This window comes from Gymnogyps californianus, chromosome 4 (genome assembly GCF_018139145.2).
Source record: "Gymnogyps californianus isolate 813 chromosome 4, ASM1813914v2, whole genome shotgun sequence".
NCBI lineage: Eukaryota > Metazoa > Chordata > Aves > Accipitriformes > Cathartidae > Gymnogyps > Gymnogyps californianus.
In genome coordinates this window covers 34,170,425-34,314,603 of record NC_059474.1, presented here as the reverse complement: position 1 = coordinate 34,314,603, position 144,179 = coordinate 34,170,425, and the positions used below count along the sequence as shown (strand labels likewise).

Genomic DNA, 144,179 nt, shown 5'->3' with positions numbered 1-144,179 from the left:
TCTTTCCTCAGCCAGCTGATGCTTGTATTTCAGTGGAGCCACTCCAGTTTGTACAAGCTTAGTACCTGCCTCAACATCTGATTAGGAAGATTCTTACTTAATAAAGTCTAGGAAAAAAAAAATCTATTGAGATCTTTGAACACGACTGAGCTACATTTCACAGGGAAATGCCCTACAGGATAGGGAGTTTTGGTCAAAGGAGTGTATTAGTGAAAGTGCTGTCTCTCCCCAAAACAAAATGTTTTCCTTTTCTTGTAATTTCAGAAAATAACTTTTGAATTTTTAAACTAAAAATAATTCAGTTATTTACAAGTTTTAAGAGACTGGCACAAACAGAAAATATTTCATTTCTCACAAAGTAAAGGATTTCAATGTTAAATTTTAAGCTTGCTATTTTTGAAAGGAAAAATCAGAATTCTCTGCCAAGCAGGAAAATGATTTCTTTCTCAGCTCTCAGTACTGTCCCCTCACCATGTATTTTCCTTCCTTATTGCTCTACCATGACTCTAAAGAACCTCTGCACCCCTGACACAGCTCTACTCAGTAATGGGCAGAGTACCTGGCAGTCCTTGTACTGCTGTCTAGAGAAGGGATCTGAGGATGATCTGAGCCGTTACTTTTTTGGGGAGTTGCAAGACTTGTTTGGGATACTGTTAGCAAACATTAAGTATCCTACACTTTCATCCCTAATATTGGCTCCACATTGCTTTACTACTGGAACATCATTCATTTCAGCACCACTTTCTTGATTAAAAGTTATTGACTAAACCAGTATCTTCTGCCAGTTGTCTTCTTCAAAGGGAAAAATCAAGCTCTTTTCCTAGCTTTGCTTAAATTTCTGCAAAGACATTTCCTAATGGGTATGGGTAGTATACCCTATCTGTATGGATACATATATATACACACACAAGCCCACTACATCTGTATGTACAAAATATCTTTAAAAATAAGTTTCATAATGGTGTCCATGTGTGTATGTATGTATCCATACAAACAAAATACGCAAACACATACATTTCTTTCAGCTTTAAAAAGGTATGTTATTTCCTGAGCTTAAAGAAATAGCAGGCTCCTGAGGAATAACAATGTCTAGTCAGAAATGAACATACTGAATATTCAGAACAATTTAGATATCTGCTGTTCTGCAATTGCAGTTTCCTCCCAACACACGCATAATTTTTTACCATATAAAATTCACTGCCCCTTAACACAAGGAAAATGACCTAAGTTTCAATATAAGCCTGGCTGTCAGGAAGCTCCCAAGACAGATGAATGGAAAAAGTATAAAACTCTTTTCCTCTTATAAAATCCCACTGGTCCATTTCTGAAGGGAGCTTGGCCTCTCTGAAATGGTTAAGACAAAATATGAAAACAACATCTCATTTTTTGGCAATCTGCAAAATTATTCTTTTAACCCACTTGCAGAACTCAATGTTGTTTTGTTCTAAGGGGAAGTCCCAGCTGAAGCAAGGCTGGGTCGTGCAATTCATTATCTGCAAGCTGCTTTCGTAAGTGATGGACGTGTCTTCAAGTTCTGCACTGTCATGTGAAGGAGTTAGATCCTCAGATAAATCCCAACAAAGGATTTCATTGACCTGACAGTATATTTTATGCAGCACAGCTCCAGAAATGTGTAACGCCTGTAAATATGTGCTGTCCAGTAATGCATTTTCAGAATACAATGTACAATGAAAACAGTGAAAAGGTAAGAAAAATAAAGCTTTATCTTTACTGCCCTCTTCAGGCTGTATTAATTTTGGGTTTGTTAAACAACATACTCTTCAATGCAGCAGCTCCTTGGAGTCATGCTGAAATATTTTGTTTAATCTGTGCTTCTTGCCTAAAAGAAGCTGTTTGATTTAGGATGATAAAGGAGTGTGAATCTATGAGTGTATGAAAATCAAAAAACTTTTTGATGGCTTCATTAGGAAATACATTATATGAAGCTGTCACAGTTTCAAGTAATTGAGAGATCCACAGTGAAACAAGCTCCTAAGCTTTTTCAGAATAGCAGAAACTTGGTAGCGTTCATATCAAACAGCTGTTCCATAATTTAGATGTGTTTGTAAAGGATAGAAGGCTGGAATCAAGCATTCAGTAAATGTATCATTTTTCACCTCTTACAAAGTTTACATTTCATATTCATTTTAACTATGTAGCATAATTTCCTTTTTCAAACAAAAACTTCCATATACTATTTTTTCCACAGCCTAAGCCCCTCTATTTCTTTAAGTTCTAATTAATACTCATAACTTTTTTCAAATGTGGGTCATCTCATTTCTCAAAGTATTGCTTATTCTCTGATCCAGTGGATTGATGTAGATGGCAAACTACTCTTGACTTTGAACTAATTTCTGAACCATCAATTCACCCAATTTCATAAAAAATAGGTATTCTAAGATTTATAATATTTTAAATGCCAGGATTATTCTTATTAATTTTCTTGAAAACCATTAGAGCTTTTACTTTTCTGTGGCATTTCAGAATTTGATATTGAGATCCCAACATCAGCCATATAAAAATGTAACAGCAAACTATGTCTTGTGCATTAGGACTTTGTCTCTATCTTACATATAATACCTAGAGCAAAATCCTGTGAGACTTCTCCATTGAATTCAAGACGACCACGATTAAACATCCAGCCTCTACTAATACAGCCACACCTTCTGAGATCTAATTCACACTCCAAACGTCATCGCAGTATTCTGACACCAAGTTTCATATTTTAAGCAACAACTTGTCCCATCTTTTCTGTTCATCTTTCCTTAATTCACCCCACATTTATTCTGGCTTTTTGCCAGTATTTTGGGCTCACAGCTTTAGTTTCTTTTATGATTTATTTTTCTTTCCACCTTACTTTATCTAAATCTCTCTTGCAACATTTCCACCTTCCTTATTCTTCCCTGCCTCTCTGTCGTCATCCTTTTCACTGCTCTTCTCTGTCTTCTTTTAAAAAATTTTGTCCTTGTCACCTTGATTACTCTCAGCATGTAGAGTCTGAGCCTGCTACTTCTGAAGTCAGTAATACGGGGGAGTATTTAGCCAGTACAAAATGGCCTCGCTCCCTTAAATTTTTTGAATATGAGGTACAAAATGCCCATGTAAGATACCATATATTGTATTGTTTTCTAATATATACATAATATGGAAATAGCATACATAACATGCTCTTCTAATAATCATAAATGTAATCGAGCTCTTGGCATAAACTCTGAATTGTTGTGTGTTTGCTCATAAGTCATAAGGCCACAAGTGTGGCAAGGATTTGACTTGTGTTACACATGACCTTGGGTTTTTGATTATGGTGCATTCTTATGAAAGTTGGGGTTTTTTTCTGTCACTATTTGGAGGAGGAAAGGACTAAGAGGTCATAGAAAGGGGGGATTTAGAGAAAGCAAAGGTATTTGGATAAAAACAAACAAGCACACAGTCCCTTCATTGCTTTGTTTGTGTTTTCCAGGATTTCTGCCTGTGCAGCCTAGTTACTTTAGACCCTAACCTGCAAAGCATTTTAACTTTAAGCATATAAGCAGGATTAATCACATGATTAAAATTAAGCACATGCTTTGGTTCCTTATTGAACCAAGCCCTATGACCCTCTGACTGACTAAAATGGATTAAAATATAATTGCTTTCGTATTTCCATCAAAGACAGGTTGTGCAAATAATTACAGGCAGGCTCCTCAAATCAGATATTTTTTTATACATGTTCTTTAAGCATGTTCATCACTTTGGTACATAAAATATAGTGACTGAGGAAGAAAATTAGCAGATGAGGCTGAATCAGTTAAAAAGAAAAAAATAATAGTGCCTTATTATGTTTGCTAGCTTATCATGTGGCTACTTACAGAAAAGAACTTATCATCCACAATGCATATTACCACATGTGCATGTGTTTATACATATCTTATAGTCACTGCATTTCTCTTTTGCTGTTTTAATTCAGTTTTCAAAATGTACCAGACAAACAGATACAAATAGAACCTTGTTTGATCTGATTAGGCTAGAACGGAGAGTTTGATTTCTTTCCAAAGTTTTCCAACAGTTGACCTGAAATGCATCAAAGCAACTTCCATCTCTTTTGTTTCTATCAAGCTGTCCCAGTTTCCTAATTTCACCAGATCCCACAGTTGCCATGTCTTTGAAGTTTATTTGTTGTGTGTGGTTTTTTCTTTCCAGTGATTAATTTAGCAGACACTCAGACTGAGAGTGATTTTGCATTTGGCTGTAATTTATTCTAGCTAAGAATCTGCATGCTCAGGAAGGAACACTATATTCTATAATTTAAGCATGCAGAGATCAATATGATAACATCTTTGGCACCGAGTATTTGTAGCGGATCACTAATCACCATATTACTTGATACTTCTGCAATGTTACTAATTGCAATGTGAACATGTTGTACACAGAAAATTATGAAGACTTTAGTATACTTTGATTGTAGAATAATGCTAGACCTCGTGTGTTGAAAGACTTTATAATCAAGATTATGAGATCCTGAAGATCTGAAAGGTTATACTCCCTTTCTAACAAATACTGAGTAATTTATCATTGGTATTGTTTCACACAATCAGTCTTGGTTTAAGAAGAAAAAAAGTGAAGTTCATACCAAATACCAAACCAAAAATCATTCACTTTTCATCTCTTTCACCACATGCCTACACAGGCATTATCTTTGGCTCAAGGTAATGAAATTCATATAAATATTGCTAAATATGTTTTCAAAACTCTGTACTTTTCTTAGAATTTTTTCCAAAATGAAGAGGAATGGGTCAGGGAGAACTGGTAAAGAAATTGTGCATCAGCCACAAAGTATTTCTTTACTATCAAAATTCAGGCTTTGATAAGCCGCCTTTTGAGACAGCATTTTGTTTACTTACAAGTCTAAGTAGGACACTAACAGGCAAATCCTTTTCTTCACATCAAACTTCAGGCTTGGCACATGGATGATAAGGCAAATATTCCCCGGGAACAGAATTTCCATTCAGACCAATCCCCAAACTATAATTGCAATTCACAGGGCTGCAGGACAACTGCCAGAACGTGGGGGTCTCTGTAATGGTCAATGTGCTCAGGTAGCACCTTGCCGTAATGTCCTCATCTTTACTGAATCCAAAGGACCATTGTAGAGCCACACTGACACACAACTTTTGAGATCCTGTCCAACCACATGAGGCCCCAGAAAGTTTTTCTTCCTGGCACTCGGAGCTATACTAATCAGGAAATTTGGCACCGAGAGAGGAGTAGAAGGAATCCCACTTCATAAAACAAACCAAGTGAGCACAAGGGAGAACTTCCTAAGCAGGAAAATCTCTGACATGCAAAGAAAAGTTTAGAGGTTTTTTTAAGCAAGTAATACAGGAAAAGAGACCCAAAAAAATGCTATGTATCAGTTCAAAACTGTGTGAAATATTCAGTTACTATTTTGATGAGTACCATATAAAAAAAATCATGACAGACTGTCATGTTTTTAACATTGCAATAGTGGTGGCGCATGTGGCTGTCCTATTACTCTGTTTGTCTGATGCAGAATTCAAAGCCATTAATCTATGGTTAATAACTCTGTAAAGGTTATTGACATTAGTGGTTCACTAAATGACTGATACTAGAACATTTAATGAAGAAGAGGAATTGTTTTCAGAAGCAGACAGACATACTTTCATGATGGCCCATAACTCCTTGTTGACACAGACATAAACATGTCAGAAGCTCTGAGCTTTAAATTTTAAGACTTCCCTGTTTCTAGGGCCATGTCTACACAGTGATATGTAGAGATACCTGATCTAGCTTCAAATGCATTTATTAGCAGACTTGACAAGACAGTGTTCAAACTCTAAATTCTTTAGCTGATCCTAAATCTTGAGGACAAGTAGTTGTTTTCTCTTTGTTTGCTCTTGTCACCTCCTCTGCTGGTATCTCTGTCATTTCTGGGAACTTAGCCTTACTCTGATGGCAATATTTACAACTGAAATCACAAATGCAACAGAAACAAATGTTATATGCACAGATATTTTTGAAGCATAAATTACCCTTTAGTGTCAACAAACTTTCCATTATTCAACTGTAAGCTATGTAATTTATTCTTTTCGGACCTCATGTGCAGTCCAAAGTATAAAATACAGTGTCCTTAATGTGATGAAGGAAGAATTTCCCTCCCTCTGGTAGCAATGACATTGTTGGTGAGCTTTTCAACTACAATCATTGCACTGTTGGTCATGCCCCTTGAAAAGAAAAAGAGATTAGTGTTTGTCTTTGCCTTATGAAGAACATTTAAAGTCAGTAACACTGGGTTTGGCACACAAACAGCTAATATCTATACTTTCTCATTTCTACAGCACTCTTTGTTAACATCACGAACCACTGTGGAATCATCATTGTAACACATATTCTTTACCATTTTTATAAGTCACAGTTGTTTTGTGTAAAAGGTTAAGCTTGACACTTGTAGACACCTCATTTTTAAGATGGGAAAACACATTGAAGACATTACTGCCTCCTCTAATCCGCTGACATTCCTAGGCCCCTCTCCCATACTGCCTTTCTTTTTCACACTTCTCTTCTTCTTCAATTCAGCTTTTGGAGAGAACAAAAAAGAAAATTTTCCATACTTTGACATTAACAAATCTCTCTTAACACCTCACACCTCTTCACTTTCCACTGCTGCTTTTTCCAACTAAGCTAAATGTCAGTGGGAACTCCTTCCTCTACTTACTAGATATGCCTTACTGCACTCTTTTCTGATAGCTTAAAGAATAGTCCTTGGCTCAAATGTGACTGCCCACTGCTTTGAAATAATCAGTCATCATCCCTTCCAAGGACTGTCTTCTCAGGGCCATTGTATTTCTTTGATCAAGTGGTCACTCTAACCACCTGATTCTTTCTGCAACCTTTCCTTATGGCTCCACTAGCAAGACAAACTATTCTGTTGATACACAGCAACTCCCAGAGCTATCTCTGGAATCTCACACTGTCCGCATTCCAGTTTCTTCATCTGACTTGCAGAAATCTCTTCCTAAGTCCAGCTAGCTCCTGGCTGACAAATGAGCCTGATACAGATGCACATTGACAGACACACATTTTCGACAGTTTGATTTGCATTTGGGGAAGAGCAAAACTAATCTCTTTTTGTCAAAGACTGTTTTCAGCAGAGTTCTCCAAGTCATCATACTGGGAGACATTCAGCTGGCATATGTCTACACACAGAAGACTCTAAAGGACAGAAAACAGAATAACACTTACTGTTTTTGTTACCTCTTACTTACATACTTTGAGTCTCTTGAAAATTCAAACCTTTATTCTAAAATAAAGCAGGGGATATAGCACATATAATCTAGGAAAGGATTCAGACCCAAGAGCAAAGATTGGGAAGGAAGCAATCTAACTTGTTCACATTTTAATTGATCTGGCTACTCCAGTCATTCAACCTGCCAGTTTGATATCACACAGCACATTCTGCAACACCCCAACATCCTAAGACAGAAATGTCTGTTCTTTTGCTGGTGTCAAATCCCCTTTTGCTGCTCCCTTTTGCTGCTGTAAGTGACATTTCTGGCAAGCACTGTTCTAGACTAATCTCTTGCAAAACCCATCTGCCTTTTCCCCAAAGAACCCTAGTGCTTCTTGCTGCCACTCAGGGGAAAACATGGTAAGAAAAATTTCTCTCCTCAGCTAAATCAGTGCTAAAATGATTGAGGTTCTGTTTTTACTCTTATACGCTCTCAGTTTCCTGCATGTCTGGATAGATGTTAAGATACATAATACTCCCAACTCATTCATATCTTGAGGTCCATCTTTGTCTTATTGTCTACATTAAATTTAGGTATTCAGACATCTCTAGACTTAAATAAAAGGAAAACCATTATTAGTGTTTTCTAAGTCAACTGCACATCTTATCTAATTTGGTCTCTAAGCTTCTTTGGAAGAGATATCTTTCTGAGTTTCCTAAAGGATTTCTCAATGCCAACTGATGTCAGTAATAATGAACTAGAAAACAAGCAATCAATTAACTTTCTCACTACATTACTTTTATTTCTATGAAGGGACCAGGAGGTTTGTGTTCAGCAAGAAAAGAGCCACATTCCTTTAGCACAAGCAAAATCCAGCATCTGGACTACTAACTCTATTGCCTGACTTTTAAATCAGTATCCTGCATGATTTTAGAGACATCATATCACTCTTCGTATACAATGCCACCATCTAGCCCTTCCATTACGTTTCATTCAGAATAAAAGTAAAACTATCTACTTCTTGACACCTGACTAGCCTGAAGATGCACTACTGATACAGTCTGCTACATTGCACATTGGCTTCCTGCTTTGCAGGGGACAGAGCGATGCTCAGTTATACACATTTTATGCCTAGAAACCCAGTAAAAAGATAATCCATTGAAATATGTGTGCATGTGTGTGCAATATAGCAAAAAAATCCAATGTAAACACAGACAGACAGAAATATCAAGCATCCTTAAAAGGCTAAGGTGAGATTTCCAAAACACACAGGAGGTTTTGTTCATATTAATACTTTCTTTTTTAATTTATGACATGCAAATTCCCATTGGTATCAGCAAAACTAATTTCATATATAGTTTTTAGCTATGGATCTGACTCCTAAAACACCAGCAGGAAGGGAGGCAAAAAAGATCTAATGGTCCTTGGCACATCTGTGCTCTTCCTTTTTGCCTAAAAAAAAAAAAAGCATTAAAAAAAGGAAACTTTCACTGCTGGGTCAAATTTAGGTATATTCATGATTATGTCATACATAACAGAATGTTATAATGGTTATATGTATATACATGACATAATGGTTAAGCTCAGCAAAAGAAGAGCAAGATTCTCTGCTTCAATCAAATGCAACTTTTTTCTAAAGATTCCTAGGTTGCCAATAGGAATACTCACCACCTCTTCATAGTTTTGCATAGCTCTATACTCACAGAAATATTATGGGAATCTCCATAATATATACAATGATGCTTATACGAGCATATGAGGGAGAATTTGAAAATGGACATTTGAGGTGAGATGAGACATGCAGATTGATCACTGCAGTCAAAGTGCTAATAAATAAGAACCCTGAGTCAACTGTGTTGCTAACAATTCACTCGCATCAAAGCAGCATTGAAGGGGACTCCTCAGTCTTTCAGAAGACTAAAATACTTCTGATTGCACTTAATCCCTCTATTTTCAAGAGCAAACATGGGCTGGTGGACAAACAATTAAAACTCATGCATCACTTAATATTTAGGAGAAAAAGTCCTGCTATCTGGAAGGATTTGTAAATCCTGATGTTTCAGAAGGACTTAATACCGGAGGTTCCTGTACTTGTATGATGTTATTAATTGGTGCTAAGTATCACCCACACAATGCTAGGCTTCCAAAACCAACCTGAAATCTCCTAGAGAAAGCAGACTGCCTAACAACACTCTTTAAAATCAAGACTTCTAAAAAAGCATGAGCATGCAGACATTGAGGCACCTCTATCAGTAGTTACTTCTGAAAACTATATTTGTATATACTCTTCACATATATGTGTGTGTTTGCATATATGCAAAAAAAGTCACATACTTAGTTTCTAGCTGTGGTTTTGCAACTGACACCAAGTTAAGAACACACATTTCTTACTAATCTTCTTAAACATGTTGCTCTGAGAAAGAGATCTTACTTAAAAACAAAAAGCAAGTTTTAAATACAAATACCTACAGTTTTTGATACTCCTCAGCTAAATTCTACTGATCAGGTTTTTAAAGGCCTGTTTCTGAATTCTATGCCCTTTGGTTAGTAAAATCCTATGTCAGAACAATATCAGTTCTGCTTGACTAAGGAATGCAGAGTAGTTCCAACTGCACCAAGAGAGTGTAAAAATGACCATCAATAAGCACTCAAGAGATGCATCTTAAATCTACAGTCATCTCCACAGAAAGTTCTTCATCTACCAAAACATACTTTATTTCTCCACTTTTGATGCCACTATACTACAAACCACCGAGAGGTGGCTTCATTTCTATGCTGAAAAATTTATGCAACTCCTGTTGTCCTGCTTAACATTATTTTCTCATACAGACCTCTGTGGTGTTTGTAAGATGAACATTTTAAAATACACAGCAGGCTTATACATGGAATAGTTGATGACTGGCTTCTGTTATGACCTTTGCTTTCTCTTGTGATCTATCACTCAGGAAACAAAAGGTCCTAGGAGGTCTCAGACACTAGGTATTCTATTGCCCTCTCTTGGAATAGTTGTGTTCATAGATACCGGTGAGTGACATGAATTGGGTCATCTTCATATTCTTATTCCTTGCATTTCCCTTCATGAGTAAAAATGCCAAGTGTCAGTTCACATATGCAGCTTGTCCTACTCTTTGCCATGATTTTGTAAATTCCTATTGACAGGCAGCACATGCAATTAAAATGGCTCCCAAAAGTTTTTTGGGTTTTTTTGGTTTTGTTTTTAAAACAAGTCTTTGCCTGTTAGAAATTATACTGGTAGAATGAAAGAAGTATAAGGATGGCAGCAGCTTTACCAAAGATGAATGGATGAGTGCAATAATTGCATTGCTACGAAGGAGATCGTATGAGCTGAAACTTGCTTAGGTTTGCATTTGTTCCCCTTTTGAGGGTTGTTTTTTTTTTTTTAGTTTTTTGTGTAAATTAGAATAAAACCTCTAAGCCAAACCCCCTAGAAAACTTAGCCATCACAATGATACTGAAAAATTTATTTCCCAGCTTCACTCCAATGCTGGGCCATAGTTATTCTACCGTAATTTAACAGACCTTGACTGTGACATGGTACGGTTTATGTAAGTGGAGCAAAGCCCAGAATCACCTAAACATTACTTGTTCCCAGGTCTCCTCAGATACAGAGCCGTAGTGCACCAGTAAAGACTAATTTCCACAAGAAACAGGGGTGAGGTGAGTACTTTCAAGTGGTCCTTTTCCAGAAGATGAGGATTAGTCAGCTACTAACAGTGCATAACAATAATTTTGTCCTGTAGAATGACATGAACAAAAGGAGCTCAGCTACATACTCAGAAATAAAGCTTTTACAATAGCCTGTAATAGTAGAGCAGATTTTCAGTTACTGAACAAATCACGTCTGTACTAAAATGACTCCACTTTTGATTCCTTAGTGAACAACTCTGAGCTTGAAATGTATGCTAATGAAATATGTAAAGGTATCATGGATGCCCTGTTATCCAAAGTATAAAATAAATGAATACATGTTCTCAAAAGATGGGGCCAGTGCTTTTGGGTAGTCATTCATTGAGCAAGTGCCCATTGGGGGGCATTTGGAATTTCATATTTAATGATACTCCTGCAGTGTTTCATTAGTTCTGTTCACTTAATTATGTCTTGTCTAAATGATCACTTTAATTTTTTATAGTACCAGATTCTCTTCAAAGAAGCCAGTCATGCAATACTAAAGGCATACGGCTTTATAGCTCCAAGCAGCCGTTAAAAGGAGTGGAATCCCTCTGGACCTCAGTGGAGATTTCAGTGGGCACAAGTGCAATGAAATGTTATCAATTTTGCATTACTTTTATACAGAACATGTGTCTCATTGTAAAATATTCCTACAGGTACTGAGAGAAGATGAACCATAGAGACAAGACAACTACTTCACTTTTGAACAATTGCATTAGGCAGTATAGACATAGTTTTGGTACAGCTTGTGTTGCTTTTTCAATGTTACTGGCAACTTCCTGAAAAAAGAAAATCTTTTAGGATTAACTCTTTCCCTATGTATTTATCTGGGTACGCTACATGTCAGTGAAGAGCCACACTTACAAAACATAACCCTCTAGCAGATATGGCTTAAAGAAATAGGGCGTTATGATCACAAAACACTTGAAATAATCTCTGTATTTTTTTCCCCCTCAATTAAAAACAGTTGTGGGGGTGGGAGGGTCAAGTTTTACTTACATGCCCAACCACAAAGGAAGATGTCTGCTAGTTCACAGAACATTTTTTTCCACGTATAAGAAGATGAAAATTAAAATCCAAAGAGCCCAGATGCACAAGTTGAAATTCCAGTCCCACTACATGATCATTTTGTCCACTGATTTCAGTGAAGACAAAGTTTTACATGGAGTTTATAAAGATCCAGCCTGTCCACCTTCCTCTGTAACACTTGCCACGGAACTTTTCAGCCAAATTCTTGCATCAAGACCATAATCATTATTCAGTCAAGTACCCACAGGGGTGTGAGGGCAAAGGAAGAAAGGAAATAGATATTCAGTGAACCTCCACGGCGTATGCAATTCAGAGACATCAATAACAACAGCAGTGTGGAAAAGATCAGCAGACCTGTTCCTGCCTCCTCCTCAGCAGTCACTGCTCTCTCTGTGGACCACAGGCACTCCTTTTCTACCATTTGCTAGGAATGGAAGAATTATTCTGAGCCAGTACTCCAGTGTGAAAGGAGTGTTCGACTGAAAACAATGCTGGTCCTGGGGCTCTCACAGGAAACCTCCCAGCACAAAGTCCTGGACAGGCATGACAGTGTTCAGTCTGTCATACAAATGTTTTCATTTTCATTTGTTTCAATCAAAGGCTGCATTAGTGGAACTCAGATCAAAAAATCCAGTATGACAAGGCTGTCTCTTCAAAAGAACTCATATACTTCAGGGCCTAAATCCAAACTGTAACAGTTAGTATGAATAATGTGAGTATGGTGGTAACCAGTCCAACAGAATACTCACCCAGAAATTGGATTATCTCTGCTTCTGTGTTTCCTTCACAAGATTTTTAGGGGAATGCAAATGCTACAATTTCTGCAAGTCCTTAGTCTTTAAAAAAACCTTTGTCTTGTAATTGTAAAACAAATACTGTATACTTTATAGGTCTTTAATTTTCTCTAATGCTTTGGCCCCTGAGATGGACTTTAAAAGTTATTTGAATTCAATTACTTTTGTAATGAGGATGCACAGTACAAGTAAACTTATTGCTGTAACAACAAGGAACTGCAGTTAACAAATGTTGTCATCTCTCTCTCTACCTGCATTTTGTGTATCAATTTCCTAAGCCCACCATTTCCTGTTCTGCCAGGGCATGAAGGACCTCTTGATTTAAAATAAAAAGACAGTCTGTGATTTCTATTATTTTCAGGAAAGGGTTGTGGGTGGGCAGGATAGTTTGCATATCCTACTGTGTTCTTTTTTATACAATTTTTACGTCTAACCTTTTTTCTTTTTTCAGATGGGAAATTCTAAGCTGGAAAGTCTTTCACAATAAGCAAAACATAAGTATTGAAAAAGTGCTCTAGTGTCTAAAAATATTGTCATTAAATCTCCACTTGTCTTTTCAGACTCCCCTGCAAATAACCTCCTCATTTATGTGTGCCTACAATGAGTGAAAAGGTCAGTACACTGCAGAAACACTACTTGTGAAGAACAGCTATCGTAGCCTAGCTTGTGAAGTCATCTCTGGTTGCTTGACTTTCAAGAAGCATTACAAAAATCTTAGAACCAGCTTCAAAAGTGCAGTCACTGCACTGTGCAGCTTTCTGACAATTCCTGCTCTGGCTCTATTTTTACATTAAAGAAACTCAGAATAAAAGAAGTGCCGTGGTTGGGAGAAAAAAAAAAAAAAATCCAAACCACTGACACTTAGGTAGTTACATTTAGCAGCTTTTCAAGGCTTTGATCACCTGCCACCCGCCTGAAGGTGATATATGGTTAAACACTGCCAGCCAAAAGCAGTTCCTGGGAAGAAGATATTATCACTACAAGAGTAGCAAGGGGAATTGATCATAATGCAGTACATTGAACTGTACCTCTGAGACTTCAGATTTTCTTCCTCAATACACAGACAACTGTAAAAATCTGTCCTCATTGTTTTTAATGACTTTTAGCCAACTTAGATTTTTTTTTTTTTAACTAGGATTTCCAAGATTGGATGTGCAGTAAGAGAAAAAGAATTACAAGTAAATACTACAGAAAGCATTAGAAAAAAAAATTAAACTGGTTACTACAAGCAGCTGAATATCTAAAAACATATAGAGCTACAAAAACTTGATGGAAAGTGATTATCAGACCTAATTTTCAGAGCAACAAGGGCTCAAACTAACCCAGATAAAAGAGTAAAATCCTGATCCAAAGCACGCTGGTGTCAATGATTGATCAACCTCTAATTTCCGTGGGCAAAGATGAGACTAAGGAGCGGGGCGGGGTTCAGGGAATGGACAGAGAAGTAAATTACTGAAATGTCAGCTAGAGCACGAATTGGGATCTCATCAGCTATTCTGCAGTAATTGCCCCACTGGAAAGTATTTGCTCCCTATAGCAAATGTAAAATAACTTGTCTGTGCTCCAGTGATGAGCAATTTACTTACATTTACTTCAGGTATTTAAGAAAGGCATATAGACACTTGCCATGATACAAAAGATAGGCTGCAAATTCACACCTAGTCTACCATATATTAATCTATTTAAATAGCCACGCCCTTCCTTTCCAACATATTGTTTGTCCTCACTATCACAAGCAAAGCAGAGAATTCTAACAAAATGTTGATAGCTGCCATGGGACTTACGACTTAACCAGGCTAGACATTCGCACGATAACCATCATTACAGTATTAGGGGCAAAATACCTTGACTGAGAGTAGCATAAGATTTTTTTTACATAGTCAGTTCTGACTCTCACTTGCCTTCGTACTGATATCTGAAAGTGCCTTTTTCTCTCTTCCTCACCGAAAGCCTAGCTTGGAATATTGAGTATGCACTAGACAGTAGGCAGGGAAGTTTGGTCAGCCAGGGGCTGGAGAAGAACCTCACTTTCCTCCTTATGGACAGTTTTGCATGGTGTCCTGCCATGGATTCATTTGTAGAGGGGCAAATAACCTTCAGAATTTCCTTTAGCAGGTACCGTTAGTTATTTCTGTTCAGAGGGAGATAAAGAGTGCCACAGATACGAGTCCCAGTGGAACTGAGTTTGGGGCTCTAAAAGCACCCCTCACTTAATGTTTGGGAACAAATCCCAAAGTGCTTGTGAACAAAATAACTTAAACTACGCTCTCATATAGGCATACAGTCCCACTCTCAATCCCTGAAAATCAGGAAGAAGTTCCCAAATATCACCTATGTACCAGGAATATCCACATGAGAGAGAGTTGTATTTTATGTGATGATGAATCATACCAGTGACAGGAAAAAATCTGGAATCTTACTTTAATTCTAACTCAAGGAAGTCATGTAAATCACATACAAGGAATGATAAACAGATTTCAAGATTCAGATTAATATGCCATCCCAGCCCTGGATACTCAGCAGATTACTATGCTACTTCAATTTACCAAATAGTTTTAACTGAGAGAAAAGGAAAGTTAAACTACATTCTCAAAACCAACAGAGAAAAAATGATTCCCTCTTGACTCCCAATATGAATATCCCTGAGGTATCAGTACCGGCACTTATCAGTATATGGCTGAACCCGGATCAGCAAATGTCTAGTACCCTTCCTGTGCAGATGTTGGTATTCCTGAAGTTATTTTCCTGGACTATGAGACGAAAAAAGAAATAAGGAAATGGGACCACTCTTACAGAGAACCACAGACCCCCTTGCACAACGTCTAAAGACTCTTTACCATGGCAAATTCTCATGTCACACTTTTTTGAAGATTATATTTCAATATTTCTGCATGTGAATTATATACACACAATCCCACCAAACTATTGGATTACTAAAAATCAATTTACTATGGGATTACTTAAATACCATACTATGTATCCAGTGACTAACTGCACATAGTGCGTGTGATGTTCTGACTTGAGTGAGCTCAGCTCAAAAGGCACCTGCACAAAGCTTTTCAAAGCAACTGCAATAAATTTTACTGGATGTGGGAAACCTTATAAAAATTAAATAATGTCATGCTTTATAAGCATTTCATTCAATATGACTAAACACATGGATAGCATTGAGGATGATATTTAACTTTTTCCATGTGCAGATTTAATACCGTACAAAAATTTGAGTCCCCTATTGCTAATTTTCCACCATGTGGTAACTATTTAGTTGTTTTTTAAACGTTATTGAATTACAGAGTTGAATTACAGAGCACAGCAACTACCAGTGGGCGTTGGGTGTATGTATGTCCCTCTGGCTTAGCACAGGGTCACATATACTGGCATTAAATCATGACAGTATTCCTATGGCAGTACTGGTTAGGTTAACACAGGAATGAACATGCTAGTTTGCAAAATGACACACTTATGTACTTCTAAAAATAGAGAATATTAATGTCAGATTTGATTGATGCAACTCCATCAGGTTCCTGTCATTTTTAGTACACCCGTGACAATAACATACTGTACAGAGGTATATATGATGCTGGTGGAAAGCCCTGTTAGCACACATAGCTCAATTAAATCAAGTTAGACTAATTTATCCAGCTGTGCAGGTCCAGATGTAAACAGAGAAGTGTCCATGAAAGTTGAGGTTGGAAGCATTCACAACATGGAAATCATGGAAAAAGTATGTTTTTCAGCTTCTCTCACAGGTTAGTTTACAACCTTAATCACTCTTTTTGGAGAGAGAAGCACTTTTACAGACCCACTGCAAACCACCACAGAAGAAAGAGAAACAATCACCACAAACACTTCATTCTTTCAGTATCAGTGATGAAGATCATTCATTTCTAGTGAGTGAGTACAACAGATCTTTGTTGTCTTTAAAAGTACAACATCTTTTAAAATTTAACTAAAGATTTTTTTGTCTACATTACATACTAATGTACATCACCGCTGTGGTATCTGAACATGTTCCTCAAAAGCAGGAAAAGATCTGCCAGATCTTATGCTCCTCAAAATTGTGTACAAATATACTGCATTATTACAAGCTTTATGGAGCATTAGCAACTCTCTTAAAGCATCCAAATTCATACTTCCTAAATTAGTTTATTTCTTTACTTACCACATCCTTGGTGGCGTTTGAGGTAGCACTCACAGCAACACAACAGACCAAAATAATGATAGTACTGGTAAGAATGGAACAAAGAGTCCAATTCCTAGCAATGTGAGCATAAAGATTTTAGTTACTCTTTTTAGAAGAGTCAGTGGTAATTAATGCAACTTTAGCCAGGTTTAATTAATTCTCTGCTAGTCATTGTCTCTCAGTATTGAGAGGAGCAAAGATTTCTCTCACAGTTTCTACTACCCAATGTTTGTAAACACATACATAGTAAAAGACTGAGGAGTAGTTAAGAATACATCCCAGTCATCTGCCATTGTATTCTCTCTAGACATATTACAGAGATATTGTACGTACAGCACAATCTACCTAAGATAGTAAAGGCAGCAAGGTGTGAGCTTACTACCTTATACACGGCCAGTTCCAACTTATATCTGCCAAACCCTCTGTATTATTATTATTAAGAACGGTAAAAGGCAGAGGAATGGATAGAAGTAGACCCTCCCCTGGAAAATAACAACCGAGATGAAAGATGGTGGAATTGCAAAGAAAAAAGGTATGGGGATACCCATGGGGGGGAAGAGACAAAAGCAGAAGGGTCAAAAAGATCATCGAAGAAGTATCCGTTCTTATGATTCCCATCAAAAATTTCTGTTCAAGATATTGTATAAAGTACTGAATCCACTTCCATGCATCTGTTCAGTAAAGTCCGTATTCTGGAGAGTTTTAGGATAGAAAAATCACAGCCTTTTGATATGCATTTCCACACATTTTTAGCTCTTGTTGTATTTAAATGTTACTGTATTTTACTTATCTTAACATTTCTGTTTACAGAAGAAACCTTGCAACTATTAAATTGCATATAAACTATTGAAAGATTCAGACAGCACCAGTCTGGCCTTTCTGCTTTTTTGTGCTTGATATCAGACATAAACAGTACTTTCTCTGGCTATTTTTTTGGCATGAGGCAAATCCAAGACCATAGCATTTTTAAAATATTAATTAGATATTACAACTGTGTCGACAATCAGCAGTACTTACTCTTCTTTTGTTAATAATGCCAAGCTCCCAGGAGCTCATTAGCAATCCCATCTAGACAATCATTTAAGCATCATGTCTGATGAACAGGATATGGGTCAGTGAATTAGCAAGTATTCTTTCACTAAGACATCACTCCACAGTTACAGCATGGCTTGTCAGGCCAAGTCCAAAATGAATGTACATGGAATCTCCAATTGCCTCTTGCTCAAAAAGCAAGTTGTTCTTTCATCTGTTGTTTCCACTTTGGGCACTAGACCCTCCGCTGTACTCCATCAGCCTCTAGTGTTTCAAAATTTCACAAAATATAGGAAAGAGGACTACATAGCATGCATTTATTAACAAGTAGTTTCTGTAGAGAGAGGCTTATTTTTCAATAAATACATAAGATTGTTTATAATAGGTCTTATCTGACTGTAATGGTTGAAAACCTTAAGATAGCTCTTACAAAAGGACAGACCTTCTGTACGTTACTTATTATAATACGAAAGCAGTTCATTAGTACCTAAAGAATTACATCTCTGCAGGAGGTTAATACCATTCTCTTTCTGCTGTTGGCACAATAATCTTTCCCAGGACTTCAAAGCTCCTCATAGCATCCTGTGGAGGACAAAGCTTGTTGTAGGTGAAGGGAACTGAGTGTTTCTACATCATTCTACCATTTCCTTTGTTTGGAAATTTAAAAGACATTGTTGTAGAAAGCTACCTAATAAATCTATCAGTTGTCATATTATGTTCTATATATATAGAACCTATCTTTCATTATGTAGAGGCCAAAACGCCAAAAGTACAGATTTGTGTGTGCCCATCACCACAGAAGAACAGAAAAAAGAAGCACAAAGAAGTAATCTCTCCTATGGAAAAGAACATTGTAATCTGCCTTAAAGAAAAAAACAAAGCATTTCAAAACCCATCTCAGAGATCAGTTTAGAGTGCAGACATCATAACACCTAAGCCAGAAAAACTAATGTCTTTCCTGCAACTTTCTGCACGTATCTTATTATTATTGTCTGCATCCTGTATGTAAATATTTGCCAGTTCAGTTAATATTGTAAAGTTATTTTCATCATAACTGAGAAGGCAGACATGTATTCTCTCATTTCAAATTTTTGTCTCTTAAAGACTGCGTTGATGGCAAGGGGTTTAGAGATTCTGAGCTCCAAGATGGCACATAACTTCTTACTGCAACTGCAATTAGACTGTAAGACAGCAAAGAAATGCTAGTGGAGCCAACTTACCTCTGCATGAGAAAAGCTTTTTTCTGTCTCCCTGAGCACATTACTATACCAGGCATCAATGTTTATTCATGGGAGAAGGAGGAGGAAGAAGCCGGAGCACCTGCAATCAGGTATAGTGCAGACAACAGATGCTGGGCAAACTACAAAAGAATGCTACTGACGCAGTGGGAGTAGACAGCCTGACTTTTGATAGCCTCACCATCTACCACTGGGCCAAAACACCCAACCATGCTGAGCAACATGCTAGCTGGAACCAAACTCAGACTGATCCACTGCAAAGGTGAAAAGATGGTGCAGTAGCTTCAAAGTGACACTATGCTACTTATGCTCATATGGTTTTGTTTCATTTGGTTGAGCTGTTGTTTTCTTCACCAAACATCTGTTTGTCATCTCTGCCTCTGCCTATGGATCTGCACTGGTATAGCATTGATATGGGAGCACTCAGAGTGAAATTAGATACTGAGCTCCTGAACATCCTTCTTAAATCATTTCCTGGCATTACTGGATGAGCTGCCTACAATACAGATCTAATGCCAAAAGCAGCTACTGCTTGTTTTATGTTGCTCTGATACTTGTCAGGGAAGAGAGCAAGCAAGCATTTATAGCTGCTGGTAACTACCTTAAAATACTTGCTGGGCAAATAAGATTAACGACAGTTATCAAAAGCACAATGACAAGAAGCTTGTACACATATGCATGCACATCAATACACAAAATGGAAGACGAACCTAAATCTGAAACTTTCTTCACTATCTCTGTTTCAGTCTTAGAATCTATTTTGGCATTTGCATTTTATCCATACAGATGATTTCATAAATAAATTTGTCCCGAATGCCCAACAAATTAGCATCGTTGTAGAGAAAGCTATAGCCCATCTGTCCAGGCACAGGGCGTAGGACAATCTCTGCACATCTGCTACTGAACTTTTTACCAAAAATTGCACTGAGCCCAATTCTATCAGCTGCCACCCAAATCCAAGCCTGAATCTTCAGCAGAAATGAAAACATTCCATTCTACTTCTACTCCCAGACCTACCTGTGGTTTGAGACAAACAGAAGGGAAAAGCAGGGGGTAAGGAAAAGTGCTGCAAAAGGGAAAGGGGCAGAAAAGGAAAAAGCAAAAGTAAATAAAAGCCATTCCCCTCCGAAATTATCTTTTGCCAAAGGAAAACAAGGAGAGATTATAACTGTGGGAACAATTGGTCTTGTCAACAAGGGTTGTCAGATAACAGCTTTGGCCTTGTTTAAAGTACCATAGATGAGAAATCTAGATGTTTGCATTGTTCTAAGGAAGAAAAAGCAGTAAAGAGAAGTGTTTAAGTGTCCCTGACATATAAAACTAAACTCTGCAGTTTAAAGACAGATTGCTTTGATTCCTAGTGGCATTACCCTGCCACTTTTAAAGATCAGAGAGGGGCTTGTGAAGCTGTGTGATTGTTGGCATATTCACCACATATGAAAACTGACTATAAAGCAAAAATAAAGATGAACAGTGAATTGTTGAGTGTAACAGGAATACTGCCTCTGTCCCTGTTTAGATAGACTGAAGACTCAGAACAGGGAAGTGAACAATAAAAAGCTGAGCTTTCTCATAATTTATATCTGATTTTTTTTTTCCCCTACATGCTGCTACTGCATCGGTCCTCTGTTTCTCACCCTTTCATGTGCTGTCAAACCTTAAGCACCCATACAGTAGTGGGAAACCGGTGAGAAAAGTAACAAAACATGGGACACAATACAAATCACTCAGGGAGGAGCTAAGAAACCAAGGGTAAAAATTGCTTTGAAAACTAGGAATACTACAGGGAAATATAAGTTCTTCTTGGATTTTTTCTTCTGCAATATCCCATTACCCTCTATTGAAATTAGATCCTGTGTTACATTTTTATCTACTACATCACTGCACATTTACCACCAGATTTGTCTACTTACACCTTGCTCACCGAGTAGATTCTCATTATCCTTCTTATATGTACCATCTACAGAGCAAACTAAAATGGATTTCATTATCTATCATCACTTTACAGAAAAAAACCTATCATCTCAAAAACAATTACGTAAGTCAGTTTCTCTACAGCACAGCTAAACGGAAGGCCGCTTTTGAACTGAACAGCTTTCTCAACATTAGAAAGGATGAAGCTTTAAGTTATGGTCAAAGTTACAAGGCCACTCTGACATTTAAGCAGCTTTCCCTCACATTGGACCTGTACATAAACAGATGATCTTCATTCCCAGTGCTTTCAGTTTTCAAGCCTCAGGTATTGATGTAGATTCAGAAAATCTAATATCAATGGTGATGTTGGATTTGACATAAAAAAAAAAGTCTACGTATGCATAAATATGAAAAAAGGATACATGAACACACTGAGAACAAAATGTTTTGAGGATTTTGTACATAGCGTTCCTAAAATTTTCAAGAATTCATTAACTTTCAAATACTCCTAATCCAGGGGAAATGTAAAAAAATGTAATATAGCTAGCACAAGCAGGGCTGAACTCTTAAGGACTTGTACAAATTAAGGAAACAAGCTTCATTGCCACAGCATGGCCTATTTCACACATATCACCGCCCTGCTAAAATAGAACATGCATGGCTGAGAAAGCTCTTATCCCTGTAAGAGGGTACTCGTACTTGGGAATGCAACAGTGCCTCACAAGTATATAAAACACACCTCAACAGAGAGTCATATATATACAACTAGTTTCTATACATGTGAATGTTGATACATGTTATGCTACAAGTACAAATATTCCTATAGCAGTGTAATTTTTTAACAAGTGTTTTAATAGAAAAATATTTCTGTAAATATTAAGTGTAATTGTATGCACATATATGGTATGTGTAATACATACACACACTATTACTCAGAACTTTTTCCATCTTGCTTTTTTACAATTGGAGCACTAAAGCCATCTATCCACTCCTATTTCAATACTAACCTCAACACACTTTCCTCCCAGAAGCCTTCCAGCAAAGATGCTTGGGGATTATATGAACAGACCTGCTTTCCAATCTTTTTTTAAGCTGAGAATTTGTTTGAACAAATTTTCACAGGAAAAAAAATAAAACCAAAGGTGTTTAGGTGAACACAAGTGCAGGATTTTGGTGTTGCAGAGTGTTCTTAATATTTCTTATTTCTTGCAAAAGTGCTTGGACATGTTTTCAGTGTGATAAATACCATTATACTGATTGCTTCACCTCCTCTCCACACGCTAGCTTATGCTCATTTAAACTATAGCTATTATTCATGTATTCACAGAATACAAAGCTGTTCAAGGACTCCACTTGGAAGCAGCAGTCACACCAGCTTCCCTGACAATTTCCACTTCTATAAAAACACCCAGTGGAAGCACTGGGTATCCAGTCATTATCTCCCTATATCTTCATATAGGAAACACATCTTTATAAGTTAGGAAGGAACATCTTCATATGTTAGGAAACATTTCATTACCAAGAGGGTAGTGAAACACTAGAACAGGCTTCCTAGAAAGGTGGCTGATGCCCCATGCCTGTCAGTGTTTAAGATGCATTTGGACAATGCCCTTAATAATATGCTTTAACTTTTGGTCAGCCCTGAAGTGGTCAGGCAGTTGGACTAGACGATCGTTGTAGGTCCCTTCCAACTGAACTATTCTATTCTATACATATTTCAAGGAGCAGATCTCATCCTGCTTTTCCCCCTTTTCCAGCTTCCCTCTCTGCAACTTTTTCTTCTCCAAGTCAAGCACAGTTTGGAAAGCAGTTACACTAGGCAAAGGACCCTTTTGCTCCAGTTAAACAAACAAACAAACAGTCTCCCCCTCCATGTTTCTCATGTGTAATCTTAAACTGTTGAAGAGTTTGTATCAAACCATCCCCTGTACATATTTACAGGATGTGGATGTATGCATGCACTTACAGGCACATGCACATTGCTGTACTATGCACCTAAAAGCAGTGCCCCAAGCTAAATGAGAGAACTTGTCTTTTGTTTGCTTCCTGAGTCAAGTGGCAAATTATGCCCAAGAAAAAAATAACAGGGTGTAGCAGTAGGCTGCTGTGAAAATGAATAAATCGGAAGCAAACACTGCTTTAGCTCAGTTTCTCAAGTGCTGCTTTTTAAGTGATCTTTGAAAGACTTGGATAGGCTGAATAGCCTTTCTCTGATCACAGGGGATGAAGCTCAGTCTACTTTGCACAATGCTTAAGTAGCAGAAATTCTCTGATGTACCAAAAGGATGTGTGAAGCACTTGGGATAAAGGGGAGGCAGCCTTCACAGAGCTAGCTGTTATCAGGCTGTGATCCATACCATTACCCTTTATATAGGTACTCTTCACTCTCCATATCCTACCACAGGATAAATTGGTGTGCAAACTTAAAGTGGGCAACAGCAGCTACACAGTATCTGTCCATTATTAACGCAGTTGTACCCCAAGATCCATGCTATACAGCTGATCTCCTAGTGACAAAACAAAGTTGCCTTACACAAGCTTCAAGCTACAATCGTAACAGCTTGTCTGTGTGTCTACACTTACAAAATATTGCCCCTTTTCTTGTTTGTTTTCAGAGACACTCAGCTGTGGAAGCACAGAGTCCACAGCCCTCCTGTGGCCTATTGCATCGCCTATGCGGCTTCCTCAAATGGCTTAATTATGTACCCTTGGGAGATTTTAACATCAATTAACTCAAATTGTTCTACAAAAGTAAACAATGGACAAAATTCTGTTTGTATTACTCAAACAGTTTAGAATACTTGTTACTGAATGAGTGGTGAGAGTGTATTTTCCAGGCCTTTTTGTGCCTGATTCACATCAGTCACATCCAAAGATGAGTTGATACAGGCCCCAGTAGCAGAATTGTAGCTTGGTGATCAAGATACAGCAGTTCATGCATTTAACTCTGAAAAGCCTTTTATCAATTCCTGTCTGTTGGCCCAGAACCGATCATCAAACAAAGCAAGCAGGATTTGGCCCACGGTGTGCTCCATTTTGAAAGCACACAGCTGGGATTGCCAGCATAAGCAAATGTTGGCAATGTTTAACTCTGACAGGGATGCTCTGTTACATATGCTACGGGACTGTTCAAATCCCTGGCAGAAAATAAAGTGCCAGTGTTTAAGTAACCAAAGATTTAGAAATTCCATATTTGTTTATTTTAGAAGCTCTAACTGTACTCCCAAGGATAGCTACAGCACTAGAAGAAGGTTGTTCTGAGGATGATTCATTGCCAAAAGAGAAATCCTTATCAAATAGAAATCAGCAAGAGACAACTTCTCAGATTCGTTGCAAGAATTAGCTCTGAACCGAAATATTTAGTCTCTAAAGGAAATCTCCTTCCATCCAGAGTCCTGGATCACTTCTATTAAAGACTGAACCTTCCTCACTTTATCACCTAAGTATCTGCTGGTACTGGCTGTAAATCAGGAACTCGGAAGAGAAGCTGAATCTATATCATGTTTACTGTGGCTTGCTTGTCTCCATTTGTTTAAATCGCCTCCTATAACAGATTTGCTGAAATTGGTCCAGGAATGCTGAAGTGTAGCAAATTTATGTATATTTGACAAAGTGGGCTGCAACTAGATGGAAGTTATGAACAACAACCCCAACAAATAAAATCTCTTCCTTTATATTTATCTTTCACAAGCTCACATAAACACCTGCCCTCTTTTCTGCACCTCATAGCACTCCAGAGCAGAAGAAAGTTAAGACTGAACCAGCAGGCAAATGAAAGCCAGGAACACTAAAAAAGACATAAAAATCTAAAGTAAATCATAAAATTCTAAAGCAATATCCGCTCAATTTCATTTACAATGCTTCTCAATGTAACTCATTCATCCTCTCACTCTATACTAACTACACAGTAAGCATTTCAAAAAACTTTGTTGTCCTTTTTGCTAAAGCACTTTGTACAGTGTTGGCTTTCAACTACTAATAACAATAACCTGTAACTAATGTTTACCTAAATGCAAGTCCCCAAAATACTGACTGGGAAATGGATGGTCTATTTACTTAACTTCTGATGAGTACAAACATTCAGTCTTTAAAATTGATTTATTTCTAAACGCTCATTCTTCCTCATTCAATTTTCTGACAGAAGTTGCCCGTAGGTTAATAAAAAAGTAAAGCTGGAGTAGTCAGCTGCAGAATACTGAGCTGCAGGACTTTTACTGTAAATGCAATTTCAAAGACAAGTCTTTTGCACAGGCTCACTTTCCATTCTTTTATAACATTTTCTTTTCTTGTCTTTAATTGCTTTCAGCAGTATTCCAACATAATGATTTTTTTTTAATTTATATTCAAGATTTAGTGCCCACTGAAGAAAAAATTTGCAATAAATGCAAATAATGCATCTTATGTAGTCCAGGACTACCGCTCAGGAATCATCGTGCGACTGTATGTACAGCTGTAAGGCTCTTCTGTATTTCTAGTTTATCTTGCATGGAACCAAAGCATCAGATCTTCACAAATCATAGCCTGTTTTTATATTTCTCAGCTGCAGTAGCTTCATTTTCCAAATTTCATTATTTCTAGCTACATTTCTTTCCAACTTTAATGTCCTAGTCAATCTATTCATAATAGTAATCCCTATCTTTAACTGTTCGTGTGTCTACATGTTTCTCTATAGGGTGTATAGCATCCTATTTGTCATGAACTACTCTCTGTTATTATATCCAAACTCTCATTAATTTATCTTCTTACCTCCAAAACCAAAGGAACATCTGTTCTGAAATTACAAGCTTTGTTCAAGCCTTCCCACCTCCCACTGTAATCTGGAGCCAAACTCCCATCACTTTTCTGTTAAGTTCCACAAGGCATCTCCTAACACAAGAGGAAACGTTACTTTCCCAAGAGCTTGAAGTCTTTGCCAGTGACACTAGAATAACTATATTTTCTCTTCTTAAAAGTGAAAACAACTATTCAGTTATTAGAGAGACAGTGTGAAATGGCTTTCCCATTCTCTCAAGGTTTTGAGGATGTCAGCTTTATCATCACTCCTGAATCTGAATGGAATTTTTTAAAAATGCAAAAATTTATTCAACTGAAAATCTGAAAGATAATTGTTTCAGGTTAAATGAAACACAGTGCTTTGATTAAAACCACTTTAAAGGTTTGATTTTTTGAATAAAGTTATTCAAATTCTAAATTTTAAGACCCAAGTGAGTTTCCACCCAAGCTCCTTTTCTCTTGCTTCTATAGATGAGGCAGTACAGTGCCAAGCCCTTTCTTTGGAGTGACAAAACCCACTAGTATACTGCCAAGTAGCTGCAAGATATCTCTGCTGGCAAGTCAACTGTAAAGCTATATAGATTAGTTGAGAATTGCCCAAGAACTCACAAATATTCTTTTTATAGTACACACACTGAACTTTCAAAGCTATTGAACAAATTATGATTCTTCTCTCTTGGCCTCCTTACTATTTCTGCCCTTTCTGCATAACTGTTTTAATCAATTCTGGCTTACTCCTAACATGCTCCAAAAAGCTATAATGCTGGTTTACTTTGAATCTCCAGTGCAGGCATCAGATATATGTCCAAAGTTACCTCATGAAGTAATTCACATGCATTTCTCCTCACAAATACAATCACACCTACATTTGGAGATCACTAAGCTGAAGAAGGTAAAATAACATGGAATAAATTATAAATACATATAGATTAATGTAAACAGTATTTCACCTCTTTTTCTAATTGTCATCAGGTATATCAGCCTGGTAATGGCAACTGCAGAAATATTTTCCAAAAAGGAACACGCATGTATGTCATGAGTTATCCAGTCTGAGGGCACCTATAATGTCTGATGGCATTAGCATCATCAGTATCATTTTCATTTTCCTGGTATGGTAGAAATTTGTGTGTGCATGTGTATGCACACATGGCTATGCACAACTGGGATCTAAAATGATAAAAGAACTATTCCAAACTGTGAAACTTCCTTTTTAACCTTATCAGATTCTAAATTATTTCTGTGATACATCTCACAACAAGTATTTCCACAACTTTTAGGCAAAACTGCAAACTTTGCACCAAAAAGGAGCGAACAAATACCAGGTTCCTTAGTATCTCATTATTCACACAGATCCATGCCTTTGCTAACCCAAATGGTGGCATGTGAACACCACTTCTTACACAATTTAGCTGCAACAATCATCAACGTAAGTCAATGTCTAGTCTGTTCCCAGATGCTCTAAGTTTTCCATACTGAAATCAGAGTTCTAAAACTAGTATTTTTCAGATATTTCTAATTTCCTGCAATCATTTTTGGAATATGTTTTAAAAAGTATGAAGCAACTGTATGCAGTAATTAGTACTTAATGCACCTTTTATAATCATCTGTTGAAAACACTTTCTAATTTCTGTCACTGTGTTAAAATGTACTGCATGCTCATTATATTTTGCAGCTATTTCACCTGGATCTTTTAATTTCATCAAAAAAAACCTTTCCCCCCCTAACAAAATCTTCACTTTCAGCAAATGTCTAAGCTGTGTCTCATGGTAGCCTCAAAATTTGCAACTTCATTTTCAACACAAAAATATAGCAATAATGTGTTGAGTTAATGACAAACTAATGATAAAGCCCCTATTAAACTGGCTTCCTAAAAGAGTGATATCAGAAAGGAACTTCAGTGCAGCAGTATTTGGCACTGCATCCCTCACACAAAAATCTGAACCAAAGGAGTGTGTGACTTCCCTTGATTTAACTGGGAGTTACATAAATAAATTGTTTCATTGGTTGTTTGCTAGGTTGCCCATACAACACAAGGAAAAAGTTAGACGACTCAGAATATGATCCCAGATGAGCAGCCTGGTAAGTAAGTTATTTCAAGCTAATAAAGAAATTCTAAGAAAAGAGGGTATATATTAAATCGCTTTCCTTTCCAGGAATCCTCTGGAGTACTACATAAATCCTTATTCTTTAGAGAGATAGAAGACATGGCAAATTATCTACCTTTCAAAAGATGTCCCAGCTATTAGAGAGGATTGTGGTCCTCTGATATGGTCAGCGGTAGTCTCAACACATGGAATTAACTTGGGATCAGCTTCCAGAAAACACAATTAAGTTAAAAAAAAAAAAAGCAACTAATATTAGTTTTCCTTCCTGGGACTAGAAGTTTCACTTAAAATTAAAGCTTAGATTGTAATGACTCCTAAAGCTGGAAATTTAGGAAAAATACCAGACATGGTAAGAGTTAGAAATGCTGTATCAGTCCCAAAAAACCTTTCCACCTCACCTCATCTCTCTGAGCACGTGGGTGGCCTACGGCTGCCTGAAGAGATCAAGGGCTGACCTAGAGTGTGTGCTGACACGACCAACCTATTAGGGACTGAAGATAAAAGTATAACACTAGGAACTGATGACAGAATTTGCTCTAATCACTTCCACCTACCTTGATAAAAGACCAAAGGAAATACCTCTGTCTCAGCCATTCAACTTGGGGAAAACTGACTTGTTAGGGGGAAAAAAATCTGCAAAATAATGCTCTAAAACATCTGTTAAAAGTCTCTTAATATATCTATGTATGTCTTCAGTTATTTCACCTGAAGGTCAGAGAGAGAAGTAACCAGTGATTTTTGTTAGTTTGGTACCTAAGCACAAGAAAAGCATGAAAGATAAAAATTATACTTGAACTCTATAGTTCAGGTTCACAAATCATTCTGAAAAATAAACTGTTGCCCAAACATTTCAGTTTATTCCCACGACTGAAAAAACAGATGTGTCGTAAGATAGCTAAGAGCCTTAAGAGCGTTTGGGGGTAATCCTCCTGAGAATACCAACTATTCCCTTTAACTCGGAATTTGTATACTTAATACTGCTGCATGCAAAGCAATTTTAAAACTAGAGTTTACTTAAAGCAGATAAGAGACCAAAGCCACGTGTTTCAAACTGTTAGCACTCATAAGTATGATAACTGACTTACCAAATAGAGCTTATCCAAATGACAGTCTGAAATCCTCACTGTTTGCCTGTATTAGTTTTAAGTGCCTTCTAATACCAACTATCTTCAAAACACTTATTTCCAAAAGGACGAAAACGAAATTTCTTTCAATCTGCAATATGTTTGGGAAAATACATATTACATACTGTGTTTGTGTGCATACTTGCAGTGGTCTCAGCTGTTCCCCATCTACAAAACAAGTTACCAGGAAGAGAATGGAACTTCATTTGCAAAGTAATAGCTTTCAAATGAAGAGAACTCAAGCCCTTCATTTTATTATTATTACTATATGTTTAAGTGCCACACACTCTAATAGCACCATAGAGAGAGAGAAGATCCCAGACTTGAAGAGACTACAAATTGCGAGGCAATTTATGACAGTGTTACATAAAATAGCTCTTCACAACAACTCCTGTGTACAAGCAAACAAACAAACAAAAATCACCTATAATTTTTGCAAGGAAAGAAACGAATGGAGACTGATTAATGCCAAAAATTGTTTGCAGTAATAAGGACCAAGGAAAGTATTTAATTTTCTTACTTCTCTAATAATGTTCAGTAATCCAGTGTATTGCCTTTTTAACACCTTTTTCTAGAGCTACTCTAATGTGGCATTTCTTTGATGTTAATGGGACTACTTCAATTTATGCCAGATTCTTTTCTACCACAACATTCCCAAGTGCAGGTATCGTAGCTTCTTTGCCAGTACAGAAACTAGGAATGGGTGGCAAATATTAAGACAGAGGACCACATTAACAGCATAATTATTTTAACTCTTGGTTTTCACGTGGGTAGCATCAACAAAATTCAGGGAGCTCAAGAGAGGACACTTACATACTTCAGTTGTCTCTTTTGTTTGGTTTGGTTTTCAGGCCATTATTCCAAGTTGCTTTGGTTTTATTTCAGGTGTCAGAGGCCTGAGGAGGTGTTCTTGTATTGGTTTTACATGGCAAGGGGTGGCCTCTGTGAGGAGAAACCAATGGCTGCCTCTGTTGTGGGCAGAACCAGCTCCAATCGACCCAGCTGAGCACATCAGCCAAGCTGGGGGCACCTCTGTGATAACATATTTCAGAAAGGATAAAAAACGTTGCACAGTAGTTGTAAGACAGAGGAGTGAGAAAAAAATCCCATAGACACCAAGGTCAGCAGAGAAGGAGGGAGAAAAGGTGCTCTAGGTGCTGGAGCAGAGATTGCCCAGCAGCCTGTGCAGAAGACCATGGTGAAGCAGAAATTCCCTGCAGCCCACGAAGAGCATCACAGTGAAGCAGGTAGCCCCTGCAGCCCATGGAGGACCCCACACTGCAGCAGGTGGATGTGCTCTGAAAGAAGCTGCAGTCCACGGAGAACCCACACTGGAGCAGGCTCCTGGCAGGAACTGAGGCCTGTGAGGGACCCAGGCTGGAGCAATCTCTTCCTGAAAGACTGTAGCCCACGGGAGGGAAAAGTGTGAGGAGGAAGGAGCGGCAGAGACAAGCTCTGTTGGACTGACCACAACCCCGCAATTCCCCATTCCTCTGCATCACTCAGGGTAGGGAGGAGGTAGAAGAGTCGGGAATGAAGGAGTGAAGTTGAGCCTGGCAAGGAGAGGGGGGTGGGGGGAAAGTGGTTTTAGTTTTGCCTTTGTTTCTCACCATCCCATTCTATTTTTAATTGGCAATAAATTAAATTAACTTTCTCCAAGTCAAGTCTGTTTTGTCCATAATAGTAATGGGTAAGTGATCTCCCTGTTTTTATCTCAACCCACAAGCTTTTCCATCTTATTTTCTTCCCCTGTCCTGTTGAGAAGGTGGAGTGAAAGAGCAGCTGGGTGGGCATCTCGCAGTCACCCAAGGTCAACCTGCCACAAGTCCTTAAGTACTTTTACAGATTGGGTTTCTTGGGACACTTTACCATCGTGGATCCTTCTTTTCCTATTAGCAGTAGAGATTAACCCCCAAAATGGTACTTATTGCATGTTCCTTAGACACACCATATTCTTCCATTCATTAGATACTTGTATTTGGAACATACTCAGCATTTACCTTGATTTACATCATTTGACAAACATTTTCTCCCATGTAGCTTTACCTATAATTATACATATGCTACACACAGCTGCATCATCATCGAACATGTTTGTTACATTTACTGCTTACTTTGAGGGGACAAAATAGCGAGCATCTGAAATTTCATCCAAATCTTTAAGTAATTTCTGTAATTGGATACAGATGATCTATGGATATATACTATTTTTCTCATCTGCATCAAAAATTTTAGAAGGTGTTTTATTTGTACCAAATCCCCATTCCAAGTGTTTATGACTTGGTTATAACCAAGAAACAAAACCAGAAAATCTCTTCTCATCTTCCCATTGTCTAGTCAAAATTTATTACACTAAGATACGTCATTTTAAATAATAACTACTAGAGCTGGGACAATTAAATTTCTTCTATACCTATTTTGCTTTCTGAAGAAGTCAAATGTTATAGCGTATTCAAAATCATACATGTAGACGTTACCAGATCAAAATGATATTGCTGATTAAACTGTGAAAATGATAGAACAAACCTGTAATGCCCAACAGCCTACCTGTCTTCCGGTACTGATTTGGAAAACAGAATGAGATATTTCTCTGTCAAAATTCTCATCAGAATCATATATGTGAACACAAATGGGGAAAAACTTACCCAGGGTCATTAAGTTCATTCCCTTGATACCATGGGTGTCCCACCAGGAATGCCTTTTAGAAACTTGCCAAACTCCATCCTAAAAGCAGCTAGTTGTTCTTCTAATTTCCACTTACATTTATTACTGTCCACCTTATCACCACCTACTCTCATCATAACTTTACCTTTTATAATTCTTCTTTTCTGCTTACCACCTGATATATTCATAGAAAACTATAAAATCCCCCTTTCAGCCTTCATTTTGCTAAGCTAAACAAGCCAAGCTCTTTCACTTTCTTCTTATATGTCCTCCATTTTCCTCATTATTCTAATAGCAATTCTTTGCACTTGTTCAATTTTCATTTTCTCTTTATTGAATATGAGTGACCAGAAATGCAGACAGTGTTTCAGGTAAGGCCTCTTCAGGAACTCCACAGTGTAATTCATCCGTTCCTATATTACCTGGATATATTTTGATTGATAGACTGGGAATTTATCTTTTTTTTTTCCTTTCTTTTTTTACATTAGCACCACTTTTCAAGTTAACCACTTCCTTCTCTAATTTAAGCCATCATTTATTAGGTGTTACTATATCAAATTCTGTAATGAAATCCAAATAGATGAGATCTGATATATCACCTTCGTTTAGAAAATCTGGTACCAAATCAAAGAAAATAGTAACATTAATTTTGTGCAATCTACCTTTCAAAAACCACTGTAGCATTTTAATCCCATTTTAATCCACGTCTTTAAATTGCATTTCTGTCTGTAGGCTTGAAGGCAATTGTGGACAGTTTTATTGACCTGCAGTTTTCGTGATGACTTTTGCCTGCTTCTCAAATACTTCTTCATTTTTAACTCTGCTGGCCTCTGGAACACCCCTTTGCTTTGTTTAAAATATTTGCTGCTGAAGCTACAACAGTTCTGAGAATTCTGAGTTGGAAATTATCTCATCAATCCCACTTGAGTATACTAACAACTTGAATTTCTAGCCTGTTTACAGGCTCTGCAATTTACATGCTCTCCTTCCATTATGCCTCTCACCCCAATGTCACTATTTTTATTGAGAAAGCATACGGTTAGTTCTGGGGTGCTAGACCTACAGGATCCTTTATCTTCACCTGTATAAGTCTTCATCTTCTTCCCCTTAATTTCTCAATTCTCTCCAAGGTGTTTATTCATCCAGCTAAATGTCTAAGTTTTTCCTCTTAGTCGGGATAAATTTTCCCAATACATTCAGCAATTTACAAGCGTTCTCCATATTCAAGTTCCTGAGCTCTTCAGGATAGCTGAATATACTCTGTATTTTCTGTTTGAAATTGAAAAACCCACTATTATTCTTCCATTGATTTTAAACTAAATTTACTAATGATCACTTAATCCATAGTTACTTTCTCTGACCTCCTATTTTATAGTCACAGAATGGTTTAGGTCTGAAGGGATCTCTTGAGATCCAGCCCCTTGAGTCCAAACCCCATGCTCAAGCAGGGCCAGCTAGAGCAGGTTGTCCAGGACCACAATGCCCTTTTTCTCAATGAAAATAAGTTAAAATAACACAATGTCTTATTGTTCCAGTGCCATCGGGCAGCAAAAACATCCTGGAATGCAAGTACTAATAAAAGATACTATAAAATTCATTTTTATTAATGTTGTTTACTAGTATTAGTCATAGTTTAAAAAATTTCCAGACCCTAGAGTCTCTAGCCAAACACCTACTCTACCAACAGCATAGTGAAAAGCATCTGTGCTGCATCTAAAAACCTATCAGTATGTTTGGGGCTTTGCAAAAGCACAGTCACTGCAAGTCATATCCAAACTAACTTAAACTTAATTTACTCTCAAGTTCAGCAACAGAGGAGAGCAGTGACGAGCAAAAGCAGGTAAATACTCAGGCAGTCAACCTGTTAGAAGTTTTAGTCACGGCAGTAAGTCTGATACAGACAAACCCAGGATCAACACAGACAATGTACATTTGATACACAGTTTTAATATGTATCTACCTGCTGGAGAGAGCAGAACTGATCAAATGGATGACTGCCTCTCAATCTAGCATCACATTTGAAGCCATAGCTGCTTTTCAGGTATTCTTTCAAAAATACACAGGGTCCATCTAGTCTTTCTTATTGTAAAGCAAATCATACAGACAGGGTTATTTAAGACAGCATCAAAGACTGTTTTTTGATTTTTATACTAGTAGTCAGAAATCACGTGAAAAACAACCATTTTTTTCATGTTGGTGCATTAATTCTCTAAACCTTAATTAAAAACCAAGTTTTGATTTTTCTATTTGAAGCAGAAGATGGTTTCTACGTTCACCTACAGTGCCTCTGTGCATAGAGATACACACATGCACACACTCCTTCCCTCCCTGCAAGCCTAGCGTCATACAGAATACAAGAGAAACTGGGAGGGAAAAAACCCAAAACTTTCTCCTGCTCCTGTGCTGGCTTTGACAGGGTTAAGTGAGCATTCCTCATATCGTACCTTTGTACTGCCCGTTCAGATAAATGGGTTTCATTTTATTGTTTACTTGTACTTGATAAGGTTCTTGGATTGATTCTGGTGGCTCACAATGCCTTCCAGGCACAGGATGTTATTCTTACTACTGCATCCAATGCCTTTCACAACACAGTGGTTTTCTCTAAGAAAGGCAGGCATTGTGAAACTAAAATGTCAGCAAAATCAGTTTCTCCATTTTCGTAAAACGAAAGAAATTCTGTGAAATGAAATCAATTCTGTGCCAGCACAATAACCATAACAACCAGAAATATCAAGAGAGCTGGAAAAAAACGATTATTTTTTTCCCTCTTCTATCAGTGTTGGACAATATGAATGCACTGTGGAATCCATGATTCACCTTGTTAACCCACAGCTAGAAAAGTATCTAAACATGTTGTTTCAAATCACAGAAGCTGCTCTTACAGGCAGGCAAGTATTTTTTAACCAAATCAATTAGCAGCAGCAGCAACCCAGGTTCCTATAATTGAAAAAGTATGTCTCTCCTCATTCATCTTCATCTCAAACACAGTTAATATTAATGTCTGGTGAACTCCAAACTTGCATGACTTTGCACTGGGAAATACAGTGAATCTCATTATTTCAACAGAAGACTAAAATCAAGATTTTTTACATCCACTCCTCACCTTGTCACTGACTTGCATAGTCTCAAAATATCCGTATATCTCTGTATACCTTCATCTTGCATACCATCTGTAATAAGATGGATACTAACATCTAATTACCTAACAGAAATGCCAGTAACATTCCTCACTAATAATAAACTATTTTAAGAACTTCATTTTTTAATTAATTCAAAAAAGCCAGAGAACTGATTTATTATCCACACAGTCTGGTGATTGTTTTGAACCTCCAAGACTGGGCCCATCTTTTTGGAGCACATGGAAATTCTTACTAGAATAGCAATGCACAGTATTTCTGCTTATGATCTTATCAAGAAAATGCAGAGGTCATTAAAATAACTGAAGTTTTAAGATATTGTCCCGCTTTCTGTGTGAATATGGAGAATACTTTACCTACATGAGTTTGTCCCTAGACTTCAGAACTAGAGAACCAGCTCTGTTTTTTATACATATACCCTGGTCAAAATCTGCCAGGACTATTTTAAACTTCTCCTGACATTTTCTTGAATTTCATCCTGCTCTTTCCTCCATGTTAGCCTGCTGTAAATTGGAGCTTTGGGACTGGCTGCACAGAAGAACTCCTACATTGCAATAGCAATTGTGTTACAACACCTGTCTCACACATCCTGCCTTCCTAGGGAATTCTGCCCCGTGGAAAGCACCCAAGGCCTAACTGCAGAAGTGGTCAACGCTGACAGCAATATTTGTGAGCGGCAGCCCCTTCATCTGCCACAGCTACCTTTACCAGAGCTTACCAATCTTTTAGCATAGGGAACAGAGCAAATCATGTGTTATCTCCTTGGCTTCCACAACTCAGTAGCCTGTATGCTCACATAACGTTAAGGAGATGGTTGTTAAAGTCAATATTCTCATCTGTGAACTATGACTCGCAGTAACTGCTAGAGGAGCACTAGGGTAATCACAACAAGTATGACAGGGATCACAAATCAGAACCTTTACTAACCTAAGAGTAGTATTTACTAGGACTAAACAGTTTACCCACAGAGCTCATAACCTGGTGAGTAGGAAATGCCAGAGCACATGTTTTCAATTCTGCCTTTCTTCTGAAGTCACATCCTCCCTCCCCCAAGGTCCGTGGAGGCAACTAGCCCTGGTGAAGATTCACACCCCTGCATCCTCTCTCTATATATAGAATGGACAGTAGTAACTGGTGCTCCTCAAATCAAATTGATACTAGTTTTTCTAAGAAAACTATAATAACATCATATGGAAAAAATGAAAGCCCTACTGAGAGCACTGTTGTCACTAGGCCTCAGATCCTGGAACCAGAAGACAGATTCAAAACCAGACAGAGCAGGGTATCAAATCCTGATCTCTGACATACTGGATGATCATGTAAGTGGTATGATAAACAGGTGAAGGATGTTTGGGTCAAGGGATTTATGTCAAGTGTGCTAGTTCAGAAATATTTAAAACAAAACTCTTTGACTTACTGTAGAGCAATATGTTCAACACCATCTTCCTACATTCAGGGCCAGTTCTCTTATACTCATGAGGAATTTCACACCTGTGCCTGAGCTTTCCTTTCAAATTAGCTGTTCATCAACTCTATTACTAAACAAACATGAAGCAGCTGTAGCGCTCAGACTATGATTAAAATTAAACCCTTCAAATCCAGCCTAGCTTAGAGAACCTCTGTATAGTTGTTCTCAATTGATTAACTCCAACTGGCTCACTACTAAAACTAATCTATTAATTTAACAGTCTGAAAAAAGCTTCAAATAAAGCATTTCCCATAAAGTGGGCCCAAATGATATTTCAAGTAAAACACAAAAAGATGATGCCACTAAAATGCTTTAAGAAAAATAAATAATTTATAGTTTTAAATTGCTTTTTTTTTGCCTTAGAGCAGTTAAACTGTGGATTATTTTATTGATTCAACATTCATTGTTTTGCTTTGCAGAACACTGGAAAAACAGAATAGTGCCCTTATTGGTCTTCTAAGGGAGGTAAGGGAAGATGCTAGGAACTACAAACCAATCAGCCCACTATCAGCTGCAGACACCACCTGTGGCAAATACTGAGTGCTTACCAGAGGGCTGGGTTCCAATTAGGCTACAGAATAGGTTTTCGATCTGAACTTTCCAGAATACAGACCCCCTCTGCGCAGTCAATGAAATAAAGGAAAAGACAAATAGGGCTGATTCATAGGTCTGCATTAACCTGTTTAATCATGATGTGATGCATAAAATTATAGAGCTAGAAAGTTAGCTACACAGTAGGCAAACGAGTCTTCTGCATGAACTTTCAAAACATTTCAGAAAACACTTCTTTGCCTTTACAACTTCTCTTTAAGAGAAAAGTCCATGAGGACTTCTATGCTGCTAGCTGCAATGCATAAATATGAGCAATACTAACCCAACTACATACTGTCCTTTTCCTTGTTTCTATTTTAGGTTGAAAGGTTTTGCCTCAAAATCCACGTCATTTTTACTGGTATGACTAAAGGGCTGAATCCTTTCCATGTAATGTTCTAGTTAAATTACCAGTATTTCACTGGAACCTGAACAGCCCCATAAACGTACCTTCATTAGTATTCTTATGACTCCATTCCCCACCTGCTCACTGACTTCAGCATTTAAAGTCTGCCAATACCTTCCTCACAAGATGGAGCTGGGTGTAGATCCACTTTGACACTCTGCTTCCATCCCCACCTGTCCATCACATCCTATGGCACATGCAAAGTATGCAACCTCTCAAAAAGAAACTCACAATACCATTCAACAGTTATGAGACAATAGCCTGACGCACTGCATGATCCCAGCACGAGGGATCTGTCTCTGAGCCAGATGGACACATCATAGTCTCCAAAAAGTGGCACACAATTGAGGAAACTGCCTGATTCAGTTCTCAGGATTGTAATAGATTTAAAAGCCATGCCAAATTAATGTCAAAAAATAAAATAGAGAGATGTCTGTAGCTCTTTTATGGGAGATGGGAAGAGATAAAAGGCAAAACTTCTGTGGGTTGAGCATGCTTCAGGGATGAATGACGGCACCGTACAGCATACAGCCTGTGTAGGGAATCTTACTACCCTTCAGAAGGAGGAAGAAACAGGAGACCGCAAGGATCTGACCCTTCAGACATCACCCAGGAGGATGGCTACATTGTATTTCTCATGCCAAGAGCAGACCACAACCCCAGCAGTAGCCAAAACCATGTCACCAACCCAGCCAGGATTATTCCCTAGCCTCTCTGCAGGGAGAGACTTTGTGGAGGCATAAGATAGTATTATGCATCCAGATAAAACAAGCACTCTGTTTTACTCTGCAACATCAAAGGAGGCATTTGAAAAAACACATGCCTCCAGCTGCTCTTCCTCTTTCCACTAGCAAGGGACTCACAGGTAACCTTTAGGAAAACATTATCTCCAGATGACTTTCCTCTGACTTGCCCTCCCACACTGACATGCCCCTCTGTGAGGGTATCACTGGTCCCAAGGCTTAATTTACCCTGAAGTTCACCAACTTCAGAAGAGAGCAGAGTAAGGTGCAAAAGCTGGTAAACACTCAAGCAGTCAACCTGTTAGAAGTTGTAGTCGTGGCAGTAAATCTGATACAGACAAACCCAGGATCAACACAGACAATGTACATTTGATATCCAGTCTTAATACGTATCTACCTGCTGGAGAGAGCAGAACTGATCAAATGGATGACTGCTTCTCAGTCTAGCATCACATTTGAAGCCATAACTGCTTTTTAGATGTTCTTTCAAAAATGCTTATCACTGGCACCAAGTCTGGGGAGTCTTGTCACATGCCTCCACATGCAGGAGAGGAAACAAGAGGTGGCACGTGCAAATATTCTTAGCATCTTTTATCAGCACTCACACCCCAAGAAGCAGAGGGAGAAAAGACCTGGCACCTTCAGGTCAGAGGGGTGAGATATTTGCTAGGTAAAGCAAGGAAGGGGGTTTCACATAGCATCCAGGAGCCTGACAGCTCTCTTTCCATTCTTCCCTTTTTAGAGTTGCCACTGTCATTCGGTGGATGAATGCTCTATTTGCATGTGTGGGTACGGGTAAGCTGGGTATTACACTGCTACAAACCCTTGATTTTTAATAACTGTATTGCCTTGGACTTATGTTGATTCCACAGAGTGCTTTTGTTTCTCATTGCCTTTAACAGTCAGGTCACAATGTGGTCAGTGTTTATGTTTGTTGTCTTCCTGTGAGTAATCTGTCTCAGGCCATAACCCAAGCATGACATAGGAGTACAGTAAGTCTGAACTGACGCTGAAGCTTTCCAGACTGCTGCAGTAAACTACTGTGAACAGTGTTTCAAACAATATCTGAAAATATTATGTGGTTGTGAACCTTGACTATTATACACTGCTACCAAGAAGGGCTGTCCTATACACACTGTCAGCCCCTGAGAAGAAGCCTGACCTACACATAAACATCCTCTCTTCTTTATAATGTCTCAGTGCAGCAGAGGAGCACCGGACTATTAAGAGTGGCCTGGCTTGCAGGGCTCACTTCTTGCCTCACACCACAGGACTACCAAAATTATTTTTACACTAAAAAAACTGCTCTACTTAAACAACATGAACCTGTTCCCTGAATTTCATGCCATTCGGGGAAAAAAAAAAACCCAACCAAAATCATTGCTCTCTTCTTTTTTCACTCTAACTTCAGCCAGCTGTACTTGCCATCCTCTTGCATCTGATCCCTGGGTGAGGGGACCTCTGCACTTGCTGGGACAGACTGTTTGCCTTGCTCAGAACAGAGGGAATCTCTCTGTCTCCAGGGGAAAATGAGGTGCATGGCTATGGTGTGCATAGCCTACGTATCTGACCATAGATCCATAGATTGCCCATTGCTACTGCTGAGGGCCCTGGGCAGTATGGTATTTCTTTTAACTAGACTACTTGTGGCTTTCCACTGGATACTGGAGAAAAATGCATGTCCCATTCATGGGTCTAGCAGAGCTAGATATTTTGTACTTCCTAGATATGGCAATTCTGGACACCTCAGGCAGTAATGAAACCTGAGCTAGAACCTGGTCATCTGCAACAAAGACAAAGGCAACAATGGATCTTACCAATGCTGAATTATTCCCCTGGAGCCCAATGTAACCAGATCTGAGAATGATTCCTACCCTCCACAGGACTAAACACCTGAAGCAGGTCTGGGAGGATTTCAGGTCTAGTGCTCTGGACCGGTTACAGCAGATCCTCATACACACCCCTAGGGAGTCCACCCCCCAAACAGGCCAAAGAACAGCATGGATATGGCTCAGTGCTCCATTAAGAAGTTAATTGTATAAATTACACCCCATCTATTGCACATGCCAGAAATGCTGCCTGGATTATTCCCTAGGACTTCGCTCCAGCCAGCCAGTATTCTGGGATGCGCTGAAACACCTTTGCCAGTCTCACAGACTTCACATTTTAAGATCTAAACCAGATCATGCCTTGTCACAACATAGTTTCATGAAGCTGTGACAGCAAAAAGACTGTTTTTATCTTTGGCAAATTAGATTTGGGATTTTCAGGAGCAGGAGAGACCCCTTCGGCAAAATAAAGATTAATTGGGAAAAAATAGCTCATGCTGCACCTAGACTGTAAGAAAAGCATTGACGTACACTGAGGGTATGTTGTGAGGAAAACAGCCTGAAAGCAGGTGATACATACTGAAATGTTCCCTCTCCTGTTCTCTCAGGATCAGAATATGGGAAGATCAGCAGTTTCAACTCCCACTCACTTACCTGCTGTGACACAACACAAGCCAACAGATGTTGCCAACTCAAAGCACTCAACAATCATTAGTCAGGCTAAAAAACTCACAACAATGGTTTTAAAAGCAGTATTTTAAAAAACAATAGATGTGGTCTTCTTTTGTTCCACCTTTCAAATTTTTAAACCCTTACAATCAGGTTTTATGTCTCTTCTTTATAACCATGAGGGACAGGAATTCTGGATTGCATTGTATTTTTTCAGTGGAAGCTAAAAATCTGACATCATTCATTCATTCAAGTCACTGAAGCTTTAAAAAAAAAAAGTCAAGCTGCATTAGGATGGTGAATGCTGCCATCTCTGGCTGCCATATTTCAAAGCAGTTTCCATATACTGTGCTATGGGTTAGAAACTTTATTTCCTAATGTCAAGAAGGAGGGGATAATCGTAAACTCAGAACCTGTTTTGTTCTGCTTGTGCTGCTTTTAGAAAGCATAACACAAAAAGCTGGGCAAACCAGACTTACTAGATATGCAATGAGCAAAATTAAAAACAAAAGTACAATGAGATACTGATAATAGTCCTGATTAAGGCAAAGATCAGGAAGTTCTACATTTGCCTTTCATCTCTTTGACTGCCTAAAAATCTAATAAATATTGTCATCATTTGGAGGCTCTCTGGATGAAAAAACAAGTAGGACAGTCTGAGTCAGGCCCTCACAAATGAGCAGGAGTTAAGTGTATTTATTTCTCTTTTATATTTGGCCCAAGAATGGAAAAAAAACCCACAAGTGGAATCACCGTCACTTACATTTTACACATTTACAAGGAAGTGAGTGGACAGGGATAATGAACAGCTCAGAATTCCCTCCAGAGCAAAAAACTTTTTCTATCTTTGCCTAGACTATACCTATTCTATATGCAATACTCTACAGGTCTCCCTTCCACCTCCACAATTGCTAAGTCCATACAAAAGCATTTTTTACAAGACATTCACTGCCACTGCATTAGGAAAAATTGCCTTTTTGTGGAAGAGCATCTGCATTCAGGACAAATTATACAGAATCAGGAGCTACGGAGGATAAGAGAGGAAAATCACTTAGAACTGCTCTTCAAATTCAAATGGGCAATGAAAACAATCATAGCGGGTAAATGCTCCAGTCCTGTTAGAAAAAAAAAATGCAGAAAGAAATTATATGGCAATCCTGGGGGAGAGGAAACATAATTTACAAAGAAAAAGTGTACAGTTTTATGGTCAGGAGGACAGCAGCACTGAAAACGAACACCCTGCCACGGATTCATCCTCCTTTTAAGTCCTGGCAATTCATATCTCATTGAAATTATAAAGGACACCCATGTAGTCTCAGAGGACATGAAGTAAGAAAAATATATAGCCCAAAGGGAAGTCACATACTCTTGCGGGGGGGGTGGGGGAGCTTATCCTCGGTAAGGCACTTCTCAGAAGGAATGCTGTGAAGGTGAGTACACCCTTCCTAGACCATGCAAAACCACCTGTTTATTTCTTACTAAGTCACGGAAGAAATACAAAAAGGAAGAAACCTTTTTTGAAACACTCAATTAAAAAAAAAGCATGAGTTAGAAACTGTATTTAAATTAAACTTGATTATAGGCTAACAAAGAACAACCACAACAGTGCTACATATACATGAAATGGCAAATCTTTCCCCATGGATCCTGTGGCTTTCCTAATGAGATAAACAAACTCAACCACATATAACAAGGGAAACGAGGCTCACTGGAGACAAGGAAAAAGTGTGTCCCAGAGAGGGAAAAGTCTGCGTATGAACACATAGCACAAAGCAGGTAACTTGCCACAAAAATCCTGTCGTGTTTAATTTATAGTTGAGTCCACATTTGCCATACAGTACCAGTGAATAAGGGAAGGGGTTTTCAACTACATTTGCATCAAACATGCTAGCTATTTGTCAGGAAACATCAAAAAACATCAAATACACTCAACTTATAGAATCAAATTTCTATCCCATAAAAACTGAAATTACAGCATATAGCAATAGGTTGTTTCTTAAGCACTGGAAGTAATGCAGTTTGATTTTTCACTCATTAGTGTCCTATGATTTACTAGGAGTTTTTCCTCACAGACTCCTTTCTGCATGAGGGTTCTCTCTCATCTCTAGTAAGATGGGAGTTCATATTGCAACCCTTCTCTCCATCAGGGAAGTTACAGGTCTTTTTCCTACTTACCTAACAACAGTTTCAGAACTCACCAGAGTTCAATTATTTTTGTGACCTCCACCTCTCTGTTAAATTGGAACAAAACTAGCCAGTTAAAAAAATACTGATAAAGAAACAGACTAATAGGCAGAGAGACAAACGTGTTCATATGAATACAAAAAATTTCCTTAGTACATCAGGATAAAAATCAGAACAATTAGTGGAAAAGAATAACATAATATGAAGAGGTACACATGATACGACATTTGGGATGACAAGCAGAAACCAGAAGGCCTGAGCCCAAGTAAACACCATACAGAGTTGGCACCTGCATGAGACCACTGTACATTCCCAGTTGCCTTTTCATTTCTCTTGCATTCCTTCAGTGTCCAACAGAAAGGGATTTTGGTGTGTGCTCTGTTCCCTACTGCTAAACTGTAGAGCAGGGTCTCAGTATCTGGAGAAAGAGATATTGAGAAGGTCTGGCCAGCTACAAAAACTTAGCCACAATAACTTTAGAGTGACAGTGGAGGAAAGTGAGGGGGTGATCAGGCAAGGCAGAAGCAGCGGAGAAGCCACAACCAACACAGGGTCTCTGAACTAGGGATGCTGAGGACTGGGGGGTCTGAGCTGGGGCTCCATCCTGCCCCTGACAGGCTGAGAAACCCTTCCTATTTTCTAAATACTCTAACTACTATACCATAAGCTGAGTAGTAGAAATGCCATTTTGAGAATATTTACTTACCTGTGCTAAAAATATAACACTAACATTTTAGGTTTTAAAAAAGGTAATTTCAGGTCACATCTAAAATTTAGAAGTTATAATAAAAGCATTTTCAGCATGCAGTAATAAAAATGCCAAGAATCAAATTAGCTTTTTATTTACATCTGTCATGTCACTGTGGTATGCACCAGTATGACCTGGGGATGCTTCAACACTCTCACACAACTGCTGCTGAACATTATGAGAAACCACGGCAACATTCCAGTGTATGTACTTTGTCCCACTGGGGAAAAATTAAAATATAGTTGCTCTGGTTCTAACTCACATCAGATTTCACTCCTTCTGTAAATGAGTAAACAAAACTATATCAATCTTGGCTGTTACATCAGTCAGCAGCTTAGATATTTCACAAGGGCCCCATACTTATAAATGAAAGCAAAAAAAAGCATACAAACTATCTGTCAACTCTGCTATCAAGAGAGCTAATTCAAGTTTCTCTGGTTTGGGGAGGTATTTTTATATTTCCTAACATAAATAAACAAGACAGAAGAAAACTCCAGCACCCGAGTTTTGGTCGAGGCTCTTATGACACTAGGCTATATTCATGGACACTCAGTCTCAGCTCTCCACTTTCATCAATCCTGAGTGTCTATAGGAAACGTTATTTGTAATGATCCCCTTCAAACTTGAATGATGAAAGTGCACATTTTGCAAATGACACCTCAGCCAATCTGCCCCATCTGCATGAGAGACGGCAAATGATTTCACTCTTCAGGCATTCAAAATAAAATGCACATGCGGCAAGTTCCAAGCTGGCAGAAAAATCCAGTCATTAAAAAAGTGATTTGTTTTCTACATTTGCAAACAAAGGCTCCATTTATTTCCATTGCCATAAACAAAATGAACTGTTATATTTTTTTAAACAATCATAGCCAGCACATTTTGGAAATGCTTTAATTTCAAAAATACTAACTAGCAAATTAGAGTTTAAATAGCTTTTCTAAAGTGGTACCATTTTAGATACAGTTTTCTGATTGATGGCATCACTTTGCCCTGCGGGAAAAGGTTTTACTGTCTTCTGTATATACTGTAGTGATGCCTGTTTCTTGCTGGAGTCACTAAATTAAAGAAGAAACCTAAACTATGTGAATTTTAAATAAAATTATATTCATTAACAAGAACATATATTTTACACTATGGGAGCCTGAAAAAAGTCTACATTTCTTTTAAAATTAGAAATGTATGGTCTCTGTCCTTCTGTCTTTCCCTCTTTCTCTTCATAATGGGGAAAACAAAATAGCAAATAAAGAAAATAGCAAACATAATTGATATAGCCCCATCCTAAGAAAGCTTACAAACATGCTTAACTTCACACAGAATGAGTTGCTTAATTGAACTCATTGGGACTATTTCCAATGCAAAAATGTAAGCATGTGTGTAATTCTTTCCAGGATCACAGTATGTAAGGGTGATCTGTAATGAAAATAAAACTACTAATTTTTTTCAAATTTCTTAATCTGCATTTATTTTTGTGGCTATAGCAACATCTGGTGGACAAACAGCAAAATATAAAGCCTGTGCACTTCCATCATATGATATAAATATATGTATTTTAAAATATAAACTGTTTTTACTTGCTTTTGTTTTTTAAAAGTTAACAAGAAAAAACAACAATTTAACTTGGATAATTCTTAATAACTTCAAAGTTATTACGTCTCTTAGAAAATGCTTTATATTCTTAACCAAAAGTGGTCAAGGCATCTTTGTTTCATAACATACTAAAATACTACCTTTTTCTCTCCCATCCTCCCTCTCAGGCAAGTGCTCGTACACTTTGAAGTGCTGGTAATGGTGTATCAATGTACATTGGCCCACTTTGACAAGAGTATACAAATATCCCACAAATGCTAAGGCTGCACAGTTAAGCAGTCAAAAACTAAGATCTATCACAAATAAAGTTCTAAAGTTAGAGTTAAGAAAACAGTAAAGAACCCCTGTAGATTTGCTCTCCATAGAATCAAAGCCTAAAAAGAAATCAAAATAAAACCCTAAAATAACCAAAAAAACACTGGAGGACAACTTAGCATGCAAGGGTGAAGCTGAGTGATCAGCATGCTGACAGACATTCTTTTTGCTTCACTCATTTCCTCGGTGCTTTCTTCTAATTCCTATGTAATTGCTCTCTCATTTTTCATATTCCCTTTACTAAAATTTCTGCCTTATAGACATATCTGTTTAGAACCAGCAAAAAAGTATTTAATGATAAAATGAGAGTCAAATACAATTATAACTATATTTGCTAAAATTGCTTGATGCTGAGGTTAGCTTGAATTAATTTCTAAAGGGCTGGAGACATGAGAATGTAGAACAAAATATGAATATGTTGACTAAAATGTTTTAACAGGGAACAAGCCCTTGGATCTACCACCAAAAACAAGGAAGCAAACTAAGGAACAACCATTCCATTATTGGTTGGAAAATTCTAAGACAGTATCAAAACGTTTCTAGAAGAAGTCTGGCAATAATCTCTAGAAATGTGGAAACAGAAAACAGAATGTACTTGAGGGTGAGGTTGAAATCAACAGATGGATTGCTAGTAGTCTGGCTAGGTATCTTGATCTTATACTCGGAAATCTGGATCTTCTCTGGTCCTTCACATACACTAAGATGTGCAGGACCTTCACAACCTGACTGGATACAAGACTGCTAACGCAATACTTCCCTGATCACAACTCCATGCGGAGATCAGAAGTGGTCAGCAAGCTGTCCATCATTGCCTGCAGCTTTCTGTACTGCCTATTTTTTCAGCTTCTACTGGAAGAACTAATTGCAAGATGCAAGTTCCTGGGACTGGCAAGTCAATAAATCAATAAAGTCACATACTGTCTACTACAGCAACACGCTGCTTCAAGTATCCACTTCCCAAACACTGATCAAGGAGACGACTGTCTTTCACTGACAAACTGCAACAGATGAAGACACTGGCAGGAAAGTAGCATGCCAGAGACACAAAAAAAGTATTCTGAATTTACACAGACCAGCAGCTTGATTCAAATATTGCTTTTGCTGACAAGCCCATGCCTCCTCCCAACCGCCTTCTCCCCAAAGCTCCAAAATGGAGGATCTGCCAAAAACTCCTGAAAGTCCATTACTGTTGCTTTCATTTTACATGGCAGGTGTAATCACTCCAGCTTCACAGATAATAATATGGGGTTAGTCACGTTAGGCATGTAGATAGAAATTGAGAGCATTTTGTTGAGAAGTGGCAGAGTCCTGGATCCAAAGTATCTGTGGAACACACCTGCATTCATCCACAGACTCCAGGGTCATTCCTTGGGACATTACACATGCAGAGTTTTATCACCTGGCCATGATTTCAGTGATTTTAAAGGCCTTCACATAACCACGTATAAGACTCTCATTTCTTCCTTGTAGAAGATACCTTTGAGGTGCTGAGAACTTGCAAGCATAGATAGATAATGAAATAAAAAAAGGAAGCAATCCAATGCAAGCATCTCTGTATGTGTACACGTAAGACAAGATTTGATAGGGATGGTATCTTTCATTTGACCAGCTAATATAATCAGCAGACAACCTTTTGAGCACAAAACCCCTTCCATTAGTGTGAAGTAGAAACAACAGGCTAGAAGACCAAACACAAATTACAAATTACTGCTTTAATTGGCAGTCTAATCACACACGGTCCAGTAAGGCCATTTCCCAAAGAAGGAGGAGTACTGGTACCTGTTGAGAAGGTGGTAAGTTAACTGTGTGAGAGAAAGGTGGTTATACCCCTAGGGGAAAGCCTGAGTTAGATTTTACTCTGTGGAATACCAAGTGGCTAACAGGACGGGAAAAATTGTAATAAACCTTATTTTGCCCCCATTTGGTGTACTCGGTTGACTTCCAAGCTTCACTTCCCCAACTTGTCTTCATGAGCTTCCCTTGAAGCTTTTGTTCCTGCATCAGTACGGCCTGGTGCCCGGCCCCCATGTAACGCCGCCCTCGCCACCGCCACTTAGCCACCCAGGCAAAACCTGCTGCCCTTGGCAGAAGGTACACATCCAAGGGCTCTGCTGTGTGTCCATTAGATATGCTTTTAAACACACACATGCATAGGTTGCCACCTATGCCAGAGAGGATGCTGTAGGCTCTTCATTCCTTAGCCCCAGGGGTCTGCAGTCCTGCAAGGCGCTGGAGCAACTGGTGGAGCCAAGCCAGACTTAGAAGGGGAAAGTGCAGGGGGACATGCTCTTAAACGTAATTTTAAACTCTTCTTGTTTTATTTTTCCCCTCAAATTCTGGGTCCAGAGCCCACTACGTCCCACCAGCGACCGCGAATCCTACGCTATCGCGGTCGCCCCTGCCCACAGCGCATGCGCTCGCGCAGCGCCCGCGGCCCCGCGGGCCCCACAGGCCGGCAGTGGGCGCATGCTCAGCAAATAGAGGAACGAGGGCGGCCGAAGGTTGTCGCTTCAGGGCTTCCGTCCGTTCGGCGGTGGGTAGCCGGGTGTGTCCTTCCGTGCTTACCGTAGCCCGACATGGCGGAGTATTCCTGTGTTAAATCTACCAAGCTCGTCCTCAAAGGGGCGAAAGAGAAAAGGTGAGGAGCGGGCTGCCCCGGCCTCCCTGCCCCGGCCTCTATCCCTCCCTCCCTCCCTCCCTCCCTCCCTCCCTCCCTCCCTCCCTCCCTGCCCCGGCCGCTGCGGCCGCCGTGCCGCCAGTTCGGCCGTGCCTTGGGCCAGGCCCTCCAGCTGGGCTTCCCCCCGGTGCGTTGGGGTCGCGTCGGAGTCTGGACTGGGGTGAGGCCAGGCCGTGCCGTCCCTCCGGCTGCGGGGGTGCCTGGGCACGCCGGCCAGGGCAAGGGTTTTCGGGTTGTCAGCCCCTTGCTTCCGGCTGGTGGCAGTGACCCGCTCCTATAGGGCTTGGGAGCGAGGCCGTATGAGAGAGCTCGCTGTGGAAGGGCCGGGTCGGAGGCTTGTTCTTATTTCTTTGCATCTCCCTTTGCAGCAAGAAAAAGCACAAGGAGAAGAAAAGGAAAAGGGAAGAGGATGCAGCAGAGCAACTTGATATTGTTGGTGAGCTGCTTTCCAGGAATTACGTGACAGTGTGGAAACTGTAGGGGATAGCAGAAGCTGCAGAGATTGTTGTAGAACTTTGTAAACTGAGTGTAGTCCCTGTAGAGATTTATAACTATTTCTCACAACATGCTATTTCTATGTTGGGATCTTCCTAGACTCCAAATGGAACAACTGACACCAATGGGATGGATTTTCCACTTACCTTTTTAGCTAAAGTATGTTCTTAAATAATCTCAAGCTACTTATCAGCTTGGATCTCTCTTTTTCTTTTTTTTTCTTTTTTTTTCCCTCAGTGGTATTTGCTTCAGGAGGAGGAGCTTTTTTAGCACTGTAATGCTGTTATTTAATGAGTGCATTTCTGTGTAAATAACCTACGTCTTCTGTTACTATTACTTTGAAAATTAGTGGTTGGATCACCTGTGCTTTCTGTTCTTACTCTGCCACTAGTTACTTTCTGACTGGGTTCTTTAGTTTGATCCTTTCAAAAGGGAAAGAGTCTTGGTTAGTTTGTTTGTTTATTTTTAATTTGACATACTTGCTTGACTGCTGTGATGTGTTCACATTATAAATTTGCTACTGTTAATTGAAACTGAAGACACAAACATTAACCAGTAGCAAAATATAACTTTACTTTTTTTCATAAAATAGAAGGATCACAGTATGTATGGTCATGAGCGGTAACTTGACAGACTGTTGCCCTTCAGCGCTGTCATGTCCTGGATTGATCACAGTTCACTTCACAAACAAAACCAGCTAAAAAATAACCACAAAGTCATGAGAGACACAGATGTATACTGTAGCACAGTGCACATTACCAGATAAATGTCATTTTCTATTATGTGTATATAGGCATAAGCTAAAGCAGTGCAAGGGGAAGGGGAAGTCATTCTTGTTTCCTGTGTTAAAACAAATTATGATATATGAGAAAATGGGCTGTTGTGTCTTACACTAGAACAATGTTACAGATGGTTTATATTCTTTAGTTTAGCCAGGTTTCAAAAAAGTAGGAGAGATTTGAAAAATTCATACATGGATCTGTCTTGTCCTGTACAGTCAGGGCTCACAATTAGCTCCATATGTTGTATAAGGATAGGGGAAGATTATTTCTGATCGAGGCAGATTGACTTGCCAAATTTACCATGTGGAAAAAAGACATCATATTCAGATTAATTAAAAATAGTTATTATCTTAATCAGGTAGAAAATATTTGTAAGGCAATATACCAGGAGAAAATTTTACCGTTTAAAAAATATAAACGTCATAATACTAATTCATGCGCGTGGGTAGGGCTACCTTTAGCTTTGGTAGAATTCCGTGGGGCTCAAACATTCAAACACAGATTGGCTTGAACAACTGAAGTCTAACAATTACTGTTCACATGAAGTAATTTAACAGCAAGATGAGATAGTTTATCTGCTTCTGTTAAGTTGGAGAATCGAATACTTTGATATGACCCCAAAACTGCAGGAGGCTGGTCCAGAGGGAAAAAAGAAATACCTTCCTTGCAAGGTGTATCTTTGCTGCATCAGCTGAATGGATCAACTTGCTCTATGGACTAACACAAAGAAGGAATGAAGCGCAGGAGCCTGTAGTGAGGGGTGGCAGGGTGGGTAGAACAGCAGGACTTCCTGATTCAGCAGCAACGCCATTAAATTGGCTCTGTACTGTAAACTAATGCACAAAGATCTTGAGATAGCAACTGTGTCTTTAGAATTTCAAATCTCAGAGAAGATGCAGAAATATCATCTCTTGAACTACTGTAATCAGAGTTGTAATTACTCTATTAACTGTCATGGTTTTCTATTTTAGGAAACTGGTGGGCTATCAGTAATTTCGGTGAAATTACAGGAACTATAGCTATAGAAATGGATAAAGGAGCTTACATCCATGCCCTCGACAATGGCTTGTTTACGCTTGGAGCACCACATAAAGGTTTGTTTCAGGAAATTTGGAAATAAGCAGTTTTAGTAATGAAAGGCATAAAAGCATAAAATTAGCAACACTTAAAGGCAAGCAGTTTTACAGCTAAAAGTAGTTTATTACAAATAATGCAATAATCCTAGCCGTAGCATGCAGAGGACTTAAACCTAATGACTACCAATCAGTTTCACTTATCTAGTTTCTTGCTGTTTTATGTGTACAATAAATTGAACTGCATTGGAGATGATCACCTGTTAAAGGCCATACCACTTACTGGATAAAAAGCAGTATAACTTTTATTAAATCCTATAAAATCTTTATGGTGTCAGTTGAAGAGTGAAACTCAAGGCAGATGAGTTTCAAGGCTTATTGCTGCATCTTCATCTTAATATACTTGTTTTGTTGCTGCACAAGTGGGCTACTAACATGGTGGGATAATTAGCTTGTCCTTACTTTGAATTTGAGAGCCATCAATCAGACAAGGACTGTTCCAAAACCCTGACAGTGTGTTTCACCTCCAGGGTGACATCAAAGCAACGATGGCAATATTATCTCATTTTGGTTTTGAGGGATGAAGAGGCTAGTAGCTTTTAGGATACTGAGTTGTGTTACCATAGCTGAACTGTAATACTTTTTGTTATGGAAAAAATAACATTACAAGGAGATTAAGGTTTTCAAAGCCACCCGGAGAATTACAAAACATTCTCAACTGTAGATTTCTTTACACAAGGATTGTGTTTATTTTGTGTCTTGTTTTAAGCACTCTAAATATATGAACATAAATGAGCACCTACATTGCTTTTTTTAAAAGTGAATATTCAAAAAAGGAATTTTTAAAGAAATAAAGTATTGCAGCTTTCCATAGTATTTAGCAATGGCTGGTGTTTAATTCTTTTTGAAACTGCAGTATTAACAGGCTAAAATATGATATGTTTAATACTTTATACCTAAATAATGGAAAATTCATTCCTCAGATGATGAAGGCCCTAGTCCTCCTGAACAGTTTACAGCAGTGAAGTTGTCTGATACAAGGTAATTACTGTAACAATGTTACAAGTTTTGACACTTGTTATCTTTGGTTCTGGTGTGAATACATGTTTTGATATTCTCTTGAAATACATTGTCTACTAATAACGTGTTGGTGATGTGCTCGATATTGTGAATTGCTTCAATTAAAAACATTCTTTATTGTTTTCCTGCACTTTCTCTTTGAGGATTGCTCTGAAGTCTGGTTATGGCAAATACCTTGGTATAAATTCAGATGGACTTGTTGTTGGGCGTTCAGATGCAATAGGATCAAGAGAGCAATGGGAACCTGTCTTCCAAGACGTAAGCTGTTTGGAATCATTCATTTGATGTTCCTAGCATTTGACTGTATTTTGAGTTTATCTATATTGATGTTCTTTGTCTGTGGAGTAAAAGCCTTTTGCAGTCTCTTCCATATTGTAACTTTTAATCTTCTGTTTTCCCAACTGCAATGCATTTACTATAATTGGAAGTTCTTAAAATACTTCAAGTTACTGCATTTTGGCAGCTATAAGCATCTTAAGAATGAAGGAGCCAGCAGGTCTGCTGACTAGCTATTAAAGTGTCCATATATAAAAGAATAAAACACATTTACAGAGTGTTTTGGTGTATTGTAGAGGATAAATGTTATAATTCAAGGATTATAGACAAACTCTTTATACTAACAATATGTGATATTATTTCTGCAGAAGAAAATGGCATTACTAGCAGCAAATAGCCGTTTTATTAGATGTAATGAAGAGGGAGACATAGAAGCCAAAAGCAAAACTGCAGGGGAAGAAGAAATGATAAAGGTAATCTATAACTTCTACAATTAATACAGGATTGGCATGGATATTCAAACAACCAGGTGTCTGTGTGCTACAATTTATTGTTAATATAATTATAATAGCTTTCTATAAGCTGTCAAGTGATTTGGCCACAAGAAAGGTAAATGAGCTCCAGGGCTGCATAAACTGAGATATTTCCAGTAGAGATTGGAAGATATTTTACCACTACCAAAGGGCAAGATGTTGAGGGGCAAGACAGTCTATGTGATATTCCAGATAGTTCTAAACAATGTGGTACGGTAGAGATCAACTATGACTGAAGAAGGGACAGAGAAGGGTTTACCAGAATGATGCAGAAGGGGAGATCTTTTAAGTTCGAGAATGTAAAAAGACTATTTTGACTTCATCTGGATGGGGAAAATATGTGTGCCTCCAAATAGAGATACGCGTCTACTAGTCAGAGCAATAATATTTTCAAGTCAGTCTCTGAAAAAGGCATTTTACCCCTGCTAAAACTAAGAACTATAATGGTGCTTCTTTGAGATGAAGGCGATTATGTCTTACAGTAGTATCAAGGATTACACTTAGTATTTCCCATACTTCAGGCAGCTCTTGTTTTTATTGCAGTTGTGACCCGTTGAGAATTAACCAGTTTGAAAGCTGTGAACTTAAAAAGCCACTGTGACTCTCATTCTGTTATGAAGGATACGTTGTGGTCTTTAACCTGTAACTTCTGGTTTTAAAAATATAGGTGTTTTCTGTTTTGTTTTGGTTTTTTTCCCTCTCAATGACTAGATTCGTACTTGTGCTGAAAGAGAAGCCAAGAAGAAAGATGATGTTCCACAAGAAGACAAAGGAAATGTTAAACAGTGTGAAATCAATTATGTGTACGTAGTTTAGAGCTGTTAACAGGCTCAAGTACCTTTTTTCACTTCTCTTTGGGGCCGCTTTTGATGGAAGGGCCAGACTCCCACCCAGCCTTTCACTCGCTTTCCCCTCAGGAGGACAAGGGAAGAAAATAGGATGAGAAAGCTCATGGGTTGAGATGAAGACAGGGAGATTGCGTACCAGTTACTGTCGTAGGCAAAACAGACTCAACTTGTGGAAAATTAATTAAATTTATTGCCCATTAAAGTAGATTTGGGTAGTGAGAAACAAAGACAAAAATTAAAAACAACACCTTTCCTTCCCCCATCTCCCAAGCTCAGCTTCACTCTAGACTCCTCTACCTGCTCCCCCAAGCAGGATGGGCGTCTGGGTCAATACATAGTGGCTTCTCTCTGCCACTCCTTTCCTCTTCTACTTTTCCCCTGCTCTGGCGTGGTCCTCTCCACGGGCTGGAAAGGAATATCCACTCCAGCGCCTGAAGCACCTCCTCCCTCTCCTTCTCTGTCCTTGATGTTCACACTGCCATTTTGCACTTTTTTTTTTTTCCTCCCTTCTCCTCTGCCTGTGTGGCATTTTGCCCTTTCTTAAATATGTTTTCCACAGAGGTGGATCCATTATGGAGCCAGCTATGTCCAGCACAGGGCAGCCACTGGCCTTTTCTCACAGAAGCCACCCCTGCAGCTCCCCCACTACCAGCATCTTGCCACCTACACGCAATACTCCCTGACTCGTCATGCTAGTAGTTGAAGAAGGGGCTCTTTAGAACTTGTAACCACATCATGCTAATTATGTAGGGGCTTATTCCCAATTAGACTGCTGAAAAAAACCTGAATAGTTTTCACCTACAGAAGTCTTAGTGCAATATTTGATACTGTGACAGTTTGCTGGATTTTATTAGGCCAGTTATCTACTGTGTAACAGAAGTTGAGATTCTTATCACAGCTGTTGTTTTATTGAAACACAAAACTTTAAAGAAGTTACTTTTTTACATTTTTTTTTCCCCCTCCCTTACAGAAAGAAATTCCAAAGTTTTCAAGACAAAAAGCTTAAAATAAGCAAAGAAGATACAAAAGCCCTTAGAAAAGCCAGGAAAGAAGGCACTTTTCATGAAATGCTGCTTGACAGGTACTTCAGAGTACAAGAAATAATGTACTTATTTAAAAACTGCTGGGGATGGAATTACAGTAAACCTGGGGTACAAAAGAGAGCTAGATTTCAGGGGGGTGGGGTGCTGAGCATTTCCTCTCTGGTCAGTGTTCTGCCTGAGTTCTGGGGTTGGCTGCTTTTTTTTGTTCTGAATTTTTACTTCTTTACCTGAAGTTGGCAGGTTTGGATTTACGTAGAAATGAATTCTTTTGGAAATCTTTAACTCAGTGGTTCAGTTTTAGTACAGAGGAGTTGAGGGATGAATCTTTTTAATCACAAAAATTAAGCTAATTTTTAACATTTTCAATACCTACAGCACCAGAACATTTTGGAGAGGTGAAAGCTGCATTTTAAAAAGAAATAGCATTTATTAAGAACAGTCTTCGTGTTACCTAGTGGGAATAAACTTATTTCTTTTTCCCCCTGAGCTGAGACTATAGAAACTGTCTTGAATTTTTAAAACATTTTGTATCGGTATGCAGTATAAATATTGGCATTAATTCAGTGGGTGGAATGCAGAAGACTATTTCTGATAGTGAAGTGAGAACACTCCTGGGCCATCACAGGTTGAATGTCAGTTTCAAATCACACTGAATCTGAATTCCATTCCTCAGAGTGGACAAAACACAATTCATGATGATTTGAAGGGAAAGACAAGGTTAACTTTAGACGTTGCAGTTCTAGCTCCTTAAGAAAACAAAGTTAATTAACAAATCCAAACTGTTGTTAGGTTTTTAGGTGTGTTTTGAAGTACAGTTTAAGAAAAACGTCTTTCAACGCTTCCTTAATGCTTTGAGGCAGATAAAACACCCAAGTGTAATCATATTTGGTCTTAATCTAAACCTTGTTTCACTACTCTTTCCATACAGGAGAGCAAAAGTGAAAGCAGATAGATACTGCAAGTGACAACCAGCTGGTCCACTTTCTTCTGCATCTTTGATGATAGGGTCAAATTGAAAACAAGAGTAAAATGTTTTATAGTTATTTTTTATTGAAGGCATTTTGCTGATGTTTTTATTACGTTATTTTTAAAGGATCGCCTGAGAGCTATAATTAAGCATCAAACTAATGTCATCTTTCAGTAATGAATACTATTAAGTTTACTCTAAAACCACATGCTATTGAAATAGTGAGATGATTATTTAATGGAAAAGAAATTGACCCACTGAATCTTCCAGGGTTGATGAAAGGAACCTGAAGTTAGTGACAGGGCAGAAGACATTAAGGGTAGAAGAGAACGATGATGAAGTTCAAAAGTAAAATATGGTTAACACATTGAACCATTAAGAAATACGTAACTGCATTGAACAAGAAGAAGTAATTGAAAATGCATGTCTTGCAACACATCCTACCAGATCCTGAGTAGGACATCTGTGGAGCAATTCTACACTGCATCAGGTGAGGACTGGGCCAGAATATTCAGGCATCATAAAACAATGTTCAAAACAGACCCACTGTTCAAGTGATAAGTGGCATAATCCATATGCTGGAAAAAGTGTTGACAAGTCACAAGAACCCTATTACAAATGAAAATGCAGGTGCTTCATAAGAAAAGGGGATGGCGCTCTTGTGTTAGCAGGCCGCTTATTTTACAAGGGGGAAAAACTGATTTTGCAAGCTTGCTGGATTTTAATTTTTTTTAATAAAACATCAGGGACTTTTTTTAAGGCCATAGTATAATATGCATTCCTTGTATCTCATATAAAATATGGTTACCCCTGTCTGCTCTGATTACCAAGAAGCTTTTCAGTGACAACATCTCCATAGGAACTACTTCAGTCAGAACAATTGCTTACTCTCTCCACAGCTTCTGTAATCCACATCATAAAGATTACTTGGTAAGAGTGTTGAGGATTTTTATGGTAATAATTTGAATTGTCTCTACGGAGCTTCTCCTAGCTGTCAATTTGAACTGCACACATAGTACAAAACTGTAAGCTCATGCAAGATAATGATGTGTCTAAAAAGAGCACAAGAACAGACCAATAAAGTCTAGTCAGTAACGGCAATTTATATTGGTCTGATTTCATAGGCACTTGGTCTTGAGGAAGAAGCACGAAGAATTTAAGTACATCATAATTGTTTAAACACTCTATTGACTTTTCAGCATGAAAACAAGTTATAGCTGATTGGGGAAGGGTAGCTGAGGTTAGCAATAAAAGCATTTATTTTTCAAAGAATTTAGAAGAATATGGATATAGCCCATACAGATTTTATGGAACCAAAAGAAGAAAATCTCCATGGGCTGGGCACATTCATGATATAACAGAGGGCTTTTTAGAAACTCATTCATTTCTAGAAAAGCAAACAAAAATCCAGACCTTTCTCTGATGGCATTTTTAAGCTTTCCATACCCAGCTCTATCCCACCGAGTACAGAGATTTTTGCCACAGGGCTTTTCCCTCTAAGGCAGTAGAATTTGTTTGTTTTATACCTGTTAAAACTACTATTCACTTAATACCTATTTTACAAGAATAGGAAAACTCACTAGTTCCTTGTATGAATATCTATTTTTGGAATGAGTGCCTTTTCTCCCACTTTAGCTTTTTCTGTTGAGATACTAAATGAGAAATCAAAATGCCCCCTCTGCAGAGCTGGTTTGTGCAACTATATTGGGACAGTTGTGCTTGTAACTTTCTCATATGGACAAATCCTTGGAGACCTTCCTGTCATTCCAGCTGCTCCATAAGATTTTGTATTTTAATGATGATAGAAGTTATAACAGAATGCTGAGAAATTAAATAAAAGCAAGGTCTATGCTGAATGAAAAAAATTAGTAAAATTAAATTTTCAAATGAGAATTTTCCCCTTAGTTTTCAGAGGTACAAATAACCCCTCAGTAGCTGCGTTTTTTGAACTTAAATGATCTTCTAGAGAATTGTCTTTTCCCCTATATCTATCACTTACCTGATTATTGTATTTCAGGAAATACTGTTAACCAAAATGTAATAGTGTCAGATGGTCACGTAAACTGATCAAATGCTTGACCTTTTTAGCAGTATCAAGTTCAATAGCTTCATTTTAAAGCTTTCACAGATGTTATTTCTAGTTCTAGTACAAAACTTTGAGTTTAAACTTACCACATAGCAGGAATGACTGAAAGTTATCTTTATGTCCTGTCAGTTTCTATTAACTACGCATTCTTTCAAAGTAAGCAATTGCTGGGAATATCAACATGTTTGTAGTGAGACTCTGCATTAAAGCACTTGCAAAAAGAAATTGTAATTAGCAGAACTGATCTTTGATTCTAATTTAAGTATCCATCTCCAGAATTATATTAAAATTCCCTCACTTATCAATAACTGAGTTATAAAATCTTATTAACTGTATCACTTCTGAATATTTGGCTTGCATTAAGGGAATGGCTCCAAGAAAAATTAAAAGTATATAAATTACCAATAGTAAGCTATTTGCCATATAGCTTAAGCCCTGGGAGACGGACTGTACAATGATGTAGTCCAGAGAGAAAGCTCCCTGGCTTTTAGTGGTCTTGAGAGAGAATAGGTGGCTTTTCCAGTGAACTCTGTGTATAACCTGATTGCTCTCAAATAAAAATAGACACCCTGTCAATCAGAGAGTGCCATGTAGGCATAGTGTGTGGCTAGCTTTTTACCAATGGCAGAAATGATCAAGCAGATGAAACTGATTGTATATGTAGCATAGAGGCTTTTGAATCGCAGTGTGCGTCCATATGCTCTGTGACTCAATTTTTGTAAAGAAGAGGGCTATGCTGCCTTTCCCACAGAGAGTAAAGGCCGTATTTTGAGTTCCTATATTGTTGGAAAAGATGCATTGCGCATGCTTACGTGGTCTGACAGAAGTGTGAACGCTGAATTTGTGGGGAGAAGGCCAAAAGCTAGAAATAAATAGATGATTGTTGGCAAATGTTCCTGACCAGAGTCTGAGGAATTCTTGGATGAAAATGCAGCATAGCTGTCGGCTGTGCCATCAAAGAAAAAAATGTAATTCATTTTTCCCCAGAGCTCCTCCATTTGGTCTAGGACTGGGGATTAGGGCGCCGTAAGTAGTTCTGGTTGTAGGTACCACGCTACGTGTCCCTCCCCAGAAATGTAAGTAACCTGATGTACAACCATTGCAACATCATGGACTTGGAAGTGGCCTACTGCCAAAACTACTCCCAGAAATACTGGGAAAGAGGCAGCACCACAAGGAGCGGGCTGTGGGCCACAGTGATTATTTACTGGGCAGTTGATTGCAGGTGTCACTGATCCACAATCACTGTGAATCTTAAACGCATCTGCAGTGAATACTGATGGTGGAAGTAGACAGCATCTCTTTTTCCTTTCAAGAATATATTGTTTAAATAAAATCCTGTCTGGTAGAACTCGTAAAAATGATTACTCAAACACAGATGCAGCTGGAAGCAGAAATCTGCTATGCCGGTGGAAAGGGTGCTGAAGGAGTACTTGGAATCTGAAGAAGAGCCTGAGAATTACCCGTGGAAAGGAATTTTCCATTTCATATTTATCAATGTAAATAGGAGAATGCAAGGTGTAGGCTACTGTAAGTAGCTATAAGTAATACTAAAGGAAAAATGGAACTGAGAGACATGTTTGTTACAGAGCTAGGAATAACTGAAGCACAAAGAAATGTCAGAGCAAACGAAATGAGACTGTCCCAAGTGGAAGAGGAAGTACTGGATTTGGCAAGGGACTGGCAGCCCTGCAGGGAATAAGGATATTGTAGTAGCAATGGTGTTGCCCTCTGTGTTGGGACTAACTATACACTAGATTCCTGCTAAAAAATGTGTCCTGAGATAACACAGAAGCAGAGGTCTGGGGAATTCACTGGAATTTTAGTCCCAGGAAAAGGAAATCAAAGGTATGATGAAACAGTGAAGATCATTATGTGTTTTGAACTGTTACTGTAAGGAGTTCATTGGGATATTTTCCCATTGGAGGTATTCATGGAGTCTTGGTGATACTATGTCCTGGCAGTAGTGTTAGAGCTACAAAGAGCTTTAATGTAACTGAAACAGAGAGAAAAGGGGAAGTAATTTCTGCAGCCTCTACTCCTGGAGGAAGGAACAGATCTGGGGAGTGGTAATACAGTACTGGGTAGATGAGCAGAAGAAAGCAGAAGGGTGGACATCAAGTACTAGGTATCAGTAACATCAGCTGTCAGGTAGTACAGTTAACAAGTGAACCGCACATCTTAAGAAGCTTTTTTCTTCTGGCTTAACTTAGATTTTTGAAAACTGACAGAAGAAACCTAGACAACAAAATGGAGGACCTAAAGTACTGGTGTGGACCCTGGAGACAAGGCATTCTGATAGGAACACAGCAGAATAGCCATAGACAGAGAAACATGGGTACTGGAGGATGTTAACTATTCCTTAAACTGATAATTTCTTTACTGGTGAAAGAACTAAACCAGAAGTACAAAGAGGCTTCGAAAAAGTAAGTTGTGAATGTGTAATGTGACGATGGCATAATTTTGTCTTCAGAGCATTCAGAAAGAGTTTTTCATTTTCCAAAGTAGTCATTTATTTTCTACTGTTAAAAATGTCCTAAAGATAGTAAAGCATCTAGATAAAGATAGTAAAGCACCTAAAAGCTGTCTGCTCCAGAAATAAAAGCTGAGCAAAAGGGGCTGCAGAGGTTTAGAAAATAACAGGATGAACTTAATCTGACTATTTCTTACTGTAGACCATAATAGTATATTCAGATACCTGCAAGTAAATACAGAATTATTGCCTTACAGGTATTCGTTTTCAACCAAAAAAATTTGCCTAGGCCCTATAGAAACTGCCTGATTTCCTATTTGTGAAAGACGCTCCCGTAAAAATATGAAGGTTTCTCCTGTTTCGCTGTAATTGTCTTCATTTCCTAAATCCCCTGATTGGCTCTGTATCTTCTTCCACCAGTGCTTAACGCTTTTCTGCCTTGGTCTCTAAAGCTCTGTGCAATTCCAAGCGTGCGTTATGAGCCGATTCCTTCGTACACACTGCTGCGCGCCCTCCCTTTGCCCAAGGCTTTCACACCTTACAATGCATTTTTTATCCTTTCCTGTTTCTTAATTTCTGCAGTGCCATACAGCTTTCCAACCAACCATCTGCCGAGGACTTCCCTTCTTGCCACCTCCAGTTTGTTTTATAAAAGAGAGTTAATTGCACAGCCAATTAAGTCATTATATTAAAGACTGTATTGCTTCTTTTCTGTGTGCCTAAAAACATGTGACACGTCTCGGGCACTGCATAAAGCACAAGACACAAGCTAAAACACAGGCAACCTAGGTGGTTTTTAATACTTATTCGTGGTGCTTCCAACAACTGTTGCTAACATATACACCCATTATATGTTCATTTGCTCACACTGAAATTATACCTTTTTATTGTAAGCTATTCGGAGTATGCACCTTATTCTGCTGCTGGCTTGTACTTGATACTACAACAAATATACCATTTACCTATAGTAGTGAATAAATAATAGGCAACGTGCTTAGACGGATGCATCTCATACTCTGTATTTCTCATTAGACTGTCTCTCCAGTTGCCTGTTTCCTGCACTCTTAAGCAGGCAAGATGGAGAAAACTCCTTCTTGCTAAAGAAGGCACCTGCCTTGCATCTCTTATTACCATAAAGCCCGCCTAAAATCTCCCAAGGACACAGAGTAATTAAAAATCACCATTATTTACGAAGTCAAAACTGGTGCCACGGGTTTGCTCTTAGTGTTGCCTAAGAGAGGCGATGTTATTTCAGGTTTTCTTGTGTGGAACTTCCCGCTTTCGGAAGCGTGACTGAAAACCGATTCCTCTGCTTTATTAAAAATAAAAAGGAGGGCCGGGGCGACGGCGGTAGGGCCTGGGCGGCGGCGGTAGGGCCGGGGCGGCGGCGGCAGTGCCCTGCCGCCGCCGCCCCGGCCCTACCGCCGCCGCCGCCGCCATCTCCCTCCTCTGACAGGCGGGGCGGGGCGGTGTCATGTGGGCCGCCACACCGGGAAGCGCTTCGAGCCGAGCCGGGAAGGAGGATGGCGGGCTGGGGTCGGGCGTTCTTGTCGCCCGCCGCGTTGGTCGTCGTGGCGCAGCTCGTCTGGGCGCCGGACCCGGTGAGCCTAGTAGATGTGAGAGGAAGGGTGACGGCGCGGATCGGATCGCCCCCGGCCCTCTCTGGGGGAGGTGACGGGGTGGGAATGCGGCCCGCCCCGCCCGAGGGGCTGGCGGGGCTCCGGGGGGCCGGGTGGGTGTGAGGGGAGGTGGCCCCTGCCGCTCTTCCCCGCGAGGGAGGCCAAGCGTGGCTTTAAATTCACGCGTGTGAATTTAAGGTAGAGTCTCGCTGCTCTCACGGGCTTCGTAACGTCTAAATGGCTCCTCTGGCAACCGGCGCGGCCGTGGCTGCGGTTACAAGTCTTGGTGTTTATCATCGGGTGTGTTTTACAAGTCCTTGCTCATCCCTGCGTTCAATTTCATATACATCTATAATGTAAATACTGTAATGTTACACCAAGCAATGATTTTCAAAAGGGAAGTTAAGAAGGGCTTGCTAAAAGTACATACGCTTTTGAATCTGCTTAGCGTATTTGCTATAGCTTCACCCAAGGGGAGAAGTGTAGAGCAGGTGGGCTTGGGGTGTCATTTTTTGTTTGGTGGTGGGTTTTTTTTTTAGCTGAATAGGTGAAGTATTTAGCTTTTGGTGGAATTGTGAAGTCGAGGGAGGGGGGAGTTATTTGGAACAAGCTGGCTTCCATCTCCTGGGTGTGTAAACAGCTGTTCTTGCTTCCTGATGTATTTTTTATTCCTGAAGCAGCAAAGCACTCTTTCATCTCTTCAGTTTCTCAACCTCCTCATCCTCTGTGAAGAGGACAGGTTTTTAAATATCTCTGGATTTCAAAATATTCTTTTGCAATATATTTTTAAATATTTTGGGAACATACTACTTCCTATATTCTTTTGTGTTTGCTCTAAGACTTTTCCTAGCAAATTATATTGATTTCTGGAAAATAAGTATGGGTTTTGGGAGAGGGGAGCAGTGCTGGAAAGGCTTTGGAAGACTGTGGACATCTGGATGACTCATGTTCTCTTAGTGTCCTGACCTCACAGAATTAGGCCTTCTTCTTTTCTGTGCACCCAATCCCATCCTCCCCCCCCAAGAGCAGCTTCCCAATACTATAAGCCAGCTCCAGCTTAAAACACCTTCAGAATTTTAGCCAAAAGCTTCCTAGGGTGTGGAGTGGGGGAGAAAGTGCCAGCTATCAGCAAAGTCTGTCATTAGAGCTTGATTTTGCATTTGATTGCACTTGGTACATCTTCGCAGTTGCACAATATCCACTGGGTGTCCAGGTTGCAGGTTGTGCTGCTGTGCAGCCAGATATCAGGCTTGGATATTTTATTTTCAGTTGAGATGCTGGGATGCGTCATTTGCTGAAGAATGAACGATTGTTGTCTTCCTACGTACAGCTAGTTGGGTTCTTTTCTTTTCGTTAACAAAGAACATGGAAGCTAAATGCCATGAATTACATCTCAGTGGTGCAGACTGTCAGTCCCTTTAGCTTTCGGTTGGGCCCCCTCAGCCATGCTGAACTTTTTGTCCAAACTGTAGTTTAAATTGGCTTGGTCCCCATTTCTTCAGCGCTGCAAGAGTACTCTTAACTTCCATGTTCAGAATGGTGAACAGTGTTGGGACTGCTGCAGCACGACAGAGTGCTGCATTAGCATCGTCCTGTAAGGGAAGAGGAGCAGAGAGAAAGATGTGTTAGACCACAGAGTTCATAGACCAAAAGATGCTGAATATAACAGATTACTTTGTCTGAAGGAGATTGAATGCCATGTCCTTAAACTATGGAATCGTATTTCATAGCTCAGAGAGGTCATTTATATTTATTTTTAAATATGAAGATGAGAAACACTGAATATTAAGGAAGGATGCCAGAGATGGTCCACTTCAAAAATATTTTTGAGGGTAGTAAAGTTCTGGCATTCTTTAGACTGGACAAGCTACATTCAGCCTATTTCATATTAATGAAATCAGGCTAGGTTTTAAAATATTTACTTAGTAGTCATTAAACTGTGCATTAATTTTCTTTACTGCAGTGAATAATAACTGTTATTACTTGATATTTTTTTTCCAGGTAGCAATTCATCTTGACAGTTTGCTAGCTATTTGGTTCCTGTTCTGCTCTACTCTCTTTTCGTACAATTGGTCATAACATAAATCTTCTGTGCTACTTCCATTTTTTCATATTATTTCCATCTTTCCCCATACCACGTTCTCTTTCTCCTCCACTGTGTTCTCTTTCTTTAAGTGTTTTGATCCTATGCTGCCACGCATCCATTTTTGTATCATTACGTACCTGCAAACTCAAAAGTCAACAGTACATCAGATGATAGATAGATAATCAAAATATGCAACCTACTAGTATTCTTCCTAGGGGGTTCAATGCATGTTTGAAAAGCAAATTTATAGTGATGACCACCTGTTTGGACCCAGCTTCTGCTGGCTCTTTCTAGGAGACCACCTCTGGCTTGTCATGTTGGAAACTCAAGGCAGTGCTCTCGTGCTGGAAGGCTGCTCCTGCTTCTCTCGGACAGTATTTATTGTTCCTCTTCCAGTGTCAAACCTCTGCAGAGGGGAGGATCTCGCTGACCACAGCAGTAACTTCATAGCCTTTTATTTCAGTCTGGTGATAGAAAGTGCCTGGTGGTTTTTCTGTTGCTGTAAGAAAATTCTTTAGGTGTCTTTTTTTCTTTTCACCTTGTCAGAAAAGTTTGCAGTTAGTCTTTAGCTGATCGCAAAAGGTAACAATTTTTTTGTTCCTCGTTAGAACTTTGTGTAAAAAAAGCCAGAACACTTCTAGTTTTCTGGTTGTCTTGACATCTTTTTAAATCACTTCTTATGTGGCAGCATATAATAGTTTATCTAAAGAAACTGTTAATAATCTTGGCTTTCTTCAGATATCTCAATCAATGGCAGCGGTTTTGGAAGATGTAAGAGTTGTTTTGGGGATTATTGGTTTCTTTAGCTTGCTTTATACATAGACAGGTGAGAAGTCTAAAATTACTGACAGGTAAGGAGGGAACATTTTCTCTGTATCTCTCTCTTAACTCTTCCTTTAACTGTTGCTTTCCCCACCTCTTTTGTGGCTTAGGTTGCAAAGGGCTGGGAAGATAAAAATAGCTTCAAATACAAGATTAAAATCTCAGGAGAGAGCGCATCAGGAGTGACGTAACATTTAGCACCTGGAACATCACTTAAAATCCTCTGAAATCAGTTTACATGGTCACCACTGTTGCCTCTGTGTACACATGGGCTATACTGACAGATCAACTGAACTTTCATCCATTTTGGATAATTTTTTGTTACCAGTTTTATCTGTCAAGAAGCATATTTTGACAGCAGCTATTTCCTGCACGTCCAAATCTGTGCATCCATTGCAGTAGGATGTATATGTAATGCCACTTTTTCTGATTGATTTTAGTATTGCAGGATGGAAAATTTCACAAGACAATTGCATTAATGCTATTAAGTATTTGCTTGGCTTTGCACGAAGCCTCTGACTTTTGTTGCCTAATTAGTCATCTGATATCCTCCCCTACCCTCCTTGTTTTGAAACTTCCTCATTTTGAAAATTAAATGGCTTCTTGTGTTTGACCTTTTGTCCCAGCTATGCAATGGCTATAACTGCACTGCAGTGAAATCTAGGAAGCACATAGCTGCTGGTCCTATACCTTCGTCTTGCATGTAGGAAAACCAAAATTCATCTCACGCTTTCTCCCAGGCACTGGAAACAATACAAAAAGAAAACACATGATAACACACAGAAGTGAATCCCACTTTAAAATTCCGGGTTCCAGTTGTAACAAATTATGCCAGTGTTTAAAGTCCGTGGCATTGTATAAGACATTGTGTTTTCTAGATTAATGCATTAAAAACAGATAATGTGATTAGCCCAAAGAGAACATGGACATTAGTTAGCTTGTTTGTCCCAGATACATAGCTGCTAGAGATCCTGTCTCAGTTCTTACTGGAGCCAGAATGCATTATAAGGACACACTAGTAAAGTAATCATCTAATTAGTACAGCCAAATAAATATTGGAAATTGAAGGCAGGGAGGGGGGGGAAGTGGTGGAAGGATCCCTACATATTTTTGTTTCTATTCTGTCTCCCAAACACTTGTGCTTTGAGAGCTTTTGTAGGGACTCCCGGAATAGCATGTGTACCCTTCCTTTTTCCTACTGGGACGTACTGTGCTCTTAGGAGCTTACTGATCTGCTCAAATAGCTCAGGGACCAAATCTGGTCTGCTCTCAACTGGCTTGAAGCACGAGTGTGGCTAGTAGGCATTTGCTTGTATTTCACTGGGTAAAACATGCAATTATAATTGTGGCATGTATATGCATATGTTTGTATATGTATATGCATGCTTTATGTAACTGATGGGAAAACACCCTTGCATTCACTTTGAGTACACCTAAATATAGTTCTCAAACTTTCATTTCTGACTAGCCATGCTTACAGGAATGAAAGTAACTAGTTTTTAGTTATATTCCTGAAATGCACCTCTCGTAATATTTAGCACCAGTTCAGCAGCACTTTTCCACACTAAATAAAAAGTCGTGCCATATAGCTCATTCCTCCGGCTGAGTAATTTGCCCAAAGTTCAGTGTGCTTTCTCTGCCCCAGCTACACAATGAAGCTTAACATTATGCATAATTATGAAGGACACTATAAAATGAGATTATGAATTGAACGAATGGAACAAACTGGTCCATACTGAGATTTAAGGTTTCTGAACTTGTCTAAAGAATATGCTTTTTAAGTGCTCTTCATTGAATCACACTGAGTAAAAATGGGTTTGTATATGTATCATAAACTTGTGCTGGCCTTGGACTACATTAGGCAAGTTGTCTGAAGGTCTGTCAGACAGCACGGGGAAGTTGCTGTTTGTCCCCTACCTATTGTATTCTCCTCTGCACCCTTTCCAAAGTCCCAAGACTTTCTCTTCCTTTATTACCAAATCATCATGAATTGAATTAGCTGACTAATCCTAAAGGTTTAATGCAAAACTAAGTCTGCTAGAATAATAAAATGTTTTAACTAAGCAGCTAAATAGTAATTTTTCACTGTCTTTACAGTATGGAGAAGAGTGCAGGAGTAAAACATACCCTCCTTCAGGACCAACGTAAGTAATCTGATTCAACTTGTCTAACAAATTACAGAAAAGTAGTGATTTGCAAGTCTGAACAGCGTTGTTTTGTAACTTGTTCCTGTTGCAGATCTAGAAGGTGCTAGTTACAGGTGGGAAGCACCTGTTTTGTCAAATGTTATTTCAAAGCCACCTTTAAATTTGAACTCTGGTACTTATCTTTCAGGTTCAAAGGGAATGTACCCACATATGTCATAAATCTTGATTTACCTCCCAGCAAAAGATGGGATAACTTGATGCACGACAAAAAGACAGAGGTATGAAATGCAGAGGTTGCTTTGAAGCTTAGCAGGTATAAAACTAGCACGTGGCCTTTTGTTTTGAAAAAAGGTTTGGAAAGGAACGCCTGTGCTAAAATTCTCTGAAATGGATAATACTTCTAGTTGACTTTATTAATACGATTCTAGACTAAAATAATTGCTTGACTAAAACTTTTTTCTGTTCAACACTTAAGCTAGCAGCATCAAATATAGGGGCACTGATGTTTGGGATGTAGAGGAATAAAAAATGGTGTGGCATAAAGCAGCCTTTCATTTATCAAAGCTCTTTAGTCATGAAGTAATACAGAATGAAGGGCAAGGGGTACACCAAAGGGACAGCCTCAGTAAACTGAAGTGAAACTGAGGCAGCATCCCTTCTCCTCTGCACATCCCTGCTTCTCTCAAAACACTGCATGAGATGATGAAATGGCAAGGTGGAAATGAAGAACTTCCTGCCCTTTTCAGGGATGCTGGTTGCAGCACTGGTGTTTACACGGCATAAATAATTTAAAAAATACTCGAGCCTATTTCATACTACTTGGAACAGCTGTTCTTCTCAAGGCTGCTGAAAATTCAATTCAGTAATGCTTAATTTCTCAAAAAAGGCCAGGGATTTTTGCTATATCCCTGCTGACTTTGACCTTTCAACTCTGAAAGCCAGACAAATTCTACTCACACCGTAATATTTATTTTGAAAGTCTCATTTAAGGCAGTGGGTGTTGGAAGCTTCAGGTTGCACCTTAAATTCTGAAAGGTTTTATCTCTCATGTACTTTGGAGTTAGATCACATAGAGTGGAACGCTATTTGTGGCCATTCACATGTCGCAAATGGAAAGCATGTACTTTTATAAGAAATGTATTGAGTCTTTTTGGCTTCAAGAACATCAGTGCTTAAGCGAAGAGCTTTTAATTAGCATTTTTAAAGATGATAGAAGAGTGTGGAGAATTAAAATGTGATCAAAGGAGCAGAAGACGAGGGTGGCTTTTTCCTGTAATTCGTTTTCTCTGGTAGAGGGACATGTCAGAGATAATCTAGAAAGTTATTTGAATAAAGTTTGAAGAGTGACTCTTTAATGGGGAGTTGGAGGTGTTTTTCTCTCCAAGAACTCCACATTTAGCACTTAATTTAAAAATGTTTTTTTTTAACAAGATGGTTTTTTGAAAAGTATGTGAATGAGTTCCGTTAGTATTCTAGCAATTCTTATGCTCAAGATCTTCAATAAAAGCCCTTGTTCTTTTTAGCTGAAGACTGTCGTCCAGAATATTAAAGATATAGCAAATACCTTCTTCCCCAGCGGCAAAGTTGTTGACATAGTGGATAACAAAATAGTAAGTATTTTCAGCTTAATTATTTTATTACTCTATGCTCTGACTACCAGAATTAGAATGCTACCAAATTTGGCAATTAAGAACTTTACAAGTGATAATTCTCCCACTTCCAGAACAAAAACGCTGTTTTCTAAGATCTTTTCAGTTTGGATTAGTCATGCTAGACATATATGCTACTGACTTAGTCACTGTAGCAAAACACTTCACTGAAATCCTCTTTGCCATGTTCAACTCCTTTTAAACAGTAGAATAAAACCAGGTTTTGAAAACTGTAATAAATGTCTGATTACAGGGGCAACATTGACCAGGCCTCATCTTAAAAAATAATTTGGTTCTGATTAAAATAGGCTTTGGCATAGAATCAAGACAGGGGAAAACAGTGTAGTGCTAGAGACAGCATAAGGTCAAATCTGTCCCCCATCTTTCTTTATAGCAGCCTTAGGTCATGCTGGCCACAATTCATTTGTATCCCTATGTGCCTGAGTGGGGTTGACATAAAGGTGGCATATACAGGTAGTCATACCAATGTGTGAAAGTTAGGGATTCCCTTAAACGCTGACGTCAAGCTTAGTTCCAGTTGAGCTCTTAACATATGAGAGTCCTACTTCACTCTGTTCTGTCTATTGCTGCTAACGAATTAAGATACTGTGCTAATCTCCATTGCTCACATGTCAATATTTTGATAAGTAATAGCTTTTACTTTCCCTAAGTATGTACTTGTCTTCCAAGTACTCTACAAACATCCTCAAGTTCTACAGGCTGCACAGGAATTAAATACTCAATTTAATAGTTGTGAGAAGGATGTACCTATTGGGGAGAGGTTTTAAGTAACAAAATAGAGTTAATTTACACAAACAACATACAAAACTTTTCCTTTCAGGCTCGTCTGACCACCACGCTTCCTTATCCTTTCAATGAAGAACTCCAAGGCATTGCAAATTCATCTGGGATTCCTTTGGGTAATAGTTTCCAACACTTTATTAACGTAGTGGAAAACTAGGAGTCCAGACTAGTTTAAAATTAGTATGTCTACCAATCTGCAGTATAGTTGTAGTCATCTGTGACTTTAACAAAGAAATTATTAATTAAGTAGATAAAGCCATAAATTGCATCTCACACTAATGAAAACAGTATTTTAGAGGAGAACGGCAATAAATCACATAAGCCTTTCATCAAGCTGGGACTTCTCTGTAGAGCTGTAGCTTCTCGCTCCTGAGTTTTGGGAACTGGAGTGAGTCTTGGCTGCTGTGCACCAAAATTTGGGGGAATCGTTGATTCTCATTGGTTTCCCATTCAGCCGCGTGTCTGCTATTGACATACCAAGAAGGCAAGGCTCAGTTTCATGCTCTGCTTTCTTTCCCTTGTGGTCCTTGCCACATCCTCCTGCCTTCCTTCTGCACCTCCTGCAAAAGAATGCCATTCCAGGTGAGAAGTAGACACTGAATTCTTCCAGAATTGAGACAAAGAAGGTCCATAGACCTTCTCCCCTGCTTCCCTCATACAGGAACAGTACACCTGGCGCTAGTCAGCAGCTCTTATATAGGAACAGTGGTATAACAGCTTGCTTCTTTAAAGTGAATTTTGTATCTATCTTGTTTTGAAGTTTCCAGAGGAGGAAGTAGCAATGACTGTCACCTTTCTGTATGGTAAGGCAGAAGGCCAAGGGATTCTGATCCTTCTGTTTGCCTTTCAGGAAGCTCTTGATTTTGCTGAACTGGTCATTTCAAAGATCAGATGAAATGTAAACAGAAATTCTTAAGAGAAATGTTATAGAATGCTGAACTTTGCAGTGTGCTTTTTTCTAACCATTTTTTTCTGTTCATGGCAAAAGTTTCAAATTATTGAACTTTGTTTCTTTTTGTTCTAGGGGAAATTGTTATTTTTAACATCTTTTATGAAATTTTTACTGTATGTACATCAATAGTGGCGGAAGATAAAACAGGTAATGCAACCCAGAATAGTGTTAAGTTTTCTCTTATGTAGGAGAGGGTCCACCTCAATTATACAAACATAGTCCTTCTCAACTGCAGGCAAGGTCTAGTAGAAGAGACTAAAAGCAATGATAATAAAAAGGTATTCCTTGAGAAGGGAATAAGAGATCACAGGTGTCTTAGGCTAAAAAAAAGGAAAAAATACTTTTGAAGATGGTTTGGTTTTGGTTTGTTGGGGTTTTTTTGTGTTGGGTTTGGTTTTTTTTAATAGGTGGCATTTGTTTTTCTAGGGGAAAGAAACACCAGCCAGGCACCTGATACTTTCTCAGTGCCATGAGGAATTCTAGTGCAATTCTGTTTTGCATCTAGTTTCTAGCTATATCGCATGTGTATGGTGCTAGAGAAAATGGATAGTCTGTTTTAAAAAAAGAGACTCTTTCATGCTGTGCTGCACCTGTTCCAGCTTAGGAAATTTCTGAGGGATTCTCAGAGGGCTTACAAACGTCTCACTTTTAGAGGAAGCTCAAGGTATTACCATTGCATTAAGGTAATGCGGAAAGCATCTGAGGCTGAGATGGACAGCAGTTTACAAGATTACTTGATTTCAGTTATGGCAAAACACTTCTCTGATCCCAAAAAACCCACCATTTTTCTGTGCTTATGAAAAGGGCAACTAGACAATGGTATTTTCCCTGCTTACTTTCCCAGGTATTTTTCCGGCTTACTCATTTCCTGGTTTTCTAAGCTGAAATATATGTCTCTTTCTTTAGAAATTTGTATTTATTTATTTATTTATTGTTATGTAGGGAAGCTGTACCATGCCAGAAACTTGGATTTTGGACTCTTTCTCGGGTAAGTACCTAAACTTGTGCCTTTTATTTTTTATTTTTTTTTAAACCCAAAGAAAAAGCTAGTCGAACTTGAAATTTCTACATGCATTCTTTGAGTCTAAATGATAAATTGGATGTTGTTAAGACTGTGACAAGTAATTCTGCATTGCATGTTGTGAAAAAAGGCTAAAATGAACAAAAGGATTGTTCTGGTGATCTTATGTCAAACTACTCCGAGCGTGTCGGGAATGAATTTGTAAAACAGTTGTGTTCAGCGTTACTTAGTGTTTTCTCAGCTCCAGTTAAAACTGTCTCGAGCCAAAGAACGGTCCATGTAACCTTATCTCTGAGGCGTAGTATATCTTGTTCGTTACGTGATGGGTCAGAAGCATCAATTTTAGTGTATGCAGTGAAATGTGGATTGGACTGGGGCTTGGTTTTGTGGTGGGTTTTTTTCCGAATTATCCCCCTAGTTACTGTACTGTGCTCTACTGGCACTTCCCATCATTCATCATTTCTACTCAGAAGCCAGTGATTTGTATTCCACTGATCTAACATTATCATTCATTTGGATACAAACTCTGTATTTGTTGCCCAGCACTGGATTCTCTTTTAGTTCTCATTTCATACCTCGTGATCAGGTAGTTCAGTGTTTGCTTTTATTATCCCAGTATATTTTGTAACGTCACTCATCCAGATGACTCTCAATGCCCAGATGGAATTTAAATGTCCATCTTCATTAAAATTCTTACCTGCCTATCAAAAACTCAAATGTTGTCAACTGTGACTCCACCTGTCCCTTGGTTTGGGTTGTGTTGAACTTCTCCCACTTGTCAGAAATACTGGGAACATGCTCCCTGAAAATCAAGGGAACTTTCAAAGCTGTTTCCAGAACTTGGATTGTTTCCAGAGAATTTAATGGTCTGCTAAGTGTTCTTTAGCACCCTCTTGCCTACAAACTGTTCTGGCTTAGGGTATGTTGTGGTTTAGCCCCAGCTGGCAGCTAAGCACCACGCAGCCGCTCGTTCACTGCCCCCCACCCCTGGGATGGGGGAGAGAATCGGGAAAAAAACCTCGTGAGTTGAGATAAAGACAGTTTAATAGGACAGAAAGGAAGGAAAAACAATGATAATGATAATAATAATATGACAATAGCAATACTAAAAGAATTAAACTATACAAAGCAAGTGGTGCACAATGCAATTGCTCACCACTCGCTGACTGATGCCCAGTTAGTTCCTGAGCAGCAATCCACCCCTCCCAGCCAACTCCCTCCAGTTTATATACTGGGCATGATGTCATATGGTATGGAATATCCCTTTGGCCAGTTTGGGTCAGCTGTCCTGATGGTGTCCCCTCCCAGCTTCTTGTGCCCCTCCAGCCTTTTAGCTGCCTGGGCACGAGAAGCTGAAAAATCCTTGACTTAGTATAAACACTACTTAGCAACAACTAAAAACATCAGTGTGTTATCAACATTCTTTTCCTACTAAATCCAAAACACAGCACTATACCAGCTACTAGGAAGAAAATTAACTCTGTCCTAGCCAAAACCAGGACAGCGTACAAACTCGATTTGGGACTACCCTTCACGTAGAGCAAACCCAGTAGTATGTGGTTTGTTTTCTGCCTTTGAAAAGTAAGAATCTGAGGGAACCGGCTCATTTGGCTGCAGAACAAGCTACACATGCTTTCAGGATACGGTAGGTTTGGTGTCAGAGGCAGTACCCATAGCGGCCTCCCTTTGCCAGCAGGAATAAAACAAAGTTATGTGTGTTCAAAACAAACCAGCTGTAATGGTGGTGCTGTTTAATACTGAGTAGTGTATATGCTCTTGGTTCGAACAAAACTTGGTTCTTTTCACAGACTGCCTATGCGTTTAGAGTTCCTAGGTGTCCCTTGCTGGTGCTGCTCAGGTAACTACTGAGCAGTGGTGTTGGCTGACATGAGTAAGGTCAGAGGACAGGCATCACACACAGGAAATCTGCGTGCTGTGAAGGGAAGTTTTAAAAGCTACTGAGGGAGGGAAGTTTCAAATGCTGTACTGTCTTTTGCAGGTGGGATGTTAAAAATAATTCCTGGACTTTAACTCGGGAACTGAAGCCTCTAGTGGTAAACTTGGACTTCCAGAGAAACAACAAAACAGTATTCAGGTCTACAAATTTTGCAGGATACATAGGCATGGTGTCTGGAGTCAAACCAGTAAGTATGGGGTGGGGGGCTTGTCAATTTGTTAATAATGCTTCAGATTTGCCTTTAAGATGTAAATTTTCCTGCTTTCATCCTCTGCCTTGGGATTTTTTTAATAAATGATCTCTTAATTGTTCTGGTACACAGTATAGCTATTTGAAGAAAGGTAAAAGAAAACAATGCTGCACTCTTCCTTGTAAAAGGAGATTGCCTAAATGAAATATTTATATTTGGACAGTTCTTAAAAATAATGTTGAATTCTGAATATGAACAGGAGTAAATACAAGTGCTCAAGTGGTTGGAGTTTCTTGCTAGCAAATAGATACTGCTGTGATCCCAGAGGTGAAACGGCATACTTGTGCTATTTTAATTCTTTCTCCAATTCTTGGAAAAGGAGTCCTACATTGCAAGATTTTTTTTTTCCCCCCCTAAATAGGCAGCTGAAATCTGGTTTTTATCTACATCTTAAAAACCAGCAGTACACAACTATACCAGGGTCTCCAGCTTACCACAACTCCTCCTTTTCTACATGCTCTGCCTTTATCCTCTATTATAGGTGGCCCTTTTCATAGTAGATCATTTCTGGCATAAATCCCTGCATTGTATCCATTTATTTTTGTCTTCTGGTCAAATAAATTGGGAAGAGTCCATTCAGAAAATGATCCAGCGTAGCTGAATTCCACTTTCCTCTGAAAGAAACACTAGTTGGAGAAGACTGGGATTTGAGTTTGAATTGCATGTTGCAAGTAGCGCGGATTGAATTGTATACAGCTGCATGCCCATGTGAATAGCAATAACATATCAGGGTGTACTTAGCACTGGGACTTAAAAATCTGCCTTCAAACTAGAATAGTATTCAGAGGTCTGAGAAGAAGGTTACATACAGTAGGGGAAGGAAAACTGGTAATGCAGTGATGCAGCAAGGACCAAGAGAAAAATGGCCACAGGCTTGACTTGCTTAGCATAAAAACATGGTTTGCTGAATTGCTATGCCAGGTCAGAAGACTATGAATTATCATTTCTGCTTACTCAAGCAGTGATAAATTAGGTTCTTCTCCACATGGGCTTGATCTTGCAGCCCATTACTCAAAGGGGAAGAGTCTAACAAACAAGAAGGTCAATTCGCATGTAAATTGCAATGCTGCCTCTCATTTATTACTGGTATTAATGGGCTGGCAATGGATGAAGGTTGACTTGTTTAATGCTTTTCAGGACTTGTTCACTCTGACAATGAATGAGCGTTTCAGTCTTGATGGTGGTTATGTTGGTGAGTAATGCTCATTTCTTTCGTTATTTCTGTACAAGTTTTCCAGACCTTGGGCATACCAGTTACCTTAATAAACAGGCACACAAACGGTGAAAAGATTCCAGATGAGTAAGATAAAACACAGTTCATTTTAAAGGCTACGAAAGTTAGAATAGCATGAGTGAACCTTCTGAAAACAAATTATTGTAACTAGTGATATTTTGCAGGAATCTTCGAATGGTTTCTTGGTAGAAGAGATGGTATGTGGATGGGCTTTCTTACAAGAACAGTATTAGAGAATGCTACAAGGTATTCCACCCCACCCCACCCCAAATATTCTACTGCTTTAATCTGCTTGGCTTTCAACTGGCATGAATACTGTAGATGTATGCTTGGTATCTAATGATACAGATATCTTCCTAGAAGCCTTATCATTAAATAGTTCTGGTTTTGCTGGTACTCTGGTGGCAGGGGAGGCATCACACATGATCCCTTAAAACTCCTCAAATTGTTTTCTCAGATTTTTTTTTTTTTTCCTAATGAACCTGTTGGTATCTGAATGCGTAACAGCATTCTGCACCAAAACACATCCAACAGGTAGTAGTATATTATAGGAAGTGAACAGAAACAAAGCTCTCATGCAGTAAATGAATTAGGTGGAATATGACACAGCACATCATCATTTTATTCCTGTTTTAAATGTAGAAAAAGTGCAAAGAGCACCTCTCAACAACCATACTTTAAGTACAAAGTGAGTGGAGGAGCTTTGCTTAAATGCGTTCCTTCATTGTGATACAGTCTTCTCATATGTGCATGAAAGAGGAAGACAGGTGTAACTACCCAAACTTTTCCTGGGTCTGTGAAACTCGTTCTTCAGTACTTGAACCATTTATAGCATTTAGTAGTCCAACACTACTTTGTTATCTGCAGTTACCAGGATGCAAAAGACAGACTGGCAAAAACAAGACTGCTGGCTCCAGCTTACTTTATACTGGGTGGAAAAAATTCTGGAGAAGGATGTGTGATAACTCGTTCCAGGACAGCTACTCTGGATATCTGGGAGTGAGTATGCTTGACCTGACACATGACTCAGCCTTCCAGAAGAGGACAGGTTCCACCAATAATTGTGTCCTATGTTTCTTGTGACTTCTGTTGTGCAAGAACTCACTTCTTTAACATCATTGAAAGATACCATAGCAAGCCTAAAAAAAAAAAAAAAAAAGGCTGTATATAGTATATACTATATATGTACTTACTATATACCTAGAGAAGCAAAACACAAACATATGCCTCTTTTCCAGCCTTGATATCAAGAAAGGCACATGGTACGTGTTAGAAACAAACTACGATCGCTGGAAGCCTCCACTAATCTTGGATAACCGTAGAACGCCTGCAATGAAATGCCTGAACCAGACAACGCCAGAGGTAAACATCCTCCAAATACCTCATCTGGCTGTTTTGAAACGCCCAAGTTACAGTACTGATCTGACACAGCCAGGAGCATTCAAGGCATTTGCAAGCACAGTTGTAATGACAGAAGTGGCTAACAGTTTTGTGACAATTTGTCTGTGCTTCTGGGTGATAAAGCTGGCTCTTTACACAAATTTTTTTTTAGTTTTATGCTTTCTCTTCATTTAGGTGGGTTTCCTGCAAGCATCTTCTGCAGCTGCATATGCAGGGGGATAAACTTGGAGATGCTTTGAGAGAGATTTTCAGTGTTTCCTGGGCTGTTTTATCACCAGTGAAATTCAAACACACGCTGTCAGGCAGCAGACACTGACACTCAAGTGTCCCATGCTGTACTGAGATCTGGTCTGCTCAAGTTTTTGCAACCTGTGTTCTTCTGATCTCAAGATGTAGGGGTATCATGTACTCTTAAAGCTTTATCTTATTATCTAATTGAGTAGTAAAAAGTTACAGTTCTCAGCATTTACACTAACAGGTTAATGTCCATTAACATCAATATATTATTTTCTTTCAGAACATCTCCTTACCAGCAATTTATGATGTTCTCTCCACAAAGCCTGTCCTCAATAAGGTAATACTTCTGTTTTTGCAGAAGGTTTAGAGTGGGGGGCAGACCACTAACTACTGTACATCTAAGGAGGAGGTCACAGTGATATGTTCAGGGTTTTTTTAGGTGAAAACGTGCACCTAAAAATGAAACAAATTCCACATTACTTTGTAAAAGCAAAATGTCATTGCTGGAATAGCTGTTTTCCAAAGGCCCTACATCTTTAAAACTCCGAGTAGCTTGAGTCCTTTCCTCATAGCTGGCTCTGGTTTGAAGCAGCATTTGCACTACAGACGTCTTAAGGACCCTTCTAACCTGAATTAACCTGTGATACATGCCTTTACAAGTAGCATGAAATAATAAGTTAATATACCTCATGGTTTAGGCATACTACAGGCACATTCTTCTTGCAACAGAAGATGTTTTAGTCTGAACTTGAGGGTTTTTTGTTTAGGAAAAAAAAAGAAAGACTAAAAGGGTGAGAAGACTTTTTGAGTGATAAAGTTTAGTTAATATAGTAAGCGGAGGCGGCATTCTTGGCTGAGGACACAAGCTATTCACACTTGCATGTTGTTGACTAAATAAGATAAATGCTCATTTTAGTTGAACTGTTCAGCTAGTATCAAAACCAGTTTTTCCACTAATTGCTGTAATGAGGCTTTCTCTTCCCCTCCCCCCCTTTTCTTTTTCCTTCTTCTTCCCACGTGCCTATTAGCTGACTGTGTGCACAACGCTGATGGAGGTGTATAATGGTCACACAGAGACCTACCTGCGGGAATGCCCAGATCCCTGTAGTCCTTGGTAGTGCTGTACCTTTCCTGTGTTGGAAGCTGCTTGTCTGAATTGGAGGTCCTCCAAGAAAAAACACTTCTGGAAAAAGATTCCTCAGTCTAACTCCTTTCTTCAGAAATCTAATGGCTATATAGAAATGTCAATGAGCTTCTAACAGCTGAGGACCCTGTCTCACAGTGGACTTTCTTGCTTTCTGATCAGCAGTTCTGCTGACGAGAAATGTATACTAATGAATGTCTGGTTTGATTTCAGCCATTTCTGCCAAATGAGTTCAGCAGTTGGCTCTAGATCTTTTCAGTCTTGACAGTATTCTTGGTTTGGTTTGTGGGTTTGTTATTTTTTGTTGTTTGGTTGGGTTTTTTTAGATTAAAATACTTCTAAAGCACACATGAGTTAAAATGGCACCTACCAAGCATGAAAAAGAATTGGGTGTAAGAAGGCCATCTGCGACAGTACAGTTCTGTTATTCTTTCCTAAGCACTTAAGATGAATTGCTAGTGTTCTGGTCCAATATGAGGATATGTCTAAGATGCGCTGTTATAAAATAACCTACCAAGTGTCATATCTAGTCACAGAAACAAGGTCTTGGGGAAATATCTAAAATGAGATCTGAGCCAAAAAATGTCTTTTCACTGATTTATAGATCTTTTGCTGAAGCTCTCTCTTGGCCTGGTAACAAATTTTTTTTAACACAGATTTTTCCTGTTGTCTCAAAAAAAATAAATACTAATACAATAAATATTCTTAAGAACTGCTTTCTTTGACCAAAGTACACACACCCTGATTTCATACCTCAGTGGAAATCACCATGCATGTTACATATCACATGGCAGAAAGGGCATTCACTTCCAAATAGACTGACTTTAACAGTGTCTGAAAAACTGATTTCTTTCCTAAACCGACAGTTAAACTATTACCGTAATGGGAAGTAGCCAACTACTAATAGTGGTTGGGTTGTTTGGGGGGATTTTGGTTGGTTGGTTGGTTTTTGGAAAGTGAGGGAGGGAAGCCAAGTCAGACTACAGCATTGGCCAGAATTCAAATTCAGAAAGTAACGGTCCTTGAGAAAGAGAGAAGTACAGGCACCTTAATATCCTAGGAAGGAGATAATGTAGAAGGCACTAGTTTTATCTATGTCACTGGCTGAATTGCTGGGACTAGTGTCCAGTGCCAACTCTTGTGTTTTATAACACGCAAAGAGAAGACACTGGGGAGTAAGCGTAGGGGCTGGTATATATGGTGGTTCACTTGTGATCTTTTCTTAACCACCCTAGGAAAGAGGTGCTATTCATATTGCCATTGAGCCATGAATTTAAAGTTGCCACTGGTGTAAGGGAAGTGTTTGCTGTCTCTTTGGTGTCTGCAGAGATGGTATTGCATAAGGCATTCTAACTAAAACCTGCAAGTTCGTGACATCCAGTCACAATGGGATTCTTGATAGCCAGGACATGCAGAACAGTATTAGTGTAGTGCAGAAGTTCAGAACAGAGGATACTACAGTTTTCTGTTCCAAACAGTGAAGGCTACTATAAGATTCTTCTTTTTACTAATTGCAAATTTAACACTAAGAAGTCTACAGAAGGGGAAACAAGTTATTGCCCATAAATCTGAGATGCAAAGTCAACTTTCATCCAAGTATGACTGGCTAAGTTTTATTTAGTATTGCTTCCTTTTCTAAAAGAAATATTAAAATTTCTCCAAGGCTTTCGATACGGTTTCCCACAGCCTCCTCCTAGAGAAACTGATGCGCTACAGTCTGGACAAGTGGTCTGTGTGGTGGGCGGGGGACTGGCTGACAGGCCGCACCCAGAGGGTGGGGGTAAACAGCTCCTTTTCAAACTGGCAGCCTGTCACAAGTGGGGTCCCCCAGGGATCGATATTGGGCCCAACGCTGTTTAGTATCTTCAGAAGTGATCTGGATGATGGCATCAAGTGTACCCTGATGAAGTTTGCCGATGATACCAAACTGAGTGGGGAAGTGGACACTTTGGAAGGGAGAGCCACCCTGCAGGAAGACCTGGATAGGCTGGAAGAGTGGGCTAACAAGAACCTTGTGAAGTTCAACAAGGACAAGTGTAAGGTCTTGCACCTGGGAAAACCTAATCCAGGAGTGCAGCAGAGGCTGGGATCTGCCCGGCTGGGGAGCAGCTCTGTGGAAAGGGACCTGGGGGTCCCGGTGGACAACAAGCTCAATATGAGTGAACTGTGCGCTGCTGCGGCAAAGAAAGCCAACAGGATGCTGGGTTGCATCAACAAGGGCATCACCAGCAGAGAGAAGGAAGTCATCATCCCACTCTACTTAGCGCTGGTCAGGCCACACCTAGAATACTGTGTTCAGTTTTGGTCCCTGCTCTACAAGAAAGATGTGGACAGGCTGGAGAGGGTCCAGAGAAGGGCCACAAAGATGATCAAAGGACTGGGAAGCCTGCCATATGAGGAAGGGCTGAGAGAACTGGGTTTGTTCAGCCTTGAGAAAAGAAGGCTTAGGGGAGACCTTACCACCATGTTCCAGTATTTAAAGGGTGACTAACAAAGAAGATGGAGGCTCCCTTTTGAGGGGTAATGGGTACAAGTTACCCCTGGGGAGATTCCAATAGGACACAAGAGGAAAACTTTTCACAATGAGAACAATCAGCCATTGGAATAATCTCCCCAGGGAAGTGGTGGATTCCTGAACATTGGACACTTTTGAGATTCAGCTGGACGGGGTGCTGGGCCATCTTGTCTAGACTATGCTTTTGCCAAGAAAGGTTGGACCAGATGATCCTTGAGGTCCCTTCCAGCCTGGTATTCTATGATTAAAAGATAACCTTTACTCATCCCTTGTTTCAGTAACTAGGTTACCAGGTTGCAGCAAACTCTGCTCTTATTAGAGGCTCTCCCTCCATCAACACTGGAAGAAGCAGGGACAAAAGGAACGCTATTTGCCAAATAACTTTAGCAGCTGATAAAGAAACAGGGCTTCTGATTGAAAAAAATGAAGCACTGATATTCTAGGCCTTAGAACAATGCCTGTAGTAGCATAGCAAGAAGTAATTCAAAGGGGTGTAAAGCACTGACAGATTGAGAGCACACAGAAATCAGCATCCCACTATTTAAACTGACATTTAAAAAAAGGGCTAGTCTAGTTGTACATCTAATTTTTTTTTAACTGAAGTATGGAAGCAGAAGCGTGTTAGCATGATTATACTACATGAGAGTCCATTTTTAATCTCAGTCATGAATATTGAACCTACGTAAACCAAAAATCAATACAGCAGCATGATTTAGATTAGGGAAAAATGCACATATAGTGCAAAATGCAGCTTCTGGGACATTCAATTCATATAAAACAGTTAAACCAAGTGAGATGTTACAGTTTGTACCTTGAAGAGCACATCATATACTTCTGAGTTTACACATTAATCTGTTAGGGGGTTGTTCAGATTTATTTGGAATTAGTTGTGTAACAGCCATAATCAAATTACTTTGTCATTTAAAAATAAGTAAGTTTACTTAATCAGTCCTGCCCTACTTTAGCTTATGTGGAGCAAGGCAGTGTAGACTATTTACAGTCATTAACTAATGAGCTTTCGGTATGTTCCTTGTGCAAGACAATCCACATTTCCACACTGGAAACTGCTTTACAATTGCAAAAGCACAGCTAAATCCCATGGATGTCTGTCCGGAGCCTGAATGCCTATGCCTGCTATTGGCTAAAATAAACAAAGCTATTGAAAAACAAAAACCCCAACAACTATGTCTTACTGTGTCTGCCTTAATATAGAAAAAGTGATGAATGTGGGTAATTGCTTATTGATTTAACCTTCATCTGTCAACTCTGAAAGCACTTGTTCTGAAGGTTTTCTCAAGCCTGACAAAAAGTTTCATTTGCTTTTGTTACAGATAGAGACATTATTTTTAACATCAGTTTGCTGCTTCCCCCCTGCTTCTGCTGCCCTAGGCACTGTAATGGAAGCTAAGACCATTTCACTGAAGAAATGTATACAACTACTTGCAACTTTGGGATTTAATTTAGCTTTTGTTTTGTTTTGTTTTTAAACAGAACGAAAATGGGTATGTTTCTTCATATTCATTTGCTGTACACATAGTTGAGGTACCTCACAAACACTGAGAGGGTGGTCTGATTTTTTAGGTTTGTTTTTTTCCCCAGGTCAAGTAAGCAACCATATGTATTTTCTCCTTTAAGTTTAAATAAGAGACTTACACAGCTTTCCTAGTTCTGCTGTGAAAAATCATCAAATGGTTGGGGAAAAAAAAAAGTAAGCAACAAGACAAACATACTTTCTTATTATTACTGCATAGTCTAGTTCTATGAAGAACAGCCTCAATATTTTAGCTTCCACCAGAATTTTACTGTTAAAATAAATACAAAGAGTTAATCCAGTTTATTCTGAACTTCATTAAATAAGGCATTACAGGAAAGACAAAGCATTTGTTTGGGCGCTGGCATTTACATGCAAAAAATGTCAGTTTGCCAAGAAAATTTTACACCTCTACAATTCAAGAAACCCGTGCAGTGAAGCGCCATACCATTTCAGAGGAAGAAAGAATGGCATCTCCCATGTCAGAAAGCAAAATGTTGGCAGCTAGTGAGGACAGGAGAATCCAGGAAAGGAATTTGATTCTATCAAAATCAAGCAGTAGTTTTGGGACACACATGCAAGTGAGTTTGCGTTAGAGTCAGTTACAAGTTAAGGCTTTGCTTAGAAGCAAAACTCCAGAGCAGCACCTACAGATGTCCTGGAAAGTATCTGCAAGGAAAGCAGCAAGAGTAAATAGGAGACTTGAGCTGGAGCGAGCAGGCATGACGGAGAGTAGACTGACAGGGAGCAGGCAGGCACCACAACTAACAACAAAATACTCCTCCCTCCCGGCACAAACACCTGTCCCACCTTCACACAGCCAGCTCTTTGGGCTACAGGTGGAAGGAGAAAGAAATGCAAACAAAAAGCTCAAAAGCTTGCATTTCACCTTAGTGGCAACAGCAGGCAAATGACCTGCTTATGCCATGGATCATCAGATGGACTCTCTTCTGCTTCTGAAGGACAAGAAGTGTTAGTGAGAAAGGCACACCCAAGCTCTCCAAGCAGCAAAACTTCTCATCCTTTGCACCAGAAGAACAAGATGAGCCAGAAGGAGTAATGCTCAATGAAAGCAGTGGCAGAAACCACAATTTGCCTTCGGAAGAAAACGCCAGATATTTATGCTTCTTTTTATAAGAAGCTGCCTTTGACTGTTAAAAAGAGTCTGGAAACACAACATACCGACTGGCCAAATACTGTGATCAAGAAGCAAGCAGACGATGCAGTTGTTCCCTCCTAAGAATGCCTACCAGTTTTTCAGAGCATCAAAACTTGAGGTATCAAAGATTTTAAAGGTCTTTTGTAGCTAAGTCTGCTCCCACACTCTGTTACTTAGAAAAGAGGACAATAATTATAAAGGAGGTAGTCTGTTTACATACCGAGAAGCACTGTACTCAGGACATTTTCTGATCTACAGTGAATCAGCTCTGAATTATATTAATTGTATATGGGACAATCTCTCTCAGTCTAATTTGTTTTGCAAAGTTTGTTCTCCTAGCTCAAGGGTTATGCATGAGCAATAGAAGAATCCCAGTAGTGAGGCTGCCTCTGTTGGCTATTCTGTGTTTAAGGTAACTCCAGTCATAAGGCTTGCTTAAGGTTTTCCACTATTAGTCTTGTCTTTCTTTTAATCTCACTAAGCTTTCTCTATTAGGCAGATATCCAGTGTAGAAAAAAATTCATCCCTAGACTTTTCCCTCTTTATATTTCAGTGAAAATGGTTCATCTCGTTAAGAAATCGAAACAAAAAAAGAATTTTTTTGTCTGTAGTAAAAAAAAAAATAGATCGTAAGCATTAAGTTGTAACGAAGTGCTGAAGTGCCATCTTGTTTTTAAAGCGGAACTTTAATTCAGGTACCTGGAGGTGTTTGGATTAGACATAGCCTTTTCTCAGGCTACACTCACCATCTGAATTACACCAGTATTTAAACTTTTAAGTAGTTACGTATAATTTGCATCAACTTAGTTCCCAAAATGCTACATCTGCATTCCTGCAAGAGGTGTACATGCACCATCCCCTGAGAGCTGGAAACAGTCCTCTTAAGATAGCCATGTCCAGCTGCAGAAGGTATGCCTTCTGCATGAACCAGGTGGGAAAAAGAAGTAGAAGCGACTGCATGGAGAGGGGAAAACAGGAGGGGGGAAAAAAAAAAAAATAAAGAGAGGAGCAGGAGCCAGAGTGTCAGGAGATGTCAGAGGAAAGAGAAGTAAAACAGAACAGGAAGACACACGAGAGTCGTAGGCTATGAAGATCTAGCAACTGCAGTATACTCCTCTACTGACCTCATTACTCCCTAAATTAAGCATTCTTTTGCTGTCATCTGAAACCCCAACCAAAATGTGCCTCCCCACCCGCAGCAGCCTATGTGGTTAGTAACTGCTGTTACCACATTTTTTCAAATTATGCTGATCCTCTAAGAAAAGAATATTGAAATTAAAAATACTTATTATCCCAAGCAACCATTCTTTAGATTTAAAAGCAAGATAAGTTACATTAAAAGTATACTAAGGCTGTGAAGCATCCAGAAGCCAACAAGCGTAGCAGCCACTCATTCCCCTTCCTTCTTGGATGGGATACAGTCTCTTTGTATGATCCCAAAATTCCTTTTACAGAGATCCCTTGTTTCACTCACTGTACAGGACAGGCTGCGTTCCTGTGATGAATGAGGATGGCATAATAAAGGAGAAAGGCTTCTGCTTTGTTCCAGCTTTCAAGACAGTAAATAAGATAATGCCTTGCAAGAGAAAGGATGGTGTTACAGACCAGGCAGGTCTAAGCACCTACTGGGACAACTGAATTCTCACCCCATTTCTGCCAGGTGCTCCACAGGCAACCCAGTAGGTTGTGTTGTGTGGCCAGTAACCAGCCTGTGATACCAGCAGTTGTATTTTGGAAGTACTGATCACAACGGCAATCAAGACAGAGGGAGCTATGCTGCAATCATATAAAGTACTGTAAAATGTGTCCTAATTTTTTAGATCTCAGTTCAGGCTCTCAAAATTATCCAGCAATCTTGGTTTCAAATTCTGTACCTCAGAGCTCCATATGTAACACAAGCACGATATCCTCTGTCTTTCTAGATATTGGGAGGATTACAACATAAACTAATCCAAAAAGAGGTCTAAAGCCCTCAAACAAAGTTGATTTAGTTCAATACCAGCATGCCTTCAAGGATCGTGGAATTAAATAATATAGGGAGAACACCATAGGAAAACTGATAAGAAAAGGAATCATCTCAATGCAAGGTTTGGATGGTTAAGCAGGGCTCAGGGCTGCACACTGAGTGCTGAACATTAACACCCCACATGTTGGCTGAGGCGGAGACTTTGTGAAAGGGCCAGCATGGGGAAAAAAGAGGAGAGATGTGATTGTGTGATTAAGTGCCCTGCGTGTACAGGGCAGCAGGTTACATACAGGCACTTACTATAATCCCAGTGTTTCCTTATTTTGCAGTGCTTGAACGTACGAGCTAGACGGCTAGAGATTTTATTTTTTAAACTGAAGGCTGGGTATCCCAGTTGGTGTGGAGAACATAAGATACAGCAGAACGTAGTTTCCACATGCCTGTCCGGGGAAAGGCAGAACAGCAGCTGTTCGGCCTGGAGAGGACAATAAAGCAACTTATAACAGTTCCCATTTACCCAAGGTACACATCACAACCTCCCACCAGGCCATCTACACCAACCTGTGCTCTACCAACAGATAAAACATACTGCTTTTGCTCTGTGAGGAACTTGATTATACCTTTGCCCCCCACAGCAGCAACCCGCTCATTTTCTCCTTCAACCTCTGATCAGACTCTGTATTTATTTCTCCCACCTGAGACTGCTCAGTTGATTATCTGCCTCCTTTTCATCAAGTAGCCTGCGAGCGCAGTGCATGCCCATACTGTTCGAGATAAACATCCCAGCCACCCAAATGGGTTTGAAACGGAGCCAGGCGACTTTGCCTATCCCCATCTCAAGCTCCTGCTTTCAATAATGCCTCTGTTACACAACATCGCAACAACATACCGGCACGAATCCTGCTTCCCACGACCTTCGGTGCTAGGGCTACCCACAGTCAGAAATACCTGCTCAAACCACACTTTTTTTTGGCTTGCAATTTTCCCTCCTGCTCTGAGCGTGCAGGACAAAGGCAACACAGCATGAGGCCGTACAGAATTGCCTCCCAGCCGCCAAACGGGCAGACACCTGGCTGAGCAGCACCTTTGCTACGTGAAGATTTACCTCCGCTACCTGGAGGTTAGCTGTCCTGGCCGAACAACCCTGGTGCTGTCAGCCGCAGCTTGCACAGGTGATTGTGATTTCCTGTTTCTGAAAGCGGTGTTACCAGCCAGACCATCACTCTCCCTAATTTAGAAAGCTGTTCCGTGTTTTCTTGGGATCTGGTTCCACACCTCCACGTGCAGGCTCAGGAATGTCACATGAATAACAGCGCTGAGGTTACATGACACTTTCCCTGTTCAAAACACTCGGCGAGGAAACCCACGGGTATTTTTCGTTGTAAACATTCCCCACAGACTAAACCCAACAGGTACCAGCAAGTAGTCTTGCTCCTTTGCATTTTCTAGTGTAACACGACAACAAAGGAGCATACTCAAGAACCACTATATGGAATGAGGTATATCTGCTTAATTTTACCTATGTGAACATTTTAAATTTGCAGTTGAAGGTTTATGCCAATTATACTTCTCAGCTGTGGGTATCCGCCAAATAGTTTATTTAATGGAACAAAAAAGAGTAGTAGCAGGGTCTTTCCCAGCATAAGGCATGAAACCGATCCCTGCTACTATAAATCACAAGCAAGAGCAGAGCTAATCTCAGGGATTTTTTTATAGTCACCTGTTCCTGCAGTTTCTAAACTGCAGTCTCAAACCTTTGAAGTATTTTCAAATCTAAATTCTTGCTACAGCTACTAAAATATGAGGTTTCTTTTCTTTTCTGGTATTGACTATTTCTCAGAGGCACTACCTTCTGTACTGACGTTTACATATGCCAATCCCACAACCTGTCCTATGCAGACAAGTGCTAGCACCTTTGGGGCTCTCCATGGACCCATGTGCCAGGTAGGTTGGAGAGTCAGAGTTCCAGCAACAAACAGGAGTAACAAAAGCACAATACATGCTGCAACACATACCAAGAAGACCTAAGTCACATCACTGCAAAACACCGGCCTCCACTGCGCATACATAAAAAAACATGTGAAAGACACATAGATTTGAGATGGAATATGATGATTGCAATCCTAATAGAATTCAGCATTTTAACCCTGGACTGTACAGTGTCTGGCAATCTTATTTCAACACTGTTTTCAAACACAGATGCCTAACCCATAAAAGGAAATAATAGTATCCATAACTCTATTTTCTAGAGAAATACAGTGAAAAATTGCTTTTTGTTTCCTTTGGAAGACATAAACCACCTAAAAAGATTAATAAGTAAAAATGCAAAACCTAGTAAACGTATGAATTCCAGCTTTTTTCTTTGCAAGATATTCAAGTTTCCAGGTTTGTTTGGTTATGAAAGCTTCTAAACACAAATTATGTAAATTACCTATGCTAAATATTTGGTTTGCAACAACAACAAAAGAGTTAATTACTATATTACTTTTAGTCTTCTAAAGTCATGCTAATGAAAACACTAATCAAAGATTGCAGTCACTTACATTTTCAGTCCTTGCCTGTTGTAGGTGGATTTCATTGAGCAATAAGATTTATAACTTCATCATGATGCAATGTATATAAGGCTGAATTCATTCAGTTGCTAATGAAATGTGATTTGGGGACTCTCTTGCTCCATCTGGGTGATAATTAGGGCTTATCACAGATAGGTCTAGGAAAAGGCTGGGAAATACTTAAGCTTGTTTTGCAGTTACTTTGAGCTCTTAGGAAAGGAGTGATTCTTCTACAGTATCAGCCTGAAGTTTTCTGCCTATACAAGAAAGGTAATGATAAGGTTTTTAACTTATCTGCAAATGATATGGTTATATGAAGTCTGACAAAAGACTGCTTTAATAAATCTTTCTGGTTTAGTGCCTTTTAAAGTGTGAGATGGGTAGTTTGCCTTCTCAGGCAGCTCAAGTAAAATGTTTATTAAGCAACTAGCTTCAGAGAAACCTTGCAGAACTTGCTCTATATGATGCCTGTTAACTTGAAATTCTGCTTTTGATAGTTGCCTGCCAGCACAACAAGTAACAGTGTGTAGGTTTCCCAGAGCAAAAAGAGGATCCTAAAGGTAGTTCCTGCTTATGGGGAAAACAAGGCATTGCATTCCTCTCTCCTTGATGAAGATTATAATGGCTCCATATTAACTATAAGCAGAAGGGCCTCTCGGGCACCTAAGTTACTGAATAATCTTAAAAATAATCAAGGTAATAAGAAGGTAGCTCCTACCCTCATAAAAATAAGTACTTTAAAAGCAGCTAAAGGTAGAAGCTAGACTGTGACTTGTAAGATATCTTGTCCATACATGCCATCAGCTGGAAAAAAGAAAAAAAATCTACATGAGTAGCAAAATACCTGTCTCCTTAACACAGACTGTAGCTCAGCTGCGGAGCAGATTCCTGTTTAAAGCCCTTCTCTCTCTGCAGGGAGCTGCTCCTCTTCCTCCTCCTTTCCTTGGTAAGGGTGGTCTCAAGCTCCTCTTAAAGGAGAACTGCTGCCTGTGAACTGAAAACTACACAACAGCTTTTAAAAATTAGCAGTTTTCCTGAATTGCAAGACTTCAGATTTGGCAATTATAAGATGGAGAGGTTTTTCAAAATGGACTGGACAAATACGACTTCAAATATACCAAAGCACTGTAAAGAAAGCTTCCCCCCATTTTGATTTTATGTAGTTTTTACTATAAAATACATACAGTTTGGGTTCTTTTGTAGCTTAAAGGAACACTTCTCCAGGGGTTCGTATTTTCCATGAACATTCTTTATTGAGGGCAAATTCAGCCATTTTTGTAGAAGAAAGCCGTTTCCTTTTACATTGAACCAAAAGCTTGCATATCTAAATTTCCACTGCAAATGGACAGTGGACTTTATGGATTTGTTCCTGAAAAAAGCTTTTCATTCAGGGTATGTTCATGATATTTACACTATGTGTTTATGTAAGGGGGGGTTCTATTGTGTGGGTGTGGTGGGTTTTTCGTGAGTGTTTTTTTTTTTCTTTCCCTGAATAGTTTACACAGTTGTAAGACTCTGGACCTGAAGAGCTTTTAACATCAAGGTGCTCAGAAGCACTTCAGCGCAGTCCAGACTTCCTAGCACTTCAGAGTACTGCTTGCTTTAGAGATGCAAGTATGCAATGCAAGTCTGGGATAAGGAGTCATCCAGAGAATTGATAGGTCAGCAAATCTCAAGCTTACAGTTCAGGTCCTACTTCTTCTTTAATGATGTTATCTACTTATCACACTCCCTTTGAAATTATTTCACTCTGTGTTTGACTTACAGTAAGATAAAACAGTCATGAGACCTGCTCCTAATACAAGTCCTTTAAGTGTCAGGGTTCTGCCCCCATTAGCCAAGGACTAGATGCAGAAGTGGTTTTGTTCTTTTTCTGTGTGCCACAATCCAGCTGGCGTTCATATAAAACTAATCCACACAGAGGGCACCTCGGCCCTTTCTGAGATGCTAGCCCAGACTAACGCATGTGACTGGTACCATACCCGATACAGATGCTGGGGCTGCACTTAGCCCTCCTCAGTGGGGCTGGACCGGGTTACAGAAATACATGATGGCTGCTTTCCTTTGGGCCTGTACTGGAGGCTACAGTGCCTCTGTTCTGTGGGCTATTTGCCCACAGTGTAGAAGGACAAGGCTCTGGTCTCCAGAGCCTGAGGAGACTCAAAGCCATGCTCCTGATCTCTGCAGCTGGATGGACACTGTCCATCCTTCCTGCTGAGTATAAGCCACCACACAGAAACAAATTCCAAATTTGTGAGGCCAGAAAGAGGAAGAAAGACAAGTCTTTAGCATAAGCTAGCATATTTTTCTGTGGAAGAAGTCTGATGTTTGTCTGTGCTCCAGAAATCTTGTGTTTTATGCTCAAGTGCCCTGACGGTTAAAACACTGGCTGAAAGCCAGTCTTACAGTCCCAGATGTGGGAATCCAGCCCGTAGCCCTGGGTTAAGAGCAGTAAATCTAAGCTGTCCTGCACACTGGTAGCTTCTCTGCTGTCTGAAGCTTCTTGCCTATTCTCAATATATAGATCATCTCCTCTGCATACCCTTATCCTGACTTCAAAGGAAAGCCTACTTAGCTCTAAGAGCAAAGAGCCCTTGCTGCGGATGGGGAAAGGAAAAGTGCCTGCTGAACACAGCTGAGGCATGAACATGGTCGAGTGGCTCAAGGATAGCCACTGTGCTCACTAACTTGTTATCCAGTAGGTCTGCGTATGGTTTTATCTGGCAGAAAATGCACTGGCAACTTGAGGTAGCTCATCCATCAAGGAAAGAGGTGGACATGTGATTGCAGTCAAAAAGATTTTATTAAACTTCTCTTCTCTTTTCAGCAGATGGAGTTCCTGACTCTTGACTAGAGTACGTCCCTGTCCCACCACAGACACATCCGCACGCATGTATGCAGACGGTGTGTCATACCCTTGCTAGGGGTTGACTGGCAGCAAGAACAGGATTTAGCTTCTGGGAGACTTGCTGGAACAGAAGCTCGAGGTCCTGTGCTTTCCTGCCTGCAGAAGGGAATACTGTTTGTCTTGTCATGCAATGAGCTATGCTGCCCTGCTAACACATGACAGTCAGGTGCCCTGTAGTTAAGCCTCTTTTGAGGATGAGGGCAAAGGAGAAGTGAAAGAGTAAAACTATAATAATAATTTAAAAAAATTGCTTCTTCCTCAAGGCTTTTGTGAAAAAGCACAGAAATGCTTTTCTTACAGTCTGAGGAGGACTGTCAAGGCACTGACTGACATTCCCAAAGCTTCTCTTCTTACTATGGTTAAATTTAACTCTCTTGGAACAGAACAGAAGAATTTAGGTTAGACAGGACCTCTGGAGGCCGCCTGGTCCAACCCTTACTCATGGCACAACTAATCTCAAAGCAAGGTCAGGCTGCTCAGACTCTTCTCCAGTTGAAGTACGGAGACTCAACCTCCTCCCTGGGCTGCCCATTCCAGTGTTCCCCCGCTCTTCCTGTGGGAAATTTAGGTCAGTGTGGTGCTATTGCCTTCAGGGTTTCCAGCCTCAGACCAGCAGGTTTACATTTGGTTTAGGTTATGCAAAAGGGTAGTGCTTGCCCTGTGAGATGCAAATTTAATTATGGCTCAACTACTAGGCTACTGCAAATAGGTTTTGGTTGTTTAACTAGGATTTCTGATGAAGGTCACCTGGAAGCTCTATGTAGCGATTTGCAATTACCTGGGCTTGAGCAAGGTGCCCCTCAGCAGTGGGTGCCAGTGCTGGCGATGCACCATGCCATAACATGCCATCCCACTACCTGCCCACCTTCTGATCCAGCGGCTACACCAGCACAGTACATTTGGCTGCATGTTGCATGGTTCTCTGCAAAGCAACCTGGCTAGAGGCTGCAGTATCAAATATTACTGTAGGATTTTAACACGCCTCAAAGAAGGGAATTGGGATTTGGCTTTATCAAAACATATCTCAATTTCTTTCTTCTTCCTCTGCTCTTTACAAATAAACAGTTAGGACAGTTAGACTGATTAAAATTTGTTACATTCGAGTTAATGGGATTAGAAATTGGTTATTGCCAGAAGCCCTATTTCTACAGGGGAGAAGAGTACTAGGGAGGAAAATGTTCTGCTACAAATGTTCCCTGGTGATTTAGTGTAGTGGAACAAGCAGGCACAGCCCCAAACACGCTGTGTTGAGCGAGGGCAGTGCCAGATGAGATGGAGCATCCTGTGCCCCAGCTTTGCTAGGCCTTTTTTTGACCACAGCAGCCAGAAGAAAAATCACAAAGAGCAAACTAAAAGGTCCTCAAACACCTCTTGTGGCTTTGCCACAAAGGGAGGTACAGTCTCATCTATTTCACATACTGTTATGAACTAAGCTAAAGATTTCTTGCCCAGCTTGTGTCCTGAGCTTTACTTTTGAAGGCATATAGTGTTCACTTTACATCTTACCTGGCTGGCTGTGAATGAAAACAGATACTTCAGGCAGACCTAGACATGCAAGTTAACTGTGCTGTCTTCTGTAAAGAGGATTATTATGAACTTGCTGTAACCCGTTTTCCTAGATGTCTTCTGTGGGTTTTTACACAAGAGGACATGAACATGTCAGGTGTAATTGTCGCACTTCAAGATTAGGTAATCTTTGATATCTATTGATACCTTCCCAATCCCCAGGTGCAGGTTTTTACATTAATCTATTCAGTGAAGACTCTTGCAGAAGTGCAGCACAGCAAATGACCTGCTTTATACCTGCCTGTGAGCGCTAAGAAAGGTTCACTACAGCTCACCTCCCTTCTGTTTGTTGTACAGCACTTCTCTTTCTGACGGTGGTTCAGCTCCTGATGGAAGAGCAAAACGTTATCACAGAGGTCCCAGCAGCCCTAAAGCGCCTGGCCAAATATATAGTGCGTGGTTTCTATGGAGTAGAGTACTCCCTGGCCCTCGATATACTGATCCGCTACCCCTGTGTGAAAGAGGATGACTTGTTACAGTTGCTCAAGTACGAACGTAAACAACTGCGTACTATCCTCAACACACTCAAGGCAGACAAGTTTGTGAAGCTGCGTATGCGAGTTGAAACAGGGCCTAACGGGAAGAGCACAAGGCACAATTACTATTACATCAATTACAAGGTGCTGGTGGATGTGGTAAAATACAAACTGGATCATATGCGCCGGAAAATAGAAGCAGATGAACGGGATTCAACTACCAGGTCCTCTTTTAAATGTCCATCTTGCTCCAGCACGTACACGGACCTGGAAGTCAATCAGCTCTTCGATGTATTTACAGGTATGTTGCTTATGTTGTTTATTTGCTCTTATCTTAAAGAATAACTCTGATCGCACAGGAGCCAATTTTGTGCTAACTTTGCAATAAAAGCATGTTTGTTAGGATATACTTCCTGTTTGCTGGTGGACAAGGGCCTGGGACAGGAGAAGCTGGGATGTGAGGGTAAGAGAAAAAGCTGTCTCTGTAGAACAGGCCAAGCAAGAGGAAGAATAATCTGGAACATACGAGCTGGGGTTGGGAATCAGATTTCAGGCCTCAGCTTTGCTATGAACGAGACGCTTAACCTGGTTTGAGATGACTCATCCAAGTCTTGTGAGTCCCACCTCCTCATATGAAAATGAGATACAGTACTCACTCCATTTTGAATGTGTTGTTAGTTAATCCATTTGTGTGTTCAGTTCTTCTGATGGAAGAGTTGGACAAGATGGATAAAACTGTTTGCAGCCACCTACTGTCATAAGCGTATTGCAGCTCGGCAGCAGAGGAGAGGCATTCTGTCACTCCTGTGCTGGAAACAGGGAAGTTCAGGCTCCTCCCAGGGCAACACAACACATCCACATGAGAAGTGGCATCAGAGCTTGCGGGTTTCTCCTCTCTAAAATCAAAATAACTAAATAGAGAGTACTCTTTCAAAATGACTTAAAATGGCATCATGTTGCAATACATTACTCTAAGCGCAGCTACTGTGTTAACATCTGGGTCGTGGTATCTGGAAAGGATGCCAGAGCCAGGGAGAATGAACCTTATATGCCTACCTTGAAATGTCAAAGGTGAAATTAGTGTACCATCAGTTAGCAAAATCATCCCTTTGTTCTAAATGCAGGGACTTTGTCAAGTTACTGAAATGCAAACATTGAGGCTGGTGATATATTTTAATAGAATATGCTTTAATTTTTTTCTTGCTTAAGACATAAATATAGGTTTTTAGCATGTGCTTTGACTCTAAATGAGTCTTTTTGAACTTTAGAACTCTGAAAAAACTAAAACCAGATGCTATTTATGCTTGCAAATGTCTTTTTTCTTACATTATGAACTAAGAAAAAGATGAGAAGAAAAAAATAAACCTTACTATCTGATGATATTCCATGTCTAGCCAACTCAACTTTTCCCCCCAATATAGACATTTCTCTCTTGCATAGCAAGTATGTGAATATCAGTCCTTCGCCAAAAAAAAAAAAGCTTGCCTTTATAACTTGAGCTCCCCTAGTTAATGTGAACAAATGGATAAAGTCAGAATATTTTGGTAGTTGTCCAGGCTGTGGATTTCTTAACAAGATACTGCTGATCTTTTGCGTCCTATCAACACGAGAATTTCCAATTTGGATAATGTTGCAGAGACTTTCCGCTGCACTTACTGCAACACTGAAGTAGAGGAAGATGCCTCAGCACTTCCTAAGCGTGATGCTCGAACCTTGCTAGCAAAATTCAATGAGCAGATTGAACATATCTTTGTGCTACTGCGCGAGACTGAAGATATTGTTCTGCCGTATGACTTGCTGGAGCCTCAGCCAACGGAAATACCAGAATTATCAGAAAGGTATAAACATAACCCTAGAACTTCTGATCAATACAAACCCCCCAACAACCTTCCAGTTGTAAAATCTTTGAAAGACTGAACTTCCAGCCTACTTTCTACTCCATTCTACTTTGTTCAGTACTGTCAGCTGCTTAATGAAGAAGCCTGTAATACCTAAGGCATTCTAAATTATTGTTATGCATTTATAGTTTTATTTTTGCTACTTTTTTTAAGTAATTAATTTTCCAGACTTCTCCTTCAGCTAATGTTCATAGCCCTTTCTGTGAGAAAGTGTGTTTCTCTATCAGTGTGCTTCATCCGGAGATGCACTACTGCAGAGACCATGTAAAAATCAGTGGTTCAGAACCACTTGCCTCTGAGATGAGGTAACAGGGAATGCAAATTGTTTTAATATAGAACACTTGTTAAAGCTAGTCTGCTGACAAAACCTGCTTTTTTTTGTCTTTTTTTGAATGGGAACTTCGGGGTTCTTGCCTGAATTTAACCTGTCCAAAATGTGTGATATTTCATTCAGCTTTGATCAGAAGGTGGGTTCAAGTGTGCTGGAATCCTGCAGCCGACCTGAAAAATGGGCCGACAGAAGTTCCTCTTTTGGCAACATGTATACCCAAAACTTAGTTATTGATGTCCAAGATTCTGAGCCCAAGAAGAAAACAAGAGAAAAAGCAACTAAAGAGCAACCTATCTGGATGTCACAGAGCACCGTGGAAGGAGCAACAACAGCCACCAACAATAGTGTTGGTAAGCTTTAAGCATTAGCAAATACTTAAATTCAGCAGCTTTACTGCATTTAAATATAGCTTTCCTATTGAAAATGTAGTGAGCTTGGTTTAGAATAGAGTAATGCTTCAATTCTGCACTAGTGGCTATCAGATCTTAGTTTCTTAAAACTAGTCTTTAGACTGATTTAGGTAGTATTCCTAAAGCCAGAGGTCAGGTACCAGGTCCTGAAATTTTTGGCTCTAACCATGCAGTAGCATTAGTGGTACTCTTTAAAGTCGAAAGCTCTTGGAAATGTGTGCACTTTCAAGAGAATTGTGAAGTGTGGTAAAAAAGATCCAGAGTAGAAAAAATCATTTATGTAGGATGCCTATGGTAACTAAACTGTTGATACCTCTAACACTTAGTATTGTGTAGTAGGAGTAAATCCTTCTGAAGAAACTGAGGAAAGTGTTAAAGAAACTGTCCCCGATAATGAAATCATCAAGACTCTTCTGATCCATGAATCCAAGTCATCATCTAGCACAGACCAGGCTCCTGTTGTCAAAAGCAAACTACCTGAATCAGGCAGTGATGCTAGTGAGTCTGAAGAAGATGCCAAGCATTCAAGAAGAGCAGGAAGCAACTTTGAACAAGAGGAGGAACAGGAAACACAAGGTCCTATTTTAATGGTAGCTGGTCAGCCTCGTTCATATGATGAAGTTAGTCAAAATCCAGAGCTTGTCTCTCTCATGACAAATGAAGAGAGAGAAGCTTATATAAAAGTAGGGCAAGAAATGTTCCAGTCTGTCTTTGAATAAATACTACTGTATGAATATGCAAACTTGTATAGAATGGGTGAAGGCTTCTTTTGAAATAAGACAGTCTAATAATTTATGTTCTTCAGAGTTTACCACTGAAAGGTTAAGTTCTGTTTGAACTCCTTGTTATGCAAGATAGTAATCCTGTAGTAGGTAACTACAGTTCAAAATACTAGCATTGCAGCAAAAGCAACCCAAAGTTACCGTGGGTTTTCTGTTGTCTTAATGCTTAGACTTTGTAAATCCTGTAGTTTTGGAGCATGAATCATTTCAGGATACAATGGGATCTGATTAAAATAAAGTTTCAAAAGCAATGTTGCAATCTATTGTAAGAAATCAGTTATTCCACCTTCCTCCCAGAAGTAGCAGATACTTCCAGCAGTGAAAATGAGTCAAAGTCCAACATGATTTGGTTTCATTCCATACCAGTGTGTTCTATTGTTTGGTTAGGTCATTCGCTATATAACAGTAACAGACAGGTGTTATACAGCAACCTCCCTCTAAGGGAAGAGCTGTTACTAAATTGTGTTAGGTATAGAAGAGAACCAGCTCTGGCCTCTTAACTTTCATCTTAAAAACAATTATCTGAATTCTTTGTACTCACTGCTCCACAGAACTGCCTCTGAAGTGATTGAACTGTGCAATGGATACTGGACAGTAAAATATAACATTCATTTTGGTCCAGATTGGCGAGGAAGCAAGCAAGGTATCAAGCAGAAGATTGCTTCTCATAGCTCATTCACACACTCTCCTGTAATCTTTTTAAGGAAGATCTTCTCTACTACTACTGGAAAAACACATTCTACTTGAACTGAACTACATATGAGTAGAAGGACAGGCATCAGAATATGAAGAGCTTAACTTCTTCAGTAAGTCTACTCCTTGAGCAATGGATAAATAAAGTAGACTAGAAGGGCACAAACTGAAACACAGGAGGTTCCCTCTGAATGTTAGGAAACACTTTTTTACTGTAAGGGTGACCAAGCACTGGCACAGGTTGCCCAGAGAGGTTGCAGAGTCTCCCACCTTGGAGATATTCAAAAGCCTCCTGGACATAGTCCTGGGCAACCAGCTCTGAGCAGCCTGGCTTGAGCAGGGGGGTTGGACAAGATGACCTCCAGAGGTCCCTGCCAACCTCAACCATTCTGTGATTCTGTGAAGAACAGATAGAGAGAAAATATGACCAAAGCAATACCATTTCAGTGCATTGTTCATACACACCCTTCCAGGGCAAGAATTCAGGAATGGTGTGTGCTCATGCTATTTCTTGAGCTTAGAGTTTAATGATTTACCATATAAACTAGATTTGTCTCAAATATGCACAAATCTTCTTGTTCTACTTTATGAAAATGTCCTCTTTCAGGTCTACTGAATGATTCTTGTGCCAAAACTTTTTGTTTCACTTTCACAGGTTTGCCTTTGTCAAATGTATTTCCTCTGTCTTCAAAACTGTAAAGTTTTTTCTGCATGCAGCATCACCATAAGTTTAAAGCCTGCACAGTAACTAAACTGTCTTGAAACCTTTTGATATACTTTTGTCTTTGGAGATGAGAGGCATGTGATTGCAATCTGCCATTTCAAAATTCACTCATAAAACCTGTAGACACTCAAAACAAACAAACTAAAAAAAGAAATTGCAGAAGAATCACACTCATTTTATTCAAACTTCAGGCATATTTAGGCTTCACTGTCACTAGACAGTCTCCCACAGCATATAGCCATATTATTACACTAAGCTCAAAAGGAAGACAATCCTGAATTAAAGATGACCGTTGCTTTTTAACTACTTTGAGAAAAGCCTTGCATTTAAGGTAAATAGGATCTCTATAATGCAGCAGATATGCTGAATAAGCTATTTCTAGCTCAATTTTATGACTTACTGCTATTAGCAACTCTGATCTGAAAAAGTGAAGAAAATGTTTGTTCTGGTTCAAGTTTTCCAATCTACTTTTCTACAATCCTAATTCCACCTTTGCCATGAAATTTCATTAGGTACTGACTTTAACTGTTTTTTTTTAAACATTAACTTTAATTGTAATTTCCGAAATTTCTTCCTTTCTACATGAAACCTCTTCAAAGTTAAATACGTTAGGAACAGATTCTACAGGCTTTCAATTGCAGCAATTTTAAGTGTTACCTGTAAAAGGATACTAAAATTTTCAGACAGGTTGATCCCTTTGCACATTGAAAGTGCAAAACAAAATGCAGAAAAATACAGATGGTTTCTGCAGTTAACTACAAACCCAGGGTATTTACTTCATCTCTGATAAATGTGCCGATAGAAATGAATTCCACAGGCCATGAACAGGAACTTTTTTTTTTTTTAACAGACCAGCTATACTCTAGGATATAAAAGCAACATGTAGGTATGTACTGTGTCTACACCTCATATTTGTAGGAAATGGAGAAACTTAGTGGGACAAGAGTTTCTTGTCCCAGGAAAACTAGCAGTGTTTCTCTCAAGAGGAGTAACAAACTGCTACAAGCATGCCAACACTTAAAGTCAGTTAACTTCCAACAACAAACTCTGCATACCATTTTGTAAGCCAGAGGAAAATTTTTCAAAAGACCAATTTACAGACAAGTCCAAACTTTATTTAAAACTACCATTTTGAACAATTTTAAAATTACTAAACAAGTCACAATAAAAAATAAAAAAAGATTAAGACAGAAAAAGAACAGTGCAGCAAAACTGAATAGAAGAGGATTCAGTTCCAGCTGTTCAAACTGCCACAGGCAGAAGTTAGCATACCTATCCTAAGAGGCAGCGTGTCAAAAATTTTACATTTTTATACACTTCCAGAATTCTGGGAAATTAGTGCTGATCTTCCATATGCATTTGTATACATAGAGTTTATAAATGCAGATATCTTCAGGTTATTCTTATGCACTTTGAGCTCCAAAAGTTTCTGTAAAATAAGAGTATACTCATTATTGTCTAACAGCTACAAGGCATCAAACACAGCTCTTGACCACATTTCAACTCCTTGTAAGTATCCATTAAAGCACCTTGATGAAATATTTCATCCCCACCTTTTTTTCACAAGCATTTTGTGCTATGGCTTACTTGAACAGCTATAGCCATCCCCCATACACAGATGAAGAATGGCTTAGTTGCTGGCTACCAGTTTTGTGTGGCATGGCATTCTTAGCCAGACTGTTCCCACACCAGGCATATGCATCAGTATTCACCAAACTAGCATGACAGACTCCTGCTAGCATAGCTATGACAAGCAGAATGGTGATGGGTAGTGAATGAAATGGAAGGAAAAATGCACCTTCCTTTACACTCTATTCTGGAAAATCCTATGCTGTTACTGCAACTGCATTAAAAAAAAGCATTTTCATCAGCTTATACTGTTTGAGGAATTGGAACTAGCTACACTAGCAGAAAACTACTACCATCAGAATACCCAGTTCATGCATTTATATATGCCATTACTATACCCTCCACTGGAGAACTACAAGCCTAACAATAGAACAGAAGCCTCTAATACCATAACTTGTGTCACAATATCAACATTATATTAAAAAAAAAAAAAAAAAAAGAGAAGTTTCTTTGACCTGCATTACCATTAAGTTTTTGTAGCTGCATAAATACTGTTTTCATGGAAGTGACACATTTTTATTGCTGTCATACACACTGAAAGTTTTTTCTACCTCATGGCATGCTTCATATGAAAAATAATTTTCTTTTCCCTGAAGAGATATTTTACTATTTTGAAAAGTCTCTTGAACTTTTCTATTACAAAAACACTGAGCAGTCTGTCAGCAAATTATATTGAGCATTATTAAATCAGATAATAGCAATTAGAATTTACAATATTAAACCCAAGCTTGTGTAACAAGAAACAAAAATACGACTCCATTTTAATAAGTTTCAAAACCATTATGTTATAACACGCATTTTACGTATGTTAATTTTTATGACTTTATTAGCCATAGAATCTAACAGAAGTATATAGAAGGGACATGGAAGGCAAAATCCCTTCATATCAATACATCATTTTCAAATGCATGATAACAAAAAAGGATATTCTTTCAGCACCACAATAACTGCTTATTTCAATCAGCAATAACAAGATACTTAAGTTCTAGGCCATTCCAGAGTGTTTTCCCAATAGGTGTAGAGGACTTAGAAAATAATCTTTACCAGGTTCTTTCAAAGTTTGGGCATCTCCTACTAATTCTTGATCTTGAGCTCCACCTCCATCCAGTAATTCATCAGACAAACTGTTGGTTTGAGCCTCCGTTGCCATTTTCTTCATTAAATCTGCCTTTGTAACAGATAAAGCGAAACTCAAAATTCTGGATAATTCTTATTGCTGTCTAGGTAATTAAGACATTTAGGGTGTGCACTTCTAAACAACCACCCCACAAACAACAGCAAAATACCTCTGAATATACTGCAAGTTTAAGGGGCAAGTCTTCAACTTTCACAAAGTCATCTTCATCAGATTTTTGACTTACATTTCCAGAACCAGCTTCCTGTTAATAAAAACAGTGATGTTTAAGAGAATAGTGCTACTTTGTTTTATTTTCACTCCAAAACTAGATTTTTTACTATTATTATAAAGTACATCAAAAAACAATGCTCATATCAAATTTGCAGATGAAAACTGAACAAGACTGGAAACCAGAAATAACACTGAAATAGAAAAAAGCTTCTCATTTCTCTTGGAGGTATCTTAACTGAAATATACGCACATATTCATTCACTAGCACAGGTGACTCCGTATCGGGGCTGCCAGCCATGGAGCTTTCAGAACTTGCAGCAGATTTGTTTCCTACACATGTTGTATCTAGTGTTTGAGTTTCATTTACTGGTAAAGATGAGCTTGATTCTTCTGTTTTCGTACTGGCTGTTATAAAGGATTCTGGGGTACTGACTGTTAAAGGTGGTGTATTCTCCATGACATTGAGGTAATGAGGCAAAATTGTAGCCACATCTTGTTCACCTAAAACCACAAAACTACATTTTAACTAGGTAGAGATAGTAAAAGATTCTGAGCATACAAAAATCCCAGATTATTGTTATTCTTTTTTTACAAATTTTGATCCAAAGCTACAAATGAGCAATGAAAGTGAATTGTAGTCTCTCAGATCAACACAAAGCTGACTGAAACAAAACATCAGTTATTTGTGCTCTCATACACTTAACTATCAGCAATTATCACAAGACAGTATGCAACTTAAAAATTTCTGACCTGATACGGCTTTTCTTTTTTTTTTTTAAAAAACAAAAAACAACTTCCAGAACTATATGACCTACTGTAAAATAGTCATTCTAGGTACAAGGAGATATAATACAGAACAGTAAATTCCCTAACATTTTGCCACATTTTTGTGGCAACACAAGATCTACTCAAATATTGCTTTTGGTCTATGAAAAAAGACCAATAACAAAACCAGCATTTGCAACAGAAACACACAGGAAAAGAAGGTGGTAACAACAGTTAGATTAGAAGTAACATTCATACCACCCAGTAGTGTTTCTGTCTTTTGACAGAAAATGATTTCTCAGTTCGTAATCAGTTACAACACAGCATTACTCACAGCAATAAATCTTTAAAATATAAAGTGACTTCAATTGCTAGTAAATTATAGTAGCGGAAAAAGCAAGTACTAGACAAATCTAAACATCAAAATACTGTAACAGACAAATTAACTCTGCTACAGTTGTGTGCCAAGGGCTGCAACAATCAACTGAAATTCATGTTATTGTCAAGCATCAAACCCACATCTACCTAGGTAAGATTAGTCCAGGTTTCCTCTTTAAAAGGTTTCCTGTGTCTATATCAACACAGATATATCTAGTCAACTGATATAGTTCCATGAAAAAAACAGCCCAGTAAAGTCTTTCAAATTTGATCATCTTCCTCTTAGTTACATATAAGACAGGCACTGTCCAAGATAATTCTCACAGTATACAAATTCATATAGAAGTGTTAATCTCTCAGTTACTGCATACAGGGCTTACCTTTAACATTAACAGATTCTTGTTCTGATGACAAAATCTCACTGCTTTTTGTCTTACTCAATTCTTGGTTTGAAGTCTATTGGGAAAGGTGAAAATGAGTTAGAACAAATTCTACTAATCAGCTTCATAGCTTATTGGCTAATTTACTCTTCCTTGCTAACTAGAAACACACTGTACACTTGCTCCATGTTTTTGTCTTTTCACTAGTTTGAATAAAGACAGCAAGTTCTACTCTCTATTCATCAGCTAGTCAACAACACTTTAAAAAACTAGTAACACTGATATGCGTGTTTTATCTGAACATTTCATTTTCTTTTCACTATAGTAGTTCCCAGGTAAACTCTTTGGTTCCACTGAAAAGATCTATTGTTTTAGCCTTTAAAGTAAAATGTTCCACTTACATCCTTGCCTAATGTTAATAGCTGTTGAGTAAACTAAAGTTTCAAAAGATTCAGAAGTCAATCTTATTTACTGAAATGTAAAGAATTGACAAGTCTCCAGAACCAGGTCACACACATCCAAATGTTTTTAAGGAAACTAACAGTGAAATGACAATAGCAGCCAATAACATTTCACCATTGTTCTAGAAAAAAATTATTACACGATAAAGAGGAAAGACAAATCAAAGACATGCTAGAACACAAGAGCCAATGGCTTCTGCAAAGGAAAGCGCAATTAGAACTTGATGTCAGCAAACACAAAGAACCAATTAACGGTTTAAAACATGGTGCTTTTTTGAAAATGTATCTTTTCTACTGCAGCTTAACGTTTTCTCTCTGGTAGCAGATTTAAACATTAGTTTTGTCAGTGTCCATCCATCTATTTTGGCATCAGCTATACCAATAATAAATTCAGGTGGGGAATGCTACATTTTGTATGTAGCAGCTATTGCTTTCATGTAATTTCTTGTCTCATTCTTCTACTTTCATTAGTATGAAAACAGTGCAACAAGAAAAACCTGAGGTACATACAAATATATACTGAAAAGCTGCGCACTGGCTTAGGTTTGTTCTGCATTTACAACTTTGGTAATACCTGTTCATTTTCAGTTGCTGTTTCACTGCTGGCTTGTAGTGATGTCTGCACATCAACAGGTCCTTCCTCAAATTCTATTTCTTCATCTTCATTCTCATCTTCTCCACTGCCATAGTTAGTCAGAGCTTGGGTTTCTGCTTTTGATAAACCTGAAGTCAAATCAATGTAAAACATATCGAATTTACATATTGACAGAGCCTGACAGAGTAAAAGTCAGGCCGCAAAATCAAAATCCCTTTCGGGAATTTACTGCAATGATCAGTTATACTCCATATAACTTGTACTTCAAAACATTCTTTGAAATTAAGATACAGTGATGACTTAACTTTCAAAGATCCATATGCTCCACATAAGCTATATTATGAACAAACACCACTGTGTTGGTGTGAAATATCTAGGTTATTAAACAAGTTGGAATGAAGAATGTAAATATAACGGAAACAAAACCATCAGTAGTTGGTGTAAGACAACAAACAGGACAAAAAAATTATTAAAAAATATGCAAGCTTAAGTAGAAGCATATTAAAAAAAATCATCATTTAAATGAAAAACTACATAAAATTTCAGCACCTTTCACATAATTCAGGTTAAAGGTTGAGAAACTTCAAGTTTAGCTGAGACAGTATATGCAACTGAAACAATGAATCTGATTCTAATATGTGTTTTTACAGATCTACTGATTACAAAGATAAAAAGCTCTTCTAATTGGAATGTTTAGCCCTTGACACAATACTAGTAAATACAGTACTGGAAAACTTTCACTGGAAAAGACCTGACTAGGTGTTACACAGGAGTACTTCATGCAAATCCTGTTGTAAAATCAGTTGGTCAAAACTACAGTGAAAGCATTGAATAATGACCTATATAAAAATCACTTACTTATTGCCACTGGGCCGCTTTCACTTTCCTCGTCTTCCTCTTGATCGGACGCATCAGACCTAATACTTTCAGGAACTCCATTACCATCATACATTTCTGAGTCCTGTACTTGTTTAACAGTTTCAGTCTCATCCTTGTCCTAGGAAAACAAGGAATACTGTGCAATTTCATATCTGTTTAGATAAAGACTAAGTTACGGTTTCTGCATCAAGGAGTCACCTTTGTTTCTCAAAAATAAAAAAGTCTACAGACTAAAAAATAATGTTTAAGTGGTCCTTAAGGCCTTGAAATGAATACTGCAAAGCTACTCCTGAAACAGAGCATCAGAACCTACTATAAGAGATCATGCACTGTTCAGACATAGCTATCAAGGACATCGTAACTATTTCATTATCTGAAAAGGTTCACACTGATCAGCATGCTAGCTTAAAAAAAAATTTCTTTAAATTAGATTTGTCATTATCAAGAGGAAGACAGACACACCTGCATTATTTACTCTCTAGCGACTTCCCTGCTTCTCCTAAATGATGTCTAGTAAAAATTAGGAATATTCCTCACTGCAGGTTCTCATTCCTTTAGCAGTAGCTACTCAGCAGTTTCTCTGCTGAATGATTTGCTAAATACCTTGAGTGAGAAAATTCTGCTCAGCCTCTATGAACCACAAGTAAAGCCCTGAGTTTGGCTCCAAATCTTGAAAAGACTCTTCTACACTACAACAACCATAACAAGTGATATACAGCTTCCCACTTCCAAAGCAGTGTGACAGAAGCTCTAAGCCCTAGAAGAAAGCACTGACTCTATGCCCATACATGCCTACACATATGCCTATGCCCATTTAGGAAAGCATTCAACATTCTTAGTACATTACCTATATCTTTCCCTTGGTTGGAAAAAGCTGAACATTCCAGCAGAAAATACAAAACTTCGTATACAATCCCTCTCCCCAAACACAATGATTTTAGCAGTTTTCAAAACAAAGAGAAAAGGGAGAAATTTTGGGCGCTAACATTTAATACTCAAGAGCACACACAGACTTTGACTCTGAGGACCTCAAATACCATGTGTCCCAACTCAGAACATCTGCCTTCTCCTTAAAATGAAAAGTAAAACAACTTATTCCATACCATTAAAAAAAGAAAATGTTAATTGCTAAAAGTAGTTAAGCTGTCCTTGTTATTTAATTCTTCAACGAATGACTACATTCTCAATGCTCTGAGCTGAGAATACAGGCAACAGCCCCAGACCAAATCCCGCAATAAACACCTTCAGAACAGGTCTTTTCTTTTTTCTTTAAAATACAGAAAATGAACACTAAAAGGAAAAGCAAGATCCTACCCTAAAGCTGCTCAGCGAGTATCACAAGTTATTCCATTTCAGTTGCGTAGCATTCAACATAAACTTTGCTCTTTTTAGACTTTCAAATTGTCAGTCCTAAAGCAAAGCTCATTCCACATAAAGGTCACCAACAATAAATAGAAAAGCATCTTTAATACTATCTTTGTTGATCTGAATGCACTTCTTGAACAGTAATAGATAATGTTTTATAAGAAATGCATTAAATAGTCTTTACGCTGGTAATGGCTTTGCAGTAGAAACAGGAATAAAAACAAGAGCAACCAAGGAACTGATATCCAAGTCATGTTTACTGAATGCATATCATAACAAAGACTTATTGATGAAGGTAGATTTTTTGGTAGTCATTTCCCAGACCATCAACTCAAATTAAAAAAGGGAAATTATTATTTACTTTGTTACTTTATCAAAGTAAATCACTGAAAATAACAGAAAGGAGATAAAACCCATGATGTTTAATAAATTTAGAAACACTAGGAAATGGGCTCCTTACAGATACTAGATTTATATGACAGAAGACAGTAAGATTAAGTGATCTGTCAAATTATCTGAGGAATAAAGACAGTTGAGAAGCATAAACATACTTTGTCCTCATCGACATCTTCAGCAGATGAACAAACATCCACCTCGAGACCTTTTTTTGCCTAGAAGAAACACAAACTGTCTTCAATTCTAAACTGAAATAACTTTGAAGTACTGAACCAAACTAGGGCTTCATGAAAGCCTGGCTGAAATGCCAATCTTACCAAGAATTGCTCTCTCAAACCAGCAGTAAGCCACAGGGACTTCTATACTACAAGAGATGTTTACACAGATGTCTTCAAAATTTTAGAGTTGCAAAACATTACAAAAAACTGCACTAGTGCTTTTTATTTAAACAATTACGTTTACATGGGCTAATTTGCCAGTCCATGGTTGAATCATATTTAACATATAGAATAAAACATACCAGCTCTGGTCAAGACAGAGAGCTGTGTTTTTCAGCATGGAATCTAAAACCAGTTAGCTTACTGAACTCAAGACAGCCACAAAATTGAGCAAGATCAGATGTGCCTGCATAAGGATCCCAGAGTTGAAAGCTGTGATAAGACCATATAGAGGTAATTGTGCAGGGCTGTACAAAGTAACCAGGACCTACCAGCTCTGGCTCTGTTGAATCTGAACTGCTGCCACAGCAACAAGGCAAACATTGACCTTAACCCTAATTCTCTGTCTTCCAGGAGAGAAGAAATGCTGGATCTAAGTTGGCCCCATGCATTCTCATAGCAGTGTATAAACCAATCCTTTTTGTAACAAAGGCCTAATGAGCAACTTCAGATAAAATAGGAAGTCATGTCCAAATCCTCCTGGATTCAGAGTGTTTCTTTGGCCTCTTTACAAGGCACTCCACAGTCTCTCTCATACTAGCTATATTACTGGTATATCTAAGTTGAACTATCTTGAAATGTAGCTGATGATATGCTTAAAACTACTTATAGGACTTTACAGTTTATGACAGATTCACAAAATATCTTCCATTGACATTTTAAAATAAGAATGAGTTAAGGGTTTGCTTTGGTATTTGTATTTCTAAAAGAAAGCTGAAAGGACACTGAAGTCATAACTATACTATACAAGAAGAAACATTGAGGTAGATACCTGATCGATTTAAGTATATGAACATGATCTGTTTTAGCATTTCTTTTGTAAACAGTTCATATAATTAAAAAAAGCTATGTTCATAAAAACCGCAATACTAAAATTAAAAATGATGATGCAACGTCTTTAGTAACATAAATGGTGCGAAAACCAACCAAAACTTACTTTGTTAGAGCAGAATATATACTACAGTCTCAAATATTTCTGAAAAGTTTATATATATTTTACACTCCAAGTCTAGAAAGTGATACTTTCTACATATGCCAACAAGCCAACTATTTGATGACTTCATAGGACTTATTCAAGTTAGGTAAAGATGGTGCCTAACTAAGCTACTGCAAGGAAAGCTGTAGGCATAACTGGAGAGATGATGAACTGAGACCCCCATATGTCAAAATATTTAGCTGGGATAGAGTTAAATTTCTTCATAGTAGCTAGTATGTGGCTATGTTTTGGATTTGTGCTGGAAACAGTGTTGATAACACTGGGATGTTTTAGCTATTGCTGAGCAGTGCTTACACAGAGTCAAGGCATTTTCTGTTCCTCACACCAGCCCACCAGTGAGTAGGCTGGGGGTGCACAAGAAGTTGGGAGGGGACACAGCCGGGACAGCTGACCCCAACTGACCAAAGGGATATCCCAAACCATATGATGTCATGCTCAGCAACAAAAGCTGGGGGAGGAAGAAGAAAGGGAGAACTTTCAGAGTTATGGCGTTTGTCTTCCCAAGTAACTGTTACACATGACAGAGGCCCTGCTTTCCTGGAGATGGCTAAACATTTCCCTGCCAATGGGAAGTAGTGAATGAATTCCTTGTTTTGCTTTGCTTGCACACCTGGCTTTTGCTTTACCTTTAAACTGTCTTTATCTCAACCCTCGAGTTTTCTCACTTTCACTCTTCCGATTCTCTCCTCCATCCCACCGAGGGGGAGTGAGTGAGTGGCTGTGTGGTGCTTAGCTGCCTACTGGGGTTAAACCACAACAACTACTCAATGGCTCCAGATGTTAATGCTATTTCAACACTTGACTATTCCTTCCTATGTGCATATATAACCATTAAAACACATTTCCTTTGAATTACCAACAACAAAGTCTACACAATTAGATATCTGTAACAAACACTCATCTATAATACAGGACATCTCCCTAACTGAGGAAAACTAGTTCATGCTTCTACACAAGCAATACTGTGACTACACAGCACTAATTTGTAAAAAAAAAAAAAAACCAAAACCAAAACCAACCAAACAAACCCAAAAACCCCACCCATATATATACAATGTATGAACTAAGCTAATCAAAGTAGTTTAGGAAATACAGATATTTAGGAAACTCAGAAAAGCTACATTTTTCAAAAATACAATAAAACAAACCTCTTTAGCATAAGACTGTATCACTTCAGTAGTTTCTATTTTTCTTTTACATCTCTGCTTTACAGAAATACTGTTGTTGTCCAAGTCTTGCATGAGTTTAAAAAAGGCTAATTCATTAAATAACACTTCAGAGATCTCCACAAGAAGATCCTCCCCACAATCTTTTAATTTTCTACCAGCAAATTTCGCCAGTGAATCCTGTGAAGAGAAATAAGCCTGTTTCAAAAACTGAAGAATTTCAAACTTCAAAGACTAAGTATTTGTCATATTCCTAATAACTCAGAATTAGTTAGGTATATAATAGCTTGTACTTTTTTTAAAGTATGGTTTAGTGTCTTAAACAGATTTTAAGTAGACTCTCTAGTCACATAACACAGAACTTATCAAGTTACTGATTTAAACTCTATGCTTGTAGGGGGAAAAAAAAAAAAAAAAAAAACACAAAAGAAGAAAGAGCAGCCTATTGATTTTCAGGAATTTACACAAAATGTCCACAAAGAACATCACCAGAGCTCTCCCTAAAGACAGCCCCAGGCAGGAGATACACCTCTCACTATCTGGCAGTGATAGAAAAGAAGTTCCATGCATGGTAAAGCTTTAATTTTAGGAAACAAGGTAATACCTCATTGCTGTATCAAAGCTGAAGGAGATCAGCAGCTACGCTATTGAAGTTGTAAAATGTAACTTCAGGGAAGCTGGTTTATCTGTTGCTTATTATCCAAGTTGCAATAGAGTTGCAAAACAACACTGAAAAACTACTAACCTGAAGTATACTGCCAAGCTGCTTATGAAAGAACTTCACAAATTCTTTACTTTCATCATTTTGTTGTGTAAGAGTCAAGACCATACGTCTTACTGATGTCAGTAATTGAGAAGAGCATACTTCATCCATGTGTTCCTAAACAAGTATCACAGAATGAGCTTAGTTACCACTTAAAAAAAAGTTAGCCATCAACTCAAATACTGAATTTCATTTATTAAAAAAATCACCTGTCCACTGAAGGAACAGCACTCCATGAAAAGATCCTAACCCACCTCACAAAACAAACTAACTGGAACACAGTTATAGCAGATACCATACTTCATTAATGACTGATTGGCCATGACACACAAAGCTTTATCTCACTTTTCTAATAAATTAGTACATGCCATCTTTTAACATTTGGACAAACTAAGAATCTTCATATATTGTGGTTGTGTACTCAAGTGTATTAAAGTGTATGTTAAGATATCTACTGTTGTAAGCTTCCTTAAAATTGCAAACAAAACAGAAGTCTTCAGGCACTGAGACTGTGGCATGTCAACAATATGCACAGTTTTTAAACCTAATATCAACCAAGTACCTTATTAAACAAACCTAAGCTTATATACTGCGCATACTATAAAAGGGAACAGGGAGATGACTTTAAGCATCTTGTAACTCAGTCTTCTCTGCTCTTTAACCTTGTGAAGAATGAACTGTGACTACTTCTTCTTTAAAGTAGTACATTCCTCCGCTGTATTCACAGAAGTTTATAAGCTCTCAACAACTTTAAAGATATTTATAAACAGGAGAAAATAATGCTAAAAATCAACAATTGACAGAGCTATTCTTCAAAAAATACCTCAAGGTACATTGTGTGTAACAGTTTTAGTTAAAATTATCTCAGTTCTCTTTGCTAAAAGGCAGCAAATATTTCAGAAGTACATTCTCAAACATTTCTACTTGATTTGGTCAGCTCCAGACAAAGAAATCTCTATTCTTCTTGATGTCAAGTCCACCAGCCCTATGCAATCTAGAAACCTTACCATTTCTTTCTCCTATTAAAAACTCCACTGAATCTTTCTGTTGGAGTATTTAATTCTTACTTCATCCTCAGCAAGGTCTGCAACTTAACACATTTATTGGCAGCTGTTGCTAAGATGCAAGTTATCAGTTTTAAATAATGTTCTATGCAATTATGCAAGTCCTTTTCCTATTCTTCTAATTCACACATTATTGAAAAGAGTTCTTACCTTCAGAAAAGGAATGACCTCTTTCATAATTGCTTTGATCTGCCGGTCAAGCTGCTGAGTATCTATACGAGGACATGGAACAGCAGAAACTTCACTTGACTGTGGCACAGTAAGACATTCACTGGTACTTGGACCTCATTAAAAAAAAATGCACATTTAAGTCATTCAACATTACTATTAAAGAAATACCAATTTCAAAAACATATTTTCCTTTTTTTAAGTAAATCATATTTACTTAATCCTTTGAAACTTTGCTAAGTTTTCAATATAAATGAAGAGGAAAGCAATTCAGCCAATTAAATGATTCTTGATAGTTAGAATAATTATTTTCTAAAACTAAGCAAAATACGTATATATGTGCATACCTTCTAATTTAGCAGCAGAAGCACCCTGAAAATTACTAGAGCAGCCCTCAGAGTCAAGGGTACTTTCAGCTTCAATTTTCATACGCTCATATTCCCTCATCCTAGCCAAAGCTTGATCTAAGTGAATCACTGTGTTGCCTATATTTAGAATAAAAACACCTTTTAATCTAAATAAAAAGTTTTCAATTTACAAGTAAACAATGATAAAAATTAATTCAAAGCCAAAGTTTTGAAATCTACATGTAACTGTACTTGAGTTACAATATTTTATTACACACTCTGATCAACTCAAAGTGTTTCACAAGTGGCTAATTTCTCTAAGTGTTGTTTTACCAAACATGTGATTACACACTAAAAATCAAAGAATAGTATACTATTTAAGCGTAGACAATTGCAGGCATTTTAGGAGGGAGTAACACTTACAACATTGTAAATCACATCATTCTTACCAAGGTCATCAGTGGCAAAGGGTTCAAAATTTGAAGATGTAGACATAGTACTCCCATTATCTGCATCATTTTGTTCACAATCTTGACATGCTTCTGTAGAAAAGTTCTTGCCAAAAGTTTCCTAAAAAACACCAAACAACTGAATACAAAGCAGGAATGCACCATCCTCTCACAGATGTGTCAACAAGCCAGCAATTCTTTTCAGCCACATGCTGTGGTATCAAGACTTGTCACCAGGCTGCCTGACTGGGGAACAACCTTACTTTCAGTATTTAAATCCATCAGGTAATTCTACCATGTTTGTTTCAAGTACTTCAAGTATAAAACACGTAAGAAACTGTACAGATGCATCAGTGATTCCCTAAATAGAAAAAAGCAAAAATTTTTTGGGAATCTTGTGATCAGTACTTGCCCTGACCTTACTCACAAGAGGATTTTGGCTCTTTTTGAGTATCAGTTTCCGATTTATGCCCCTCTCCATGTTCTATTCCTCCCTGACACATCACTCATTTCCAGCATCAAGAATCCTACCATAATTAATCACTTTTGCATTAAGATTCTCTTGCATTTCTTTGTTTAGAAAAGTCTGTATTGATACTAATTTTAGAAAAATTCAATTGCTAGTATGAATATTTCAGTACACAAGCATGCATGTAAAATGAAAAGATAGTAAAAGTTGACAGTAAACTAGCTTCTAAACTTGAAAACTTACATCATCTGTAGAAGCAAGGCTTTCACTGGGAGTGAGTTCAGAATTTGATGCCATCCATGTTGCAGAATTCAGTGATTTTGTGCACCTCGCTTTTTCGTTGTTCTCAGATAAATGTCTGGTCACTATATCCTGGAAAAGATAATAAATCTATACTGTAAAAAAGGATCTAAGATTTGTTTGATTCATACACAAGATCAAAAATTTTGTGCATACCTGTAAAGCATATAGAGCCCTTTGCCTCAGGTAATCTGTATTTAGCAGCTGAAGCTCATGGAAAAGTTCAATAAGAAAGTGGGGACGAGACTCATTTTGAGAAATAAGAGTTGCCACTTCAGAATAAATTGTGTCTCGCAAAGCTTCAAACATAGAAAGATCACTACCAGTTTCTGTAGAAAAAAAAGGAACTCATTAAGTCCTTGACATGCATCCAGTTGAAAGACAACTGCCTATTAGGTATGCAAATTACAGGTATACAAGTTACAGGTACACAAATTATATCTCTATCATTGTAGATTCCATTTTATAGCTGCTTTCTTAAAGCTTACTCATTTCCTGAAGGGCAAAGATTTAAACATTCTGAAATAATACTTTATAAAATCCTTTATATACAAAATAAAATATAAAGCATTCACAGGAATAACTTTCTTTACAATTCTGAACAATACCTTTAGAAAGTATTCTTTATTAAAGAGAATATTGCACACACCACAATGTTGCTTTCAGAATAGGTATTCAACACTAAAAATGGAGTTTTAAGATATTTCAAGTGAAATAACCAAAGGTCTCAAGTTTATGTAATACAAGTATTCCACACTTTTGCCACACAAGCAACAACATTAAGAAAGCTCTAGACTGAATTCAAGCAAGCTACTCCTTCCCACACAGGCATAAGTCCTACATTCTCATACATGTCTAGTATCACTTCTGAGGCTCACAAAAACTCTTACCCTTAAGCCCTATTACATATGTATGAGAAAACAATGTGTTCCCTAATAAGTCTCCTATTCCTTTGAAAATTAAGGATTATCCTTGCATCACAACAGTTAAATTATTACATACTTATTTTGGCAAGTGTTGAATGGAATAAAAGTTAACTTTGGAACACTCAGCTTAGTTTAACAGATGCATATTTGTTAGTATACAAGTTAATGAAGTTATTAGCAATACAGCAAATGTTACTGTGCAATTTGATTGTCTGCAAATAGTTTACCAGTATTTTTAAGCAGAGGCAAGCTTTTTCAACCTTTAAAAAGCCACCAGAAATCACTTCCCTCCCCCATTAATAAAATGTAATAGTAGCTTTTAAACAAACTAAAAACGCCTACTGAAATTAAGTTTTTTGTTGTAGTATCTACCTGTGTATTTTCTATTTGTAACTGTGACTAACCAAGAACATGATAAACACATTCTCCACAATTATATATAAATAATATAATTATATATACAAAGTAGTTTGTATTATTGCATTTCATGCAAATTACAAGTAACTTCTCTTGCCTTGTTTATAGAGAAGGTGCTGCAATAGTACTAATTTTGAACATCTGCTAAACAATCTGAGTTATAGGACCGAAACCAGGACAAAAGCTAAAAGAAAAAAAAAAGTAATAGGACATTGTTGAAGCTAAGCAGTGAATGCATTACCTGGCACTTCAATGCATGCATTTCTGTTAGACTGCTGCAGAATTCTCCTAGCATGCGCTGTAGGAAAGTGGGGATAGACAGTGATAAACACAAAAATGTGCACCAGAAATAAAGACAGGGTCTATACAAAACAGCAGGGGGAAGACTGCTTAGTCATCCAAACCACATCAAAGCTGCTTATTGTGAGAACTCGACTGGTAAAAGTTTATTACGTATACCAATAAACAGCTCTTAGTGTGGACACAGCTACATTGACAAAGCTGTACATCGTGCTACAATGACTAAAATTTCTGCATCTTTCAAACAAAACAAAGATACTGGCAGAACCTAAAAAGACACAGAAGAGAATATTTTAATGATCTAGACGCAAGAAAAGCAGTGCAGATGGCAAAAATGTAAAGGTTTATGTGATGTTATAAGATTGAATATGAATGATATTTGATAGAGCTCCTTTAAGCGTGAATAGAAAGAAAACATGTATGCAGTACAGGATGTAGTTTAAACGCTAAAGAGTTTCATCTGTTGTGCAGTTACTTTCCATAACACCAACAAATGAGTGAGGTTTCTGGTTGGCTAGGTTTTTGTTTTATAGTAACAGGTTTGTTTCTAAATTATTTAATCAAGTACCTAATCTACAGAAAACACCCAAAAGCAATCAATACCCATTTTTTTTTTTTTTTACACACTTTTATGTTTACAGCATCCTTAGAAATTAAAAAGCAAAATCCACATGCTAAATGTACAGTATTGTCTTCTCATTATAATATACTGCTTTTAAATAATACACTAGCAACTAAGTATGGAGGTCCTTTACTCAGAGAAGTTCACAAAATAGTTACTGACATTCAGAAAAGAATACCTGAAGACATTTCTGTAGATCTACTGTATTTAATTATTTTTTCCAATTGTTCCCGATTCCTTTTGCTGAACACCTTTGCATGAACAACCTCTTCAGAGTGTCTGCTTTTATTGCTTTTGCAGGGTTCACACACACTAGAAGCGCTTGCACTTTCATAACCTAATGGGAGGGAATGAAAAGAAAGAAATAAAAAAATAGCTTACAAAATGTTTTATTACTTTTAAGAATTTGTTCAAGGGCAATCTCAAAGATGCAAAACACCAATGAAGTTTCCTAGCCAAAAATTTTCCTCTGTACGCTGAAGCCATACAGCAGCGCTAAATTCTCAGCGATTGCAACAGTACTATACATGCCAGTACTGTCCCTCTTCTCATTCAGTATTTTACTGAAGCACAACTTTCAGCAAGTCATCCAGTTTGAACATGAAGACATAATGAAGAGGAAGATTCTCCTGGTGCCTTATTCCAGATCTTAGTGTATCTGCATCCACTATCCATTCAAATCATGATGTCCTCATCAGTTATGCTTTTTATTTAATGAAACACTAAAAAACCTTATGTAGTTACATAATGTAAAATGAATTCATATTTCAGTAACTTATTTTCATTATCAGAGGTACCATTTATGGAGAGTAAATTCTCTGGAATGTAATGATTATAATCCAAGTTGAGTTTGCTATGGTATCTAACATTACTTTACAACCTACCAGTATTTTTAATTCTGCCTTTTAGCTGAGAACTCTTCCTCTTATTCTTTGATTTGGGCGTTTTATCTTTTGATGCCAAGCTTGCTTGCGCCGATGCTTTTCTAGATTTAAATGTCTTTGTCACAGTAGTTGGGTCTACCGGATCAGGCATGCTACTAAAACTCTCCAAAGACTCTTCATCAAACTCTCTTCTCCTGCTCATATCAGACTGATTTTTATGACCAGAAGCAATGTTTTGTACTGAAACTGCAAAACCTGCTTTCAGCTGAGACTGATCATCTTTTTTCACTTCCTGGCTATCATTAAGCCAAGTTGATCTTTTTTCCATTTCCTCTTCAGGTTGCCTATGACTCCCTCTGTCAGAAAGAAAGAAACACCACAATATATCATAACCTAGTCTCTCAGATAGAAACAGCATGTATTACCAGGCAAATAGCTTTATCCATAATGCAAGCTATCTGCCCTAGTTACTTAATCATCAACTGAACATGGGGTGGGGGTAGTGGGAGGTGGGGGGGTGCGTGAAATCTAGTAAGAACCCTTCCAAATGGAAAACAGAAGATGTATGAAGAAATTCACATTTATCACTGATTTCAACCTGAATATACTTATGCAGCTATTGCTGTACTCAAATAGTACTATAGGACAAAACATTTCTTAAAACATTCATTACAATCTACTGTAGCACAAAAAAATAAGCATTCACTGAAATTATATCCTCTAGTTATTCAAACAGCTGTTTCAGAAAACATGGAAATGAAATCTTCCTCCACTTACAAGAAGTATCACAAACCCACTCCAACACTTAAAATATTCATGAAATGATACATTAGTTAATATACAGAAAAGCAGAAAACTTTACTAAAAAAAAGTAAAAAAATTAAACTGGAAACTGCAAGAGTAAAGCTCATCTTGTAATTCTATTACAAGAAATTCTCTAAAAGAATGATTAATTCCCACAAGCCCCAGAAAAGGGAGGAGAGAGGGAGGAAAAATGATTAGAGTGGAGTTGCACTGTGACATTAAATACCTTTGGTTTTCTGCTCCATTAGAGGAACTGCTTTCAAAAGGTTTGGGGAATGCCATATACTCAGTTTTCCCAGAAGCGTTATGATCTAGAGGATGTTCTTGCTGCTGCTGCTCACTGCTGTGTGGGGAAATATTGTGTGCAAAATCTCCAAAACCAGAAGGGAACACTGGATTATAGTTAATACCTACAAAGTAAACAAGAGAGTCAGAAGATACTACCTCATTTATCTGTGTGATCAAAGTCAAATTTGAGACATATTGTGTGGCAACATAAAATTATGAAGCAAAAATACAGAGGGGAAGTAAGCAAAAACTGTTTTTGTCCTGAAAGCACCACAAAATCAGAATTTATCTTCAATGCAGGTTTCAAACATTACTGGATACTACACATGCCACTACAATCCCATAAGTGCAGAGATGGAGGTACTTCAAGAAACCCCAATAAAGAGCTCCTACAAGTGAAGGTAAAAATGACATCAGTTCCAAAAAAGGCAGAGTTCTGTCTGCACGAAGACTTTATCAATACTTCAACTACCATCAAATTGACAAGAAAATTCCAAGGGTACAAGTATTCATAGGGCCAAAGAAGTCATAAATTCATAATACTTATTTTAACTTCAGAATCTTTATAATAGTGGCAAATTGAACATAACTATTCTTCTGTGCAGGTTCTGCATAATTTAAAATAAATTCTTAAACAGAAAACAGACTTTAGAATCTGAAAGCTACAATCTAGGTCTATGCCTATTTCCTGGTTTCCTGGAAAGGCTGAAATATATTAAAACAGCTTTAACAGCTTTTAACGATACAGTAAAATACCTACTTTTTTTTCCATTTGAAATTCAACAGTAAAAGTAGACTTGGTAATGAGATTAGGAACACTGTATCCAAGTCAACAGTTACTCTATACCTCTGATGGGAACAAAAATTATGAACATGCTCCATTTACAGGCATTTAAAACAAAAATGAGTGCTGGAAGTTCTAAGAAAAAGAGAAATAATTACCAAGTGTCACCTTAAAATTAGAGGGTTCACTTAGAATACTATTAAATGATTGCTGAAGGTATGTAAAAGCTTCAAACATTGCTTTTCATGTGTTGGATGAAGAACATTTAAAATGTTAACTTCATGGAGTGGGTATTTTGAACTATAACCAACTTCTTATTGAGAAAGTCTTGCTTTTCATATTGAAGTCAAAATATACAATTGTTCAGCAATAAACATTAACAAACTCCTGCTAGGATAATATGGACTCACGCTGTTTAAGACCATTTCAATATAAAGGAAAAGTCACAGAGTTTCAGCAAGTTCACATTAAGATTTCAATTAAATGAGTGAACTGAAATTTTTGAAATTCGTATTACTTTTCAAACCTGTAGTAATATTCACCTGGAGCAAAGGAAGAAAAATTAGTAAATCCTGGTACATTAAACAGGTTCACAGGTTGCGGAGGAAAGCTGAATGGACAGAAAACAGGAGATGGAGGTGGTGGTGCACTACTGCCTCTCTCCTTTCTTGATGGCTTCTCTTGACACTGTTGTTCTTGCTGGCGCATAAGATCATTTAACATTTGTTTCAACCTTGAAAACAAGGAAAAATAAGCACTTGGGAAAAAAAAGAATGCTAAGGGAAAGCTGTAAACTTATGAATCTCAAATTACTTGAGTATATTATTTCACCTGCCCCACGTAATGTACATAAAGAACTGCTTCATTTAGCTAGTAAAAAAAAAAAAAACCTCAAGAGAAAAACAACTTGTATTTAATCCCGAGTGACAGACAGGAACAGTTTTAAAACCAACCACTCTGTACTAGTGGTCATGTTTACAAAAGTTAAACATCCTTGCAAGAACAACAAAAAATTGACTAGGTACTAAAAAGATAAGCAGGCTGAAAAGGAAACTTAAATAGAAACAACTGAAGATACAAAATATTTGCAGAAGTGGCATTAAAACTACTGTAAAATATTATATAAGAAGCCAGTAACCATATACCACTTACCAAATACAAAACAGAGATGAAGAGCTTGAACTTTCATGCAATGAATTAAAATGACTATTATTTTTTTTTTTAAAAGATCATTTTTCAGAAGGTAAAAGTAGTACATCCAAATGGAGCATAAGTAAGCATAAATTCTGACTGACAACACTAAGAAAGGACAAAAAGCTTTCCCACCATCTTTCCATAACCATTAGAATCCAAAATCTTGCCAGGTAGTCTAGCAAAGACTACAGACATAAAAGCATATTCAAGGAAAGAAGGTCTAAACAAAAAAGCCAAATAAAGCTATCACAACATATTTTTGGAAGTAAGGCCAACTTTTGGTTCTCTTCACCAAAGATTACTCAAAAAGAACCATCTCAAATGTGTCAAAGCAGTGGTGAAAACAACAACCAAAAATGCTGTATACAATTTCAAAAGCTTGTAATCAACTCAGAAGTTCAATAGTCTCATATTTAACCATTATCTGTAGTCTTTTATTCACATAACCATGTTCTCTGTTGCTGAAGCATTTCAAATTCCACAGTCAAACACTAATACAGTCAACAAACCTTTGGACATTATTCTGCTGCCAAGTCAGCTGAGTGTAACACTGGTTTAATTGATGCATAATAAGATGTACTTGTGAAGATGCAACATTATTGGGCATCATACTGTAAGGGCCTGTAAGCAAAGTCTGTAGGAGACAAGAGAGGGTCTGTGGAAAGAAAATACATGACAGTGACCAAGTTACCAAAACCAGAAGTTATTGCTGGAAAGATTTAGAGGGGGGGAAAAAAAAAAAGAAAAGAAAAAAAAAGACAAAGTAAAACCAGCAAAATAACTGCTCTTCATATCTACCTGCTGATCCTGCATCAGAGTTTGACAAATGCTGACACTAAATTCATGCTGTTTCTTCAACTGATTGATCTGCTCTTGCCATTGTTCCTTTTCTTCCACATATGAAAGTTCAGACATCCACCGAAGGTTTTCCTGACGTCGCATACTTATGTTTTGCTGTTGCCTGGCCTTAGACAATGGACGATAATTCCCATCTGCTGAAAGAGGACGGCAATTTTTCCACCTGGGTGGGGAAAAAAGGAAGAATGAGGACAGAAGTTGACATTTCAAACAACTTCTTCTAAGGATACTTCCATTATTCAAATTATGTTTCAGTTGTACGTCAACAACTCACTTGGCACAGGCCATTTCAGCATGCCACCTAATCACCCACACAATTTTGTCAATCCAACATTATCCTAAACAAATGGAAAATAACAGCCACCCAACAGACAACCACTGTAAAAAAAGAATTGCTAAGGATGTTTCTGGATATTGTTTTTAGTGTCGTCCATTACTGATATATAATATATACTCAGATGAAAATAGAAGCCACCAACAAGAATTAAGAGGCCCAGCTCCTGACTAGAAGGCCACTATCTACTAAAATTATTTTGGTATCAAAAACAGAGGAAATCAATTGAAGAGATATACATTACTTTTAACATGGCATTTTCATTTAGTCACACAAAGCTTATTAAGGAAATCAATCAGGTAAGCAATAGTTAAAAATATTCATGTTAATTAAAAAATCTAGTAAGAAATAGTTTTCAAAGCTGCAAAAGCAAACAATTTGAAAGCAAAAATTTCAGCGTTAGTTTAATTCTCTGAAGTACTTTTTTTGAAGAGACTGATCAATATCACAGCAAAAATTTCATATAGGTTATCTTTTAAGCTGATTAAACAACATGGGAACACAAGGAACTACTGCAACACAACTGGAGAGCTCAATGGCAGACATTTAATATGACTGAAAATAGAAGAAACACTCAAATTAGTTATACACATTTCAGCTACAGAGACTCAGACAAGAAAGTGCCACTACACACAGCTCCCTAGCAAACAGAAAGAAATTTAACTTTGCTGTAAAAGCATGCCTTGTAGTTAATGCAATGCTTCTTCCACCCCTTCCAAATATATTCTGACAAGCATCAGATCAAAAAGTAATGCCACTAACCTATCCTTGTTTTCTTTAACAAAATATGCATTTTCTGGTATGTTGTTATTGGGATAAATAGAGAAACTGTCATTCAAACTTGACGCATCTTCTTCCTCTTCTTCTGCCTGACCAACTCCATCAGAGAGATAACCATCTTCATCTCCATTCTCTTCCTCTAGTGCACACTGGGTAGAACCTCCCCAGGTAGCCATTGTCCTACTGAACATTGGAGAAAGGAAAAAAAAAAAAGAAAAGAAAAAAAAAGAGGGGTGTTTGGGAAGAGAACTTCTTTTTAGTTTATGACAAATTATTAAAACAGTCTGTTGACAATTACAAGTCTGTCTATCTTCAGTTAATCAAGCTGCACCAAAATTAATTTAAACATTATCTCACCAATGCAAAATGAAACTAGTATTCTTCTGATACTGGGACAGTTAAATAAAATTACTTACCGTTTCAGAAAATTATTACTTTACTATTGTTATAAATGGTGTAGAGATGAAGAAAAATTACTCTGAGCATTTGGCGTTTTCCACACATTCTCCTCTCCTTAGGTGATTTTTCACCATTTATGGAGCAGGGAAGACTAAATATGCTGGGAAGACCCATAAAACTGGCAAGTTGCCAACTAACAGTTACTTTATAAGTCAAGAAATTAATTTACAGCTCTATCATCACATTCAGTGCTCAGATGAAAACAGGAAACTGCCCCAAGACTTACATCTCACTGAACAACAGAAGCACCCACTGACTAACACAGAGCAACTCGTGTTCTTACTTTTCAGTCCTACTCTGCTGTGGAGTACGCTGAGCTTCTGATCCTTCACTTTTAACAGATGCAGCAACAGTAGATATTGTTTCTGCGAGCTCTCTCCTCCTCTGATGTTCAGCCATTAAAGCTTCAAGTTGCTTTCTTCTCTGTCGCAATTCTTCTCTTAAAATCTCATGCCTTCTCATCTCAGACCATAACTGTTTGCAGTAAAATGGAAGACATTAGAATATAAACAAAATAAATACAATCTAAACTAAAGCACGTTAAAATTTCAATATTTGATACTACACTGATACCTTTTTGTTCAGGCATTGGTATTATACTGTAACTAAAGCCACACCACAGAAAGCTGCAAAATATATCCCGTATTTACTATTTATCCCAAATACTGCAAAATCTAAGAAGGTAATTAAACATTACAGGACAGAATTTTTTAAGAAAAACAACACATGTTTCACTCAATACTGTTTTTATCACTTAATTTATGCATTAGCTCCAAGTAGCATGACGGAATACTACCCTCTGTAGAAATCTGAAAATTGTGCCAAGTACTTCTTTGATAACAAAGTAGAGGATACAACAAAAATATTTTCGGCAACCTGCAGAAGCTTCAAGTGTATGTTTGAACAAGACTTAAGGAAGCCATGATTTACAAAGAAGAGCACATAAATGGAAAGGTACAGGTAGAAAGAGACCTTTATCTACCTTAAATTAGATACAGTGAAAGCACAAATGGCAAGATACTTTCACAAACACGTAAACAGCATAACACAATAGCATAACATACAAAAACAATCGTGTAAGTGAACTAGACTGGAAAACGCAGACTTAAGAGAGACAGGCAAGTGACAGCGTACTCATGCCTGAAAGCAACTGAACTAGTTGGTGGTGCTGGAGCTAAGACGTTTTCCAATAAAAATCCATACATATTTTGATAATTAATAACCCAACCTGTTTGTAGAGTGTTAGCAATTGCATCAGCACATTCATTTTAGAGACAGTTTCTTTTTAGCAGGAAGAATTCAGACATTTTATTTAGTGAAGAGAGACAAGTTGTCCTATAATGCTTATTTGGAAGATGCCAAAGTTCTGAAATTCTCTTCTTGGAGAAGGAAAATTTGGCTTTTAATGATAACAGTACAGGCATTGCCCAGTCAGCCTCACCTAGACTGTTAAAGGAAAATTTACAAGAATGCTGATGCAACTCACAGAGAAAGTCTCTTAAAAAAGGTATTTTTCAGGTATTTGCTTCTGACCTCTAGTCTAGCCAGGAAACACTTTTCATCACATATCCCTCCATCCCTACAAATGCTAGCATAATTTTCAGAAAGACTAAGTAATATCCAGATCATTATTTAAGACATGAATTTTGGGGGAAAAAGGGAAGGAAGATGTGTAGAAGATAAACTACGTTTCAAATACTGCCATCATTTTCTTCATGGATGACCTGCCTGTGGTATACACTATCAAATGTTCACAATACAAATTCAAAATTCATTCAACTTCCACATTAATATTTGGCAACAACTGCTACATTTGGGGAAAGATCTCTTGCCAGTTCAGGTCAATATTTACTTCTTCCCAGAAATGAAACAAAGAATTTAAACATACTTTGTTAAAATGTCTACTACTCCAGTCCCCATGCCAAGTACTTAAAAATGCGTCCAAGTTACCTAGAACTTTTTTCCTTTTTAAACCTTTTTTAAGTCACAGAATATCAAGTATGAAATACCTCATTGCCTACTGGTACAGATTCATCAAATTCAAGTAAAGGCTTGCCAGCTGTGTTACACTCATTCATGGCTGGAGTTGAGGTTGCTGGGGAAGTCTGCCTATTTGCTGGGCTGTTACCCAGGCCAGCTGACAACTGAAAGAGAAAGCAAAATGGCAAAACAGAGTAGAATAGCTTTCTGAAACTTATCTGCTGTTAAAACCCAACACAGTTCAGGCTTTATGAGATAGAAGAATTAGTGTTCAGTGAAAAGGGATTTTCAAATCAAGGCTAAACACTTATTTCAGAACTTAGCCAGCAATCAACAAAACTTATTTTTATGTAATATAGTATTATATAATGCTGCAGATGCACAGTATCAATAATTTACTGCTCACTTCATAGAACAAAAGTTCATCTTCAAAGAGTATCAGAAACAGTACAGCACTGTGCAGTTAAATTTGAATACAAAAAAGTGTTGATCATGCTTACAAGACACAATATTGTTTCAAAATACCAGACCTTGCAAATGACTGCTAAGAAGAGTGAAGATGCAGTGACTAGCAGGTATGGACAGACAAACTTCAGGCTAAAAACAAGACAGAAGGTTCTCTATCTTTGAAGACTTTACATCAAGGCTTTTGAGGACAAACTACAGCGAACTTAGAGCTTGATACAGCAATCGCTGAGCAAGAACCTACAGTGGAATGAGATAACCAGAGCTCTTCTCTAGGTTTAGAAGTCCAGCTGCTTAGAGTATACAAGTATTACCATTTTTAAGTTTTTTCCAATATTTATAGTGAAAAAATGGTGTGAAAGGTATTTTATGTTTCGTTGTTCAACAGCTTAAGAAAGCAAAGAAATACATTCTACCTACTTGAAGGTCAGGACAAGCTTTCTGTAACACTTGAATTTTTTCTTGAATTTCAATCAGTTTTCTTCTTTCTTCTTGTAACTGCTTAAGCTCCCGTTGCTGCTGCTGAAGTTTAGCTTCATAAAACTTCTCTCTGTGTAAATAAGTTATCTGCATATTACTTGGCAAGAAGTTGCCTAAAGCATGAATCTACTATCCTTTGACAAAGGCATACCTTGCTTTTTCATTTAGTTCTACATCTTTTTGCAATTTGTTGGTACTAGCTCGGACATTGTTTGGTTGTTGCTTTGTCTCTTCCATCTCACCCAAAAACAAGTCACCAATATTAGATGCATTTGCAATTGTTGCTTGAGGTTCTGGATCATCATCCTGAAAGGATGTCAGAAAGGCAGTTAGACTATTTTCAAGTTGATACACAAAATGTAACAAGTTTAGTTTCTCAAAACTAATTTTTCAAAACTTAACAGTGAATAGCTTTATCTTTAGTTCAGATCATAAACTGAGAAGTCATCATCTTCATGGCACCATGACTTTAAGATAAATCAAGTTAATGAGAGAATTTAAAGTTATAAAGCTCACACTATTGAAACTTCCACTGTAAATGCAAGATAACTTGTCTCATTCTGGAAGCATAAACCACTTGGTTGTATTTTATGCCTACAACCGAGTGGATAGAAACACACAGGCATGTCAAGAAAAGGGGGAGGCGAAAAGAGGAATAGAAGGAGACTGAGGTGAACAAGACTGCTTAATTACTGTAGTCATAAGTTAAATATTACTATTAACAGCTTAAATAAAAACAAAAGTACTCTTGAAAGTTAAATCTAAAATATTTCAGAAACAGTCTTCTACATGGTTCTCTATTCCACTTTTCTTGTTTTCATAATTTTTTGTATTTTCGGTTCTCAACTTAAATAGAAAATATTCAAGCTGTAGCCACTGCTGCTTTTGTTTTCCAACATGATCATTCCTAATACAGAACCTGCTGAACAGGAGAGATCATCATCAGTGACCAAGTATGACACAGCTACACAGACCTACAGTACCATTATTGAGTACATACAGATACAAGCCTTGTAAATATGAAGGAAAGACTGAAGACATGCCATTAATTAGGTTATTTATTAAGGAAGCTGCTGTATCATCTCTAATTCTGATTTATAGCACTGTACAGTTAACATCTCTACTGTGATGATAAAAACCAAGACTGATCCAGATGCTGAGAAATTTTTGATAGCAGTATAATCTTGAAATAACAATATAATGTTTATACTGTTGCTATTGTAAAATGTATGTTCTAATTGAGACTGATTTTAGAGTTCTCACATAAAGCCTTTACATTTCTGATAGACCTGTGTGTATTCAGTACGCAGACATTACATAAGATGGTGCTCAAATGTGAGCGTTCTGTAGGCACATTAGAAACATGAAAATATGTTTTTAATAAGCATCACTAAATTAGCATGAGATATTTTAAATTTAAAACACTTTCAATTCATAGCTGACCCCCAAGATTCTAAAAAAACCCAAGAAACGCTACCCTCAAACCCAAACCAAAATACCCCAACTCAAACGTGTTGCAACATCTGAAGATTTTAATCGAAAACAAGTAATTTTTCCTCACTGATGGAATGATGTTGCAAAACCTAGGATTCAAAAACTAAAACTGATTAATATTCATTATAAGCTTAAAAATGTAGATCAATATTATTTAAAAAAATATTAGACTACTTGGTTCATATTTTGTAATCCAGTGCCAAGGTTAAGTATTAAGGCCATTCTTCTGTTAGGTTAGTATCCCCCAAGAAAATTGCAGATTTGAACTTCAGAAGTATCACCCTTGACTTCAGAAAAATCAAACAGTATCTCTTTCTCCCAGCCTAAAAATGAGCATTTTAAATGTTACACTAAGCAGAGTGTTTTTCCCCATTAAAAGTTATACATGACTTGAAATAATGAATGCTACATTTTTGTGCACAGATTTATATTTATAAAATACCTGCACCATAGCAGCAAGGTTTTGTAACTGTCTAAGTTTCTGTTTTGCAGCTATAAGCCTATTGATCTTCTGCTCAAACTCAGCATCTCCAGCAGCATCACCCAGGCTGCTTCTGTGACTAGATACGGAATCTTCACTAACTCTATCCTCTTCCACTTCATCATCTTCGCCTTGGGGTAGGTCGATGACTTTGTCGTCCTCCCTGTTATGACAGTCTGGAGGCAGGGAAAGGAGGAAACAAAACAGCACCAATGACACATTATTGAACTTCTGAAGTCCACTGTAATTACTGGACATTAGAAAAATAACAGCTTAATGATTAGACTCTTGAATGTTTTGCTGATCAAACAAGGTTCTCCCAAATTCTGTGCAGCTATCAGAATAATTTGCACTAAGACCTAAAATTATTGGAAAATTTTAGAACATACCTAGAGTAGAAGACATTTTTAGAGTCCTTATATTAGCAGCAGATCGGTTATTTATTTCACAGTCTGTATTAAGATGTCTTCCATCTCTGTTATTAGTTCCACACTGTACATTTGAGTTGCTATTTATTTCACTCCAACTACTGATTCCTTGAGGGTTTCTAGGGTAAAATACATTACTCACATTAAGTTTTTAAGAACTGATATTGACGGAATTTACTTCAGCCACTTTATTAACTGGCTTTTATAGGAATGTGTCCTGACCCTTTAAAAAAAAAAAAATATATATCAACCACATATAAAGTCAGTCCAGACATTTGGAATTTCTCAATATCCATCTCTCCAATAGATTTTTTTTTTTTAGGCAATCTGAAGAAGCTATGAATTATCCCCTGCTAGATCTACAACAATACAAGAGGCTTTCAAGGTATATGTCTATATTATAAAAGCTTTGTATGATTCACAGCTAAATTAGTATTCATTTCTGCACAATGAAGAACCTTGATGCGCGCAGTTGCCCTGTTAGACTATAGCTCTAAATGCTTCTCTAAACTGAAGTTTGGTTTTATTCCAATTCTCTAGTCTAGGCCTTTTAACCTTCTAGTGGAATTCCATACACATAATTCAGTGCTTAAACCCAAAGAAATTACAGATGTTGAAGTCTCTTACAGTGATTTTCTAAATATCCAATCTAATCTACATTTGCTATATAAATAAGTTACCAAGGACAAGATTATTATTAATCATCTGTATAAGAAAGCTACTTCAAATTAAAAATTTTGGAAAGTTAATGTAATCACAGAATTAAGTTACTTCTGGCTGACTGAAATAATGTATTGCTTCAGGAAACCAGCAACAACTCGGCTACAAAGATTTAGGATGACAAAAAATATGACAACCTAATATTTGTAACAGGCTGTGGATCCTCATGTTCAGAATCACTTTCTGATTCTTCTGTTTCTTCCTCTTCCTTAGTGTTTTCATTCACAGCATCTGTCATCATATCAGATGTTTGCTCATAGTAGTGAACTAACTCGCGTAACTCATTCAGCCTCTTACGAACTTCATTTAGCTTCCTGAGGAGAAAAACAGAATATGCTATGTGTTTTGTCACAGTAATCAAATCTATGGAGAGTTGAAAAGTAAATATATAATTTATAGTTTTTCAAGTTTACTGCCATTTTCCTAGCTGTAAGAACCTTCTGCTTGAAGCTCTGAACTCATTTAACCGTCTTGGACCACTTAATTTGGTATTATAGACCATTTAGTAAGTAGATTGGAATATGAAATGGTTTCTTAACACAGAACTTATTAAAAAAGTAACACTCAAAATCACTAAAGCACATTATGAAAAAAATTAAAGAACTTTTACTGAAGCTTTTCTGTTGGATTTAGATTGTCATCCTCTTCACTCTCATTCTGAGAAACCAGGGAATCAGGAGGATAGGGAGCAGATGCCAGGCTATTTGATTCGCCATTGACAACAGTTACTATGCCTACAGGACCAGAAGCAGCTGAAGTTGTACTTCTTTGATCAATACTCCTTTGAGGAGAACCTGAAGCAGGAAAAACTACAGAAAAGAAATACAGCTCATAAGAACAACTTGCAAAAAGGAACCCGCTTAACTGAATTAATTAAAATATAACTACAGAAAATACTACCAACATGCAAAACAGCAGTTAATAACTTCTTTTCTTAGACGAACAAAAGCTTTTGTCTTAAGTTTCATGGCATGCAATGCCAACAGGCAGAGAGTAATAAGTAGCTTTTGTAAACAAGACTTCAGTCAGTTCCTTTTAGCTTTATCGAACTTTGGAAGTGGAAGCTTTCATGCTGTGAATCTGCCAAAGAGTTCTTTTAAGGGTTTATTTATGGCTGAATTGCTTTTTTTGAAGTTTAACATTTCAACATGGTAAAAAGAAAAGTCCTGTAAATTTTTTTCCTCTGCTAAGCTCTTTTGTCCATATGCTGTAGATTTGAGATTTGATGTTTGCTTTTTCCAGCTACATGAAATCATATCCAAATATGTTCATATTATATGCATTAAGTACATGTAGAAAGATGGGGGTATAGTAATGTAACTACTAAATCAGTCTGCCCTTCTACAGGAGCATGCTTCAAGTGCCTCATTTCTTAATGTTAACCAGAATACGCTGTGATCACCCCTCAGAAGTTTCCAGCTATAGGACAAACTTCACCAGTACAAATGTATTCCTAGAAATAGAAAGTGAGAGCAGCAGCAAGCAGGCCCACATCAAGACTTTAAGGAGAAGAAAAAGCCATCTAAGGAACAGGCCAAACTCTAGTCCATTCAGACAGTTAAGTTCCTCTGGTATGGCCTATGATCGAGGTCCCTGCGACTAGTGCATGAGAAAGTCTTTTGACAGTGGACAAGCAAATGCCATAACACCACAGAGCTACTAACATCTGAAGTGCCGAGTACATAAATACAGATGTACTGTGATAAAAATACAGAAAGTTCAAGTTTAAATGGTACACTCCACAAGTCAGATGTGTCACAGACAAGCCTTGAAGAAAAAAATCCTGTCATCACATCCTCACATTAGTCAACTTTGCTAATGTTATAAACCAAAGTGCTACTCATCATCATTACTTGTAGAGCTCTCAAGTAAGCCAGAAACTTATACAGCATTAAAAAACATCTACATAACATTGCCCCAGCACAGCTTTATCACCTGCATTTCATTAACCAGTTGCAAGTTGAAAGACCATGTTACAAACATGCACATTAAAAAAGTCGTATTCTTGAAAAGATACAATTCTGCCTATATTTACTTACAGGAGGAGTTATTTAGATGTTGGTCACGAAGCGTATGAAGTTCTCCTAACAGTTTGTCCATTTTTTGCTTTTTACCCTGCAACATTCGCATCTTGTTAAAAAGCTGTGCCTTCTCATCTGACAGGTGTTCGGACATTGAAGAGTTTCTGCTTTGTGAAATCTCTCTGGTAAGTGAAAGACTTTCTGCTTGCCTTCTGTTGTCTGGCACAGATTGTGTCTAAAAAGAGTGATTTCATTTTATAGAGAGTACTATGAAAAAAGCCAAATAAATTGTAAGGAAAAAAAAAAAGCCCTCTTATAGGCTTGCTAGGCTCAACACCAGAACAAAGAACATTATAAAGGGAAACTGATACTGAAAACAATCTCATGATACCCCAATTATATATTGAGTTAATATATAATTATATTGCAATATAGAAACTACTCCTCTGGACTTTCATGGAAAACTGTGAGACAGAAAGCATAGATCAGTCAGCTAATAACTCTTAGGAACACAAAGATGCTGAGCTTTCAAGTTTGGGGGAACCCTAATTACTCCACTAGCATAAGCACACAAATAAGCAAGACAAACATTTAACTGCACTGTTTGAAAGAATAAGAAAAATGGACAATAGCAAAACTTATACAGTGCAATCCAAGGACTGACCTGAGAATCATGAAGTTGGTTGTGAAAGCGCTGAATTAAGTCATTCAATTCTTCATTCAGTTCTGATGTAAGGCTTACTCCTGAAACACTACCTGTAGTCTCTGTTACAACTGGGCATGTAGAAGGAAGAAAAAACATAAATACTTTTCTACAGCGATGAAATAAAAGCTATTTGATGAAAATGTTTGGTTTAACAAGAACATCAATATACTGCAGCTCTTAAAATACAGCAATTGTTTTTCATGTTGTGTCCTTCCCACCAACGTTACTCTTGAAAGATTACTTCCATTATAGAAATACTAACAAGCCAACTCACAGCTCCTTCGTGAAGGACCATACAAAGGACTTTATAAGTCTGTTCTGTGTTTTGCTAAAAAGGTCAGAGCAAAATGAAAACAACCAGGTTGTCTAGGGTTGATGGAAACATTTTGCTTGTCAGAAACAAAATTGTTATTACTTAGTCTAGCCAAACTAAGAACAGTGCATGTAATTTTACTTCCTTAAAATAATAAATGAACAGAACACCAGGCTTTCATCTTGGTATAAGTTGCAAACAGAGTCTTGAGGATTTGTCCTTCAAAAAGCTTTGAGAGGAATATATTAAAAAGAAAGCTTTTTTCTCCTCCCTGAAAGCTCAGATTCAAACAGTACTAAGATATGGAACTGGCAGTTGAGAGAGCCAAGTAACTCCTTTTTCTCCAAATATGAACCAACACTTCATAAGAAAAATCAAGCACAAATATTATTTATTTTCCCCATAGATCATGACTTTGTTACCTGCACAATAAAGTTTTACTATTTTCAAATTTAAAAACACTTATTTTGCCCTATGTTGAATTTGAATCTTTACATTTCCTACCCTACAGTTCTGGCACATACCATGTATTTAAGTAAGCCAACACAAACAGCAGTAAGAAACTGTTATTAAGAGTGATATAAGTGGAAATGTGAAACAAATAAAAACAACACCAGAGAATTTAAAAAAAAAAAAAGAAGTTCTAATTTATCATAAGTAATCCTATTTTCTACCCACTTCATCTACCCACTCCTCATCAAGATGGAGTTTTGTATATTTGAGGAAAGAAGAGAAAGCAGATTCCATCACAGGTCCACTGCTGCAGAGCAGATAGGACAAAAGCAATTATTGAAAAACATTTAAGAAACAAGGAAACACCTTTCAAAGGCACTTGCTTCTCTTGCTCCTGTGATAGCTTTCTAAAAGCTCTCTACCTACCAACTTCTCTGCTTCTCTTCCTACACTAAAATCTAGAGTTTTCTTAACTAGTTCCACCTTGTCTCCTATAGTCTATCAAATCAAGGACAGGAGAAAAAGAAGAAAGAGGAGCTCATCAGAGCAAGAAACTTTTTGTAAAATGTAGAAACCAATGCTTATGTTTCTACAAATTAAACTATTTTAAATAAAAAAACTAACTGTAGTAAGAACTGCTATCCCATATACCCTCTAATCAAGCCTAATGGCAACTCTTATGTGTCATGGAACAGTAACACGGATTGAATCTGAACTTGCTCAGTGCAAAAATGGCATTCCCTATGACTGCACGCATAACTGTACCCCATTTCCAAAGAAAACTGAACAGGATTTAGGGAGGGGTGGCAGGCAGGGCGAGTTTCCAACAAACAAAAGGTAATTCACGTCATGTCAACAGTGCACAAATCAAGGATAACTGTCTCCCTTTTAAGACTGAACTCTCGAGAAAACAGCTCTGCTGACAACCTTTAAGCAGATATCAAAAAAGACATCTCTGTCCCAAAGATAATTTTTGAAAACTTGGAAATGTATGAAAACGAACTAGAAGAATGCTTTTATACTGAAGGTTATAACATAATGGTGGTGCTCTATTATCAGAGCCATGCCCCCAATTTACGTGCCATAGAATTTCAGAGTTCTGGTTTCATATTTACTTATGTAACTGCTTTAGCAACTTCCTCCTTTTATTGGATAAACCATTAGTCTACCAATGGTGATTAAACTGTCAAGCAACCAGCCACCAAAAAAAAAAAAAAAATCTCATGAAAAAGCAAACTAAAACTCAAGCTACCAACTGCCTATAGCCAGAAGGATGCAGAAAGGGAGAGAACACTCTGCGTCCCCCATTCTGATGCTTTCCTTCAAAGGCCTGGTACAATGATGGAGATGAGAGGCAGACTCCCAATCTGACATGGCAGACCAATTCTTAGGAGGAAAAACCCACACTTAGGATTTTACAAGTAAACCACAGAAATCAGCTGTGTGGGTTTTAACTGACAGATCATTTTACAATGTTACATTGTCAACTCTTTTCATAAATAGAAGCCTTGCAGTAAAATTTTTAAAAAGTGCATTATAAAAAAAAATTTTTTTATGTGTATTTTTTATGTGTATTTTTTATGTGTATTCCAGCTTTAATCATTCAATCAGCACGCTAACGTGCTATCAAAGACACCGTCATTCCACATACCAGAATCATCCATGACAGCAATTGCTTGCTCTGCTTTATGCTGCAAAGCAAGAAGAGCTGCCTGTCTTCCTTGAAGAGCCTTCAATTGCTCCTGCTGTTGTAGCATCCTTTTCAATAAATCATGCTGCTTCTTCAAGTTCTCCAACTCCTCTTTAGCTTCCTGTTGAGGATCTCTGGCCTGTGAGATATGGAAGATTACCACCATAATCATGACAATTTATTTGTTGAGTACTAGTGACAGAAGTGTCAAAATAAGCAGGATGCTGGTTAGCATAAAAAGGTGAAAATGAAACGGCTTCACCTTTCTGGTAGTCCTTTTCAGCCTAAAAATTTTAGACATCCAATAGGGAGAAGCCTGTACCACCAAGACATGCTTACCACTCCTGGGGGTTAAGTTTCCTTTAGAAATCCAGTCAGTCACCCTAATGTGTCCCAAAGACTAACCCAAGCATCCCTCTGTCTTTTTAATCATGAAAGAGGGCACTAAGCTGTAAGACTGGTAAAGCTAAGCAAGATAAGGCATAGTATCATGGAGCTACATATAATACAAGATCTAAGATTGATTTACTGGCCTAAAATCTCTGAATTTTCATCAGAACGTTTTGGGCAGTTATTCTTCTCTAACCTATAATGTGTTTAGTTTTGTATGCTATATTTATGCGATAAATACTAGAAAAGACCAGATTTAGGTAAACCAATTTCAAAACAAAAAAATGCACAGAATCCTCTCTATACCATATCTTCACACACATGGAAATAGATCTGAAGGAAGGAAAGCATGTTGAGCAGTTAAAATATATTAAAACAACTAAGTTATTTTCCTCATCCTATCCTAATTAAAAGCTGGAGATTTGCCTCAAAACTTTTATTCAAGGATTGTCAGCATATTAAGTATTTTAATGAGACATTCACAGTTAAGATCTTGATCTTGTTTGAATTTGGATTATCGCACTATGCGGATGAAACCATGGAAAAATTTACCTCCTTTTTGTTAGGAGTTGGAAAGTATTTAAAAAAACCACATTACTAATTTAAAAGCATCATCTTCTCTCCACATAGTGCTCAGTTCCTGAAGTACAAAATTCTCTCAGTCCAAAAATTCTGCACCAGATGTCAGAATAGAAGCAGGCATCTTATTAACCAGTTCTGGGTACCAGGGAATGGTCAACTTTTCAGCAGTGAAAGGAGAACACATCCAGAATTCTAAACTTCTCAAAGTGTCACTAAAACATGCACTGCAGCTGGCAGTGATCACTCCTGTTAAAACTCGCATCTTATATTGTCCTGGTTTCGGCTGCAATAAAGTTAATTTTCTTCTTAGTAGCTGGTATAGTGCTGTGTTTTGGATTTAGGATGAGAATAATGCTGATAACACGCTGATGTTTTAGTTGTTGCTAAGCAGCGTGCATACTAAGTTAAGGACATTTCAGCTTTTCATACTGCCCTGCCAGCGGAGGCTGGGAGTGCACAAGAAGCTGGGAGGGGACACAGCAAGGACAGCTGACCCAAACGAGCCAAAGGGGTATTCCATACCATATGACATCATGCCCAGTATATAAACTGGAGGGAGTTGGCCAGGGGGCACTGCAACTCGGGGATTGGCTGGGCATCAGTCAGCAAATGGTGAGCAACTGTATTGTGCATCACTTGTTTTGTATATTCTATTATTATTATTATTTTCCCTTCCTTTTCTGTCCTATTAAACTGTCTTTATCCCAACCCACAGTTTTATTTTTTTCCCCCCCGATTCTCTCCCCCATCCCACTGGGGAGTTGGGGACTGAGCAAGCAGCTGCATGGTGCTTAATTGCCAGCGGGGGGTTAAACCACAACATATGTATAAAAAGCAGGGTACAGGCAAAAAAGAGTACACAGTGAAATCAACACAGGAAGGAATGAGGGGAAGAAAGGGAAAAAGGGGATGTGTCTCAGTCTCACTCACCTATTAAATAACTTAAGCTTTATCTAAAGTACCAGATTTGCTTGAGTTCATTAAAATCACAAAACAAATTTTTCAAGCTTAGTTCTACGTTTAGACTAATAAGCTTGGCAAAACATTTAAGCCTTTTATGTATTTAAAAAAAAAAACCAAAAAACCGAACTTAAGACTTTTTTCTATTTTTTTTTTTTTAGGTCAGAGTAAGAGACAAAGCCATAGAAAAGCTGGTAACAGATAACAAAAGAAGTTTTAGACTCCAAGCCCCTTAGTCTTCCCCCTTCCAACCAAATATTTATATAAACAGCTACACAAAAACATTTGTGGAACAAGTTAAGGCTACTATTCTCTAATTTATTTTCTCTATATGGTATTAGCTTAAATTTGCATTGGCAGACTATTGGTGTAAACATGACAAGTGACTGAAAGTCACATTTACAATATGTTTTCCCAGAAAGAGAACAGCAAAACTGGAAGGATCATCTACATAAAATCAGAACACCTGCTGTACAGAGTTACATGTAGTACTTTCCCTGTCAATACTGACACTTCAGAAGAGAAAGTTGTCAAACATCTCTATTTAAAGAAAAAAAAACTCTCGGCAAAGAAGATTCATTCAATGAAAAGACAGCTGGATACAGATAAGCAGGCCAAATTGGAACATTCACTCTAAGTAACAAATACTTTTGAAGCAGTTAACGGGGGGGGGGAATCAGCATGTATAAACCCCATTTGAGGCTAAAATAATATTTTGAAGTGTACCTTTGAAGGCAATCCATGTTCTTGGCTATTAATCCTACAAGGCCAGACCTCCCTGTCATTCAGAGCAGCTCTGTCACTTTTCCCTTTAGGGCTTGCTATAACAATGTCTCTAACCTGTTCCTGTGAAGCTGAATTCCCTAGTTTGTCCTCAATGTGGGGCCGAATGCTCAAACTAAAAGATACCTCCTTTATTGAATAGTTTAGTATGTTAGATTTTGAACACGTGCTCCAATTTAGCATGCGTTTTTAAGTTACAAACCTACCCACTTGCATCTTGTCAAATAATGAAAACTAATATCAAATTAAATCTACTAAAGAGCAAAGACATTTTTAATCATTCTTAGAATTTTCATAACAATAAGGCTCCATATAGCAATCAACCTTATAAGACTAGAAGTATTCATTCTGCATGTAATATATTCAAGCTGCACGTACAGAGAAATTAGATGCAAAATGAAGAGCCAAACATAAAAATAAAACTCATTTTGCAAAGATGAAGAAAAATGCAAGTTTACATGCATACTTCTTAAAAACTGTACTGGTCTTTTTCTGCCTTTTTCAATTTTTTTTTTAAAGTTAAAAGTACATCTGCCATGTCTATCATTTTATTTCTTTACTGGGATAGAAAGAGTTCTTACAAAGCTAAAAATAATTACAAAAACTTCTTAATGTTTTAACAGTTTTTTTACTTCCAAGCATGTAAATTCTCCTCATCTGTACAACATTCACTGCACTAACTGGCCAAAAGAGTACTAGCTCTCTACTGGTACTAGTACTCTAGTACTTTTCCTCATGTAAAACACAAGTTGTTATTACAATGCTTTTGTATCTACTACAAGAATTGTTTACCACATTAAATAAAAGCTTTTATAAACAGAAACTAAGATTGTCTGTGTATCTCAGAACTAGATTCAGAACACGTTTTCTAAAGGTGCTTATCTCTCCCAAAAAGGAGAGAAACTTCTGTGTTAGGTCAATGCTTCTATCATAACACTAGAAAGATGCTTGGGCAATGGCCCACTAATGATTCATTTCTAACCCTCTCCTCACCCAACACCAGCAAGTTTTCTCCACTAACAGAAACAAACTTATAGATGAAAAAATTGTACAGAAAACTATCCCTTCCTACATCAATCCAGTGCATGCTCTGCCAAAGTAAACATTTAACCCTTCATTCTACTTTGAAGAAAGACTAAAGGTTTTTTTAAAAACTAATCAAGATATATTGTTGTTGTGACAGAATCATTAATTTTTTCCCCATATAAGAAAAATTTTAAAATATCCACGCATGCATGAACACCTTGTGAACAGTGTTTGGGGATTTACTATTTTTTAACTGAACTGCAGATTATGATGCTATCATAACAATCACAACAAAAACAAAACAAACAAAGTCTTCATTTCTAGCACCTTAATTACTAAAAGGCAGCTTACCGTGGTATCTGAAGCCTCAGACTGCACATCAATGTTTAGCGATGTGCTCTCACCTACAGAACCAGATCCCACAGCTGAATCTATAGTCCGAACATCATCCTCCTCATTTTCTCTAGCCTGAAATATTTCATTGGCATGAATCAAAAGCTATATAAGGGGGCAGTAAAAATGAACTATGGAAGGTACTACATATGAAAACCAACACCCCCAGTAGCACCATCAAAACATCAATGGTCAACTCCTAAAAAAGCTTACAGTGCAGAAACAAATATATTATGTTCTCAAACTTACAAGCATCTTTTGCAAAAATTTCAGATAGGATTTCTCCTGCTCTTTAAGGTGATCTATAAGGTGTGATAAACGCTCAACATTGGCCGATCTTTCATTTTTCTCTACCAGATCATCCCGCATGGAGCTGGCCTTAGCAATATAGTCGCGAATTTGAACTAGTCTGCTCACAATCTGTAAAGACACTGAAGTTACTGAATGCATTCAGCTACAGCTTTAATGTATTTAATGCACAAGACATGGTGATAGCAACAGCAAAGCAGTATTAAAGGGGTGAAATACTAGTACTTTCAATCCTATAAGCACACTTCTGCAAGTGGTTAAAAGTCAACAGCTTTTATAAGGATAGATTTATGCATGCGTGAACTTGCAAGGCTGAAGCACAGGGCTTCTTGTCAACATAGGCTAAAACAGAATTGAGCTCATTAACATATGAAAATATTAAACTGTGAGAGTATTTTCTGGAACTGTATAAAAGAGAACCAACCTCTAAGATAAAAATTAATACTGCTTCTGTTACCAATAAGCAAATTTCTAAAGAACAATATATAATTAAGTTTGGTTTCACATTTTTCTCAAGTTGCCTTTTAGAACAGTGGGAAGATAAGTATTTCCAATAAAGATTTAACAGTTACACTTTTTGGAAATTTAGAAAGATGCACTGAAAAGTAACAAGGTAATTAAAACCTTTCTAAGAATCAATATTCCGTAAACTTCGTAGGCTATATAAATACCTGGCTACTATCCATAGCTGGTTCTCCCCTTCCATCTTCTTCTTGAGCAGAGACTTGACAATTTTGCAAGAAATCCTTGCTTAGAGCAGCTCCAAAGAACTCTTTACATTGCACTGATACCCCACTTTCCTTTTTTTGGGAACCTGAGGCAGGATCTTTGCTTTTGTTAGTGTTTATCTGCAGTGACAGGAAGTTGAATGGTTTTTTGTTTTCATTAAGTTGACGTTTGTTGTTAGCAGCCGTAGCCCTGCCTTGAGAATCACTTCCAATGCTTCTCTATAGCAAACAAAAAAAAGAACAATTGCTTTATTTTTTTCATCCAATATATTCTCAACACTGATTAGTTTCACTGCTTGGATTACCAGTTCTGCAGTATTATTAGACTGATTTTAAAGTTACCTTATTAGTCACTGACTAGCCAAAAGCTAGCTAAAGACAGTGCCGGTGATTTTTGCCATATAGTTTTCAGAAAGCAAGCCTACCCTCCCAGAACATCTGAAAAGCAAAGTTCTGCAGTTCCTCAGAGCTTAGTTCCTCATCCTTGGCTGTGGCCTCCACCTTTACTACAGTGAAAGGCATCCTACTTCTCCACGTACATTTGAGAGAATAACAATAATAAAAGAGCAACATATTCACTTGCAGAATATGGTATCTCACAACTTCAGCTTTTCTTTAGGACCTTCTGAACAGCAACTTGTTGCCGTAACATACATTTGGGGGGGAAGTTATGCCCAGTCTTTATATTCTAAGTCAAAGCAATGAACTGTATTTGAAAAAATCTTCACAATCCCAACAAGTTAACAAGAAATTTTGGCAAAGATTAACAAGCCTCTATTCTGAAACTGTTAGCACAAATTTATGCCTTGTTACCAAAGAATTAATCCCTCATACATTTCATTGTTTTGGACAAGGGAAGGATAAATGTGCCATATTCCCAAAGCAGTTATGGCTCAAGAATTCATGCCATACCTTTCTCTACACTCTACTGAGGAGCAGTTTTTAATGCTACTCTTCTGCTTAATCCAGAAGGATAACAATGTTCAGAATCATAAACTTGCACTTCAAGAACAGACTTTCAAAATAACGTAACAGATATTTTTAAGTGGTAGACAAGTATGATGAGTAAGAAATACTGATTTGAGGACACAGGAATTCATTAATGGTTCAGAGGAAGAAAGTGAAGACAGCTAGCATACTCTGAAGCATAGGAAAGCCATGGTCCTGAACTTTCCATAATTTTCTCAAGTTCAAAACCAGAATTTTGATTTGGCTCCCATGGTGCCTACAACCTTTTTTTTACCTTAATCGCTTATGAAAGCTTTCTTTATTCATCTGTCAAATCATTAAGAGATAGCTAAATAAATTTTGTAGTCACATTTATAGTGGGAGCTAGTATTCACACAAACCTGATCCAGATCACTGAAGTTTATTCTTTGTTTAAGCCTTTCTAGTTCAGCCTGCTCGGGAACAGACATCTGGGTCATGTATCGAGCATGAGGAAAACTATGGGGAGTTCTGGTCTTCCGTCGTCCCATTCCAGGTGAGGATTCTGGAGATATATCATTAGTAAGCCTCGTTTCGGCTTCCCCACCAAGTTTTTTCTTGTTTTTTTCTGAAGATCTATTTGCTTTCTTCTGTTGACTTCCCCAATCCTTAAGGGGAAGGAGAAGGAAGAAAAAAAGTCATATTTTTTTATCCACATAGATAAAAAGTAAATGTTTTAATTCAATGAAAGAGTTTACTTCCATTTTAGAAGTAAAAATAAAAAGTGATATCAAAATATGCACTAAGTTTTCTAGAGCAAATGTCACATTACAAAATGTAATTTCCTCTACTGCATAAATTAAAAATAGCTTGTCAGGAAATTTTAAACCCATTTCATCTTACGATGCATTAAATTAATTTCAAATGAAGCTAAAATTGTATTTTTGTTCTTTGCTGAAGACACTTCAGCAGTTTAGAACTTTTAAGATTAGAGTTTTCACTTTTGTGACATCTACAATGCTTTTGTGTCTAGCTACTTTATTCATCCAAAACAATTCCCATGAATACATCTACAGACTTCACCACCTCTGAATTACACTCATCGCTTGCTTACATCTACCTCAATTATTTTTATTGGCTTCGTGGATATTTACCTGTAAAGCTGTACTGACAAGGCTTAGGGTTTTGCATTGTTACCTGCCACTAACAGAATCTACCTGGTAATTTTAACATACAGCATAAAATGGCAACTGAAAGATAAGATTAATTATACCGTGTTGTTCAGCCGGTCATCGAGGCTCTCATTGCTCCAGCTAGGCAAGTCCTGATCATTCATGCCTTCTTCAAAGGGACCACCTCCTGTTGCCATGACAAGCAATCAGTAAAAAGAATCTAAAAGAAATAGTTGAAAGAAGTGTGCTGTATTAAAATCAGTTTATGTAGAATATTTTAAAGACTCATAATGTGAGATGACAACTACATATTCATTATAAAATGCAAACACAAGGCTGTTCAGGAAACTAAAACCCCTGTTTACTAAACCGTGTTACTAAAAATGTAAGAGTGAGAAGAACACAGATATTGGCATTAAAAATTAAACAAGTAGTAGTTGTGGGTTTGGGGGTTTTTTACCTCTTTTTTTTTTAATCCCTGCTCTTAGAAAGTAATTTTTTTTTTTTTTTTTTCTTTGAGGCTCTCAGTTTTCCTCACTTTAAAACACACTATACAGTGCTTCGAAAGACTGCTTTGTGATTCATAAAGCCTGCACTTTCAGGTCCAGGGTGATGTCTAGTTGATACAATAAGTGACTTTGGAGACCTAGTATGTCAAACTTTCACATTTATTTCAACAGTAAGATGTTGACAACAGAGCACTGAAGGGGATACTTGATACAATACACGGAAAACAGACATCAATAAAAAGATTTTTACTTTCTTTACTACAGGTTAAGTTATTGAAGCAGTGAATGCCATGCCACTTACATTATGTTTTCTAACAAACAAAATGATTTTGGTTTCCTAGAGCTTTCCTGCTCTCTAATAGTGTCATTCTGTGCAGTATAAAGCAATCTATATGTTAAAAATTTTCATTTTCACTTCTAGTTTAGACATTAGTAATAAAAAAGTTGTTAAAGCTGAAAGATCAGAAACAAAGTATTCCTTTATAGCAGTAAAATTAGATTAGCTTGTTCAAAAAGGTGAAGAATATAACTGTATATACTCTCAGGATGCAATAAAAACTGTGTAGCCTAAATGCTGCTAGCACAGTTCCACTGCACAAAGCTACAAACTGTTTCTTTGTAACAGCTATGAAGTTCTGTTACAGATGTAGAAGAAAAACAGTCTTGCAGAGAATTACTTTTTCCAGCTAGTTTTAACTGCTACGTTAGGACATGATCATAGCTTTATCTTTACCAAAATAAAACAAAAAAAGGACTATTTCTAAACATTTTACTGCAACCTATCTACTACTAGTTTTCACACCAAGATTTCACACAGTGCAGGTGAAGAAATCACCTAAAACTCAAGATTAAGAAGTATCTAAGAAGTTGGTTTGGTTTTTTTATATACTCAGTTCCAGAAAAAACACCCTATTAATCCTGAACTAAGTTTAAAAGCTGTGTACTAGGACACCTACCTTGCTTAGGTATAATATTCAATCAAAATCACACAGTGCAAGTGCCCTCTCAGTAGGTGCACTTGCACAAAGCAGTATTTTTATGCAAACACAGCCTATTACTATACCATTAAGGAAATGGGATCTACCAGGTATGCTCATTATACCGTAACCACATCTCCACTCGGCATTGTACCAACCTAAGTCACCCTAACACAGTTAGGAGTAATTCAGCTTCTGCATCTCACAGTCAGAATCATAACACAGGTACAATTAAGTGCCTGCTACTTTGAGAACTGGTAGATCTGTGCCCCCCTGTCCTTGCACATTCATTCATACTCCCTTCTTCGTCCCAACAGAAGTGTCCACTAGGCTGTGCAATCAGAGGGTACCATCTATAAACTAGTTAGCCAACAAACAAAACCAAAATTAAAAAAAAACAGGTGAGTTCTCTACCTGGATAAGCTCCCTGATCTGGCTAACCTTATGACTATATAAGAACTATCTGTAGGCTCAAGGAAGGCAAACAAAAGCCATGTCATCAGGCAGAGCAAAACCCAGACAGATCAACTGTAAAACCACACCTTTTGTGCAACTTTCACCCAGGTGAACTGTGAGATTTATTTAGAAAATAAGAACACAATGCCCTTTTACATTTTCTTTGTCTTCATGTAGAAGCACAAGCATCCTATGAAAAGTTCACAGGGAAGCTCAAGATAAATTTGACAAGCATTCAAAGCAAATGCATAGTTATCAGCTTAGCTTATTTTAGAAAACAGCTATGTTTTGTAAGAACTTTCTTCAGTTACAGATGAACTGTTCAGCTTTGTAGATGCACAAGACCCGATGTTTCAACTGGTGCTCTATCCTGACCTATGCCACTAAGCATAATGAGTTCATCTTGACAAGATTAGAGGCCATCTGGGTTTACAGTCCAATTCAGTAAGCCGTTTCCTCATCATCATGTTATATAATTCTAAAATCATACCAAAAGAAGTTTTTCGCTACCTTCCACTGTAAAAACAAGAAGTGACAGTATTCATCTTTACATAATACAAGTAACTATTCACATTTATTTCATTTTTATATGAACTATCTTTACTGTATGAGTCTCTCATTACCTCTGAAGTAAATTCACTGCCACAGATGGAATATTCTGAATAATATTCTCAAACAAGGACACTAGGCATACACCAATGCACCCTAATAAATACAGCTCAAAAATAACAATATCCTGATTACCTCCAGCAAGAGGATTTTAAAGTGTTCCAACAGAACTGTGCCCTTCCCAGAGAGCAAGTTTCTACAGATTCATATTATAGTCTTCAGTATTTCCAAATGAGTTATATTCAAGTGAGCTTAAGATCACAGAGCTACGCTGATATTTTATCTCTTCAACTCAACTAGAAAACACAGAGGTTCAGCCAGCTTTTTTCTTAGAGATGAAACTCTCCCATACGAAGCTGTGTTTTTCACCTCCCCGCACACACTTCACTAATTTGTATTTTTTCTTACTTTTCATTTTACCAGCTATTTCCAGAAGAAATCCTCTTACAGAAGCTTTGGTATCCTCCCATTATGCTATTTCTGCATCCAGCAGCCCATCACCAATCTCAGCTTCTTGCACATTATAGAATCTGTATAAAAGCTCTATTTGAGCACGTGCATACTGCCTTACAACATTTGCTAGGGACTTGAAAAAAAACCTTTCAAGTATATTTTCTACAGAAACGATAAGATAACATGTAAGACTGTAGTCAAAACATGTAAGACTGTAGTCAAAACATGTTTTGTACATGTAACAGCAACATGCAAATTGCTCAGAAGTATCCCTACAAAACACGTTAACAAACCAAAGACACATATTTTAAAAGGCTTTTTTTCTACAGTGGAGATGTTTTTGACTTTTTTTTCCTATAGCATTCATGTGAACTGCAAGAGCTATGAAGAGCACTTAATCCTGCACATAGAAACTTTTGAAAATTAAAAATTAAATGGAAAACAGAAAGTTGTAAAAAGCCATCACAGAGCCATAAAGATTGAAAATGGGATCAAACATTTCTTTAGGTTTTTAAGACATGCGCTCCTCACTGAGCATTAACTTAGCATTAACTCATTAAATGCCTACAGAGTATTGCCAACCATACAGTATCATCAAACAGGAGCAGACAACGAAGCAAGTCCTCTCTTGTTGCACCGGACAGCCCTCAGACGAGCGACGCGCTAGGAGAACTGCAAACTCAAACACCCGGACGAAGGGAGGTATGCCCAGCACTACCAACTTGCGGAATCGGGTCCGAGCCGCGCACCTCAGCCCTTCCCGGCGCCCCGCAGGCTGCCGTCCCGACCTGGTCCACTTCCACGGCGGGGCGCCGAGCCTAGGCCCGGCGGGTCTCGTCGCCGCCAACGGGGCCGGCAGATCGAGTGATCCCCCGGCGGCGGCAGCGGCTCTGCCGGCCGAGCTGCTGCGTGAGGCAGGCGAAGCGCTCGCCGGGCCGGGGGCGGTCAGGAGGCGCGCGGAAAGCCCGCTCCTTCACGGCGCCAAAACGCGGGGCACCGGGGGTGGGGGTGGTAGGCGGGCTCTGCTCAAAGCGCCTCAGGCAAAAGCACGGCCGTCGCCACAGCTCCGCCGGCGTCTCCTTGGAGAGCGAGTAACGCACCTTTCCCCGGGGCGCAGGGGAGCGACCCGACCAACCTGCTGGCACCCCAAGGCCTCCCTGGGCCTGCCGGTCCCAGGCCCCCCGCCAGCCCGGACCCCTCCTCCCCGCCACGCTAGGCAGCGAGCCTAATCCCCTCTCCTCGCCGGCCGGGTGCCCACCCACGCTGGCCCGCAGGGGCGCAAAGGCCGGGCCAGGCACCCCTGCCCCACCAGCGGCGGCCCCCGCCTCTCCCCGCGCTCCGCTGCCAGCGAGAGTAGGGGGGCAGCCCGCCGCGTGAGGGGGAGGAGAGGGCGGCTCACCCCGCGGCGGAGGGGAGGTCACCCAGGCCTGGCTTCTCCTCCACCGCCGTTCACTGCCCGCGGGGCCCGCGCTGCCCGGCCGAGCGTTTCGCCTTCCGGCAGCGGAGAAGAGCAGCGGTCCCGCTTCGCTCAACGCCTCGTAACAGCGCTCGCGGAGGGACTCACAGCCCGGCCTCAACGGCCGCCGCCGCCGCCATCTTGGCCGCCACTCCGCGAAGGGTGCGGGAGGCGGGCCCCAGCGGACGGATACACACCGTTACCTAGTAACCTTCGCCCAGCGATGCCCTTCCGCCCTGCGCAAGCGCCGCCCGCCCCGGGCCACGTGACGGCCGGACGGGGAGGGCGGCCCTTCCCGCGCTGCTGAGCGGCGGCTGGCAGGGGAGCCCTGCGCGCCGCTGGGGGCGACCGAAACTCCAAATCCCAGCGTGCAGCGCGCGAGGAGCGGATTCGCGCCCCTCCGACCCGGGGGGCAGGTGCCTCCTGGGACCGGTAGTTTTCCAGTCAGGGCACCGCCCAGCCCCGTGACAGGGCTAGCGCGTGTCCACCGCTGGCCTGCGGCGGGCTGCGAAGAGCCGGGCTCGCTTTGCTCGTAAAATAAAATACGGAAACGGTGATGAACTCTGTAAACGACTTCACCTGACTGGAAGACTAGTAAAACCAGTTCAAAACCCTGAGCGTGGACGAGGATCAGGTCCTGCCCTCATTTGGAGCAGTATCGCCTTACAGAGCCTGTTTCTGTCTGCGTTTGGTCTCCTGTAAGAAGTCACAGCTGAAAGTGCAGCTGTGAAAAGGTGGAAATCACTGCAGTCTGTTCTACCTTTTTTCCTTCTTTTTCCGCAATGCCGTTATTCGTGTTTTGCTACTTGCTTCAGGGCTTGGAGTTTACAGATCTAGGTTCTTTAAACTTTCCTTTGGAAAAAAAACATACAGGAAAAAATAGAGGATTTAGCATTTAAAAACATAGTTGTGGGTAAAAGTTGTGCTATGCTTTACTGTTATGCTCCCATCACCCAGTTGTTCCAGGCAGATAAACTTGGTATTTAGCAGAAGTCCTTGTTAGTCCTCAGGTGGCTGGACTTGCATAATATACTCAGGATTTTCTACTTCTGTTTCAGTAAAGCTGGTATCATTTGTATTTCTTTCATTTGAGGGGATTGTCCCTCGTCAGAATGGGAAAAATGAGTTACCATTTTCAGCATTTCCGTTACACTGAGTTTCTAAAGCAGAAGCATTAAACATTTACATAGGCCTCATAATTCATCCTGGGTGATAAACATTCTACTGGTACTACATGGAAATGTAGTTAACCCCCCATCTTTCCCATATTAGTACTTGTATTGCTCCACCAAAAATACACATTGCTGTATTTTGCTCCACCAAAAAATAAATGACACATGAATCCATCTTAATGACACATTAATCTATCTGTAAGTTAGAAAAGGAACTAAATGATTGGAAAACCTGTGAAATAAAAATGTTGCAATAAAAATATAATTGTTTTCTCTAGCAGATGCCCCCGTATCAAAGGAATAGTTCTGGACAATACATAGTGCGTGAAAGAGGTGAGCATAAGACTGCCTGTTATAACAGCATTTTTCTCCCATTTCTACCATGAGCTACATGACTGTATATCCATAACGGAAATCGCTTTAA

General features: G+C 38.4%; 4 protein-coding genes and 1 long non-coding RNA gene across 7 annotated transcripts; 3 read left to right on the top strand and 2 right to left on the bottom strand.

The window, feature by feature from the left end:
- The first annotated feature begins 48,001 nt into the window (after nt 1-48,001).
- Nucleotides 48,002-58,253, top strand: FRG1 (FSHD region gene 1). Its single transcript, XM_050896314.1, has 9 exons — nt 48,002-48,087; nt 48,495-48,562; nt 50,375-50,497; nt 51,460-51,517; nt 51,700-51,814; nt 52,201-52,305; nt 53,077-53,168; nt 54,184-54,294; nt 55,185-58,253. Exons 1-9 carry the CDS (start codon nt 48,026-48,028, stop codon nt 55,219-55,221), a joined length of 771 nt encoding a protein of 256 aa, XP_050752271.1. The 5' UTR covers nt 48,002-48,025; the 3' UTR covers nt 55,222-58,253.
- Nucleotides 58,254-61,305: 3,052 nt separating this feature from the next.
- Nucleotides 61,306-77,079, top strand: ASAH1 (N-acylsphingosine amidohydrolase 1). The gene is made up of 14 exons (XM_050896028.1): nt 61,306-61,383; nt 66,407-66,453; nt 66,644-66,734; nt 67,980-68,066; nt 68,947-69,025; nt 69,934-70,008; nt 70,804-70,849; nt 72,882-73,026; nt 74,227-74,281; nt 74,488-74,569; nt 75,191-75,322; nt 75,562-75,685; nt 76,242-76,298; nt 76,990-77,079. The coding sequence occupies exons 1-14, from the start codon at nt 61,306-61,308 to the stop codon at nt 77,077-77,079; spliced, it is 1,188 nt and encodes a 395-aa protein (XP_050751985.1).
- Nucleotides 74,925-77,099, bottom strand: LOC127015841 (uncharacterized). The gene is made up of 3 exons (XR_007766389.1): nt 77,044-77,099; nt 76,255-76,414; nt 74,925-75,462 (listed from the first exon to the last, which is right to left on the bottom strand). It is a non-coding gene; the product is annotated as an uncharacterized LOC127015841 (long non-coding RNA).
- Nucleotides 77,100-87,083: 9,984 nt separating this feature from the next.
- LOC127015839 (general transcription factor IIE subunit 1-like) lies at nt 87,084-95,954 on the top strand. Of its 2 annotated transcripts, none has more exons than XM_050896026.1 (5): nt 87,084-87,098; nt 91,600-92,079; nt 93,415-93,616; nt 94,131-94,357; nt 94,757-95,954. In XM_050896026.1, the coding sequence occupies exons 2-5, from the start codon at nt 91,632-91,634 to the stop codon at nt 95,134-95,136; spliced, it is 1,257 nt and encodes a 418-aa protein (XP_050751983.1). In that variant the 5' UTR covers nt 87,084-87,098; nt 91,600-91,631; the 3' UTR covers nt 95,137-95,954. The 2 variants fall into 2 exon arrangements, with proteins under 2 accessions (XP_050751983.1, XP_050751982.1); XM_050896025.1 differs by having other exon boundaries at nt 94,754-95,953.
- A 1,755-nt stretch (nt 95,955-97,709) lies between these two features.
- On the bottom strand, nt 97,710-142,594 carry PCM1 (pericentriolar material 1). Of its 2 annotated transcripts, XM_050895257.1 has the most exons (40): nt 142,527-142,594; nt 138,225-138,343; nt 137,374-137,619; nt 135,968-136,243; nt 135,237-135,407; nt 134,946-135,062; nt 130,815-130,992; nt 128,356-128,465; nt 127,710-127,926; nt 126,281-126,479; nt 125,808-125,984; nt 124,912-125,069; nt 124,484-124,698; nt 122,699-122,853; nt 122,488-122,617; nt 121,632-121,766; nt 119,906-120,096; nt 119,146-119,346; nt 117,990-118,212; nt 117,701-117,846; nt 116,540-116,730; nt 115,152-115,335; nt 114,122-114,477; nt 113,416-113,574; nt 112,557-112,613; nt 111,129-111,301; nt 110,916-111,044; nt 110,204-110,324; nt 109,755-109,892; nt 109,390-109,523; nt 108,158-108,292; nt 107,395-107,592; nt 104,968-105,027; nt 103,031-103,169; nt 102,152-102,288; nt 101,117-101,192; nt 99,844-100,094; nt 99,532-99,624; nt 99,290-99,413; nt 97,710-98,045 (listed from the first exon to the last, which is right to left on the bottom strand). In XM_050895257.1, exons 2-40 carry the CDS (start codon nt 138,318-138,320, stop codon nt 98,020-98,022), a joined length of 6,222 nt encoding a protein of 2,073 aa, XP_050751214.1. In that variant the 5' UTR covers nt 138,321-138,343; nt 142,527-142,594; the 3' UTR covers nt 97,710-98,019. The 2 variants fall into 2 exon arrangements, with proteins under 2 accessions (XP_050751214.1, XP_050751215.1); XM_050895258.1 differs by lacking the exon at nt 104,968-105,027 and having other exon boundaries at nt 102,152-102,300; nt 142,527-142,593.
- Between the last annotated feature and the right edge of the window lie 1,585 nt (nt 142,595-144,179).

Excerpts from the sequence above, each read along its gene's own strand:
- FRG1 (XM_050896314.1), top strand. The coding sequence starts at position 48,026 with ATGGCGGAGTATTCCTGTGTTAAATCTACCAAGCTCGTCCTCAAAGGG. Across the intron at positions 50,498-51,459 it reads GCTTGGAGCACCACATAAAG|ATGATGAAGGCCCTAGTCCT; the intron begins GTTTGTTTCAGG and ends TTCATTCCTCAG. Across the intron at positions 51,815-52,200 it reads GGGAACCTGTCTTCCAAGAC|AAGAAAATGGCATTACTAGC; the intron begins GTAAGCTGTTTG and ends TTATTTCTGCAG.
- ASAH1 (XM_050896028.1), top strand. The coding sequence starts at position 61,306 with ATGGCGGGCTGGGGTCGGGCGTTCTTGTCGCCCGCCGCGTTGGTCGTC. Across the intron at positions 73,027-74,226 it reads TGGTGTCTGGAGTCAAACCA|GACTTGTTCACTCTGACAAT; the intron begins GTAAGTATGGGG and ends AATGCTTTTCAG. Across the intron at positions 74,570-75,190 it reads GTATTAGAGAATGCTACAAG|TTACCAGGATGCAAAAGACA; the intron begins GTATTCCACCCC and ends TGTTATCTGCAG.
- LOC127015839 (XM_050896025.1), top strand. The coding sequence starts at position 91,632 with ATGGAAGAGCAAAACGTTATCACAGAGGTCCCAGCAGCCCTAAAGCGC. Across the intron at positions 92,080-93,414 it reads GCTCTTCGATGTATTTACAG|AGACTTTCCGCTGCACTTAC; the intron begins GTATGTTGCTTA and ends ATAATGTTGCAG. Across the intron at positions 93,617-94,130 it reads ATACCAGAATTATCAGAAAG|CTTTGATCAGAAGGTGGGTT; the intron begins GTATAAACATAA and ends TATTTCATTCAG.
- PCM1 (XM_050895257.1), bottom strand. The coding sequence starts at position 138,320 with ATGGCAACAGGAGGTGGTCCCTTTGAAGAAGGCATGAATGATCAGGAC. Across the intron at positions 125,985-126,280 it reads AATCCAACAGAAAAGCTTCA|GAAGCTAAATGAAGTTCGTA; the intron begins GTAAAAGTTCTT and ends TTTTCTCCTCAG. Across the intron at positions 120,097-121,631 it reads CTGTACCAGTAGGCAATGAG|TTATGGTCTGAGATGAGAAG; the intron begins GTATTTCATACT and ends TACTGCAAACAG.